Source organism: Carcharodon carcharias, chromosome 1 (assembly GCF_017639515.1).
Source record: "Carcharodon carcharias isolate sCarCar2 chromosome 1, sCarCar2.pri, whole genome shotgun sequence".
In the NCBI taxonomy this organism is placed as follows: domain Eukaryota; kingdom Metazoa; phylum Chordata; class Chondrichthyes; order Lamniformes; family Lamnidae; genus Carcharodon; species Carcharodon carcharias.
The window spans coordinates 243,305,475-243,449,653 of NC_054467.1; the positions used below are offsets into that span (position 1 = coordinate 243,305,475).

The following is a 144,179-nucleotide window of genomic DNA, read 5'->3' on the forward strand; positions in this document are numbered from 1 at the left end:
CTGCCATAGATTCGCACATTTCACTGGCCAGTCTATGTGGTGGTAGACAATTAAACAACTCACGGGAGCAGGAGGCTCCACAAATATCCCATCCTCAATGATGGAGGAGACCAGTGCATCAGTGCAAAAGATAAGGCTGAAGCATTTGCTACAATCTTCAGCCAGAAGTGCTGAGTGGATGATCCATCTTGGCCTCCTCCGGAGGTCCCCAGCATCACAGATGCCAGTCTTCAGCCAATTCAATTCACTCCACGTGATATCAAGAAATGGTTGAAGGCACTGGATACTGCAAAAGCTATGGGCCCTGAAAATATTCCAGCAATAGTACTGAACACTTGTGCTCCAGAATTTGCCATGCCCGTAGCCAAGCTGTTCCAGTACAGCAACAACACTGGCATCTATCCGGCTATGTGGAAAATTGCCCAGGTATGTCCTGTACACAAAAAGCAGGATAAATGCATCCCAGCCAGTTACCTCCTCATCAGTCTATTCTCCATCATCAGTAAAGTAATGGAAAGGGTCAACAGTGCTATCAAGCGGCACTTGCTTTGCAATAACCTGCTCACTGACGTCCAGTTTGGGTTCCACCAGGGCCACTCAGCTCCTGACCTCACTACAGCCTTGGTTCAAACATGGACAAAAGCTGAACTCCCGAGGTGAGGTGAGAATGACTGCCTTTGATGTCAAGGCAGCATTTGACTGAGTGTGGCATCAAGGAGCCTTGGCAAAACTGGAGTCAGTGGGAATCAGGGGGAAAACTCTCCACTGGTTGGAGTCATACCTAGCACAAAGGAAGATGGTTGTGGTTGTTGGAGATCAGTCATCTCAGCTCCTCAGGGTAGTGTACTTGACCCGACCATCTTCAACTGCTTCATCAATGACCTTCCTTCCATCAGAAGGTCAGAAGTGGGATGTTCGCTGATGATTGCACAATGTTCAGCAACATTCATGACTCCTCAGATACTGAAGCAGTCTATGTCCAAATGCAGCAAGACCTGGACAATATTCAGGCTTGGGCTGACAAGTGGCAAGTAAAAATCATGCCACACAAGTGTCAGGCAATCACCATCTCCAACAAGAGAGAATCCAACCATCGCCCCTTGATGTTCAATGGCATTACAATCACTGAATCCCCCACTATCAACATCCTAGGGTTATCATTGACCAGAAACTGAACTGGAGTAGCCATATAAATACCGTGGCTACAAAAGCAGGTCAGGAGCTAGGAATCATGCAATGAGTAACCCACCTCCTGACTCCCCAAAACCTGTCCACCATCTATAAGGCACAAGTCAGGAGTGTGATGGAATGCTCTCCACTTGCCTGGATGAGTGCAGCTCCCACAACACTCAAGAGACTTGACACCAGCCAGGACAAAGCAGCCCGCCTGATTAGCACCACATCCACAAACATTCACTCCCTCCACCACCGACGCACAGTAGCAGCAGTGTGTACCATCTACAAGATGCACTGCAGGAATTCACCAAAGGTCCTTCCAAACCCACGACCATCTAGAGGGAGAAGGGCAGCAGGTAGGTGGGAACACCACCATCTGGAGGTTCCCCTCCAAGTCACACATCATCCTGTCTTGGAAATATATCACTGTTCCTTCAGTGTTGCTGAGTCAAAATTCTGGAACACCCTTCCTAACAGCACTGTGGGTGTACCTACACCACATGGGCCGCAGTGGTTCAAGAAGGCTGCTCACCACCAATTAGGGTCGGGTAAAAAATGCTGGCCCAGCCAGCGAAGCCCACATCTTGTGAATGAATAAAAAACAAACCAAAATGTCCTCCTGAACACTATCTCCATCCTCCACACATTTTACAATTCTACCAAATTTGACGTCATCTGCAAATTTTGAATTTGTAAATTACACAGCCAAGTCCAGGTCATTTATAAAGATCAAGAAAAGCAGTGATCAAATACTGACCCCGGGAGCCCCACTATACATCTTCCTGTATTCCAAAAAAACAACCGGTCACCACTACTCTGTTTCCTGTCAATCAATCAACCCTGCTGCCACTGTTATTTCATGGGCTTCAACTTTGCTGACAAATCTGTTATGTGACTTGGTGAGTGATGGCAGACAGTGAAAGCAAAGCAGGTATAAAACATCGCAGAGAGAGTGAAGCTTCAATTGGTGAATGGCAGGAAACAATGTGAGCAAATTGGGGTTTAAAAGAGCACAGAGAGAGAGCAGGGCTTCACTTGGTGAGTGGCATAGCACAGTGAGAGTAGAGCGGGTACAGAACAATGTAGAGAGGGAGACTTAACTTGATGAGTGGCAAGAAACAGCAAGAGCAGAGCAGGTATAAAACAGCGTGGAGAGAGCGGGACTTTACTTGGTGAGTGGCGGAGACAGCGAGAGCAGCGAGGGGCTTAAAAGAGTGTGGAGAGAGAGAAACTTTACTTGGTGAGTGTCAGGAAACAGTGAGGGTAGAACAGGTATAAGACAGCACAGAGAAAACGAGCCTTCGCTTGGGAAGTGGAGGGCGACAGTGAGAGCGGGTGTGCATGAAACAATGCAGAGAGAAAGGGCTTTATTTGGTGAGTGGCAGGAAAGAGGAAGGGCAGAGCAGGTATAAAAAAGTTAACCAGGAGCCAGTCTGTGGGTTCAGAGACCACAGAAAGAAAAATGGAGGTGTGCCATCACAGGGAAACAGGTAGGTGATTGGCTGGTGAGTATTTCCTATTTATCTTACCTAAACTAGGGAAGAAATTGGTGAGTCTTTTTTTTTAAAGTAAGGTTTATTACTACTAGTAAGGTGTATTAAGTATTAGTAGGGTTTACCAGTATTAGTAAGGTTTATTAGTATTGGTAAAGGTTTAGTAGGAAGGTTTATTAGCATTAACAAGGTTACTAACTAACAGATAGCGGAATGGCAGGGCTGCTCCAAGCTCAAGTGCACATCCTGTGCTATGTGGGAACTCCAGGATGCGTGCTTTATCCTGGATAACCACTTGTGAAAAAAGTGTCATCAGTTGCAGCAGATTGAGCGCTGCATTTTGGAACTTGAGCAGCAGCTGGTATTACTGCAGTGTATCTGTGAGGTTTAGAGTTTCATGGATAGCATGTTTATAGATGTAGTCACCCTGCAGCTTAAGAGTACGAAGGGAGAAAGGGAATGGGTGACCACCACATGGTCAAGTAGAAATAGTCTGGTAGTGCAGGTGCAGGGCGACCCACTGCACAGTATTTTCTGGAACTGTCCTGAATTTGAGCCTTGTGTCCCAGGATCTCTCCTGCTTGGACGCTTCATCTTTTGTGCATGTTTTGACAGGTTCTGGCTCTGTGGGAGATGGGACTTGTAGAGGCCAGACAGATTGCACCTAAATAAGCCAGCACTGAGTTCCTTGCAGGGCGACATGCTGGTACTATTGGGGAGGGTTTAAACCAACTTGGCTGGGGTGTGAGAACTAGGAGAAATTATGAGAGAGGATTACAAAGGCACATAGAATACTGGGATAAATAGATAACACTAAAATAGGGAATAGTAAGTTATTAGGTGGGGTCAGAGTAATGGAGAAATGAATAAAGTCTAAATAAGAGTTAATGTACATTACGTGAATGCAAGGAATGTGGTGAATAAGATTGGTGAGTTACAGGTGCAAATTGACATGAGGAATTATGACATTGTGGATATAACTGAGACCTAGCTCAAAGAAGGGCAGGACTAGGTGTTAAACATCCCTGGAAGTGAAGTGTTCAGGAAAGATAGGCAAGAAAGAAAAGGGGGAAGAATGGTGGGATTGATTAAGGGGAACTTGTAGTGCTGGAGAGAGAGGATATCCCAAAGGCGTCAAGGACAGAATCTATTTGGCTAGAGCTAAAGAACAAAAATGGTGCAATTACGTGTAGTCTATAGGCCACTGAATAGTAGAAAGGATGTAGAGGAACAAAACAGCAAGGAAATTACAGAGTGGTGCAAGAATTATAGAGTTGCTATAATGGATGCAGTGGTGTAGTGTAAAGGGCAGAAAAGGTTAAGAGTTCCTAAGAGTGTGCTCAGGAAAATTTTCTACAGAAGTATATTCCCAGTCCTATGAGGGGGGAGGCACTGCTGGACCTGGATCTCTGGAATGATGTGGGCCAAGTGGATCAGTAGGAGAACAGAGATCATTATATCATAAGGTTTAGGTTGGCTATAGAAAAGAACAATCCAGAGCAAGAAGGTTTGCAGATGATTGAACAATGTTCAGCACCATTCATGACTCCTCAGATACTGAAGTAGTCTGTGTCCATATGCAGCAAGACCTGGACTTCAATGGGGTAAAAATGGATCTGGGCCAAATAAATTATAATCAAAGTTTGGCAGGAAAAATCGTAGCCGAACAATTAGCTACTGTGAGGGGCCAAGGCCTCACACTATATTTTTATTTTATATATATATATATATATATATATATATATATAGATATAGATATGCTCATTGCTATTCCTAAAATTTTGAAACTTAACAAAGATTTTTAAAATAGCTGAACCTATGACCCCCAAGCAAAAGAAACCACTTGGCATTTTCGGCAAAACTTGCACCTCGATATCTCTGAGGAGCCACTAACGACCCCCTGTGGATTGTACAGCCAAACTTCAAAGAGAGCTACACAAAGGCTATCTGCATTTAGTAACCCAGGCTGGCCAGAAGGAGATGGATTGTCTGCCAAGAAAAATGCCCCCCAACCTTCCTTTCAATTCCTAATGGCTGACAAATTAAACAGTCTTTGGAATCCAGACGATGGATATGCGTCCTTTGTCAAAGATGGTGGAGAGGTGCGAGTCATGTGACATGGGCCTCTGGCTTGTGAAGCAAGTAATTATGCTTTGCTGAACAGAAAAGCTGCCTGCTTACAATCTAACTTGCAACCTCACAAAGAAGGAACTCTGACCAGCTAGAATTCCTGGCCCCCCATCTGGATTGCTGGAAATTGTGTACCATCACCTACAAGACTGATTCAACTCTGCATGCCTATCTTATCGTATTAAGTCAACACCACTCGAGAAGTGAATTAACTAGCATCAGGGTTTTAAACACACCAACCTCCGTGAAGGAATACCTCATTGGACTTTAATTCTGGACTCTGGAACTCACATGAACCAATACTTAAGTTTCTCTGTGATAAAAACAAAAAACTGCGGATGCTGGAAATCCAAAACAAAAACAGAATTACCTGGAAAAACTCAGCAGGTCTGGCAGCATCGGCGGAGAAGAAAAGAGTTGACGTTTCGAGTCCTCATGACCCTTCAGCAGAACTGGGTGAATCCAAGGAGAGGGGTGAAATATAAGCTGGTTTAAGGTGGGGTGGGGTGGGGGTAGTTGGGTGAGGGGAGAGAAGTGGAGGGGGGTGGTGTGGTTGTAAGGACAAGCAAGCAGTGATAGGAGCAGATAATCAAAAGATGTCACAGACAAAAGAACACAGAGGTGTTGAAGTTCGTGATATTATCTAAAGGAATGTGCTAATTAATAATGGATGGTAGGGCACTCAAGGTAGAGCTCTAGTGGGGGTGGGGGGGGCATAAAAGATTTAAAAATAATGGAAATAGATGGGAAAAGAAAAATCTATATAAATTATTGGAAAAAACAAAAGGAAGGGGGAAGAAACAGAAAGGGGGTGGGGATGGAGGAGGGAGGTCAAGATCTAAAGTTGTTGAATTCAATATTCAGTCCGGAAGGCTGTAAAGTCGGAAGATGAGGTGCTGTTCCTCCAGCAAGTTTGCGTTGGGCTTGCAGTCTGTCCGCAAGAATGACCCAAACCTCCCTGTCGCTTGCCATTTTAACACTCCACCCTGCTCTCTTGCCCACATGTCTGTCCTTGGCTTGCTGCATTGTTTCAGTGAAGCCCAACGCAAACTGGAGAAACAACACCTCATCTTCCGACTAGGCACCTTACAGCCTTCCGGACTGAATATTGAATTCAACAACTTTAGATCTTGACCTCCCTCCTCCATCCCCACCCCCTTTCTGTTTCTTCACCCTTCCTTTTGTTTTTTCCAATAATTTATATAGATTTTTCTTTTCCCACCTATTTCCATTATTTTTATATCTTTTATGCCCCCCCCACCCCCACTAGAGCTATACCTTGAGCGCCCTACCATCCATTCTTAATTAGCACATTCGTTTAAATAATATCACCAACTTCAACACCTGTGTTCTTTTGTCTGTGACATCTTTTGATTATCTGCTCCTATCACTGCTTGCTTGTCCCTACAACCACACCACCCACCTCCACTTCTCTCCCCCCCCACCACCCAACACCACCCACCCAACCCCCCAACTTAAACCAGCTTATATTTCACCCCTCTCCTTGGATTCACCCAGTTCTGCTGAAGGTTCGTGAGGACTCGAAACATCAACTCTTTTCTTCTCCGCCGATGCTGCCAGACCTGCTGAGTTTTTCCAGGTAATTCTGATTTTGTTTTAGTTTCTCTGTGCTCTCTGCACTGTGAAACCATCTTTTCTCTATTACTCTTTACTGAGTGTGGAGGCAACCCTCCTTTTGCAGTTTGAATTGTGCATTAAACTAACCCTTTAGTTCATCCTATGTCAAGTTTGCTGTGGGATGATCATTAGAAAATTGGATCACACAAAAACCAAAGGGTTGGGAAATACACCTCCGCTTATAAAGGGGGAAACAAATCAAAACATCTTTGTTTACAGACAGGTAGTAAGAGGAGCAATTAGTGTTGTTTAAATTAACCCACCCCCACCCCGTCCCCTCCTATCTGTAACAGCTACCTTCAAAGAAATAGTTCAAGCACAGTCAAGTTATATTCCCTCCAAGAGGAAAGATAGGACAAACAAATCCAGAGCTCCCTAGATGACAATGTAATAGAGGTATAAAAATCATGAGGGGTTTGGTCAGAGTAGATAAGGAGAAACTGTTCTCACTCATGAAAGAATCAAGAACGAAGGGGCACATATTTAAAGTAATTGGCTAAACAAGCAAAAGCAACATGAGGAAAAACTTTTTTAGGAAGCAAATAGTTAAGGGCTGGAGTGCATTGCCTAAGAGTGTGCGGAGGCAGGTTCGATCCAAGTATTCAAGTGAGAATTAGACTGTTATCTGAAAAGAATGTGCAGGGTGACAGGGAAAAGATGGGACAATAGCACGAGGTGAGTTGTTCATTCAAAGCGCTTGCAGACACAATGAGCTGAGTGGCCTCCTGTGCCGCAACAATTCTGTGATGTGGCACATTACCAAACACCTGTTAGTACTCCACATCAACCGCATTGCCCACCGCAACCCTCTGTTACCTCACCAAAAAACTCAAATAAGTTAGTTAAACATATTTGCCATTAACAAATCTGCCTATTTGCTTTAATTAACCTACATTTATCCAAGTGACTTTCAATTTGTTCCAGATTATCGTTTCCAAAAGCTTTCCCACCTCTGAGCTCAAATTACTTGGCTGGGCTTATACTTGCATGCTTTTTTGAGCAAGGATGTAACATTTGCAATTCTCCAGTCCTCTGGCACCACCCCTGTATCTGTGAAGGATTGGAAGATTATGTCCACTGCCTCCATAATTTCCACTCTTACTTCCCTCAGTGTCTTCAGAAGCATTTGATCTGGTCCTGGTGACCCGTCAACTTTAAGTAGAGCCAGCCTTTCTAGTTGGCAGGGTCAATCTTTGATCTCCTGATAATAAGGAATAAGGCTGTGGAACAAATGAAGTTCACCGAAGTAGAGGGTACCAACTATTGATATCAAAAACATGCAATTCTGTACAGGAAAAATTGAGGGATTTTGAGGTGAGTGAGGGGCTGATGTGTGAACAAGTGGGACTATTTAATTTCCAGTCCCTAAAAAATGTTTTACGCCAACAAAAGATAAACACACAAGTTAATTTGGTTTTTAAACTATTTATTTTCCATGAGGGTGATTCATCTAGTTCACAGATTCAGACAAAATAGACAAAACATATGTATATGGCTCTGTTCTGTTTTAACACAGATTCAGTCATTTCATCCAGGTGATTGAAAGTGAGATGGACGATCGAGGCACTGAATTGTGCAAGAAGCTTCTTTTTCTTGTTATCAAGAGCATTTTTGTAGGATATTTACAGCAGCTTCCTCTTCTCAAACTCCTGAAAAAGAGGTAAAGATAATCAGAGTGCCACACATATCACTTATCAAAAGCAGATTCAAATTCCAAGCTCCAAGTGTTTTTTTTTTAAAAATGGGCGTTTTTTATTCAATGAAAACTACAGCGATAGTACTCTGTAACATTTCTTCTTTCTGTAGTGTAGTAAATACCACCATGAAAGATTTCTGATCATCCACCAAATAATCAAACAGGTAAAGAAAGTCATTTTTCCAATCCTGGGTTTTCCAAGCAGAATGACCTAAAGTCCTCCCATTACGACATTCAATTGGTTTGGAAATGATTCCAGGGTTTTTAACTCCATACTCCATCCACTCAATGCATTGATTACTCTGTGTGAATAAAACCCTCCTAATCAGTCCTAAATATGCCTTTTATTGTTTTGAACTAGTCTCCCCTTAACCTATTGAATATGGATTTAAAATATTAAGTTTGAATCCCACTCTGTCACTCAGTCGCTCTCAAAACTATTTCCTCAATCAAAAATTATTTCTCTTTGTAACATAATTTAAAAAAAATCTATTTTGCTGTTAAGAGTTTTGAACTGCAAGCAGAATGCAGCATCACATTTATTAACTCCATCACCCTTCCTTGATCTGCAACCTGACACTGCGAGTCCAGCCTCTTGTGCATCCACACACATCTTTACTCCACAACTGACCTCTGTGTCTTCAGCTGCCCTTAAGCTCAGTAAGTCACTCCCTAAACCTCTCCACCTCTCTCCCTTCAAGACACTCCTCAAAATCTATCCATCCTGTCTTCATGTCTTATCGAGTGGCTCAGTGTCACATTTTGTCCAATGCCACTCCCCGTGAAGCACCTTAGGACATTTTACTGTGTTAAAGATGCTACCTAAATGCAAGCTGCTGTTGTTGGCCAAGTTTGGCTGACAGCTGAAATGGGGGCTGTTCCTGCTGTTTTAAGGAAGGCAGACCCAGCTTGGTCATAAGTGCATCACAGCAACTGAAAATTAGTATCAGGGTAGGGGAGCAGTGAGGGTATGATATATAGATCATCAATGAAAAAAAAAACACGCATGCACACCTCTAATAAAAGACATTCATCAAAGTGATGAGACAGAGTGCCAGGAAATACATTGAGCATCACAGGAATATATGCTGCTCAGCAGGCTGGTAATGATAGAACATAAGTCGGCATGATGCTTGTTCAGCATTGGTTGACCTGCTTCAGGAAGGTGCTGAGAAGGCTTGGCATTTCTCCATGGGATGGGTGAAGACCAGGCAATGCACCTGAACCGCTGGATTTATCACATCAGCAGGGTTTTCAGCAGAACGCCTGCTAGCTCAACATTTTAGCCAAAGGGGTGTGGAGAGGAGAAACCGAAGGCAGATGGAATTATAAGGCTAGAAGCAGCAGTATAAATAAAATATTTCACGCATCTTGAGGCACAAAACTTATTCCGTCCTTTGGAAAATGTTGGTTGAAAATATTACTAATTTTATGGGAAACAGGTTTTTTTTTTACTTAAACAGACTATTGGAAATTAAATAGTGAAATATGTTACTAACTGCTCAATTCTTAAAGCTAGTTAGTAACTTTAACCAATTTACTGAAGAGATCAGAAAATTTATTGCCTATTGTAAACTTTCAAATCTTAGTCAAGGCAATTGGCAAGAAACAAAAAGAATATGCTTTAAATCACTGAAATATCATAACCCGACTTTCTTATAGCTGCTTACTGACCTACGTGTTTCCAGCAGTGTCTTTTTACATTACAGATTTCCAGCAACTTGCATTTTTTCCTTTTTAATCTACATGCTAACCCGTCAGGTGTTCTTGGATTAGGGAGAGGGGTTGCAGAGTAAAAGAAGAGGGGATCTTACGGAAAGAGAAGTTGGCCAACGTCCCTGCTCCTGATCACTATCTGCCAATCTTTCCTGAGATGAATGTGCATGTTGAGTCACGATTAGACTGGACTTAGTTGTGACTTTTTACAGTTGAATAGCTTGCTGACAACTCCACGTCAGGGTTCATGAATGAAAACGAGCGTTAAAGTGAGGCAGTGAAAGGCTCTGAGAACAACTGTGGAACATGGATCCTAAGCTCTTAAATACTTCACTTAAAGGTGTTGCCAAAACATTATTCATAAATAACTCTCCCACATAATACAACTAGCTTCTGAGAACTGAACAGTACTACTGCAAAAAATAATCTGGAAGACTTTTATCAAAATAATTAAATTCCTCTTTCAACAAAGTTATTCTTTCACCTTTACCCTGGTCTCCCAACAATTTAAAATGTATATCAATACATATACAAAACAATTATTGCTGCCTACCTATAGTAATTAATAAATTCTAGTCCATTCACAAATACTTTTCTGTCCTTCATCCTGATGCAGTGGCATATTCTTTTTTGGCTGTTATTCCCCCAGGCAAGGTAGTAAAAGGAACTGTAGGAGAGCAACAGTCAGTACAGATATCTTATTTAAAGTACTTTGCTGAATGCTAAAATAAAACTTTATTGCAAGTTATGCGCATTATTTGCAAAAAGGAGCAAACTAAGATTCATTTTTCCTGCCTTCTCTCCTACCCCTTCCAACCTTAGTGGTGCTCAGTACTGTGGCCTGGATTTCTCAACATATATGTAACATATATATAAAAATGCAGAATTCACTGCCCTTGTCCCATTCTGAATTTTTTCTTTCTTCTCAGCTAGTTTTCTTCCTTCCATGCTTTTTAAATAAAGAATATGTAGCAGAAAAAAGAGGCCATTCAGCCCAACTATTCAGTCCATTAATTGGAACATTCCACCACAATATATATTTAAAAAAGCACATTATTGCAGCCTCTCTCCTGAACAAAAATCTAGCATTGAAAACACCACCATACACTATCCAGAAACACTACTGTTATAAGCAATACCCTGAGAGTTGGGAGATATGCTCACTGAACTAACGGTGAGAATAGAACTCAGTATCAGCCCAGCTTGGCTGACAGATACAAGGTGGCATTCTTAAAAAGTAGATGTCAGCCTTAGCTAGTGGTAGTAGCCTCTGAGAAGATCGTAGAAAAAGAGGAACTTAGTTCAGACTTAAGAGGTGATCTCTTTCCAATGAGAAAGAGATTCAGAATTCAGATTTAAATGTTAAACTGAAGCCGTCTGTCCTGCCAGGGGGATTAAAAGGTCCAATGGCACTATTCAGAAGAAGAGGGGAGTTCTCTCATGCCCTGGCCAACATTCATCCTTAAACCAACACTATTAAAACAGATTATCTGGTCACGTAACTCTAACTGTTCATGGGATCTTGCTATATAAACTGACTGCGGCATTTCCCTCATTTACAACAATGACTACACTTCAAAAGTACTTCATTGGCTGCAATGTATTTTGGGACTTCCAGAGGTCAAAGAAGGCACTATGGAAATGCAAGTACTTTCCTTTCAGAAATATGGAGCAGTGCAGTGCAGAATTAAAAGCATCAGTATATTAGCAAATGGTGACACACACTCACATATATCTAACTCTATGCAATTCAGTTGATAACAAGAAGTCAAAGAAATAGAAGGTTGTGTTGGACAAGACAACTGTGCAGGACAAAGGCTAAAAGCTTGTAGCTAATAATCACTATTTCCTGGTCTTTTATAGGCACATAAATCGTAATCAGATAGTCAATTCATCAAGTTTCATATATAATATAAAAACAGAAAATGCTCGAAAAACTCAGCAGGTCTGGCAGCAAGTGTGGAGACAGAAACAGGGTCAATGTTTTAAGTCCATATGATTTCTTCAGACCTAAAAAGAAGTAGAAATGTGTTGGATATCATACTGATTAAGAGGGGGTGGAGCTAGTGGAGCAAAATAGAAGGTCAGGGATGGGTGGGAGTTCAGGAGAGATTGACAAAGAGGTCATGGACAAAAGACAAAGCGGGTGTTAATGGTAGCATTAAAGACTAAAGAAGGTGCTAATAGTGGCAAAAAAGGTAAGATAGTGGTATGTGTTGGTAGAAGAACAAGGGTCAGCGCTCTGTGAAAGCATAACATAAAAACAAGTGAGGGATGGTCCTGTGGGGGGGGCGGGGTTTGGGGGAAAAAGGATTTTTAAAAAAATTAGATATATAAATAATTAAAAAACTAAAAATAAAATATTTTTAAAAATGAATAAACAAATAAAAATTAAAATTAAAAACTTGGATGAAAAAGGGGTAAAGATGGACGAGAGAGTTCATGGTCTGAAGTTGTTGAACTCAATATTAAGTCCAGAACGCTGTAAAGTGCCTAATCAGAAGATGAGGTGCTGTTCCTCCAGTTTGCGTTGGGCTTCACTGGAACATTGCAGCAGGCCAAAGACGGACATGTGGGCATGAGAGCAGGATGGTGTGTTGAAATGGCAAGCGACAGGAAGGTCTGGGTCATGCTTACAGACCGAAGGTGTTCCGCAAAGCGGTCACCAAGTCTGCATTGAGTCTCCCCAATTTGGAGAAGACCAGATTGGGAGCAGCGAATACAGTAGGTCAAATTGAAGGAGGTGAAATGCTGCTTCACTTGAAAGGACTGTTTGGGGCCATGGACAGTAAAGGGGGGGGAGGTAAAGGGGCAGGTGTTGCATCTTCTGTGATTGCATGGGAAGGTGCCTTGGGAAAGGGATGAGGAGTTGGGGGTGATGTAGGAGTGGACCAGGGTGTCACGAAGGAAACAGTCCTGATGGAATGCTAGGTGGGGGGGGGGGGGGGGGGGGGGCGGGGGGGCGGGGGGATGTGTTTGGTGGTGCCATCATGTTGGAGTTGGCGGAAATGGCGGAGGCTGATCCTTTGAATGTGGAGGTTGGTAGGGTGAAAAGTGAGGACAAGGGGTTCTATCATCAAGTTTCATGCTTACCTTAACCTTGTGTCTTCAGAGTTGGCCTTATCATAACCATAGAAGACAAGGAAACTCAGATAAACTGTGTTTTGCTGCCACTTGGTGGCAATTATAAGCATTCACACTTAGTACCATTGTCATCATAGCCAATTCTTTACAGCAACAGCAAATCAAGAGCCTTTTTGGTTATGCAATTTTGAACAATATTTTGGGGCTGTGTTTATTTTTTTTATTCATTTATTTCCAGGCTGTGGGCATCGCTGGCTAGGCCAGCATTTATTGACCATGCCTAACTGCACTTGAGAAGATGGTGTTGAGCTGGTGTTGGGCCTTGAACTGTTGTAGTGTGCCCAAGAGTTGTGATGTTGATTGAGGGATAAATATTGACCAGGGATAGCTCCCCTGCTCTCCTTCAAAATGATGCCATGGGATCTTTTACATCCACCTGACAGCGCAAATCACAGGACTGTTATGGTGCAGGAGGCGACCATGCAGCCCATCGTCTCTCCAAACGAGCATTATGACTCGGTGCCGTTCTCCTGCATTTTTCCCATAACCCTGCACATTATTTAAATAGAAACAACCATATAATGCCCTCGAGTGCCTCGATTGAACCTGCCTCCACCACACTCCAGGTACTGCATTCCAAACTTGAACCACTCGCCATGTGAAGAAGATTTTTCTCACATCACATCTGCTTCTTTTGCAAATCACTTTAAATCTGTGCCTTCTCATTCTCGATCCTTTTACGAGCAGGAACAGTTTCTCCCTATCTACTCTGTCCAGCTCCCTCATAATTTTGAACACCTCTATCAAATCTTCTCTTAATCTTCTCCTCTCCAAGGATAACTATCCAACTTCTCCAATCTATCGTCATAACTGAAGTTTCTCATCCCTGGAACATTCTTGAAAACCTCTTCTGCACTCTCTCCAATGCATTCACATCCTTCCTAAAGTATGGCGTTCAGAACTGTATACAATACTCCAGCTGAGGTCTAACAAGTGTCCTGTACAAGTTCAGCATAATCTCTTTGCTCTTGTACTTTATTAATAAAGCCCAGGATACCATATGTTTTATTAACTGCTCCCTCCACCTGTCCTGCCACCTTTAAATGATTTATGCACATATACACCATGTCCCTCTGCTCCTGCACACCCTTAGTAATTGTAGCCCTTATTTTATATTGTCTCTCCATGTTCCTCCTACCAAAATGAATCACCTCACACTTCTCTGCATTGAACTTCATCTGCCACTTATCTTCCCACTCCACCAACTTGTCTACATTATTTGAAGTTCTACACTGTCCTCGCAGTTTACATGCTTCAAGCTTTGCATTATCCGCAAACTCTGAAACTGTCTCCTGCTCACCAAGATCATTAATATATGTCAGGAAAAGCAAGCGTCCCAATACCAATAACTGGGCAACTCCACTACGAACCTTACTCCAGCCTGAAAAAAATCTATTAGCCACTACTCACTGTTTCCTATTACTCAGCCAATTTTGTATCCACGTTACTACTGTCCCTTTTAATCCATGAACTATAACTTTTCTCACAAGTCTGCTGTGAGGCATTGTATCAAATGCCTTCTGGAAGTTCACGGACAACTACATCAACAGCATCACTCTCATCAATCCTAACTGTTACCTCTTCAAAAATCACCAGCAAGCTAGTTAAACCTGATTTTTCCTTAAGAAAACCATGCTAGCTTTTCCTAATCAACCCATATTTTTCCAAGTGATTATTAATTCTATACCGAAAGGGACATCACATCTGAAAGACAGCGCCTCCAACAATGCAACACTCCCTCTGTACTACACTGGAGTGTCTGCCTTGATTTTTGTGCTCATGTCCTACAGCAGGACTTAAACTCACAACCAGCTGCCTGAGGCGAGAGTATTACCAACTGGGCCATGGCTGACGCTGGCTAAGGCTAGCTGTGGGGAAATTCTTCCAGAATGTTCCAACTCATTGAAGGCTTTGATTTTTTTCAAGATTCATCTCAGGCTTTGAGCGGCATAACAAGGACAGTATTTATTGTCTATCCCTAACTGCATTCAAACAGCTCAGTTGATTGCTAGGCCACTTCAGAGGGAAATTGTCAGCCAACCATGCTGTCCCAAGGAAAGACCAGCGAATGGCAGGTTTCCAGACCTACGAGGACATTCGCGAAACAGTTGTTTAAAATGACAACCTGACAGTTTCATGGTCGCTAGCATTGATACCAGCTTTTTTAAAATTTACTTTATAAATGCAGAAAGTAAATTCTCAACCTGTCTTGGTGGGACTTGAATTCACATTTTTTGTATTACTGTACCTACAGACTCCATCTACTGAGGAAAGCATAAAAGCAACAAGGCAAGTCAAAATTTCTGGAAGAAATTCTGCACAGCATTGAAGGTACAGTCAGGATAGGTTAGTGAGTCTCACTGTGCCTGTTATTCTACCTGTGATTTCATCATGCGAATGTCTAGTAATCCCTTGTGAAAATATATTTTTAAGAAAATCTAACGAGCAGAGTCTCCATGAACCAAAGCACCATTCCATCTATAAATCCAACATATTATGCCAATACTAAAAATAATTATTTGTTAAAAGGAAACAACATAAGCTACTGATTCACTCCAATGAGTAGACTAGGTTTGTATGCAGCCAACCACAAGCTGTAGTGGGACTTCACGAAACAAATGAAATACTGCCAATCTTGACTGCCATTTTGTACACTGTGCTAAGATGGATGTCATGGCAAACCATAACAGAAACAAACTTTTTGACAGTGATGTCAAGGAAAAAAAGACCTGCATTCTTATAAAGCACCTTTTAAGCCCTAGGGATAATCCCAAGTGCTTCACAGCCAATGAATTACTTTTAAAAATGTAGCCCCTACTGTTTTGTAGGAAAATCTGACAATCCTATGGTTCCATGTTACAACGTGTACCACAGTTGCAGTCACAAAATGTCAATTGTTACCTTTAACCAGGATGGTCTTGGAACTGCGGGCCAGGGTAAAAATGAGACAGAAATAATTTAAATAGGGGCTGCATGATTAAGCTCTAGGTTATTTCATCCATGACCAGTTGTACTGCCAGTACTTCAGCTATAATCAGTACAGACCGGAAACTGAACCCGGGGCTTTGTGACACAGTGCGACTATGAGCAGCACACTTACCCACTAAGCCAGTAAGACATTTGTATTTCCCAAACCTGCCAGGCTTGTGACCCAAGGCCCGAAAAGTACAGCAACGGCAACATTCCGGGAACAAGCAACAATATTTACTTTTTTTAAAAAGCTTCCACCTTTCCAACCAAATTGTTTTATTCCAAGAATACTGAAAGATCAGAAACGCTCAAAGGCTCCATGCATTTCTTGAATTCCAATATGTAGTACAGAGTATTAAAACTCAGTTTAAAAAAAGCAGCTTTACAAATTGAAAAGGCGTGCAGTTTGAAAAGATGGTGTGGTCTCAGGGAAATCATTTTGTTTCCCTGAAATGACATGCCTTGAAATGATCAAGATAGAAGCAATGTAGCTGCAAAAACAAAACATCAGCATCCCAAGTTTTTTTTTAAAAGCAGCTGTAACATTCGGTGTTAAAGCAGCATCCATCTTCATTTGACTAATCGAAGGAATTTATCAACGTGCGCGTCTCGGATCAGTGCAGGAGGGAAAGTGGCAAGTCAGCAGGTGTAGTGTGTCAAGCTGCCCAACAGCAAGGATCACAGAGCACGGTGTGCCAGGCTGTTTTGTAGAGTGCCGCCACCGAGGGAGAAAAACAGCAGCCCTGTGGTGCAAAGCGACACACGGAGGATAGTCAGGTGCAGAGCTATCTGACAGGACAAGGAACATGCTGACAAAAGTGACACAAGAGAGAGGTTGGTCACACTGTGTAGGAAGGCATGTAAGATGGGCAATAGCTGGATGAGGAAAGCAAAGCAGTGAGTCAAGCACAACAGGCAGGAGCCAAGCTTAGGTCAGTCAGCCAGAGCGCAAAATGTGTCTGGGAATTGCTGTTTTTTTTAAAAAGACCATAAGACATAGGAGCAGAAATTAGGCCATTCGGCCCATCGAGTCAGCTCTGCCATTCAATCATAGCTGATAAGTTTCTCAACCTCATTCTCCCGCCTTCTCCCCGTAACCTTTGTCCCCCTTACCAATCAAGAACCTATCTATCTCGGTCTTAAATAAACTCAATGACCTGGCCTCCACAGCCTTCTGTGGCAACGAATTCCATTCATTGCTAAAGAAGTTTCTCCTCATCTCTGTTCTAAAAGGTCTTCCTTTTACTCTGAGGCAGTGCCCTCGGGTCCTAGTCTCTCCCACTAATGGAAACATCTTCCCCACATCCACTCTAACCAGGCCTTTCAGTATTCTGTAAGTTTCAATCAGATCCCCCCCTCATCCTTCTAAACTCCATCGAGTATAGACCCAGGGTCCTCAAAACGTTCCTCATATGTTAAGCCTTTCATACCTGGGATCGTTAAAAGATTGATCTCTTTATAAAAATAAGTTTTAGCGTTTTCAGGAGACAAATTAAAACTAGAATACAGATGGTACCAGAAGCTGGGCTTTTTTCAACACTTCTTTATGGCTTCCACTGTGCAATTTTTAAGAAAAAGAAAGTGGTGAAAGAAAGAATGAGAATTCTGCATCTCTCCCATTGTACAGTGAAGAGGCAGGGTCAGACAAAGTATTTGCTGTAAAGCAAGCATCAGGTATGAAGAGCCTGAGCTGACATTTAGGCACTAAAATCTGCATTCAATGTGGCAGGAAACAAACAGAGACCCAGTCAGCTCAATGGTTATGGAGCAGAAACTGAACTGTGTAAAGATATTGACTGAATGGGTGTTTTCCAATAAAACGGTTTAACTCAGCAGGCATCCATCAGGCTCCTTGTGAATTTGAATAAGCCAGATAAAGTTTTAATTTGCCTTCGGGCAACGCTTTTCTTTAACTCATGAAACTGGACAGGTGTGATGGGCCAAACGGCAGCCCCCCTACTGTGCTGCTAGATTCAATGTCATTGAGTGAAAAAGGCAGAACGTCACCATTATAAAGAAAAATTAGCGCTGAGGACTAGATGAAGACCATTTAGGACAGTGTGTGAGTCAATGATAGATAGATAAGACAAAGATTGTCTTAAGACTTTGATTGTTTGAAGAGGAGGGAGGCGTCTACAATGTGATCAGAATTCATGAGGAGAATCTTACAGATGATAAAAACACACCCAGTGTTCAGGTTTTACATTCTCTATAAAAATTCTAGAATTGAAACTAATATTTACCTTCTGTATGGTGCTACCCAGCTTGGCAGGAGACATGCTGATAATCACACCAGCATGCTGAAGGGCAGCAATCTTTTCCTTTGCTCCACCTTTACCTCCAGCAATGATGGCACCAGCATGCCCCATTCTCCGGCCTGGCGGTGCAGTAAGACCAGCAATGAACGAGACTACTGGCTTAGCATTGGGCCCCTGTAAAAACAGTAACACATCTATCATTAAGCACCAACAAGCAGATGAGTTTTTAGTAGCCCTGTGAATGAGTTCATTGAGATTTTAAATTTAGTTTTTTTTTTAAAAAGAAAAGCTGGAAATAAAACTTAAAAGAAAAAGTGACTGTGAAGCTGTAGGTATGTCATTAAAAATCTAGCTGGTTCGTTAATGTCCTTCAGGGAAAGAGACCTGCTATCCTTATCCGGTGTGGCTCATTTGCAACTCAAGTCTCACATCAATGTGGCTGACTCTTAGCTGCGCTCTAAACTGGTCTAACAAAGCACTTAGGTTATGAAATTTGCAGCAGGGCTGACAACATGTGTCGAGAGAGATACAGAGTTAATGATTCAGGTTGGATAATAGGTTATCGACCTGAAACATTAACACTTCTCATTCCCTACACTTCACTACCAATAGAAGTAACCCAGTGTTGGGAGAGCAGTCAATGCTTTCAGCGTATACGATGTGAAATAACCATTAAGGTAGGGTGAGCCAAGGCAGAATGCGACAGGATGCATGAGGATTTTGTGATGGCCACCAGCAGCTTTGAGAAAGGGGAGCAATGGGAATATGAGACTGTGCCAAGGTGTGAATGTTGACTGTAATCTTTTGAATGCTTTGCAGCTGGAGGAGGTTTTGCCACAGGGAGGCAGTTTAGTCTTTTTTGAGAAGTTGAGCTTCTGGGTATGATGGCATGGACTAGAATTTTGGCAGCCAAAGGAGGAGGAAGCAAAGGCAGAGGTGGAAGCAAGCAATCTTGACAGTGGAGCAGATGTAGAGGAGGATAAACTCAGTTTCCAGTGGAGAGAGGGGCCATAGTGCAATGCAGCAAGAGCACAAGGAAGATTGATAGCTGAAAGCCAGATAAATACAGGTCCTGGTGTGAGAGCTCCCAATCTGCCCAATACTGCAAGTTTCACAAGTAGTGACCAATGACAGTGAGCAAGTGCATACTTGTTGTCTATACTTTAATATGCCTTTCTCAGAAGGAAAAAGGAAGGCAAGGTTATAAATTATCATATATATCCTATGCTCCAAGAAGAAACTGTTGTTCTTTTAACTGTTAAAATTAAAATTGTTAAAATACACGTTTGTATTTTTTCCCCTTTTCACAAGAGGGTGACGGACTCCCAATTGAAACGGTAAAACTCTACTATGAAACATAGCCAATTTTAGTATAGCAAAACAGATCCTCACAGATTAGCCCCTTCCCCTAGGACCACAGTGCCAGAGTGGTTATCAAGTGCTCCAAAAAAATGGGATAGATGTAAAGGAAAAGCACACAGTACATTGTTGACATGTTGCCCATTAATGTACAATTAGAAGATTGCTTACTTCCACTCATTATTATGCATCCATTTCCAGTCTTTACTAACATATACTGGCATTCACTTTTTAGATCTTCCACCAGACCACAAGATACAGGTCTTGGCTGAATCGGTGAAGTAACCCCCATATAGATTCACACAGTCTAGAGGAAAAGGAAATCTCAGTCACAAGAATCCTGGATGCACCTTAGCTGTATTTCAATGTCCTCTGGCAGTTAAGTACAGGTCATGGAGCTGTCAGACTGTTGTTGCTAGCTTCTTAAAGACTTTCAACTCCAAGAAAAACGATCTACGCTTAGCATTAGAAAACTCAGTAATTCCATGTACATAGAAATCATGAGGAAATTGCAACAGAGCTATCAAGAATCAAGTTCTCCAATGATTATCTATCCAACCTGAACTTCCTTTTGAACATTACAAACATGCTGCTTTGCCAATGCCTTAAACTGATCTTTTGGTGCCACTCAGCATCTGTCTGACAGCAAAGGAAATCAACATCTTCGTTTGGATTAGGTTCAAACCTAAGTCTACAGAGAGAAACATTGGTAACTGAGATTAATGTTACAGTCAGAGCTACCATCTGGCCCTTGCGCCAAAACCGATTTTTTGTATAATCAGCATCAAACGTTCGCCATCCACTGCGCACCACTTCTGTGCAGAGAATTTCTCAGGAAGAAAAATAGAGACACAACTACCAGTCATGTCCCTGTCAGACCTCAGTTTGATTGAAAATGAATAGAAGCCAACCAAAATTCAATTTGAAACAGCAGTCCTTCTGTCCGTACCCAGAATAGGAAATACTTTAAGAAAATTTGCATGAAATAAGATTTTTCCAAAATCACACCCAAAATTTGCCAGGTTTAGGTAAGGTAGACAAAGAAATACTGCTCCCATCAGCTGATGGTACAAGGACCAAGGGTCACGGATGTAAATTTTGGGGCAAGACATGCAGGAGAATGAGAGGAAGAACTTTTTAATATAGTGAGTAGTAACGACATGGAACTTGCTGCCCATGAGGGTGGTGGAAGCAAAGACGATCAATGGTTTCAAAAGGAAATTGGTTGGGCACTTGAAAGAGATAAGCTTGCAGCGCTACAGGGAGCGAGCAAGGGAATTGGACTGACTGTTTTGCTCTATAAAGAGGCAACAAGAGCTTGATGGCCACGTTCTGTGCCATAAGTGACTCCATGGCTTGAAGTATCAAATCTGGTCATTGAATTGAACTTCCCCAATGGCTTAGTTAGGTTAAGATGGTGAGGACTGAGCCACACAAACGATGGAGGCTCCAGGCTACCCCTGGCTTATCTAATTTCAGTTGGGTGTTGTACAGGTTTAACTCTGGGTTAGAAATAAAGTTAGCCCTTGTTTCCCTCTTTGACGGTTATCCAGTGCTATGATTCTCTTCCTCCATCTCCCTTGTCAAATTCCCTCTCAACATTCACTGTTGATGTTCATGCACGAGTAATGGGTACATGAACAAGGTACTGAAGGGAAACCACTACCTGGGAAGCTGTATCTTAGTAGCAACAACTTGCATTTATATAGCCCCTTTAGTATAATAAAACACTGCAAGGTACTGGAGGAAATACCATCAGCAATGAAGGGAATGCACTCTTAAATCTCAAAAATGAGGGGGCAAGTTGATAAAACTGTTTACATGGGAGTCTAGTCAGATAAAAGGGGTACAGAATACAAAAATAAGGAGGTAATATTAGATCTATATAAATTATTGGTGTGGCTATAGTCATCCAATACACTAAAACTCTAAGATAAAAGCAAAATGCTGCGGATGCTGGAAATCTGAAACAAAAACAGAAAATGCTAGAAAAACTCAGCAGGTCTGACAGCATCGGTGGAGAGAGAAAAACAAAGTTAATGTTTCAAGTCGTTTCATACAAGGCTCTGAAGAAGGGTCATACGGACTTGAAACGTTAACTTTGTTTTTCTCTCTTCACAGATGCTGTCAGGCCTGCTGAGTTTTTCCAGCATTTTCTGTTTTTGTTTCACACTAAAACTCTATTTTGGCTTTGGTTATGAAGAGAAACCAGTGAAATTAGGCCTCCTCAGTTAAACAGAGAAAATTAAAGGAGATTTGATGAAGAGGTTTGATAAGATAAATGGGAGCGTAGGGGTGAGGGAATATAGGAACATAGGACTTAGAGCAGGTGTAGTCCATTCAACCCTTCAGCCTGCTCCGCTGTTTGATAAGATCATGGCTGATATGATTGTGGTCCCAACTCTACTTTCCTGTCTGCCCCCCAAAACTCTCAACTCCCATATCTATCAAAAATCTATCTAACTTAACCTTGAATAAATTCAATGACCCAGCTTCCACCGCTGTCTGGGGAAGAGAATTCCACAGACTAATGACCCTCTGCAAGAAAAAACCTCCTCATCTCTGTACTAAAATAGACACCTCTTATTCTTAAATTGTGTCCCCTACTTCGAGCCTCCCCAACAAGTTAAAACGTTCTCCCAGTATCCACTCTATCAAGTCCCCTCAGGATCTTCTATGCTTCATTAAGATCACTGTTTGTTCTTCTAAACTCCAATGAGCATAGGCCCAACCTGTTTCAACCTTTCTTCATGCCACTTTACTATTCCCATCAAGCCAGGGGAACAACCCTGGTTCAATGAAGAGTGCAGGAAAACATGCCAGGAGCAGCACCAGGCGTACCTAAAAATGAGGTGTCAACCTGGTGAAGCGATAAATCAGGACTGTTTGCGTGCCAAACAGCATAGAGCTAAGCAATCCCACAACCAAAGGATCATATCTAAGCTTTGCAGTCCTGCCAAAACCAGTCGTGAGTGGTGGAGGACAATTAAACAACTCACTGAAGGAGGTGGCTTCACAAATATCCCCATCCTCGATGACAGAGGAGGCGGAGGAGCCCAGCACATTAGTGCAAAAGATAACGCTGAAGCATTTGCTCCAATCTTCAGCCAGAAGTGCTAAGTGGATGATCCATCTTGGCCTCCTCCAGTGGTCCCTAGCATCACAGATGTCAGTCTTCAGCCAATTCAATTCACTCCATGTGGTATCAAGAAACAGCTGAAGGCACTGGATACTGCCAAATGCTATGGGCCCTGACAACCTTCTGGCAATAGTACTGAAGATTTGTGCTCCAGAACTTGCCACACCCCTCGCCAAACTGTTCCAGTACAGCTACAAAACTGGCATCTACCCAGCTATGTGGAAAATTGCCCAGGTATGTCCTGCACACAAAAAGCAGGACAAATCCAACCCGGCCAATTAGCGCCCCATTAGTCTACTTTTGATCATCAGTAAAGTGATGGAAGGGGTCATCAACAGTGCTGTCAAGCGGAGAACATCCCCACTTCTGACCTTATGATGGAAGGAAAGTTATTGATGAAGCACCTATCAAGCGGCACTTGTTTAGCAATAACCTGCTCACTGACGCCCAGTTTGGGTTCCGCCAGGGCCACTCAGCAACTGACCTCATTACAGCCTTGGTTCAAACATGGACAAAAGAGCTGAACTCCCGAGGTGAGTTGAGGGTGACTGCCCTTGACATCAAAGCAGCATTTGACCAATTGTGGCATCAAGGAGCCCTAGCAAAACTTGAGAACCAGGGGGGAAACACTCTGCTGGTTGGAGTCATGCATAGCACAAAGGAAGATGGCTGTGGTTGTTGGAGGTCAGTCATCTCAGCTCCAGGACATCACTGCAGGAGTTCCTCAGGGTAGTGTCCTAGGCTCAACTTTCTTCAGCTGCTTCATCAGTGACCTCCCTTCCACCATAAGGTCAGAAGTGGAGATGTTCGCTGATGATTGCACAATGTTCAGCACCATTCGCGACTCTTCAGATACAAAGGCAGTCCATGTCCAAATGCAGCAAGACCCGGACAATATCCAGGCTTGGGCTGACAAGTGGCAAGTAACATTCGCGCCACACAAGTGTCAGGCAATGACCATCTCCAACAAGAGAGAATCTAACCATCGCTCCTTGATGTTCAAAGACATTACCATCACTGAATCCCCCACTATCAACATCTTGGGTGTTACCGTTGACCAGAAACTGAACTGGACTAGCCATATAAATACTGTGGCTACAAGAGCAGGTCAGAGGCTAGGAATCCTGCGCTGAGTAACTTGCATCCTGACTCCCCAAAGTCTGTCCAGGCACAAGTCAGGAAAGTGATGGAATACTCCCCACTTGCCTGCATGAGTGCAGCTCCTACAACACTGTAGAAGCTGGTCACTGTCCGAAACAAAGCAGCCTGCTTGATTGGCACCACATCCACAAACATTCACTCCCTCCACCACCGACGGACAGTAGAACAGCGTGTACCATCTACAAGATGCACTGCAGGAATTCATCAAGGCTCCTTAGACAGCACCTTCCAACATACGGCCACTACCACCTAGAAGGGCAAGGGCAGCAGACAGATGGGAACACCACCACCTGGAGGTTCCCTTCCAAGCCACTCACCGTCCTGACTTGGAAATATATTGCTCTTCCTTCACTGTTGCTGGGTCAAAATCCTGGAACTCCCTCCCTAACAGCACTGTGGGAGTACCTACACCACATGGGCTGCAGCAGCTCAAGAAGGCAGCTCACCACCACCTTCTCAAGGGCAACTACAGATGGGCAATAAATGCTGGCCCAGCCAGCATCCTATGAATGAATAAATAAAGAAAATAAGCCCTTCAACCCAGGAATGAGTCACATGAACCTTCTCTGTACTGATTTTAACGCAAATATATTATTTTTCAAATCAGGGGACAGAAACTTTATACAGTACTCCAGATGTGGCCTCACCAAGGCCCTGTACAGGTGTAGTAACATTTCACAGAATAAATCTTACAGTGAGTGAGTTAATAACCGAGAGCATCAATTTAATATCATGACCATAAAAACAAAGAAGGAAATGGAAGAAATTTTGTTCTGCAGCAGGTGGTTAGCAAAAATAGGAAGGTCCTACTCAAAACAGTGGTGGAAACAGAATCCATTTGAAAAGGGAAATGGATAAATATTTCAAAAAGAAATCTGCAATTTAAAAGTCCTCTGAACTTGTAGTTTGATCAAGATGAAGATTAAGTCAACAGTCTACAGGGGTTTACAGTTATAGGTTGATCTGACCCACAAAAAATGATTAAGTTTTATCAATAATTCAGTCTTTTTAAGAATTAGGATGCCTCAGGTTCAGCCAATGTGGACTCCAAAGTCCAAGGTTGTAATGAAGTTAGAAATGCAGAAGTGGTATGGACAATGTCAGCTTGGGGGTTTTCTTTTCCCAAATTCATTCTGGAATGTGGGCATCATTGACATTTATTGCCCATCCCTAGTTGCCACTAGGTGGTGAGCCTTGATACAATTGCGTGGCATGTTGGATCACTTCAGAGGGCAGTTAAAGAGTCAATCACAGTGGGGTGGGACAGGGCATATATAGGCCCAGGCCAGATATGCACAGCCATAGGACATTAATGAACTAGCTGAGCTTTAAAACTTTAAAATTTGATAGCATTGTGGTAGCTTCTGGTGATGCCAGCTTTTTATTTCCAGAATTGAAATTCTGAAACTGCCGTGATAGGATTTGAAGTCTGGATTACTAGATTAGTAATCACTTCACGATCCCACTCATACGACTTAAAATACAATGCTACTGATTGGGCGTCTCCGGTACACAGAAGGATTTCTGTACTCAGATGGGGTTTGGTCAGCACTGTACGTGTGAAACACACGTAGATTTGATTCATCTAAAATTAGTATTTAGTTTACAGAGCAACATCAGATCTTTACAATCTAAGTAAGTATTGACTCTAAAATACGTTTTTCAAAAAAAAAACATTTACATCCTTGAAATAAATGTGATACAACTGCCACATTTTTAACTCTGTGCCTTTCATTACATCAAAAATGCACCAGCCCAACAAAATTGAAGACACTGCGACGTGCTCATAACCTGTGCTTCACTTTCAAATGTGTTACTTGATATTTTGAATATATTACCTGATTTAATCAGGGTCCCGGTTGTGATGAGAATCCTAAAAGGATGCCCGCGAGAACTAGTCAAGCTGACCTCCCAATTTTTCGTTTAATGTCAGATATCACACAAACACTGCTGTCCTCGTTTTTTTTTCTGGTTGTACAATAGAAACTTAATACTGACGTGTTTACATCTTTCTAACAAAAAAAAAAGCTCAATTCTCTGTATCCTCAATATTATTTTTAGAACAGTTTTTAAAGTGTCTCCTTAAGGTTCCTAATCATGCAGACATTCCTAATCCAAGTAACCATTTTTCACATCATGGAGCAAAAGGGACAGTAGCAACATGGATACGACATTGGCTGAGTGACAGGAAACAGAAAGTAGTGGTTAACGAATGTTTTTCAGCCTGCTGAAAGGTTTGTAGTGGAGTTTCCCAGGGGTCGGAGCTGGGATCATTGCTTTCCTGATATATATTAATGACCTAGACTTTGGTGTAGAGGGCACAATTTCAAAATTTGTGGATGATACGAGACTTGAAAGAATTGTGAACTGTGAGGAGGATAGTGTAGAACTTCAAAAGAACATAGACAAGATGGTGAAATTGGCAGATAGGTGGCAGATGACACTCAATGCAAAGAAGTGTGAAATGATTCATTTTGGTAGGAAGAACATGGAGAGACAATATAAACTAAAGGGTACAACTCTAAAGGGGGGTGCAGGAGCAGAGGGACCTGGGTGTATATATGCATAAATCATTGAAGGTGGCAGCACAGGTTGAGGGCATGATTAATAAAGCAAACAGTATCCTGGGCTTTATTAATAGGGGCATAGAGTACAAAAACAAGGAGCTCTGAAGAAGAGTCCTACGGATTCGAAACGTTACCTTTGTTTCTCTCCACAGATGCTGTCAGGCTTGAGTTTTTCAAGCATTTTCTGTTTTTATTTCAGATTTCCAGCATCCGCAGTATTTTGCTTTCATCACAAGAGCAAGGGGGTTGTGTTAAACTTACATAAAACACTGGTTTGGCCTCAACAGGAGTAATCCATCCAATTCAAGGCACCACAATTTAGAAAAGACATGAAGGCATTAGGAAGAATGCAGAAAAGATTCACGAGAATGGTCCCAGGGATGAGGAGCTTCAGATTTGTAGACAAATTGGAAAAGTTGGAATTGTTTTCCTTGGAGAGGCAGTATGAGAGAATTATTCAAAATCATGAGGGATCTTGACAGAATAGACAGGGAAAAACCATTCCCACTGATGGAAGAATCAAGAATGAGAGGGCGCAGATTTAAGATAATTGGCAAAAGCAGCAGTGGAAACATGAGGAGAAATTTTTTCATGTAGCAAGTGGTGAAGATCTGGAATGTGCTGCCTGAGACTGTGGTGGAGGCAGGTTTAATCAAAGCATTCAAGAGGGAATTGGATTATCTGAAAAGGAGGAACGTGCAGTGTTACAGAGGGAAGGCAGGAGAATGGCATTGGTCATTTGGATAACCTGTGCAGATGTGATGGGCCAAATGGCCTCCTTCTGTGCTGTAACAATTCTGTGATCAGCCCAGACAGCAAATATTAACAGACTACACAACCATGAATGGCATCATAGCTGAACTCAAGCCTGTCCTCATCACATATCCATGAAGGATCACTGAATAGACATTGGGAGCAATGTTTCAACTGGTCTCTACCTCTCTTCTCCAACTCCTCACCCTCACTGCCCCCCTTCCCCACCACCCAGGCCTAATGCAGCACCTGGATCAACACTTACACTGGCTAACTTTACAGAGACCAGGGAGCATCCACAGTGCAGTTACTGACAGGACTTGAGTTTTACTTTCATTTAGAGGGCTAATTAGGAGAAACTTCCAATTCACTTCAGCAGTGACATATATTTCTGATCAGGGATAGATAACTTGGTCAAGAAAATCCAAGGCATGATCCATTTCCTCCCTAATATCCCTTCAGGGCTTAAACAAAAACCTTGTACCTATGTAGCATCTTTAATACAGAAATAGATTTCGAGGTGCCTCATGAAGTGTTAAAGACCAACATTCGACACCAAAGTAGAGAAAGAGACATTAGTGCAAGTGACCAAACAGGTTGGTTGAAGATGCAGATTTTAAGGAGCATTTCAGAATGGTAGAGTGAGAGGTAGCAGGGTGTAGGGAGAGAATTGCAGAAGTTCTGGCCTTGACAACTAAAGGCATGGCCACCAGTAGTGAAGTGATTAAAAATGAGGGATATACAAAAGGCCATAAATAGAGGAGCGGAAAGATCTTAAAGGGCTGTCAGGCTAGAGGAGGGCAGAGTGATAGGGAGGAGCGAAGGCATGGGGGAATTTGAAATCAAGTATGAGAATTTTAAAATAGATGCATGCCAGACCGAGAGCCAATGTAGCTCGATGTACACAGGGGTAACAGGTAAATAGGACTTGGTGTGAATTAGAATAAAAGCAGACTTTTGAACAAGCTTATGTGGGGTGTGTAGCTGGTCCTTCAGCAAGAAAGCATTCAACTTCAAAGAAGCCAACATTTAAAAGCCAAAAAAGAAAAGTACTGCAAAAAGGGCCGTTTGTGATGGATATATTTCAGAAACTGGTCAAATTCTGCCTCCCAGCATTCCACAGGGACTTGAAAACCTGACATAGATACAATGAGTGACTTTTTCAACATACTAGTCAAGAGGCAGCTAGCAAAGCCATCAGGCCACACAATGGGAATGTGTCGACAAACCATAACTTCCATAAATAATATCTACAGATTTGGAGTCAAGTGCATCTGAATGTGCCCCCACATTTCTTGTAAACACTAATCCCAGAGAACTTTTTGTTCCTATACCTAGCTGATGGAGGGGAGATGGTGGCATAGCAGTATTGTCATTGGACTAGTATTCCAGGGACCAGGGTAATGCCCTGGGGACCCGGGTTCATATCCCACCAATGGTGAAATTTCAATTCAATAAAAATCTGGAATTAAAAGCCTGGCGATGACCATAAAAGCATTGCCGGTTGTTGTAAAAACCCATCTGGTTCACTAATGTTCTATAGGGAAGGAAACCTGCTGTCCTTGGAAAAACTCAGCAGGTCTGGCAGCATCGGCGGAGAAGAAAAGAGTTGACGTTTCGAGTCCTCATGACCCTTCGACAGAACTTGAGTTCGAGTCCAGGAAAGAGCTGACTCGAACTCAAGTTCTGTCGAAGGGTCATGAGGACTCGAAACGTCAACTCTTTTCTTCTCCGCCGATGCTGCCAGACCTGCTGAGTTTTTCCAGGTAATTCTGTTTTTGTTTTGGATTTCCAGCATCCGCAGTTTTTTTGTTTTTAAACCTGCTGTCCTTACCTGGTCTGGCCTACATGTGACTCCAGACCCACAGTAATGTGGTTGACTCTTAACTGCCCTCTGAATACGGGCAATTAGGGATGAGAAATAAATGCTGGCCTAGCCAGCGATGCCCACGTCCCATGAATGAATTTTTTAAAATGGTAACCAGGATCTTCCTCATTGAAACAACCTTTATATGTTAATGGACTATTCATGAACCAAGATACGAGATTGTTATAATATAAAAGAAAACGCGGGCCTGGGGAAGGCTTGCAGCAATCTTTGTCACAGGTGCGATCCTTTGGTAGTTTTAAGTAACGTTTGTTTAGCAGTAAGAGTGGTAGCAGCAGGTAGCAGATACCAGTAAGCAGACAACAGTAAAAGCAGCAATCAACAGCAGTGACCAGCACAGCATGGTATCAAGGTTTCAGAAAATAAGCTTACTAAGGGAATTGGATGAACTAAAATAGGACAACTAAGCTAAAGAAATAGTTGGAACAGAAAAACCTTTTCAGAAGCTGGGATTCAAAGGTTAACAGCTTGAGAGCAGCTCAGGAGTTACAGGAACAATGTTTGGGAATATGATATTGATTTAACTTAAAAAGGGAGCAGGGTGCTGATGTTTGTAAATTTATAGATGTTACAATAAACTATTAAAAAAAGTTGTGAGCCTTGACCATTTTATCCAACCGGCTGAGCCTTAGAGTTAGGAGCAGAAGAGAGGTGTGGGTTCACCTACTTAGCGGTGGAAGATGGGAGTCTGGGCAGGAAAGCACTGGAATATTCAAGTCTGGAGGTTACAAAAACAGTAAATAGAATCAGCATTCTTTGCTGGGTATGGATCCTGAGAATAAGCAAGGTTCATGGTGCAGATTGCAATTAGTTACGGCCCTCTCTGCTTTAGTTTTTCTTTTACCTGGCTTGAAGTGGTCAGAAGTGGGGATGTTCGCTAATGATTGCACAATGTTTAGCATTCGTGCTGCCTCAGATACTGAAGCAGTCCATGTCCAAATGCAGCAAGACCTAGATAATATCCAGGCTGGGGCTGACAAGTGGCATTTGCTCCACACAAGTGCCAGGCAATGACCATCTCCAACAAGAGAGAATCTAACTACCAGCCCTTGACATTCAATGGTATTACCATTGCTGAATCCTCCACTATCAACATCTTGGAGGGTTACCATTGACCAGAAATTGAACTAGACTAGGCATATAAATACTGTGGCTACAAGAACATATCAGAGACTAGGAATCCTGCGAAGGGTAACTCACCTCCTGACTCCCCAAAGCCTGCCCACCATCTACAAGGCACAAGTCAGGAGTGTGATGGAACACTCTCTACTTGCCTGAATGAGTGCAGCTCCAACAACACTTAAGAAGCTTAACACCATCCAGGACAAAACAGCCTGTTTGATTGACACCCCCATCCACTCCCTCCATCATGATGCACAGTGGCAGCAGTGTGTACCATCCACAAGATGCACTGCAGGAACTCACCAAGCCTCCTTAGACAGAACCTTCCAAACCATGACCACTACCATCAAGAAGGACAAGGGCAGCAGACTGATGGGAGAACCACCAGCCGGAAGTTCCCCTCCAAGTCACTCACAATCCTGACTTGGAACTATATTGCCGTTCCTTCACTGTCGCTGAGTCAAAATCCTGGAACTCCCTCCATAACAGCACTGGGGTGTACCTACACCCCAGGGACTGCAGCAGTTCAAGAAGGCAGCTCACCACAACCTTCTCAAGGGCAATGGCAATTAGGGATGGGCAACAAATGCTGGCTTAGCCAGCGATGCCCAAACCTGTCAATGAAAAAAAATCTGCTTGGTCACCGCTATATTTGGTCAACACTTTGTTTAAATATTCTCTTTCCAAAGAAAAGTTTAATACTTTCAATATTAGTTCCTAATAATAATGTACACAATGTCACATGCAACACAGTACAGTAGGTCCTCACTTAAAGTTGTGATTGCATTCCAGAAAATCGTGATCTTAAGTGAAACAACTTTAAGTGAATCATGGATTTAGAAATCAATGTTAAAGCCAGAGTTAGGTACCCTCTGTTTTCTTCAGGATGAGAGATGTCAATGTATGGTACAGTATTGCAACTTGTACATGCACAACACTGTGCATTTCCAGATGAAATAAATTGCAAACTAAAAAACATATCTAAATATAAAAGAAATACAATATACAAATTAAGTTCTTTCCAAAAAATACAGTACTCAGTCGGCAGGTCCGGGTAGTCGGCAGGGCCAGGAGAAAGATGGACTGAGGGCAAGGGTGGGGAGCACTGCGGGAAAAGTCATGTGAGCAGACAGGTAACAGAAGTGCAAGTCTGTGGTAAATTATGTTAAAGTGAAAGTGAAAATGTTAAACGGTTATATTGACACTACTTTATTAACAACATTAAAGTGAAACGACGTTACGCGAGTTGATGTTAAGCAAAGGTCTCATAGTATTTAACAGTGCAGGCATTTATAAAGTAATGGCAGAAAATCTACAGTACAGAAACAGGCCATTGGGCTTAGCTGGTCTATGCCAGTGTTTATGCTTCACATGAACCCCTCCCATCCTACTTCATCTAACCCCATTAGCAGAACATTAAACTTTTTCCTCCCTCAAGTACTTATCTAGCCTCTCCTTAAAAGCACTTTAGGATGCTTCTGAGAAAAGGTGCTTTCTTACATGCAAAGTTTAACACATTGAGCACCTTTATCAACTTCCACTGGATTTTACACCAACATCAGGGTATTAAATATCAATAACCAGTACAATACATCCAATGTAACACACCAAAGATTTTCATTTCATGGATTAGTGAAAATCAGTGGACTTGTTCAAACGAAAACAACATCTGTTAAGAGGAAAGATTAAGCTGCCTTAAGCACATGGGGCCTTCCTGGTTCCTTGAATCTTAGCCTTCATAAATCTTAAGACACATTGCAATGGAGTCTAGTTGGAAGTTTTAGTTGGGACAGGCTTCTCAGAGCCACACAATTCTTCCTTACTTCCTACATCACAGAAGCAGCACACTGTTAATACTTCTGTGATCGAACAGCTCACTAGGTTAGCAGCTAAATGGCAAGGGACCAGATTTTCCATGGCATAATAAATTGCATGCATCCAAACTCTGGGATAAATCACTAGGGAGAAGGGCAACAGAAGGGGATGTGCAGGATAAACATTGAAAAGAATGGAGGTAGAAATGATTTATAGACACAGGGGAGAAGTAGATAAAGAAGAATCTCCCCTCCTTAAGTCATTATCAACAACTCAACATGGCACAAATCAAGACTTGAAGTGCACAGGGCCCATGCAGATCTGATTAAAAATTAATAATGCAATGTTTTTTTTAAAATAAAACCCCCTGGTGAGCATTTTGAGAATATAGGGCACTAAAGGCTCTGCATCATCCAATAAAAAGCCTGCAACCAGGAAAGTGAGACTATATTACATACAGGTTTTTGTGAATCTTTATTCTAAATTTATATTAAAATTTACATCCATCTAAAAAGGGAACGAAAATGAACCCAGGTCACCTTGTGAAAATGTTAGCACAATGATTTATGCATGTTCAAATGAATATGTATATACACTGATACCTGGCAGACAGTCCAGGAACATGCTGAGAAACTGAAAACACTGCAGCAGTGCTGAAATTCAGCTGTTTGTTAACTACTTAGGGGTGGGGGTGGTCCTGCACAAATGCAATCAATTAATCAATCTACTGTAATAATGATCAAGTTAAATCCATATAATTGAATGTCTTGCACGCAAAGCATTTCACACTGCAAACACAAAACAAAAATATTACGCTTTTCAATTTTTCTTTGGTCTAGCTGCTCTCTGGCAGACATAAAAATCCATTATCATCAGGACCTGCGAAGAATTAACCCTACCAGGGACGACCTGCATTAATTATCAAAACAGAATTTTCATCTGTGAGATTGAATGCAGAGTCTCCCCTTGTAGGGTCACAGCCAAATAATCTGAGATCAGGGGTTTTAAGCATCTATTGGCACTGGATGAGGCTTAAAGACCCATAAACATGGGAAGAATACTGATGGTAAAAGCAAAATACTGCGGATGCTGGAAATCTGAAACAAAAACAAAAATAGCTGGAGAAACTCAGCAGGTCTGACAGCATCTGCGGAGAGGAACACAGTTAACATTTCGAGTCCGTATGACTCTTCATCAGAACTAAAGAAAAATAGAAATGAAGTGAAATATAAGCTGTTTGAGGGAGTTGGAACAGGTAGAGCTGGATAGAGGGCCAGTGATAGGTGGAGGCAAAGAAGAGATTGCCAAAGATGTCATAGACAAAAGGACAAAGGGGTGTTGACAGTGGTGATATTAGTTAAGGAATACTGATAGCCTTCAACACAACTCACCATGGGATTAGGACTGGTTGGTCCCCTTCTTCTGACTGGTTTAACAGTATGAAAGTGAAGCAGATATCCAACTTATCCTCTCTACTTTATAACAAGCACATAAAATGGATGAAAGTCAAGAAATCTGAAAAGCAGACAAACTCACCAGACACTCATTACATCTCAGTACTTATGCACTAACTTTCACCCCTGCCTTCCCCTTTTCTCAGCAGCTTAAATATTTTTTACAGTGTTCTGAAAGGTCATATTTTTCCTCCTTGGCCTTCATCAATGCAATAACTCTGCAGTCCTCAATGTTACCCTTTGGGCTCCTTGCAAATGGGGCTAATTCCCCTCCCTGCCTTTGGGCTTCTCTGCCTACACAGCCTTTCATCCCACTATGTATTCATACTCACACTACTGTGAGAAACATCACAAGAGAGCCACTAGTCACTGTCAAAGTAGGAGACATTAGTCCAGGGCAATGCAGTATATATATCCACCATTGTCACCCCAATCCTATTTTATCATTGTGAGCAGACTGTGCTGAGAACAAACAAATGAAAACACTTTTCGTTCAAATAATGCATTTTACTTTCCTTCCCTCTTAGAGGTTCTGGCTGCTATGCCAGGGAATCAGAGTACAACTGTAGTGGCTCCCAACACACATCGAACTTGAAATACTCTGATCTCCCTGGTTCAGCACCATACCACTTGGGGCAAGTCGCAAAGTTCTTCAGTTTAGCAGCTGAGTATCCAGTGATACTGCCTAAAATGGTGAAGCAATGGCCCAATGCACAGTTTTAGTTCTGATTCAAGGAAAGAATTTTAATCAGATCTGCAATCTTGTTCAACTACAAATGAACATTTAACAGCAGCTCCCTCCAACACTCCCCAAGATAGATATCTATTTTCTAAAAAAAAGTGGGAAGTCTTATACACACCATGTTGTGCTGTTTCAAAAAATCTGCTGCATTCTCCTCAGCACTGCCTCCAATCTCTCCGATTAGAATAATGCCTTCTGTTTTGGGGTCCTTCAGGAAAACATCAAGGCAATCAATGAAGTCCGTTCCATTGAAAGGATCTCCACCAATACCTAGGATTTAAATCGCCAAAGTTACTTTGTACCTCAGCATTATAAATCAAGATTGCACAACTGTTTTTTTTGCCAGTTCAGTTTAGTGAAGAAATCCAATCTTTTTGTATATGGAAGAAATCTCCAGATTTGTTTTCTTCCCAAGTTGTCAGTCAAACCCATCCTTGCCTTTAACGTTCTGTACTCAAATTCCAGACTTAAAGGCCACAGGACATGGATTTTCTTTCTTTAATCATGGCACACGTCATGAAAGGTTCTGATTGACATTCAAATCTGCCAGTCACAAGATTGATTAGATTTTTGCCAATGGTGAGGGAAATTGTAAAGCAAGAAGGCTATCTGACAAGGAGAGCAGAGCACCAATGATCATCCCAACGCATGGCATGCTCCTGAACTGGCACAACTATCAATCATACACTTGGTTCTTTTTAGGAATCTACAGTCAGTCTTTAGTACTCTGAACAAGCATGTACCCAGCTGCCACAGCAATCAGATGGGGGTCTTTTGGCGAATTGAAAACCTCCAGCCAAAATGAAGATGGATGGGGGCCAGCACTGGGTCAAGAATAGACAATAAATACAGGAACAATTAAATTAAAGTAAGATCTTAAAATGGATTTGATCAGATTTTGGATTTCTTTTCATCCACTTAAACGCTTATGCAGAATACACAATCAAAACAGAGAGTGGCCAATACTCATTCACAACACCTTAAGGCTGCCAAATTTTGAAATACTGCCATAATTCAGAGAAAATGTGACTTTGGACTATTTAATTAAAGTGAACCAGGCATTACCGCTACCACTGTGAATGTTGGATGTCAAGGGGCAAGAAAAGATTGCAGAGGAAAAGTATAGATGACACAGAGGGAGAACCTAAAAGTGACAGATAATAAATCAGTGGCTTGTATCACTGATTTATGAAACATAGGTCGTGTGTTGCTGGCAGTAACCCTGCTGGAAGGCTGTGGGACAGCTATGCCAGTGCCTAGAAAGACTGGTGATTTTTTCTAAGTCAGCTTGAAAAACAAACAGAAAGGATCTACAAGTTGTAACATTACAGCATAACTTGGATCAAGACAGCTGCAGTACTCACAATGGTGGGAACACACAAGAGTGTGCTAATGATTGTACTGTTTCCACGCAGTTTACTTGGCACAGCTGCACTTGTAGCTTGACAGGCTCAACCCTGGCATGGAAGCATGTGACTTACCAACACAGAGAGACTGGCCCAGGCCAACTTGCGTTGTCTGGTGAACCGCTTCATATGTTAGTGTACCAGATCTTGAAACAATACCTGAAAACGAATACACTTGCTTACTGAAAATATGAAAACTCTACCAAAATAGTTTCCTGGTTACAATGGTTTAGCATGCCATATCCCCATTACATTGCCTATTTAATTATCATAGCTCAATGAATTTGTCCAATGTGATGAGCCACACAGAGCATGAAGGCCCCAGGTTTGATCCCCAATCTGTATAAGTCAGTTGATATCAGATAATACACAAGGCTCTACAATTGACTTCAGCCAGCCTGAATATTTGTCCATCACTATCCAGCGGCAGCTTCTGGAAATACTCGTGCATGGATGCAAAGCAAGGACAGGATTTGGATCAGCCATTTTGCCTCTCTGGTTTAATACCTTGCCAAGGATCAAACAATAAGCGGCCAACAGTGCAAGGCACTGGACTGCAACCTGCACAAATGGAATCATAACCAGCAAAGAACTGATTCCTTCAGAAGAGAACAGGAGGGAAAAAAATCTCAGAAAAAGATATAGGCAAGCTTGAAGACTGGTCATGTTACTGGACCCGTAACCTAGAAGTCTAGACTTTAGTTTGAGAATTTGAATCCGACTTTGAAAATCTGGAAATAAAAATTGTCCCAATAACAGAAACTATTAGAACACTAAAAACTCAGCTGGTTCATTGCTGCCCTCTAAGGATTGAAAGCTGCAGTCTTCAATATGACTCCAGGTCCAAACCAACATGGCTGACTCTTAACTGCTCCCTGAAGAAAGCAAGTCACACAGGTGTATCGAACAAATGCGTGTTTTGAATGATGTTGGTTCACTGCCAACGCCTTGCATTAAAGAAAAGCTGCAAGCTAACTTTCCGCTTTCCTCTTCTGAAAGTGCTGATTCTTTTTGGGGTGCAGTTCCATTAGTCTCAGATATTTACAACAGCGCGTAAACAGAACCTAGGCCAATCAACTCTGGCAGGCACCTCGAACTGAACTCAATCCTGCCCTCAACTGAAGACAACAAACATGTGGAATCAGAGCAGAAACCCAGACTAATAATTTCTCTTACTTAACCCAGGGCAAAGGTCTCAACTTGAAGCACCCCAATGCCTGACTGAATGTTCCAATTCAACAAGGAATCAAACTTTTCCTGTCTGTACAGCCCAGTTAAACACGGGGAACGTTAATAAATTGCTAGATTTATTTTGATATTTGAAACTTAACGGAGAAATTTAATTAATCTAACCACTACCCAGTGACCACTGCTAGAAAGTGTCCATATGTGGATGTCAGGCAACAGCAGGATTCGACTCATTCTAATGCTCATCATGTTGAATAAGTTCCTGCCATCTACTGGCCTTGGACACAAAAGATACCCTCCTGAACTAGGTATCAGAAGACTGCTGATGCCTGTGAAACCACATTCTGCAGCAGTCCATAGCCTTCAAGAGAGCAGAGAAAAAAGTTGGGCTAGAGAACTCAGACAGAATAACTGGCCAAGAGGGACAATTATTTGGAGAGAACATTTCAATAGAAAACCTCATGAGAACTGCAGTTCACACCTATCACCCTCCATCCTCACTAACCTATTTTATCTCCTAGTTGCTTCAAGTCCCAAATTTAAAATGCTTGTATAAAAGCAAAATACTGCAGATGTTGGGAATCTGAAATAAAAATAAAATTCCGAAGAAGGGTCAGATTCGACTCGAAACGTTAACTGCTTCTCTCTCCACAGATGCGGTCAGACCTGTTGAGTTTTTCCAGCACTTTTCTGCTTTTATTTAAACGCTTGTACTTGTCTTCAGGTACCTCCATGTCCCTCCCCTCCTTATCCTCATTACCTCAAACTCCACAATATGCCCCTAAAGATTTCTGTTATGCTGAGTCCCATTGTCTTATAGGTTCCTTACTTCCTGTCATTGGCAGCTTTGCCCTCAGCTTCTTGTATCCCACTTGATGGCTTTCCCTCCTATATCCTACCAGCCTCTCCATTTTCCCTTATTTTCTTTACGAGGGTCTCATTGACCAAAGATAAAAGCAAAATACTGCGGATGCTGGAAATCTGAAACAAAAACTGAAAATGCTGGAAAAACTCAGGTCCGGCAGCATCTGTGGAGGGAGAAACAGAGTTAAAGTTTTGTGTCTGTATGACCTTCTTCAGAGCTGAAGAGAAGAGGAACTGTGATGAAATCTATGCTGTTTAAGGGGGTGGGCCAGGCAGAGTTGGATAGAAGGCCAGCGATAGGTGGGGACAAAGGAGAGATTGACAATGATGTCATGAACTAAAAGACATAGGGAGTGTTAATGGTCGTGGTTATTGCTAGAAAAGGTGCTGATTGTGGCGTGATGGTAAGAAAGCAGAATGTGATAATAGCAGACAAGGGTAGCATAAGTGTCTCTTTCCACCTACGTCTATGATTCCTATGACGCCCTGTGTCACATCAACAACTTCCAGTTGCTTGGCCCTAAAAGCCCCCTTTTCACCATGGATGTCCAATCCCTCTATACATCCATCCCCCACCGGGATGGTCTGAGGGCTCTCCGCTTCTTACTTCAACAGAGGCCTGAACGACCACTCTCTTCCACCTGTCTGAACTTGTTCTCTCACTGAACAATTTCTCTTTAAACTTGTCTCATTTCCTCCAAATAAAAGATGTGCCTATGGGTACCCGCATGGGCCCCAGTTATGCCTGTCTCTTTATGGGATATATGGAACATTCTTTGTTCCAGTCCTATTCAGGCCCCCTCCCACAACTCTTTTTTTTCAGTACATCGATGCCGCTTCATGCTCTCGTCTGGACCTGGAAAAATTTATCAATTTCGCTTCCAATTTCCACCGCCCCACCACCTTCATATGGTTCATCTCCGACAATTCCCTTCCCTTCCTTGGCCTCTCGGACTCCATTTCTAGTGATAGACTGTCCACCAATATTCATCACAAGCCCACTGACTCTCACAGCTACCTCGACTACAGCTCCTCACACCCTGCTTCCTGTAAGGAGGCCATCGCATTCTTTCAGTTCCTTCGCCTCTGTCGCATCTGTTCCGATGATGCAACTTTACAAAATGGAGCTTCTGACATGTCTTCCTTCTTCTTTAACTGAGGTTTGTCCCCAACTGTGGTTGACAGGGCCCTCAGCCATGTCCAACCCATCTCCCACACCTCTGCTCTCACACCTTCTCCTCCCTCCCAGAACCATGATAGGGTCCCTCCTGTCCTCACTTTTCACCCTCCCAGCCTCCGCATTCAAAGGATCATCCTCCATCAATTCCACCAACCCTAGCATGATGCCACCATCAAACATGTTCCCCTCACCCCCATCAGCATTCCGTAGGGACCGGTCCCTCCTCCATCACCCTCAACATCTCATCCCCTTCCCATGCAATCACAGAAAGTGCAACGCCTGCTCCATTACCTCTTCCCTCCTCACCATCCAAGGGCCCAAACACTCCTTTCAGGTGAAGCACCTCCTTCAATTTGGTCTAATGCATCCGCTGCTCCCAATGTGGTCTCCTCTACATTGGGGAGACCAAACGCAGACTGGGTGACCACTCTGTGGAACATCTCCAATCTGTCCGCAAGCATTACCCAGGCCTTCCAGTCGCTTGCCATTTCAACACACCAGCCTCCCCCATGATAGCTGGTAGCATGATAACATTGCAGCTGGTCTGCTGCAATGTTCCAGTGAAGCCCAACTCAAACTGGAGGAACAGCACCTCATCTTCCGATTAGGCACTTTACAGCCCTCTGGACTTAACATTGAGTTCAACAACTTCAGACCATGAACTCTCTCCTCCATCCTCGACCCCTTTTTTTTAAACTCCATTTTTTTACACTTAATTATTTTTATCCACTTTAATTTTATTCATTTATCTGTGGTTTTATCCCCTTTTTTATCCCCCTTTCTATCCCATTTTCTATCCATTTTTTTCCCCATCACCGCCCCCTCCCCCACACCCTCCCATCCAGGGCCATCTGTTTCTTGTTCCATGTTGATCTTTCACACAATGCTACCCTTATTCTGCTATTATCACATTCTGCCTTCTTACCTTTATGCCACTATTAGGGCCTTTTTTAGCGCTAACCACGACCATTAACACTCCCTTTGTCCTTTAGCTCATGACATTTTTGTCAATCTCTCTTTTGTCCCCAGCTATCACTGGTCTTCTATCCAGCTGCACCTGCCCCATCCGGCTTAAACAGTATAAATTTCATCACAGTTCCTCTTCTCTTCAGCTCTGAAGAAGGCTCATATGGAAACGAAACCTTAACTCTGTTTCTCTCTCCACAGATGCTGCCGGACCTGCTGAGTTTTTCCAGCATTTTCTGTTTTTGCCTCATTGGCTAAATCTTTGCTCACCCTTCTTAATCTCTCCTTTGGCTCAGCACCTGTTTGCCTCACACCTCTTGATGACATTTTTCTAGATTAAGGATAAATTGTTGTTGAAGCTGTCCCCATTGCACATCACAGTGCCAAAAATCCTTGAGAGAGATAGAAGTCAATTTGTATCCAGTACTTACCAATTCGTCCTTTCATATGGATGTGTCCAGGCATGATTCCAATTTTACACTCTCCAGGCTTAAAAAGAATAAATTAATTCAAGGGAATAAGCCATGTCACAGTTTGAATGCAACAATCAAATAAGCAAAATACAAAGAGGAGGCATAAAAATAAAAGCTTTTAACAATTTACTTCAAGCAAACAAACATGCCAAGAAAAAAAGGAAAAGACAAGTAAAATCTATGTTAGCTGTTCAAGCTAAGGTAACTATGAGATTATCCATGACAATCAGCTATTGAGGCATTCTTGACTAAACAGTACACTACTACAACAGACCAGACAGGAGAAACAGTGCATGTTTGGTCTTAACACATTACATTTGTTTCTTTTTCCCATGGGTAATGCTGGCAAGGCTGTATTTATTTGCTCATTCTTAGTTGCTCCGAGAGAAGCAAGAATCACCAACCTTTGGTCAGGCTCCAGTCGTATGTAAGCCAAGCAGGATAAGAGAAGCAAGTTTCCTTCCGAGCTGGTTGGGTTTCCAAAAATGCCAATCCGGCAGCTTTCACGATCATTTTTTCTAGTACTTGTCCACAAATCACCAACTTTATTGAATCCAAGTTCACAGCTGGCCATTGTGAAATATGAATGCACAACCACTAGGATAGCTACCCAGCCCACTCACTGAACCATTTAGCTCAGATATCAGTATTCATCAGTAGCTCAAAATAGGCATAGAATCAGCCACTTTCTGCTCTCAATTGCAATGCAATGATTCTGTCTGGAAAAGTTTTATGTTGTATGTTAGATGAAGCAATTTTGATGAAATGCTAACAATTGGAAACATAACTCCTTTTCTCACTCCACAGACGTTGCCAGTGGAAATGCTGGTATTTCCAGCATTTTCTGTTTATATTTCAGATTTCTGGCATCCACAGTATTTTGCTTTTGTACAGGGGTAACTTCTGGTTTGACTATGATGCACTTGTGGTCAGCCAGCCAGCATATAACTCAAAGATGAAGAATAATAACTCTGGCAACGTATCATGATCATGGTGGAGTCTTCATAATTGGAAAAATCAGGGGGATAAGAAACTACCCTATATAAAGCTGCAAAAGTGTGGACGTTGGGTTTGAGTGTCTGCAATTTAGCTCACAATGGACTCTACTATATTCTTTCCCCTTAATCTAACTTCAGGTTTTATTATCCTTGAAGGGTGAAGCAGTATCTTACAAGATAAGCACACAGTCAACATAAACTTACCAGTTAAACTAAAATGATACAAATCACTTTACTCAAGACGCTTACATTTATTACTCCTGGACAGTTCGGGCCAATGAGACGAGTCTTATTCTGGCGAAGGAGTCGATGTTTCACCCGTACCATGTCCTGCTGTGGGATTCCTTCCGTGATGCAAACCACCAGTGGAATCTCTGCTTCAATCGACTCAAAGATGGCAGCAGCAGCGAATGGGGGAGGTACGTAGATAACAGATGCATCAGCTCCTGTGCTTTCTTTGGCCTTTAAAGGAACAAGAGGAGGTTATTCTTTGCAGGGCTTTGGGTAATTTACTCTTTCTCTTCTCATGCTGGAGCAAACTGAAGGATACAGGGTTTTCGCCTGACATGGCTGACATACTGAGCTCCCATTAGCAAACACGGCATAAAAGGAGCCTCTTGAGAAAAAAATAAGAGGAACAATCCAGCCTTGGTCACTTTAGTACACATCTTAACTACTAACTGAAGAATGATTGGCATCCAGCATTTGTAGCTGGGAAGCTTACATATGATACGGTGGGGCCGTAGAGGACAACATAAATAAAAACAAGCCTCTCACTGTAATATTTCAGTGCATAGTGATCCACAATTAAATATACGTATAAACTATATAATTACATTCAAGTAAAACAAAATTGTTTTTAAAATGTTAGTTAAAAAGAGCATGCACCATGATGAGACTAATGAAATCCATGAAGTCTTGTTGCTAAAACCTTCATCATTGTCTTTGTCACCTCCAGAATCAATTGTTTCAATATTTACCTAACTGGCCTCACATCCTTTGCCTTCCATGAACTTTAGCTCAAACAAAGCTTTAACTGCACGTAATCTATCCCTCACCAAAAGTTCCACTCACCCATCACCGCTGCCCTCCTCGGTGCTTTAATGCCTCCAACTTGGAACTCTATTTTTGTGGTTAAGCTCCCTCCTATCATTAACTTCCACCAGCCCGACAACCTTCCCCTACCTCTTCCAAGAGCTCTCCATTCCTGACTCTGGCCTATTGCCCATCTCCCCTTCCTTTATCCCACTACAACAGATGAATCTTCATTCATTTAGGCCCAATGTTCTGGAATTTTTTACCTAACTATCCTGCATCGCATAGGATTTCCACCATTGTCCCAAACTCCTTTAGTGCTTATGTACATGCGCTGCTGTGATGTCAGCTCATGTCTGCCTAGAGTTGGACCAGAGCCAAGGAGAAATGAGGAGCACAAGGGAAGAACACTGGAGCAGAGCCTTGGTGCTGGGACTCAGGGAATTTTTACTTGCTGGAGAATAATTAAGCTAAGGACCTAAAGGTTGGGGGGGTGGGGGTCGCAAATGCAGGGGGATCTGGATCTAGGACTGAGTGATCGGGGAAATAATGGCGTAGCCCGAGTGACGCTTACTCAGGGATTCAGGCAGTGCTTGGCGAGAGGATCACCTGGTGATAGGTTCAAGTCATGGCTGGGTGGTGTGGAGTCCAGGGTCCTGGAGCTCCCTGCAGGCCCCAGTGGATGGGGAGGGAGATCCAGCAGGCTCAAGGCAGCATGGTGGGGTTCGGCAGGTCTGTGGAGGTGGGGTGATTTCAGCAGAACATCAAATCCAAGGAGGGGGATCTGGTCAGCTGATTTGGTGTGGGAGGGGCTGAGTTGGGAAGAGGGCTTCTGTGTGAGCAAGGGGAAGGGGGCCTTGGGGAGAGGAGTTTCAGAGTCTGTCTGTCAGGGGCGAATTAGTTGGGCAGACATGTACGCGCATTTTTCTGGGATGCAGCAAGGAGCTTTGAGGGAGCAGCATGCACAGCATTGGCAGGGTCGAGGAGGTTGAATGTAAAGAATTTTATACATGTAATGGTCTCTTCAGCTCCCCCAGTCTACAGACCCACCCGCCACCACCTCCCTTGATGTGTTCCTTCTTTCTCCCCCTCCCAGAGTTGGTCATCCTGGGCTGAAGTTTAATAGACAAAAACCCTGTGCAGTATAGAGTTATTGGAAACACAGCGTGGTCTGTTTAGAGCTTGAGGAGGCAATGAGGTAATCACAGATATATTCCAAAAGCAGTTCAAGACGGATTCTAAACTTTTTAGAAAGCTCAGGACTTTGTACCAATTCCATATTCTTTTTAAGCAATCCCCACATGTCCTATAAGCTTCATCACATTTGAAGTGTAGAAATTATTTGCTTGGAGAAATTTGCTACACATTACAAATGCCTATTGACTCTTTTACATTCGTATACTTTTTTGTTACATTAAAACAGGGTAGGATTCTCCTTTAGCGAGAAGCCACCATTGAAATCATTAAACTGACTGCATTTACCTCTTTAACTGAATTGAAGACAGGCAAATTCAAGTGGCTTCTACCCCCTTTCCCTGGTGACACTCCTCCTACTAGATTAGTACCATATTCCAAAGCCTGCTGGCTGTGGAATGTTCCCTGGAATATACAATAAATGAAAAGAGAAAAAAAAAGTTAAATTAACATTCAAATATACTCAACAGAACCGCACTTGTGTTAAAAGTCCAATTTTGTCTCCTCCAGTACTTTATGCAAACAGCCTGATTCACCTGCGAGCCACGAGTACCTATATATTACTTTACTAATTGACTGGGGAGTGATCTCACAGCCCAGCACGATCCTGTCAATCACACACGTGCACTTTCTAGCAGAGGTCACTGGAGAGCAATCAGGTGTGGAAATCATGTCCGATTTTATATCCGGCCTAAGGTGAGGTAAATTATACTGCACCAACTGCTCCCTGGGCAAATATCAACAAATTCAGAACAGACTGGGAGGGGCAGAGCAGGGTGCAAATAAAACTGGGAACATGTTTTTCTGCTTGACCACTTAAAACAGGACTTTCAGAGTTTTGCAAAATAGACAAGGGCTTAGAAATTATGGCGACTATCAGAGCACTGAGTCCAGTATTCGTGCCAGTGCGTCACATTAGCAATTAGGGTATAAATAAAGTTTCAACAGAGCTTCTCATAAAAAATAACAAAGAATACAGGAAAAGTAATTTAAATCACTGAACCCCCAACTATCAACATCCTGGGATTACCACTGACCAGCAACTGAACTGGACTAGCCATATAAACACTGTAGTTACAAGAGTAGGTCAGAGGCTAGGAATCCTGCGACAAGTAACTCACCTCCTGATTCTTCAAAGCCTGCCCGCCATCTACAAGGCACAAGTCAGGAGTCTAATGGAATATTCCCCACTTGCCTGGATGAGTGCAGCTCCCACAACACAAGCAGCTTGACACCGTCCAGGACAAAGCAGCCCACTTGATTACCACCACATCCACGAACATTCACTCCCTCCAGCACTGACGCACTGTAGCAGCAGTGTGTACCGTCTACAAGATGCACTGCAGGAACTCACCAAGGCTCCTTAGACAGCACCTTCCAAACACATGACCACCAACATCTAGAAGGGCAAGGGCAGCATATAGATGGGAACACCACCACCTGAAAGTTCCCCCCCTGGTCACTCACCATCCTGACTTGGAAATATATCATCGTTCCTTCACTGTCGCTGGGTCAAAATCCTGGAACTGCCTTCCTAACAGCATTGTGGGTGTACCTACACCACAGGGACTGCAACGGTTCAAGAAAGCAGCTCACCACCACCTTCTGAAGGGCAACTTGAGATGGGCAATAAATGCTGGCCCAGCCAGCGAAGCCCATATCCCATGAATGAATTTAAAATAAATACATGTTTCAGGTATAATCCCCAGCCTAATTTTTCTTTACTCATGATGTGGGTGTCACTGACAAGGTCAGCATTTGTTGCCCATCTCTAACTTCCCTTGAACTGAGTGGCTTGCGAAACCATTTCAGGGGGCAGTTTAGAGCAACCACTTTACTGTGGCTCTGGGGTTACATGTAGGCCATATCAGGTAAGGGCGGCAGATTTTCTTTCCCAAAGGACATTAGCGACCAGATGGGTTTTTACAACTATTACTGAGGCTAGTTTTATATTCCAAGTTTCTTAATTAATATCCAGCTTTCCTGGTGGGATCTGAACCCATGTTCCCAGAGCATTAGTCTGGGCCTCTGGATTACTAGTCCAGTGCCATTACTACTACATGACCATCTCCCCTAATTTGAGGTTGATTATCTAAATAAGTAATGGTGCAATTAGCTTTAGTGCCCTCTTCAGTGAGGGCCAAAAGTTCTCATTTGACATTAAAGAGAAAGCACTTATAAAACCATACTGTAGCCACTGACAGTGCCTGGAGATCAGGAGAAGGCACCAACACCCATGAAACCAATACCTGTTGACAGCAAGTAGCCAATGAAATCATGTCACAACTACACTCCGTGCCCTCTTGTGAAGGTGCTAGCGTGCACAAAACCATGCCTCAGCAAGAAATGGTGCTTTCACAAGAGGGTTACAGGCAGTGGAACCATTAACTTTCTCGCCATCGATGCTGCCTGACCTACTGATTATTTCCAGCATTTGGTACTTTTATTTTCAGAATTCTAGCATCTGCAGTATTTTATGAGGCTATGCTGGAACTGTATAAAGCACTAGTTAAGCCCAAGCTAGGGTACTGCATACTGATCTGGTTACCTCATTAAAGGAAGGATGTGATTACACTGGAAAAGGTATAGAGGAGATAAAGTGGATAGTGCCCTTACCAGAGAGGTCAATAGCCAGGGGTCATAGATGTAAAGTAATTGATAGAAGTATCAGAGTGGAGCACCACACAATGGTGATCTGGAACTCACTGTCTCAAAGGGTGGTAGAGGCAGAACCTCTCTTCACATTTAAAAAATACTTGGATATGCACTTGAAGTTCCTACAGGGCAATGGATCACGAGATGGAAAATGGGATTAGGCTGAGCAGCTCTTTTTTGGCTAGCAAAGACACAATGGGTTGAACAGCCTCTTTCTGTGCCTTAAATTTCTAGCATTCTATTAACGCATCAGCCTTCGCTCAGCGCTAGTGCTCTCTCCTGCAATGAGAAGATTATGGGCTCGCACCCATTGAAAGGACGCAAGAATATAATCTGGGTTGGCAATTCAATGCACTGCTGAATCGAGGTAAACTTTAATTTCAGAGGAATCAATTTGCACTGAGTCTATGGCAGCTCATCGTTGTGAAAACACGACTATTCTGCGTTGATGGTCCAAAGATGATGCAATCTTGCATGCCAAGTGTCAAAATCAAAACTATAAATAAGAAATAAAAGCTGAAAAGTTAAACACTAAGTTTAGACAGATGGAATGCAAACAAGACGCACCTGCTTTCCAGTAAAACCCTGGCAAATGACTTTTGTTGCTTTGTCTATGTAGAGGTTTTGCCTTGAGCCGGTGTAGCAGTGTCTCACTCCGCTCCGCTCCACTGCAACTAACAAAAGGCCAATGTTAGCAACACAAGTCTGCTTCTGCACTTATGTATCACATGCTGTACTCACTCAAGGAGGTCCAATGGCAAAGTGTCAATCCATACAAGAACAATGACATACAAGACAAGACCTTCTGGTTACATCCAGCCTTCCTCACATAATAAATTGATGCCTTGTGCATCACGATACATATGCACTCTGCCCCAGTTGAAACTATATGATTTCCTGGGAGAGGCAATAAATTACATTAAAAGCCCAGGCCAATTTTGCAAAGTAATTTGGGGAAATTCCTCTCAGATTTTACATCACCAACCCCCACCTCCGACACCACCACCAGACAATCAAAATTAGTCCAGGGTATCACTCGGGCTCTGATAATTTGATGCACAAGGTGATGATCTCCGTATTAAGTGAGGTTTATCTCTCACTTGAAGTTCTTTATAAACTTGCTCATCTTAATAAGGTAGAATGATGAAAGAAACTTAATAATTAACACACCAAAGAAATTAGCTATGAAATTTTGTTACACAATGCAGATATCATCAAAACAAATAATCCCCAATGGGGATAGGTGCACATTTTCATTATTAACACAAGATGAACAGCTAAACTTAATGCGCAGGGTGCAAAGAGTGCAAAATTGCTCTAGGCCACCAAAACTAGTCATGTTTCAATGTTCCACCTTCATAAACTTTGCATGAGAAATGTTGAAGGTACATGAATTTGTCAAAGAAACTTAGGGACAAAAAGTATTTGCTAGCTGTTAAATACACATTTAGAACAAAGAAAAGTACAGCACAGGAACAGGCCCTTCAGCCCTTCAAGCTTGCGCCAATCATATTGCCCATCCACTAAAACATTTTGCATTTATGTAGCACCTTTCATGTAGTAAACCATCCTAAGGCACTTCATAGGAATATCGTCAAACAAAATTTGACAATAGGTGTTCATTGGCTACTTCCCCTGGCTGGAGAGTTTAGAAATTGGAGTTGGAGTCTCAGGACAAGGGGTCAGCCATTTAGGGCTGAGGTGAGGAAAATTTTCTTCAGAGGGCTGTGAATCTTTGGAATTCACAACCCCAGAGGGCTGTGGAATTATTATTTGTTGAATATGTTCAAGACAGAAACTGACAGATTTTGGGGCACTATGGTAATGAAAAGGATATGGGGAAAGGGTGGGAGAGTGGAGTTGATGTAAAAGTTCAGTCATGATCTTACTGAATGGTGGAGCAGGTTCAGGGCATCTTATGGTCCATTCCTGCTCCTAATTCTCACATTTTTGAGATCCACATAAGGAGATATTTGGACACCTGGCGAAAAGCTTGGCCAAAGAGGTTTTAAGGAGTGCCTTAAAAAAAAGAGGCAGAGAGGTTTAAGGCATGATGGCTGAAGGCATAGCTGCCGACAGCACAGCACTGCGCAAGAGGCCAGAATTGGAACAGTGCAAAGGTCTCAGAGGGCTGTAGATCTGGAGGAGATTACAGAGATAGACAAGGCCATGGAGGGATTTGTAAACAAGGATGAGAATTTTAAAATAGAAGTGACTTTTAACACCTGTTCCAACACTCTGGGAAGGATATGTAATTTATAACATGGTAACTTTAGATCAGTGTCCCTCACTTGCTGTCAAGGGGCACAATTCCAAGGGTAGCATGGCTGAGAAAATGTCAATGAATCTACTGAAGTCAATGTCTTCCTGGTAATCAACTCTCAGTTTACAACCTTACTGTTTGATCATTAATGTCTGTCACTACTACCCCACCTGGTACATTATTCTAAACCTGGATGACCTTTTGAGTAAAGAAAATGTTTCTAATATCGGCCTTAATATTAACTTTATTAATGCAAGACTCTGGTCTTACTGCCTTAACATGACCTGATATTCTAGGTTCGTTTTATCTACACAAATTAACACCAAGTACTTTAATGTATTCTTCCATACTACCCCTCACTCCTCCCTAACCTCCTCCTCATAGGCTTAAGCTTCTTCAGTCCTTCCTCAGACTTCATCCTCTTGGGGATCATTCTTGTTACTCTTCTTTGCACCCTCTCCCTGCAGCAGAAGCCAGAAGTGGTCATAGACCCCCAAATATAGGCTGACCAGTGGGTTAGAAAACCTCAGCAGACTTGTACCTACTGTTCAATTAGCTTTGTTTAATTGTCTAGACATCAACAACAATATTATTCACAGAACCTTTCCTTCCTCAGATCCTGCCTGGCTAACTCTATCCAATTTGTTACATATTCATAGGCACATTTTTCCTTCACAATTATACTATGTACATTTCATCAGTATTCAATTCCACTTGTTGTTACTCTCCCCGTTGCACAAATCCTTCTGCAAATTATTAACTGCAGCCTCCACCTCCACTATTCTTCCATTTTAATGATGCAATTTTAATAAGCCTATTATTATTAGCTTCAGCACACAGGTCATTTGTATAGTGTAGAAACAATAGAAGCTTAAACACTAAAAACTGCAGAAATCCACTCAACATCCCCCCTGACCGTGCTTCACATCTCTCACTGGCACACATTGTTCCCTATTTTTAAACTGACTTTTATCCAATGCCAAGTTCTACCCTTGATTTTCATGGTTTTCTTTTTAATTAAAAGTGTTCTATGCAGAACTTTATACAAGGTTTTGAAAGTCTAAATAAACTACTTGACAGGAATCTCCACCATTTACCTTCTCTGTAAGTCTACTCTGACTGTTCGAAGTTATTCCAATGTAGGGACTCATTATTGATTTTAAGCTTAGGAATACCACAAAATGCTGCTCATTATCTGCACCTACCATTCCCCACACAATGAATTCCTGTCTTTAATCAGCTGTCAACAAGGTGGTTAGGGATAAAGGGGGAAAATAGCTTTTTTTTCATCCAAAGTGTAAATAAGGAGAAATGTATTTATTCAGAAAATGGAACTTGCTACCACAGGAAGTTGTTGAGGCAAATGGCTTAGGTGCTTTCAAAAGGAAACTTGAGTACATGAGGGAAAAGGGAATAGAAAGGTATGCTAAAAGGCCAACAGGAAGTAGATGGAATGGGAGGAGACCTGCGGAGGGTATAAATATCAGCACATAGTATTTGGGCTGAATGACCTGTTTCTGTGCTGTATATTCTATGCAATGACTCTGTAACAGACTGACTTTCTACATAAAAGGTGGCCTAATCCTGCATTGTAAAAATGTTTCCTGGACTCCTTTTGCTGGACACCAAGGGAAAAAGAACTGAATTCTAATCTCATAAAAATGCCATACAGCTTGACTGACTGCGAACTACTGGGGAGTTGGTGGCATAGTGGTAATGTCACTGGCTGGTAATCCTGAGGCCCAGGTTAATGCTCTGGGGACACAGGTTCCAATCTCCATGGCAGACAGCGGAATTTAAATCAATTAATAACAAAAATCTGCAATTGAAAGCTAGTTTCAGTAACGATGAGCAATACACTTATCATTGATTGTTATAAAGACCAATCTGGTCACTAAGGTCCTTTAGAGAAGGAAATCTGCCCTCCTTACCTGGTCAAACCTACATGTGACTCCAGACCCATAGCAATGTGGTTAACTCTTAACCGCCCTCTGAAATGACCTAGCAAGACACTCAGTTCACGGGCAATTAAGGATGAACAAATGCCAGCCTTGCCAATGACGCCCACATCCCATTAAAGAATAAAGAGAATGGAGGCTCAGAGGTACAGTGTCAAGTCTGTGGAGGGTTACACAGGGGTTGACCAACAAATAGCTCCCAAGTGATCATGCGAACACTGATGCTTCAAGCCAACGCGATCAGGTTATGGATTCATTTACATTAAAATACATTTACCAGTTACACACTCAAAATCTTTACAAGTTAACATGTTAGGAAATGTAGCACTTCAGTTAGACAGACCAGCAGATCCCAGCTTCAATAGAGTCTGTGCTAGAGATTCCCAATAGTTCAGAAAATGCACTGCCTCACACATCAACTGATCCACGTTGGCCAGGCAAGTGCCAAGATTGCTCCCCAGTTTAAGCTAAATTAACCCATGTCTAGCACAGCAGCAGCTGAAGTGCTATAATTTACAAATGATCCCACCAGCAAAGTGCATACGTAATTAGAGTCAAGGTTTTAAACATTCTGGAAGAGCACAGGTCACCAAATATGGCAGCACAAGTAGATAAACTGCGCAAAAGGCAAACAGACCTTTGCACAGATACAAAAACAATCTATAGAATACTAAAGCTATCACGCAATACCGAAATTATGCAAGACACTCGGCCCAGTTGAGAGCATTGTGTGCAGTTTTGGGCACTCTATTAGAGGAAAGGGGTATGAAAGCAATGGAAAGGTACAGCCCAGATTCACAAGGATGTTGCTGCTAGTATAACCTTAACATTTATGAAGGGAGACTTCCTAAATTAGGTTTCTGTTTCACAGGAGCAGAAAAGATTAAAGAGATTGTCAACATCATTAAGGGATGATGATGAGGTAAGTACTGAAAGATTGCTTTGTTAGTGAGCATGTACACACTTAAGACAGTCACAAAAACACCTAATAAGAACTTCTCTACTCAAGCTGCATTGAAAGAGAACTAGATAATTGTTTGAAAATAAAGGACTATGGAAGGATTCTGGAGATGTGCAGGAAAGTAGGATTAGGTGGTGGTTCATGTGGAGTGTGACATGCGTAATCTTGATGGTGTAATGACTTATCGTGTTATATTTGATGACTCGATTAATCACCATTGAACAACTGATCAACAAAAGCTAATTAGTTGCTCAATGCTCATGCAACATGTCCCAGCAAGAGTCTCAAGGAAGAAAGGGGAAAATATTTTATCAATAAAATGGAATAACCCAATTAGATAGCAATTAGGAGCACAGAAACTGGTAAAGACCACTGCAGTCCACCAAGACGGTCTAACAATTCAAGAAAATGACTGTACTCTCTCTTTTACATCTTTCAATCACTTCTTTTTAGAAAACATGTTGTGTACTCTGCTGATACCATCTGCATCCACAGTCTCTCTGTGAGAAACGGTTAACTCAAAATTGTCTATTCACCCACATCAAACACCACACACTGCGGTCTACAGCCATTGCTGCCGTTGCACTGTGATGGAGTGAGCATGGGGCTGCAGGGAGGCCAGGTGAGATGTCAGATCAAAGTGAGGCAGATGAAGGCAACACGCACGCACGCACGCACACACGCGCACACGCGCACACACACACGCGCACACACACACACGCGCACACACACAATCACCTGGGTAATTTAGAACCAGCACAGCTACGGAAGTACTGCAGGAGTTCTTTAAGCTTATAGAAAGTGGGTTCACTTGTTAATACATTGTGGAGCTGGCAGAAGCCAGAAACTAGGGAACAAGCCTGATTAAACCCAGGGAGCACAGGCAGAAGATATGGTGTGCTTCCAAAGCCACAACAATCAACAAAATCAGTGCTGAAGGCACTGGATACTGCAAAGGCTATGGGCCCTGACAACATTCCAAAAAATCTACTGAAAACTTATGCTCCAGAACTAGCTGCGCCCTTAACCAAGCTGTTCCAATACAGCAACAACACTGGCATCTACCCGCCAAAGTGGAAAATTGTCCAGGTATATCCTCTACACAAACAGTAGGGCAAATCCAACCTGACTAATTACTGTCCTATCAGTCTACTCTCCATCATCAGTAAAGAGGTCACGACAAAGTCACTAAAAAGGAATGAAACTAGACAGACCTGCTGGCACCAGAAACGACAACAGCAATCTGTCAACCCTGCAAAGTCCTCCTGACTATCCTCACATTGAGGATACCCTCCATCTGGGAGCTACTGCCAAAATTGGGAGAGCTGTCTCAGACTAGTCTGACATAGTCATCCTCATGGAATCATATCTTACAGATAATGTCCCAGACTCCACCATCACCATCCTTGGGTATGTCCTGTCCCACCGGCAGAACACGCCTAGCAGAGGTAGCAGCACAATGGCATACAGTTGGGAGGGAGTTATCTTCAACATCGATTGGACCCCATGGAGTGTCATGGCATCAGGTCAAACATGGCCAAGGAAACCTCCTGCTGATTATCACATACCGCCCTCCCTCAGCTGATGAATCAGTGCTCCTCCATTTTGAACACCACTTGGAGGAAGCGGTGAGGATGGCAAGGTTGCAGAATGTACTCTGGTTAGGGGACTTCAATGTCCATCACCAAGACTGGCTCGGTAGCACCACTGCTGACTGAGCTCTAAATGGCATAGCTGTGAGGCTGGCTCTACGGCAGGTGGTAAGGGAACCAACAAGAGGGAAAAACATACTTGACCTCATCCTCACCAACCTGCCTGCCGCAGATGCATCTATCCATGATATCGGTAGGAGTGACCACCATGGTATCAGGAGGAGTGGCTGCCACACAATCGGTGAGGAGAAGTCCCGCCTTCACTTTGAGGATACCCTCCTCGTGTTGTGTGGTATTACCACCGTGCTAAATGCGAGAGATTTCAAACACATCTAATAACTCAAGACTGGGCATCCATGAGATGCTGTGGGCCATCAGCAGCAGCAGCTGAACTGTACTTGAACACAATCTGTAACCTCATAGCCCAGCATATCGCCCACTCCACCATTACCATCAAGCCAGTGGATCAACCCTGGTTCAATGAAGAGTGCAGGAGGGCATAGAAGCAGCACCAGCCATACCTAAAAATGAGTTGCCAATCTGGTGAAGCTATAACACAGGACTACTTGCGTGCCAAACAGCATAAGCAGCAAGGGACAGAGCTAAGTGATCCCACAACCAACAGGTCAAATCTAAGCTCTGCAGTCCTGCCACATCCACAATGGTGGTGGACAATTAAACAACTCACTGGAGGAGGAAGCTCCACAAATATCCCCATCCTTAATGATGGAGGAGCCCAGCACATCAGTGCAAAGGACAAGGCGCATTTGTTACAATCTTCAGCCCGAAGTGCAGAGTGGATGATCCATCTCGGCCTCCTCCGGAGGTCCCCAGCATCACAGATGCCAGTCTTCAGCCAATTCGATTCACTCCACGTGATATCAAGAAACGGCTGAAGGCTGTTACTGATACTGCAAAAGCTATGGGCTCTGACAATATTCCAGTAATAGTACTGAAAACTTGTGCTCCAGAACTTGCCGCACCGTTGGCCAAGCCATTCTAGTACAGCTACAACACTGGCGTCTACAAGTGTTTATGGAAAATAGCCCAGGTATGTCTATACACAAGAAGCAGGACAAATCCAACTCAGCCAATTACCTCATCAGTCTACTCTCCATCATCAGCAAAGTAATGGAAGGGATCATCAGTCCTACCAAGCAGCACTTGCTTAGCAATAACCCGCTCACTGACACCCAGTTTGAGTTCTGCCAGGGTCACTCAACTCCTGACCTCATTATAGCCTTGGTTCAAAAATGGATAAAAGAGCTGAACTCCCGAGGTGTGGTGAGAGTGACTACTTTTGACATCACGGCTGCATTTGACAAAGTGTGGCATCAAGGAGCCATAGCAAAACTGGAGTCAATGGGAATCAGGGGGAAACTCTCCACTGGTGGGAGTCATACCTAGCGCAAATGAAGATGGTTGTGGTTTTTGGAGGTCAATCATCTCAGTTCCATGAAAATCCTGCAGGAATTTCCTTGGAGTATTATCGGCCCAACCAGCTTCAGCTACTTCATCAATGACCTTCCCTCCGTCATAAGGTCAGAAGTGGGGATGTTCGTGGATAATTGCATAATGTTCAGCACTCCTCAGATACTGAAGCAGCCACTGTCCATGTACAGCAAGGCCTGGTCAATATTCAGGCTTAGGCTGACAAGCGGCAAGTAACATTTGCACCAAACAGCACTCAAGAAGCTCAACACCATCCAGCCCGCTTGATTGGCACCCCATCTACCACCTTAAACATTCACTCCATCCACTACTAATGCATGGTGGCAGCAGTGTGCAACATCCAAAAGATGCACTGCAGCAACTCAACAAGGCACCTTTGACAGCACCCTCCAAGACTGCAACCTCTATCACCTTGAAGGACAAGGATAGCAGATACATGGGAACACCACCACCTGGAAGTACCCCTCCAAGCCACACACCATCCTGACTGGGAAACATATCGCTGACCCTTCACTGTCGCTGGGTCAAAATCCTGGAACTCTCTCCGTTACAGCACTGTGGGTGTACCTACACCATATGGGCTGCAGTGGTTCAGGAAGGCAGTTCACCACCACCTCCTCAAGGGCAATTAGGGCCCCACATCCCATGAAAAGAAGAAAAAGAATGAAATCAAGGAGGTGACCCAAGGAGTACCTGAAATTAATCACTCCCCCATGCTGGAATTAATCACTGAAAATGCACGAGTAAAATCTTAAAATGTTGGAAATACACAGCACCTATGAAAGGAAGAGAGAGTGACATTTTGGGCTTTTACTGAACAACAATTTGGATTTACCATAACAACTTGTATTTATATAGCAACTTTAATGTAATAAAACATCCCAAGGTGCTTCACAACAGCATTATAAAACAAAATATATGACACCAAGCCATATAAGATGAGATGAGGGCAGATGTCCAAAGCTTTGTCAGAGTTAAGTTTTAAGGAGTATCATAAAGGAGGAATGAGAAGAGGATAGGTGCAGTGAGGGAATTCCAGAGCTTACAGTCCAGGCAGCTGATGGCATGACCGCCAATAGTGGAGCGATTAAAATCAGGGATCCTCAATAGGCTAAAATTAGAGGAGCACAGAGATTTTGAAGAGTTGCAGGGCTGGAGAAGATTACAGACATATGGAGGGTAAGGGCCATGGAGGGATTTGAAAACTAGGATGAGAATTTCAAAACCAACATGTTGTTTCACCAGGAATCAGTGTAGTTCAGCAAGCACAGGGGTGATTGAGGAGAGTTCGGACAGAGGCAGCAGAGTTTCAGATGACCTCAAGTTTACGAGGGTACAATGTGAGAGGCCAGCCAGGAGAGTATCTGAATTGTGAGGTAACAAAGGCATGGATAAGGGCTTCAGCAGCAGAATAGCTGAAGCAAGGACAGGGACTAGCGATGTTCCAGAGGTGGAAACAGGTGTTCTTAGTGACAGCGTGGATATATACAGTATGCAGATACTGAATTGAAAACTGAAAAAAAGGGGGTATTTTAATAAGGTTGGCAAAGAGAGAAAAATGAGTGGGGGATTACCGAACTCTATTTTTCCTAACCTTACTAAAATGCTTGTTTATCTTTATATTCTCAGGCCCACTGAAGGATGTACACATTAACCTGATATTAACTTGGTTTATCTCTCTCACTGAAGACCTGACTAACCGGTTTATTTCCGGCATTTTTAGTTTAATACTTATCATGTGCAGCATTTTTCTCGTTGGAAATGCAGAGATTAAGTCAAAGTGACCAAAGATGAAGCCAAAGAAAATGGAGATGCAGCCAGTGTTGTTAGCATGATTTCAATAAAAAGATAATTTTCAGTAGTTATGTGCAATTTGCATGTTATGATCAACTCACAACTTCTCATTTTGCCCTCTTAAACCTGGGGCACCTTTTAGTGTACAGATCAATGCAGGGATTGTACTGATGGTGGTAGTGGGGGATCAACTTGAAAGTATTTAAAAAAGGAATTAGAGCTTTATTGGGACTCCAGGACTTAGAGTGGCCGCATTCACACATTTAGGCAGGTCCCAAAATGAAAATCTGCTGTTCAGTGCCTCCTGCTACAGTGGCAAGGTTTTGAGTACTGTATTCGTAACAGAAAGAACTGTCCAGTAATTTAACATTCAGCTTGTTCCGTGCACCAGTATATCTGAATTGTGATTCCACTTTGTACAATGACAGGAACAGGTTGTATCAGCTGAGCTCAGTTGATAGCAATCTCACTTCAGAATAAGAAGGTTGTGGGTTCAAGTCTTATTCTAGAAACAGGGGCAAAAAAGCGGAATACATGGACAAAATGCAGCATTAAGGGAGAGCTGCGCTGTCTGGCAGTGCTGTCTTTCGGATGAGGTGTTAAACTCAGGCCTCGTCTTCCCTCACAGGTTGGTGCAGAAGATCTCATGGCATGACTCTGAAGAACAGCTGGGCAGTTCTCCCTAGTGTCCTGAACAATATTTATCTCTGAACCAACATCAATTAAAAAAGTTATCTATTATCACATTGCTGTTTGTGGGGTTTGTTTGCTGTGTACAAATTGGCCACCGCATTTCCTACATGACAACTATGACTACATTTCAAGAGTACTTCATTGGCTGTGAAGTGCTTTGGGATACCTGAGATCACAAAAGGATCTATATAAATGCAAGACTTTGTCATTGCCCTGAAATATTAACTGTTTCCCTTCCTAATTCTACCAGATCTGCTGAGCACTTCCAGTATTTACTGTTTCTATTTTAGATTTCCAACATCCGCAGTATTTTGGTTTTGACTTTCTTTTCAATAATAATGTTCACAGAACAGATGGAAGCCAGTATTACTCTTTCACCTTCTCCTTCAAATACTTACCTGCCTTTCCCTTAAAAAATGCAATTGTCTCTGCCTTTTCCATACCACATGGCAAAGCATTCCAGCCTCCAATAAGCCTCCTGTTGAAAAAAAATTCTCAACCTTTCTCCACACACTAACAATTCTAAATTGATGACCACTTTTAACTTCAAATGTCAGTTGCGAGGACACAGTCAGCAGTTTTGAGCACCCCAATAATTGGGCATTAACATCATGGTGTTTGTAGATGTACACCGTAGATTTGCTAGGTTGTTAGCAAGGATGCAAAACTGAAGTTACGAGGAAAGACTTGAGAAAGTGGATTATTTCCACTGCAGGAGAAATAACTAAGAGTACATTTAACTAATTTAAAAATAATTACAAGGGGTTTTGCTACAGTGACTTGGCGAAGAGTTAGACTAACTGGTTTCTAATTTAACCTTCTCCCTCCAGGATGTGAACTGAGTTATGAGCCCAAAAAGAAGGCAGTAAGGGAGAGAGGACAGCAACCACCACCTGAGATCAAATTCACAGAAACCAAAGGTCACACTAAGAGACAATAAAGAGCTTCAGGTACCACGTTGAATGGGGTGCAGGAGAGAACTGGGGACATATGTACATAAATCTTTGAAGTTGGCAGAGTAAATTGGAAAGGCTGCTAAAACAGCATGCAAGATCCTTGGCTTTGTAAATAGAGGCTTGGAATACAAATACGAAAAGGTTACGTCTAAACCTTATAAAACACTGGGTAGGGCCCAGTTGGATCAGTGTATTCAATTCTGGGAACCTCACATTAGAAAGGGTAACAAGGCTGTATGGAAGAGATTTACTAGACTGGTATGAGGAAAGTCAGGCATCAGTTACATGGAGAGACTGGAGAAGCTAGGGTTGTTCTCCACAGAGCAGAAAACATCAAGGGGTTTGATCAAGACATTCAAAATCATGAGTGGTTTTGAAGGAGTAAATAAAGAAAAACTATTCCCAATGGCAGAAGGATTGGTAATCAAAGGTCACAGATTTGGCAAAGGAAACAGCAGGTTAGTATCTAGGATGCACTGCCTGATAAGGTGGCGAAAACATTCAAAAGGGAATAGGATAAAAACTTGAAGCGGAATTTTTTTTTTTTACAGAACTATGGGGAAAGAGCAGGGGAGTAGGATTAATTGGATGGCTCCACTAAAGAGTCAATACAAACACAATGGACCGAATGATCTCCTGCTGTGCTCTACGTTTCTCGGATTCCCCCCTTTTCTTAAGCCCAGGTCCAATATTGAAGTGTATTGACACTGGAGATTTTGCTTTAAGGTAAGCCTGATAATACTCGATGAAGTAACAGAACTTTCATTATTATCCAAGATGCAAGAAATCTCAAGTAGTGTACAGGTTAATACAGCAATATATGCCAACATGAAATACCAAATTTAAAAATTCCTGAAGTAATAAAGTGCCAGTGACTGTCTCTTGAACCTAAATCTCATTTAATTTCTGTTTACTGAGCAAGGTCAGGGATCAACATAGGTTATGGAAGTAGTATTGGTTTTCATATTGAAGGTGCAAGTACAAGATTACAATTTATCTTCAATAACTGGTTTGCAGCAGCAATCCATTTTGTAGCATTTCACCTGCACTGAAATATTCTCTAATGTCAAAAGGCGTTAATGATTTTTCCCAATGCAGTTAGCAGCTGGTGTTGGCTAAGCAGAACTATTCTGTCCAACAAAAGAAAAACAATTTTCAAATATTGTACACAAGAAACAAAATGTGCTGGCGCTGTTGACGACAACAGGTATCAGAAGGGAGGGTCAAATAGTAAGGTCAAACTATTACTATAAACTGGATCAGAACAGTTCTCAAAACACTGAATATACAAAAGGTATTGAAGAAGGAGTCAAAGCATTAACACCCACACAGAAACAGAAATTTAGGAAGATATTCATCACCTAGGAAATGACTTGGAGAAGATGATGAGTGTGTGAGAGAGAGAAAAAGAGACAGAGAGAATGAGAATGAGGACAAAACATATACAAACTGTAAAACAGTTTTCCTAATGGATAGTGGGGATCTTCAGATCAGAAAGGCCCCAGCTTCAATTGTCAGTCTGTGCTATGCTTGCTGATCTCACCCATTGCAGTGGGACTGCTACAGTTCACCTCAACCACATGGGTGAGGGAGGGAAAAGTTGTTCAGCGTTCCCAGTCTGTAATGCTAAGCCAGGTTTAAGATTGAATCTCAGGCAAGGACAGCATGGGGGCCTGGTTGCAACATTTTCACGAATCAAAGAGTCTGCTACCAGTCTGTCAATGTGGTCAATGCTTGAGAAAGACTCCAGCAAGGAGCCAACACCTTCAGGATAGGAGAGAACTGGGTCAAATCAGTGAAGGAGACAAGAAAACAATTGGTACAAATGTGAACTGGTTTCCTTTTGGTCAGAATATATATATTATGTATAACGTTATCATGGATTATTCAATAGGATTCATGCAGACTTAATTAAAAGGGCACCACCTGACCATGTGGCGATAGCTTTGTCGATATAATACTTCTTGGTGTGCTACTGGACTACACATCAGGGTCTCAAGTTCAATTCACAATCTGTAATAAGTTAGCTGAATCTAACTGGAGTTACAGCACGGCTGAGCTACAGAGCTTGTAGATAGATAAGCAGTTAGGTCACAATGAGCTACATCTAATTACTTTCCACAGGATGGATGCATGTTTGTGTGGATGGGAAACAAGCTCATGATCACACTCAATTTTTATGCTCCTAAATGGTTAGATAAGCTGCCAATGACCAGGATCAAGCCTCAAAACATGAACTGACCATGTCCAACAAGAGACAATCCAACCAACGGCCCATGATAATCCATAAGGTACACATGCTGCCATTGTGCACCAGGCAGTGGAGGGAGTGAATGTTGAAGGTGGTGGATGGGGTTCCAATCAAGCAAGCCTGGAAGGTGTTGAGTTTTTTTGAGTGTTGTTGAAGTTGCACTCATCCAGATAAGTGGAAAGTATTCCATTACATTCCTGACTTGAGCCTTGTAGATGGGTGGACAGGCTTTGGAAAGTCAGGAAGTGAGTTACTCGCAGCAGGATTCCCAGCCTCTGACCTGCTCTTGTAGCCACAGTTTTTATATGGCTAGTCCAGTTCAGTTTCTGGTCAACAGTAACCCCCAGGATGTTGATAGTGGGGATGATAATGCAGCAACTCACCAAGGCTCCTTCAGCAGCACCATCCAAACCTGCGACCTCTACCGCCTAAAAGACACCAACTATGACACCAGGTCACACCGGAAGAATGGGTTGAACGGCTTCATCTGTACTTACTTTACATTTATAACAACAACTTGCATTTAATATCACCCTTCACCTAGTGTTCCAATGTATGTCAAAGGAACATTATGTGATATTAAATCACAGTGAGATATTTGAGCAGATGACAAAACCTTGGTCAAAGAGGAAGGTTTTAAACAGCAAGAGGGGGTGGGGGGGTATGGTTTAGAGATACAATTCCTCAGCTCAGCACATAAACAGCAAAGGCAGAGTCACCAATGCTGCAGCGAAGAAAATCAGGGAAGCACAAGGCCAGGATTGGAGGAGCACCTTGTTTTCAGACCTGTAGGGTTGGAGGATGTTTAGAGCCACGGAAGGAAATTCCCAGACGCTTGAGAAATACAAAGTGGATGATCCATCTTGGCCTCCTCCAGAGGTCCTCAGCATCACAGATGTCTGTCTTCAGCCAATTCAATTCACTCCATGTGATATCAAGAAACGGCTGAAGGCACTGGATACTGCAAAGGCTAAGGCCCTGATGATATTCCGGCAAGTACTGAAGCCTTGTGCTCCTGAACTTGCTGCGCCCATAGCCAAGCAGTTCCAGTACAGCGACAACACTGGCATCTACCCAGCTAGATGGAAAATTGCCCAGGTATGTCCTGTAAAAAAAAAGACAAATCTATCCCAGCCAATTACCACTTCATCAGTCTACTCTCCATCATCAGTAAAATAATGGAAGTGATCATCAACAGTGCTATCAAGCTACACCTTCTTAGCAATAACCTACTCACTGACGCCCAGTTTGGGTTCAGCCAGGGCCACTCGGCTCCTGACCTCATTAGTTCAAACATGGCAAAAGAGCTGAACTCCAAGGTGAGGTGAGAGTGACTGCCCTTGACATCAAGGCAGCATTTGACCGAGTGTGGCATCAAGGAGCCCTAGCAAAACCAGAGCAATTGGAATCGGGGGAAAAACTCTCCATTGACGGGAGTTATACCTAGCACAATGGAAGATAGTTGTGGTTGTTGCAGGTCAGTCATTGCAGCTCCAGGACATCAACGCAGGAGTTCTTCAGGGCAGTGTCCTCAGCCCAACCATCTTCAGCTGCTTCATCGATGACCTTCCTTCCATCATAAGGTCAAAAGCGGGGATGTTCACTGATGACAGCACAATGTTCAGCACCATTCGCGACTCCTCAGATACTGAAGAAGTCCATGTCCAAATGTAGCTAGACCTGGACAATATTCAGGCTTGGGCTGACAAGTGGCAAGTAACATTCGTGCCACAAAGTCCTGGCAATGACCATCTCCATCAAGAGAGAATCCAACCATCGCTCCTTGATATTCAATAAGACCATAAGTCATTGGAGCAGAAATTAGGCCATTCAGCCTATCAAGTCAGCTCCACTATTCAATCATGGCTGATAAGTTTCTCAACCCCATTCTCCCGCCTTCTGCCCATAACCTTTAATCCCCTTACCAATCAAGAACCTATCTATCTCGATCTTAAATACACTCAATGACCAGGCCTCCACAGCCTTCTGTGGCAATGAATTCCATAGATTCACCACTCTCTGGCTAAAGAAGTTTCTCCTCATCTCTGTTCTAAAAGGTCTTCCCTTTACTCTGAGGCTGTGCCCTTGGGTCCTAGTCTCTCCTACTAATGGAAACATCTTCCCCATGTCCACTCTATCCAGGCCTTCCAGTATTCTGTAAGTTTCAATCAAATCCCCCATCATCCTTCTAAACTCCATCGAGTATAGACCCAGAGTCCTCAAACGTTCCTCATATGTTAGGCCTTTCATTCCTGGGATCATTCTCGTGAACTTCCTCTGGACCCTCTCCAGGGCCAGCACATCCTTCCTGAGATACGGGGCCCAAAATTGCTCACAATATTCTAAATGTGGTCTGACCAGAGCCTTATAAAGCCTCAGCAGCACATCCCTGCTTTTATATTCTAGTCTTCTCGAAATAAATGCCAACATTGCATTTGCCTTCCTAACTACCAACTCAACCTGCAAGTTAACCTTAAGAGAATCCTGGACTAGGACTCCCAAGTCCCTTTGCACTCCAGATTTCTGAATTCTCTCCCCATTTAGAAAATAGTCTATGCCTCTATTCTTCCTCCCAAAGTGCATGACCTCACATTTCTCCATGTTGTATTCCATCTGCCACTTCTTTGCCCATTCTCCTAACCTGTCTAAATCCGTCTGCAGCCTCACCACCTCCTTGATACTACCTGTCCCTCCACATATCTTTGTATCATCTGCAAACTTAGCCAGGATGCCCTCAGTTCCTTCATCTAGATCATTAATGTATAAAGTGAAAAGTTGTGGTCCCAACACTGACCCCTGCGGAACTCCACTAGTCACCGGCCGCCATCCTGAGAAGGACCCCCTTATCCCCACTCTCTGCCTCCTGCCAGATAGCCAATCTTCTACCCATGCTAGTACCTTGCCTCTAACACCATGGGCTCTTATCTTGTTGAGCAGCCTCCTGTGCGGCACCTTGTCAAAGGCCTTCTGGAAGTCCAAGTAGATAACATCCATTGGCTCTCCTTTGTCTAACCTACTCGTTACCTCCTCAAAGAATTCTAACAGATTTGTCAGGCATGACCTCCCCTTGATGAAATCATGCTGACTTTGCCCTATTTTACCAAGCACTTCCATGTATTTTGAAATCTCATCCTTAATAACGGACTCTAAAATCTTACCAACGACCGAGGTCAGGCTAATCGGCCTGTAATTTCCTGTCTTTTGCCTCACTCCCTTCTTAAACCTGCGGGTTACAATGGCGATTTTCCAGTCCTCTGATACCTTCCCTGACTCCAGTGATTCCTGAAAAATCATCACTAATGCCTCCACTATCTCTTCAGCTGTCTCCTTCAGAACTCTGGGGTGTAATCCCATCTGGTCCAGGTTATTTATCCACCTTCAGACTTTGCAGTTTTCCTAGCAATTTCTCCTTGGTAATGGCCACCATACTCACCTTTGCCCCCCGACTCTCTTGAACTTTGGGGATGTTACTCGTGTCTTCCACCGTGAAGACTGACACAAAGTATCTATTCAGTTCCTCTGCCATTTCTTTCTACTTCTCCAGCGTCATTTTCCAGCGGCCCAATGTCCACTTTTGCTTCTCTCTTACCCTTTATATACCTAAAAAAAACTCTTGCAATCTTCTTTTATATTACTAGCTAGTTTACCCTAATATTTAATCTTCTCCCTCATTTCTTTTTTAGTTGTCCTCTGCTGATCTTTGTAGGCTTCCCAATCCCTTGGTTTCCCACTGCTCTTTGCCGCATTGTATGCTTTCTCTTTAGCTTTTATGCTGTCCCTGACTTCCCTTGTCAGCCATGGTTGCCTCGTCCTCCCTTTAGTACGCTTCTTCTTCCTTGGGCTGAATTTTTACTGGGTCTCCCAAATTACTACCAGAAACTCCTGCCATTGCTGTTCCACTGTCTTTCCTGTTAGGCTCGTCTCCCACTCAATTCTGGCCAGCTCCTCCCTCATGCCTCTAGTTGCCTTTATTCAACCCTAATGCCATTACATCTGATTCCAGATTTTTCCTCTCAAATTGCAGGGTAAATTCTATCATATTATGGTCTCTTCCTCCTAAAGGTTCCTTCACCTAAGCTCCCTTATTAAATCTGCCTCATTACACATCACTAAATCTAGAATTGCCTGTTCCCTAGTGGGCTCCACCCAAGCTGCTCCAAAAAGCCATCTCATAGACATTCCACAAATTCCTTTTCTTGGGATCCACTACCAACCTGATTTTCCCAGCCATATTGAAATCCCCCATGATCACATAACCTTCCCTTTCTTACACACCTTTTCTATCTCCTGGCGTACCTTGTGCCCCACATCCTGACCACTGTTCGGAGGCCTGTACATAACTCCCATTATGGTTTTTTTACCTTTGTGGTTCCTCAACTCTACTTACTCAGATTCTACATCATTTCTTGCTATCGATTTAATTTCATTTCTTACTAACAAAGCAACCCCACCCCCTCTGCCAACCTGCCTATCTTTTCGATTGGATGTATATCCTTGGATATTTAGCTCCTAGTCCTGATCCCCTTGCAGCCATGTCTCCGTCATGCCCACCACATCATACCTGCCAATTTCAATCTGCGCCACAAGCTCATTTACCTTATTTCGTATACTGAGTGCATTCAGATACAACACCTTCAGTCCTGTATTTCCCATCCCCTTTCTCATTGTCATCCCTTTATCTGATGTGCTTGAAGTTAGATCCCAACTCTTTCCAAACACTCTGTCCATGAAGTTGAATCCACCGCAACCCCACCACCCCCCCCACCCCCTCCCACCCCCCACGCTAACCTGCTGCTTTGTTTCCCATAGGTCATACTTCTTGGAGTTATACCCTTCCCTTCCCCCCCAATTTCTAGTTTAAAGTCCTGTTGACCACCCTATTTACCCTTTTCGCTAGAACATTGGTCCCAGATCGGTTCAGGTGGAGACCGTCCCAACAGTACAGATCCCTCCTGTTCCAATACTGATGCCAGTGCCCCACGAAATGGAATCCCTCTTTGCCGCACCACTCCTTTAGCCACATGTTTACTTCCCTTATTCTCGCATCCCTTTGCCAATTTGCACGTGGCTCGGGTAGTAATCCGGAGATTATAATCCTTGAGGACCTGTTCTTTAATTTAGTTCCTAGTTCTTGATAATCCCCAAACAATTCCTCTTTCCTAGTCTTAACTATGTTACTTGTCCCGAAATGGACCACAACAACTGGATCCTCCCCCTCCCTCTCCAATATACTTTCAAGCCGGTCAGAGAAGTCCCTCACCCTGGCACCGGGCAGGCAACATACTGTGCGGGATTCTCCATCCTGCTTACAAAAGATGCTGTCAATTCCCCTAATTATAGAATCCCCTACAACTACCACTTGTCTTTTTGCTCCCCCCTCTTGAATGGCCTCCTGTGCCACGGTGCCGTGGTCAGCTGGCTCATCCTCCCTACAGCCCTGTTCCTCATCCACACAGGGAGCAAGTACCTCGTACCTGTTGGACAAGGTCAAGAGCTGAGCCTCCTCTGTTCCTGAACACAGGATCCTTCTACCTGCCTCACTTGCAGTAAAACTGCAGAAAAACAAAAACAAACAAAACAAATGGCATTGCCATCATTGAATCCCCCATTTTCAATATCCTGGGGGCTATCATTGACCAGAAACTGAACTGGAATAGCCATATGAATACTGTGTCTACAAGAGCAGGTCAGAGGCTAGGAATAGTGTGACGAGTAACTCACCTCCGGACTCCGCAAAGCCTGTCCACCATCTACAAGGTACAAGTCAGGAGTGTGATGGAATACTCCCCACTTACCTAGAGGAGTGCGGCTCCCGCAACACTCAAGAAGCTTGACACCATCTAGGACAAAGCAGCCCACTTGATTGCCACCACATCCACAAACATTCACTCCCTCCGGCACTGACGCACAGTAGCAGCAGTGTGTACCAACTACAAGACGCATTGCCGGAATTCACCAAGGCTCCTTTGACAGCACCTTGCAAACCTACGACCACTACCATCTCAAAGGTCAAGGGCAGCAAATACATGGGAACACCACCATCTGGAAATTTCCCTCCAAGTCACTCACCATCCTGACTTGGAAATATTTTGCCGTTCCTTCACTGTCGCTGGTTCAAAATCCTGGAACTCCCTAACAACATTGTGGGTGTACATATACTACATGGACTGCAGCAGTTCCAGAAGGCAGCTCACCACCACCTCCTGAAGGGCAACTGGGGATGGGCAATAAATGCTGGCCCAGCCAGCGCAGCCCACATCCCATGAATGAATAAAAAAAGAACTGGAGACAAGCCATGTTATGGAAGTGGAATTACACAGCCTTGGTATCGGAAAGGATAGTGGAACAGAAGCTCAACACTAGTTTAATTAGGATATGGCGGTTACGAATAGCCTAGTTCAGTATTAAACAGTGACCACCCAGGGAATTGGTGGTGATGAAACAAAGTTTGTGTCAGGAACAGAAGACTAATGTTCCGTCCAAGATGGGTGGCCGCACAGCAATCCACAAAATGCTGAGTGAAATAAACAGACCATAGACAACCAGCTTAAACATCCACCCCCTCCACCAGCAGCGCACACTATAAAAGAGGCACGATGGCAACTTACCAAGGCTCTTTCAACTGCACCTTCCAAACCCATGACCACTACCGTCTAGAAGAACAAGGGCAGCAGATAGGTGGGAACACCACCACCTGGAAGTTCCCCTCCAAGACACTCACCATCCTGACTTGGAAATGTATCGCCTTTCCTTCACTGTCGCTGGGTCAAAATCCTGGAACTCCCTTCCTAACAGCACTGTGGGTGTACCTACACCACATGGAACGCAGCGGTTGAAGAAGGCAGCTCACCACCACCTTCTGAAGGGCAACTAGGGATGGGCAATAAATGCTGGCATTACCAGTAACACTCACATCCCAGGAATAAATTAAGGAAAAAGTTCTCTTTAACATTTGCACAAACAGTTTATTTAAAGGGACTGCTTAATGCAACAAACAAGTAGTATATAATAAAGAAAAAATAGAGGGAACATCACCAAAAACAATGGCTTTGATCTTCCCACTTTTTAGTTGGAGGAAATTGCTACTCAAAGAACAAAGAAAAGTACAGCACAGGAACAGGCCCTTCGGCCCTCCAAGCCTGCGCCGATCATATGGCCCGTCAACTAAAACATTTTGCACTTCCGGGGTCCGTATCCCTCTATTCCCATCCTATTCATATGTTTGTCAAGCTGCCTCTTAAACACCACTATCGTACCTGCTTCCACCACCTCCTCTGGCAGCGAATTCCAGACACTCACTACCCTCTGCGAAAAAAACTTGCCCCGCACATCACCTTTATAGTTTTCTCCTCTCACCTTAAATCTATGTCCCTAGTAATTGACTCTTCCACCCTGCGAAAAAGCTTCTGACTAACTACTCAGTCCATGCCACTCATAAATTTTGTAAACTTCTATCAAGTCGCCCCTCAATTTCCGTCGCTCTAGTGAGAACAATCCCAGTTTCTCCAACCTCTCCTCATAGCTAATAACCTCCAGACCAGGCAGCATCCTGGTAATCCATCCGATAGGGACAAACAGCATGACAAATGTAGAAGACCCTCATATAACAACTTGCATTTATATCTGCCGTTTAACATAGAAAAAGGTTGCAAGTTGGTTCAGAGGCCAGAGATAAATATACATCAAAACAGCTTAATAATGCACGAATTCAAAATGGCTATTTTAAACTTCCAGCGTTCTCAACTGAACAGTTTTTAAAAGCATGGCATAGCTATTAATCTAACTTCAGAATCCTACATCTGAACTCCTAAAACATTTGTTTTGTACTCATTTAACTGTTTGGTACGTCCAGCTACAGTTTACAATTAAGTCACATGAAGGGGCTGATACTCATTGTGTCAATAATTTTCGAAGTGCAAAACAGGATGCCTGGTATATCAGTAAGAAGTTGACAGAAGGAATTTCAGCAAATATCACACACAAGCCTCAAAACAGTAACTGTCACAGGGACCATTTTCCAGTTACCCCAGTCAATCTGCAGCTCTAATAGGTCAAGAAGTTCATTCTATTGTGATCAAAACAACTGGAGGCAGTGCAGATAAGTGACACCAGGATAGAGGTCCAAATTACAAAGACAAGATTGGAAAGAGGCTTTGGAAAGTTTATCTTACAGAAAGAAGTATGCAAAGTAGCAAATGAAAGGTCAGAGCCATGGGTGGGTTGGTGTCACCCTTCCCTCTGAATCAAAGGCTGTGGAGTCAAGTCCCACACTGAAGTACTGAGGCAATGCTACATAGTTGGAGGTGCCATCTTTCAGATGAAGCGTTAAGCCCTCTCAGGCGGACTTGATCTCATTGGTAATGTTAAAAATGCAGGTCCCTTTAAGAGTAAACCAGGGCAAGCGTCAGAGTGAATTGAGAGCAGGCGATGCTCATTGAAGCCTGTGCTTAAGAGCTAAGTTTTTGGACATGGAGGGGATCCAAAAAGAAAGAGTTATTTGTTATTTGTACTGAACTATTGTTTAACAATAAAACAGTTCTGATTCACTGAACGTCTTCAGCTGCCTGATTCGGTAAATGGATATCCACCTATTAAACACCCATGACACTATTTCATTGAAGAGCAGGGGAGTTCTCCCCAGTATCCTGGCCTATACTTATTCGTAAATCAACATCACAAAAACAGATTATCTGGTAATTATCATATTGCTGTTTGTGGCAGCTTGCAGTGTGCAAATTGGCTGCCATGTTTCTTACATTGCAATAGTGACTACAATTCAAAAATACATCATTGGTTGCAAAGCACTTTGAGATGTCCAGTGGTCATGAAAGGTGCTATATTAATGCACGTCATTTTGAATTAAGGAACAAGGAAATTCATTTTGGTGTAATACTGCAAACTAAATCATAAGGGCAGGACAAATTAGCAAAAGGGAAAATTAGAACCCAACAAGGAAATGTTTCACACAGAATGATCAAACATGGAATCAATGTCTACTTAGAGCAGCAGAGGTTTGGAAGTAATTGGTTGTTGCAATGAGGGTTTGCAACATAGTCATGAATAGCCTCCTGCATCTATAATTATGTTGTGTTTATGTCTTTATCCCAAGCAAAAAAGTAATCAGACTAGAATAGAGATTCAGGACACCGGCTAAATTCAGAGCTTTTCTCTTATATAACAAAGGAATGCTGGAAATATTCAGTATGTCTGTGCAGAGAAACAGAGTTAACAGTTCAGATCGAAATGATCTTCCATCTATTCTGATAAAATGTCATCTTGAGCTGAAATGTTAACTTTATTTCTCTCTCTGCAGATGATGCCTGATCTGCTGAGTATTTCCAATATTGTTTTGTTTTTTTCAGATTTCCAATATCTGCAGTATTTTGCAGACCTGACTCTGAAAGTCTACAACAGAACGACATATCAAACAGAAGGCTTTATACACATTCTGATAGAGAGAAAAAACTGAGCCTGCTCAGAAATGAACAATTCCACCAATCTAAGGCAAATAACAAGATGATGATAAACAGAGTAAAGCTCCAAAGGTTAATCTACAGAAGTTTGAGAAACTCTGAGCTTAGGAATTCTCGGGATGAATCAGCAGCTTCCAACTTCTTTTTTAATTAATCAGCGAAAAAGGCATACAAAGAAACAAGTTAAGGTTGGGAAGAAACACAGAAAAATGGGAGAGTGTAAAACATTGAAGCTCACAGCATATTCAGTCAACATATCCAGACTGACACGTTGCGAGAACAGTTGAAACAAAGTTCAATTCCAAATTGCTTGGCTTCATTTCTGAAATGTGTGTCCACAAGAACACCTCAGCTTCATCAAGGAGCTTTCCAATGCTGCAATATTTCCTACATTACAAAGTGACTATATTTATGAGGAGACAGTGGCATTGTGGTAATATCACTAAATTAGTAATCCAGAGGCCCGGGCTAATGATTTGGGGACATGGGTTCAAACCCCAACATGATTCAATTAATAAATCTCAGTGATGGTGACCATGAAACTACCATCAATTGTTGTAAAAACCCAACCTTTGGGGAAGGAAATCTGCCATCCTTACCTGGTTTAGTCTTAGCAATGTGGTTGACTCTTAACTGCCCTCTGAAATGGTCTATCAAGCCACTCAATTCAAGGGCAATTAGGGATGGGCAACAAATGCTGGCCTTGCCAGTGACATCCAGATCCCAGGAAAGAAAATTTTTTTTTTTTAAAAATTCAAAAGCTGTAAAACACTTTTGAACATCCTGAAATTGTGAAAGGTCATCAATGGAATCCTTCCTTTCTAATGTGCTCATTCGCCAAGATACTGCATGGTGTGGAACCCAGCCATACAATTCAAATTCATATTCAAGCAGGCTGGATTTGGGGTTAAGAGGGAAAACGTTCCTCTCCTAATCACTACCCAATGAATCTCATTGGGAAGTGCATGTATGGGGGCATGACCAGGCTTTGTTGTGATGCACTTACCCACCAGCTCAGTCCTACCAGAACAACCTTCTAGCATTTACAGACAGAGTTTCCATCTTGTGTACTATCAGCAATCCAGGCACAAATTGTGCTGGCTTTCCACAGTGAAGTCAGGGCTCAAGTTTGCAAACTCATTTACAGAATCAGAAATGTATAATCACAAGCATAAACCCTTTCACATAACAATGCAATCAAAAAGTGTTTTAAACCGTTTACAAGCTTTGTTGGTGTACGATAACCAGTTTTAGTAAATTCAATATTGTGTTTAACATTTAAAGTCATTTTAGTAAGATGTCCACAAAGTGCCTTTGCACCTAAAAGAAGTTTAAATTAAAAACCCTCCTCGAAGGCCCGCAAATAGGCACGATTAGTAAAAACTCATCATGCTCATTAATTCATTCTGGTGTGTGAACAGTTTTGGGGGCAGGGGCTGCTTCCGGTGCAATGTTTTTAAAAAATATAAACTTAAGGTTTGCAGAAACTCGAATTGCGCTGGACACGCCTCGATCTTTTACACTGGTCTGGCCAGTTTCAGGCAAGCCGAGTGGAAACTCTACCTCTTATCATTCAGCCTCACAACTTCGATGAAATACCAGAGGGTGGCTGGAGGTTTTGCACACTACCCTGACAAGACTCAGCATCTAGGTATAGAAATCCCTTGACCAACCTGCCATTCTTGTAAAGCTGACCTCAGCTTTACAGCAGGCTCAGTGCACACAACCTGAAGCTGTCAAACAGTGCAAGTTTCAGTGGCAGTAGCACCAGTACTAATTATACCTTGAAACCAGCCAGGTTCACATCCACAATATGAGGAGTTCAAATCAACAAAGGAAGGAAAAGGCCAAAAAAACAAAATAGACCTGAATAGTGAGCAAGGGGGGAGTCAGTCATTGGGTGGGGAAAGGAAAATAAAATGGATGAAATGTGCATAAAGGGGGAAAATTTAAGAAATGGAGGGTAAAAGGACATAAAAGTAAACTGGGAGGAAAAAGAAATATTGGGCAAAAGCAATGAGCAAATAAGATATGCAGAGAGCTTTGCAGCAGACTAAATCTGGCTTGTAAATCCAGTATAACAGAAATTCATCACAAACAAAATAGTATACAAAAGAATTTGCCGCTATATAATTGGTGATTACCTAACCAATAACCCATATTACAGCATGCATGCAGATAATTTAGTTCAGAAATCAAATGGAAAAATGCAAAAGGGTGAGTACACTGGAGTAGATTCAAGTACCCCTTCACCCCCAAAAACACATACATATGGAGTCAGCCATTTAACTTCTCAATGGTTCTGTCGAAGGGTCATGAGGACTCGAAACGTCAACTCTTTTCTTCTCCGCCGATGCTGCCAGACCTGCTGAGTTTTTCCAGGTAATTCTGTTTTTGATTTAGCTTCTCAAGCCTGTTCATTGAGATTGTGCCTGACCTGTCACCAAATTCCATACCTGCCCCTACACCATATCCCTTAATTGATATGATTGGTTAACAAAAATCTATCTCAGATTTAAAATTTACAGTTGAACAAGCATCAATTGCAGTTTGTGCAAGAAAACTCCAAACTTCCACCAACCTTCTGGACGAGACATTAAACCTGCTTAGATGGGTATAAAAGATCCCATGGCACTAATTTGAAGCAGAGCAAGGGAGTTCTCCCCAGTGTCCTGGCCAATATTTATCCCTCAATCAACATCACAAAAACAGACTATCTGGTCATTATCACATTAATGTTTGCAGCAGCTTGTTGTGTGCAAACTGGCTGCCATGCTACAACAGTAACTACAGTTCAAAAGTACATCAATGGCTGCAAAGCGCTTTTGAAACTTCAGATGATAGCATACAAGGCTGCAGGCCAAATGCTGGAAAACAGGATTAGAGTAGGGAGGGACTTGATGACCGGCGTGAACACAATGGACCAAAGGGCCTCTTTCCGCGCTGTAAAACTCTATGACTCCACGATCATGAAAATCACCACGTAAATACAAGTCCTTTATTGCTGAAAGGGCTGGCTCTAATTTTTAAGACTTAGCCACCCAGTCCCAGACCAGCAGAAATAGTTCCTCAAATAGACTCAAAAGCCTTGACAATTTGGTTCAAATCACCGCTTAATCTTCTAAATTTCAGGGAATACATAAGAATTTATTTTTAAAAAAGGTCAGAATCCTGAAAGCAAAATAAAAGACACATGCAAAAACTTAATGGAATAAGTGACAAAAGGCAACGAAGAGGGGGAAAAGGTGTGCATTTAACTCTGCACCCTATCAAACACTGAATGTACAAGACTAGCCCAATTCTCTCTCTCTCTCTCTGGGTGAGGGTCTGAGCCTAGGGGGTCAGAGGTCACTTTGCGGCCTACAAACTGAGGCTTCTCCGACAAATGCAAAAGCCGCAGGCGGGAAGGCGACCGGAGCCGGGGGGGGCGGAGGGTGCCGTGCACCTACAGCACTCGGCCGCGGGGAACCTGGTTTCGGGCCGCCGTACGCTGCTGCAAAGACTCACCCAGGAGCCGCGCCAAGAGCCTGCGATGCGCCATGGCCTCCCCGCACGGCGGTCACTCGCCCAATGACAACCCGCCAGGACCCCTTGACAGCTATCCCCAACCCCCCCGCCTGAATCGGGACACCTCGCCGGCAAACCTCCGCAGTCGTCACACCCGGCAACAACTTATCCTTTTCACTCGGACAACAGGAACCTCCCCGGTTTGATTTTTCATCCGAACAGCTTTAGGTGTTTTTTTTTCTTTTGTAACCGGCGGTCAGCTCGGTTGCCTAAAAAGGAACGGGACGGTTCTGGGAGATGTAGTTCTGTGCTGGGTCATCAACAGCACAAAGCAAGTAGCCTGCCAAGGTCAGATACAAATGGTGCAGCAGGTCTGTCAGCATCTGTAAAGGCAAGGGAAAACAAAAAAAAAACAGGTTAAAACTGGTGTATGATGCTTCATCATTGAATACATTTAAGGCTGGGATAGACAGATGTTTGGTCTCTTAAGGGAATAAGAGATATGGGGAGGGCAGGCAGGCAGGAAAATGGAGTTAAGAAAACCCAAGATCAGCCATGACCCTGTTGAATGGCGGAGCAGGCTCCGTGGGCCATGAAGTCGACTCCTGCTCCTGTTTCTTCTGATCTTAAGTTGCTGTAAATGCCACCCACCCAAATGAACTGGGGGTCAGGGTTACTACAGCCCTCGTTACGATCTGGAATGTTTAAGAGGCCTTTTGACAATACAGCTGAAAAAAAAAAGTAATCAGATTGCAATTAAACAAAACACAACAACTTTTTAAAAAAAATTATTTTTTAGAAAATGCATTACGCGCGGGTGGGTGGGTTAGGATTGCCCATCTCTGGTTATGCTTATTCCTGGCATAGGGTGACCACATGACCCCATACAATTCCCAGTTGAGGCACTTCGTCTCCCGGGACAAACAATCTTCTTCAAAGAGTCCTCTGTTCTTTAAACACATCCACAAACGCCCTAACATAAATTCTTGTGTTGCACTGTACAACAATGGAGATGCTGGTCTAGTGGTAATGTCACTAAGGCCAAGGCTAATGCTCTGGGGACCCATGGGTTCAAATCTCACCATAGTAGCTGGTGGAATTTAAATTCAATCAATAAAATTTGGCATGGTGACCATGAAACTATCTTTGATTGTTGTAAAAACCCATTGGGTGTAAGTAAATCTGGCATCCTTACCCAATCTGGCCTCCCAGAGTCTGGTTGACTCTTGGCTGTCCTCTGAAGTGGCCTAGCAAGCTACTCAGTTCAAGGGAAACAAATGCTGGCATTGCCAGTGAGGCTCACATCCCATGAAAGATGAAAAAAAAGTAGAGTATATGAACGTACAAATTAGGAGCAGGAGTAGGTTGTTTGGGCCCTTGAGCCTGCTCTGCCATTCAATAATATCATGGTTGGTCTGATTGTGGTTTCAATATTACTACTCTGCCTACCCCCATATCCTTTGATTCCCTTGTAAAATGAGAACCTATTTACCTCTGCCTTAAAAATATTCAGTGACCCTGCCTCTACCACTCCCTGGGAAAGATTCACAACCTTTGAGGGAAAAAAATTCTCCTCTTAAATGGGAGGCTCCTTATTTTAAAACCTTGTTCTAGTCTCTCCCTCAAGGGGAAAGATCCATTCAGTGTCCACTCTGTCAAGCCCCCTTAGGATCTTCTAAGTTTCAATAACCTCTCATTCTTCTCAACTCCAATGGATACAGGCCTAATTTGTCTAACCTTTTGTAGTGGACTGCCTTGGACAAAAACATCTGCTACATGACTAAATAACCATATTAATAAATGCTTTAGAGAAAAATATTCATAAATTTTCTATTATTATTACACCAATTATAAGAGATGGTACACAACTATTACAGTTGCTATAGCTATGACATAAATTGAATGGGGGTGTATTACATTGAATCCACACAAGATTCAAGATCGGTGTAAAGTAAAAATGGTATTGTCAAAAAAAGTGTAATTGCAGCTTTAACAACCTGCTTCAAAAGGAATTTCAATATTTACGACCAACCGGAAAAGAAATATCTGTATTAAGTTCAATTTGTCAGTCAGTATTTTCCATTTCGAGTGGAGGCAGAAACCCTATAAAAGAACACAAAGGTACCATTAAACATAAAGCTGCTCTTACAGCACCTGGCAGTCCAACTTCTTTTAATGATCTTTTTTCATCCATTAATGTAGGTTTAAAAAGGGTTGTTTTGATAAATTTAGACTTGATTTAATTTATTGCATGCAACATTATTTATTGGATCCCAAATTACCCCTTTAAACTGTTTGAGTTCATTAGAGAGAAACCATCAGGCAAAGACTCAGACGCTGAATTAGCAAATAACACCAAAGTTTATTAAACACAAGCAAAGTAAAACAACACTTGTCAAACAACCAAATGCTTATCAATCAACTGCAAACTAATCAATCAACTTAATGAACTAAAACTTATTAACTATTAAGAAGAAATAGAGGCAAAGTATACTTATCAATAAAACCCTACAGACTTCATGCTTTCAAATGGATCACCAATCCAGAAGAAGCAGACAACAACCTCAACCCTTCGCTCCGACAGGTATCACCTCTGCCACCGAAGTACAAGTGCACCTTTCTGGGATCCACACATCACTCTCATTAAGGCTGATGGCAGGAAAATTCAGTGATTGGGTTAGACCTGTGCAAAATATATCGAGAAGAGAAACTTTTCACAAGGCTGCAGCTGGTTGTTAATGGTTGCAAAGACGCACGAGCCAAGGATGTCATTGGCAGGGCAACGTAATACATTTCAAAATTCAAAAATAACACATTAGAACAGTGTGGAGGTACCAAAATCTATCAGCTGGTGGTGCTGTTGAGCTGGCAGAAGCTAAAGATCTCAATAGCACCACCAGCAGGCACTTAATAGTATTACCACCACCAACCTGTTCTCGAGTCCCTTCAGTTTGCAACACTATCATGTCAATAATAATTCTGGAAGAATCTTGAAATCTCCTGTGTTTTCATAACTTGTCAAAAGGGCACTAAATTCATATCCTGACACATCTGCCTCATGAGCCAAAAGTTTAAATAGTTCATCGCACCGAACATTTCCATGTTGTTCCCCCCAGCCCCGATACTTTCGCATGTCCCTGGAAAACCACTGAATAATGGTAAGTACAGGTTTAATGCTATATTCCTGGAACAACAATAATTGTAAACCAGGGTGGTGACCTTAGCTCAGCCAAGCACTCAGGCCTCTGAAACAGAAGGTTATGGATTTAATTCCCACTCCAGGGATTTGAGCATATAATTTCAGTTGACACTTTGGTGCAGTACTGAGGGAGTGCTGCACAGTCAGAGGTACCGTCTTATGGATGAGATATTAATCACAGACCCTTTCACGTGGATGAAAATGATCTTACAACACTATCCAGAAAGCAAGGAAGTTCCTCACAGAGTTCCTGACAATCTTCCACTGACATTACAAAAACATTAGCTAAAAACAAAAAACTGCGGATGCTGGAAATCCAAAACAAAAACAGAATTACCTGGAAAAACTCAGCAGGTCTGGCAGCATCGGCGGAGAAGAAAAAAGTTGACGTTTCGAGTCCTCATGACCCTTCCACAGAACTGAATGAATCTAAGGAGAGGGGTGAAATATAAGCTGGTTTAAAGTGGGTGGGGGGAGAGGGAGAGAAGTGGGGAGGGGGGGTGATGTGGTTGTAGGGACAAGCAAGCAGTGATAGGAGCAGATAATCAAAAGACATCACAGACAAAAGAACAAAAGAACACAGGCATTGAAGTTGGTGATATTATCTAAACGAATGTGCTAATTAAGAATGGATGGTAGGGCACTCAAGGTACAGCTCTAGTGGGGGTGGGGTGGAAAGGCTAGCAGGGCATAAAAGATTTAAAAATAATGGAAATAGGTGGGAAAAGAAAAATCTATATAAATTATTGGAAAAAACAAAAGGAAGGGGGAAGAAACAGAAAGGGGATGGGGATGGAGGAGGGAGGTCAAGATCTAAAGTTGTTGAATTCAGTATTCAGTCCGGAAGGCTGTAAAGTGCCTAGTCGGAAGATGAGGTGCTGTTCCTCCAGTTTGCGTTGGGCTTCACTGGAACAATGCAGCAAGCCAAGGACAGACATGTGGGCAAGAGAGCAGGGTGGAGTATTAAAAGGGCAAGCGACAGGGAGGTTTGGGTCATTCTTGCGGACAGACCGCAGGTGTTCTGCAAAGCGGTCGCCCAGTTTACGTTTGGTCTTTCCAATGTAGAGGAGACCGCATTGGGAGCATCGAATGCAGTAGACTAAGTTGGGGGCAATGCAAGTGAAATGCTGCTTCACTTGAAAGGAGTGTTTGGGCCCTTGGAAGGTGAGGAGAGAGGAAGTGAAGGGGCAGGTGTTGCATCTCTCTGCATTCACAGGATCATCCTCCGCCATTTCCGCCAACTCCAGCATGATGCCACCACCAAACACATCTTCCCTTCATGGCCCCCCCCCCCCCCCACCCCATGGCGGCATTCCATAGGGATCGTTCCCTCCATCACCCCCTACTCCTCAATCCCCACCTATGGCACCTCCCCATGCCCACGCAAAAGATGCAACACTTGCCCCTTCACTTCCTCTCTCCTCACCGTCCAAGGGCCCAAATACTCCTTTCAAGTAAAGCAGCACTTCACTTGCATTTCCCCCAACTTAGTCTACTGCATTCGTTGCTCCCAATGCAGTCTCCTCTACATTGGAGAGACCAAATGTAAACTGGCTGACCGCTTTGCAGAACACCTGTAGTCTGTCCACAAGAATGACCCAAACCTTGCTGTCACTTGCCCTTTTAACACTCCACCCTGCTCTCTTGCCCACATGTCTGTCCTTGGCTTGCTGCATTGTTCCAGTGAAGCCCAACGCAAACTGGAGGAACAGCACCTCATCTTCCGACTAGGCACTTTACAGCCTTCCGGACAGAATATTGAATTCAACAACTTTAGATCTTGAACTCCCTCCTCCATCCCCACCCCCTTTCTGTTTCTTCCCCCTTCCTTTCGTTTTTTTCAATAATTTATATAGATTTTTCTTTTCCCACCTATTTCCATTATTTTTAAATCTTTTATGCCCTGCTAGTCTTTCCACCCCACCCCCACTAGAGCTTTACCTTGAGTGCCCTACCATCCATTCTCAATTAGCACATTCATTTAGATATCACCACCTTCAACACCTGTGTTCTTTTGTTCTGTTGTCTGTGACATCTTTTGATTATCTGCTCCTATCACTGCTTCCTTATCCCTACAACCACACCAACCCCGCCCCCTCTTATCTCCCTCTCCCCCCCACCCAACACCCCCCCCCCCCCGCCTTAAACCAGCTTATATTTCACCCCTTTCCTTAGATTCACTCAGTTCTGTTGAAGGGTCATGAGGACTCAAAATGTCAACTCTTTCCTTCTTCGCCGATGCTGCCAGACCTGCTGAGTTTTTCCAGGTAATTCTGTTTTTGTTTTACAAAAACATTACCTCACCATTGTCTATGGGATCTTGTGTGTGCAAACTGGTTTCTTGACTAATGTTACATTAACTAATAGCGTTGCAAAATGAAAGGGCTGCACTTTGCGAAGTATTTCATTAATTATGAAGCTCTTGGTGAACACATCGGGTTGTGCAAGGCATCGGAAAGATTAGATTTAATAATGAGAAACACAGAAGATAGGAGCAGTAGGTCATTCAGCCCTTCGAGCATACTCCACCATTCAATGTGATCATGACTGATCTTCTACCTCAAAGCCATACTCCTGCGCTCTCCCCACACCCCTTGATGCCTTCAGAGTCCAAAAATCTATCTATTTCTATCTTGAATATATTCAGTGACTTGGCCTACACGACCTTCTGTGGTAGAGAATTCTGTAGGTTCACCCACACTCTGAGGGAAGAAGTTTCTCCTCATCTCGGTCCTAAATGGTCTACCCTGTATCCTGAGACTGTGACCCTTGTTCTAAACCCCCCCCAGCCAGGTAAAATATCATCCCTGCATCCAGTCTGTTCAACCCTGTCAGAAATTTATGTTTCAATGAGATCTCCTCTCATTCTTCTAAACTCCAGTGAATACAGGCCTATTTGGCCCAATCTCTCCTCATAAGACAATCCTGCCATCCCAGGAATCAGTCTGGTGAACTTTTGCTGCACTCCCCCTCTGTCAAATACATCTTTCTTAGGTGAGGAGACCAAAACTGCACATAATACTCCAGGTGTGGTCTCACCAACGCCTTGTACAGCTGCAGTAAGATATCCTTGCTCCTGTACAGAAGTCCCCTCACAATGAAGGCCAACATACCATTTGCCTTCTTAATTGCTTGCTGCACCCGCATGCTTGCTTTCAGTGATTAGTGTACAAGGACACCCAGATCCCTTTGTGCATCAACATTTCCCAATCTATCACCATTTAAATAATACTCTGCCATTCTGTTTTCCGTACCAAAGTGAATAACTTGACACTTAACCATATTATACTACATCAGCATTGTATTTGACCACTCACTCAACCTTTCTGAATCGCCTTGAAGCCTCTTAACACCCTCCTCATCGCTCACATTCCCACCAAGTTTTGTGTTGACTGCAAACTTGAGAATATTACATTTGGTTCCCTCATCCAAATCATTGATATATACTGGGGCCCAAACACTGATCCCTGTGGTACACCACTAGTCAACCCCTGCCACTCCAAAGAAGACCCATTTATTCCGACTCTGTTTCCTGTCTGCTAACCAATTCTCAATCTATGCCAATATGTTACCCCAAATCCCATGTGCTTTAATTTTACACACTAACTTCTTATGAAGGACTTTATCAAAAGCTTTCTGAAAATCCAAATACATCACATCCACTGGTTCTCCCTTATCCATTCTGCTGGTTACATCCTCAAAGAACTCCAGGTTTGTCAAACATGATTTCCCTTTCATAAATCCATGTTGACTTTGTCTAAACTTATCTTTCACTTATCACCCCACCAGCCTCTGTGTTCAAAGGATCATCCTCTACCATTTCCGCCAACTCCAGCATGTTGCCACCACCAACACACCTTCCCTTCACCCTCCCTGTCGGCATTCTGTAGAGACCGTTCCCTCCGGGACACCCTGGTCCACTCCTCCATCACCCCCTACACCTCAAACCCCTCCCATGGCACCTTTCCATGCAACCGCAGAAGGTGCAACACCTGCCCCTTTACTTCCCCTCTCCTCACCATCCAAGGGCCCAAACACTCCTTTCAAGTGAAGCAGTACTTTACTTGCACTTCCCTCAATTTAGTCTACTGCATTCGCTACTCCCAATGTGGTTTCCTCTACATTGGAGAAACCAAACGCAGACTGGGTGACCGCTTTGTGGAACACCTTCGGTCTGTCCGCAAGCATGACCCAGACCTCCCTGTCGCTTGCCATTTCAACACTCCACCCTGCTCTCACGCCCAAATGTCCATCCTTGGTCTGCTGAAATACTCCAGTGAAGCTCAACGCAAACTGGACAAACAGCACCTCATCTTCCGACTAGGCTCTTTACAGCCTTCCAGACTTAACATTGAGTTCAACAACTTCAGATCATCAACTCTCTCCTCTATCCTCACCCCTTTTTGATCCTCTTTTTTCTAATAATCATTATATTTTTTATATTTCTTTCCCGCCTATTTCTATTATTATTTTTAAAATGTATTTCCATCCATTGTTTTATCTCCAACTTTTAGTCCATTTTGATCCCTTCCACCCACCCCCACTAGGGCCATCTGTCACTTGCTCATCCTGCTTTCTACCCTTAATGTCACCATTAGCATCTCCTTTAGCTAATATCACCAACGTTAACACCCCTTTGTCCTTTTGTCTATGACATCTTTGGCAATCTCTCCTTTGCCTCCACCTATCACTGGCCCTCTATCCAGCTCCACCTGTCTCACCACCACCCCCCCCCCCACCTTAAACAGCTTATACTTCACCACATTTTTATTCCTCTTTAGTCCTGATGAAGAGTCATATGGACTCGAAACGTTAACTCTGTATTCCTCTCCACAGATGCTGTAAGACCTGCTGAGTTTTTCCAGCTTTTTTTTTGTTTCAGATTTCCAGCATCCGCAGTATTTTGCTTTTATTTTGACTTTGTCTAATCCTGTTGATACTTTTTAAATGTCCTGTTATCACATCTCTTATAAAGACTCTAGCATTTCCCCTACTACTGAGGTTAGGCTAACCGGTCTGTAATTCACCGTTTTCTCCCTCCCTCCTTTTTTAAATAGTGGGATTACATTTGCCGCCCTCCAATCTGCCGGGAGTGTTCCAGAATCTATAGAATTTTGGAAAACGTCAATCAATGCATCCACTATTTCCATGGCCACCTCCTTTAGTGCCCTGGGATGTAGATTATCAGGCCCTGGGGATTTATCGGCTTTCAGTCCCATTAATTTCTCCAGCACTATTGTTTTAATAATATTAATTTCCTTCAATTCCTCCTTCTCACTAGGCCCTTGGTTCCCTAGTATTTCTGGGAAGTTATTTGTGTCTTCTTCTATGAAGATAGAACTAAAGTAGTTGTTTAATTGCTCTGCCATTTCCTTGTTCTCCATTATATACCTGTTAAATGCCAGTCCCTACCTTATCATGATGGTTTGGAGGTCTATAGACAACTTCCACTAATGTTTTTTGCCCATTATTGCTTCTTAGCTTCACCCAGACTGATCCTACATCTAGATTTTCTGAGCCAATGTCCTCTCTCACTATCGCACTGATTTCATCCTTAAAATAACAACGCCATGCTACCTCCTTTTCCTTTTTGCCTGTCTGTCCTAAATATCGAGCACCCTTGGATATTCAGTTTCCAGCCTTGGTCACCCTGCAGCTATGTCTCCGTAATTGCAATCGTATCGTACCCGCTTAGCTATTTGCAAGGTTCACTTGTCTACCTTATTGCAAATAGTCCATGCATTCAGATACAGTGCCTTTTGACTTTTTTTTAAAAACATTTTTACACATTTTCGTTGCACTATGGCCCGAGTTGCTGCTAACCCTCATTTCCTCTGCCTTCCTACTTCTCTGTCTTTCATTCCTATCTTAGTTTCTCTCTGTGTCTCCCTACTCAGGTTCCCACCACAACGCCCCACCGCCCCTCCCCCCGCCAATCTAGTTTAAACCCTGCCCCACAGTACTAATGAATACCCCTGCGAGGATTGGTCCCGGTACTGCTAGGGGTGCAACCCATCCAGCTTGTAGAGTCATAGAGGTCTACAGCACAGAAAATGGCCCTTCAGCCCATCAAGTCTGCGCCAGTCAAACAAGTACCTAACTTATTCTAATCTCATTTTCCAGCACTAGGCCCATAGCCTTGTATGCCATGGCATCGCAAGTGCACCTCCAAATACTTAAATGTTATGAGGGTTTCTGCCTCTAAAACCCTTTCAGGTAATGAGTTCGTTTCCCACCACCCTCTGGGTGAAAAAATTCTTCCTCACATCCCCTCTAAACCTCCTGCCCCTTACCTTAAATCTATGCTCCCTTGTTTTTGATCCCTCCACCAAGGGGAAAAGTTCCTTCCTGTCTACCATATCTATGCCCCTCATAATTTTATACACCTCAACCTCCTCTGCTCCAGGGAAAGTAACTCCAGTCTTTCCAATCTCTCCTCATAACAAACTCTCCAGCCCAGGCAACATCCTGGTAAATCTCCTCTCCACTCTCTCTAGTGCAATCACATCCTTGCTCTAATGTCGATTCCAGAATTGCATGCAATACTCTAGCTGTGGCCTAACCAGTTGTACAGCTCCCATTATCCCCAGTATCGGTCCCATTACCTCAGGAATCTAAATCCCTGCCTCCTGCACCATTTCTCCGGCCATGCATTCATCTGGTCTATTCTCCTATCCCTGATCTTGCTAGCACATAGCACTGGGAGTAATCCTGAGATTACTACCTTTGAGGTCCTGTTTTTTTAATTTATTTCCTAGCTCCCTATATTCTGCTTTCAGGACCTCATCCCTCTTTTTACCTATGTTGTTGGTATCGATATGGAGCATAACCTCTGGCTGGTCTCCCTCCCCCTTCAGAATATCCTGCAACTGCTCTGAGACATCCTTGACTCTGGCACCACGGAGGCAACACACCATCCTGGTGTCACGTCTACAACCACAGAAACGTCTATCTGTTCGCCGTAAGATAGAATCCCTTATCAATATTGCTCTCCCACCGTCTCTCCACCCCCCCCACCCCCACGCAGTGCAGCTCTGCCACTCATGGTGCCACACACTCGGATGGTGCTGTATGCCCCTGAGAAACCATCTCCCCTGCCACACTGTCCAAAATGGAAAAACTGTTAAAAGAGAGGGAGGTGGACCCAGGGCACTCCTGCATTACCTGCCTTGTGCTTTTACTCTGTCTGGCAGTCACCCATTCCCTTTTTGCCTGTGCACTCTCTATATGCGGCGTAACCACCTCACTATACGTGCTATCCACGATGACGTGATCCTTGCGGATGCTCCACAGTGACTCCAGGCGCAGCTCTAGCTCCGAAACATGGATTTTGAGTAGCTGCAGCTGGAGGCGCTTCCTCTACACATGGTCGCCCTGGACTCTGGAAGTGTCCCCGACTTCCCACATCACACAGGAAGAGAATTCCATTCACTGAGCTGCCCTGCCATGACTCACCCTTAAATCACTCCCTTTACTTTAATATTCTCTAAACTAGAGGAAGTAAAAGGACAGAAGAAATACTTACCACAGCCACCACTCTTCTGAGGAAAGGTAGAAAACGAAAGAATCACCTCCTTCCCTCTTCATTGAACTCCCTCTCTCACCAATCTTCAACTGAAGCACTCTAATGCAGCCCAAAGCAGCACTGTGGGTGGGTGGCTTGCTTTTATGCTGTGTGAATCTACCTGAAAACCTGTTTAAGCCAGTTAACTAATTCACTAGCTGCAGCTGTAAGCAGAGCCTGTATAACCCCTGTTTTAAAGCTGGACTATAACTCACATTCTCCCAGCCCAAATAGCAACTTTTAGCTAGTTACTAAATTAAAGAAAGATTAGACTTTAGATTGACATTAACCCTTAAAAGCCCCTCTCACACCAAACTCCAATCAGAGGCACTCTAATGCAGCCCAAAGTAGCACTCCAGTTTGCAGTTTGGTTATGCTAACCGTCAAGTAATTAAAATATATTAATCAATTGACAATATTTTGCTGAATTGTAGTCAATACAGGACACTAGTAAGTCACATGACTAGGCCCCTGTTAAAATTGTGTAAAGTAAAACAACTGCAAGATTCTACACAATTAGTCATAACTAGTGGTCTTTTTATTGTAAATATATAACCATCTTTGGCTTTCTAAGTTTAGACTTGTATTCTGTAATCAGTTTTTGTAGCTATATAATTTTTGTGACTTGTATTCTTTATGAACCTGTAATGTCTTTGGATATGTCTTGTATCTGTATCTTGTTACCTTAAGTTTAATACACCAGTCACCTCTAGGCACTGATTTTTATATATATTTATGTAGACTTTATGTAACCTCTGTAACTTTGTAATTTCTGTATGACTATGCACCACTCTGCACTCCTTTACTATATTTTAATTAACTTGTACAAAGCACAGGCAGATGAGAATTTTAAAAGACACCAATTAAACATCAAGTTACTGAGCCTGAATATTAATCGGTAGTGCTGGACACCACACTGTCTTATCTCAAATAAGCAAACACCAAAACCTAAAAACAGACATTGGAACTATTGGGAAGTCACAGAACTTAATAAGACAATAGGAAAGGCCAGAGAGAGAGAGAGAGAGAGAGAGAGAGAGAGAGAGAGAGAGAGAATCAGAATCCAAAAACAGAGGAAGTCATTCACACGTGTTAATAGTTTTGAAAGTGTTAAAAAGCACCAGCTTTGAGCTAACAGGTGCGCTGAATTTGAAGACTGCTTTCCAGTTGGAACAGAAGATCACAATACGAGAGAGAGAGAGAGACCAGGTGTCGCCTTGCACCCTTGGCTGAACTGGGAAGCAAGAATCATGTTAAGCCAGTAATGTCACTGCCTAGCTTTGTTAAATATTGCTTTTGTTGCTTAATAAATTTTTCTTGATTGATTGATCACTAGATTGTCTCCTATTGCTGAATGGTCAAAGTGTCAAAAGAACAAACTATTATGTAAGCGGATTTGAAGATTAAACACGGCCAAAAAAAACCTACAAAGGTGTTGTATTAATGCAAACTCTAAAACAGTATTAGAGTACTTGCATTGTACATTACTTTTCACAATCTCCTAAATACTTACACACACACAACACAGAAATTATCAAGGCAAGTCTACAGAAGGACCGCACCAATTTGTGGCTCACCATAGCAGAGGATGGGGGGGGGGAAACTATTCCAGTCACTGCAGTGATCAGCCAACACTTTCCCCCCCCTCATACTCAAGATGTGGGCACAGCTGGTAAGGCCAGCATCTACTGCCCATCCCTAGTTGCACTTGATGAGGTGGCGGTGATCCTTCATCTTGGATTGTTGGCACTGTGAGATGTTGCTCCCACAAAGGAATTCCAGGATTCTGACCCAGTGATGAAGGAGTGGCAGTATATAAGTAGGGAAGTGTAGTGGGTGTGTTATTAGATTAGTAACACTAACAAAGAAAACAAGTTCAAATCCCACCATGGAAATTTAAATTCAACTTTAAACACAGTCTAGAAATAAAGAGCTGGTACCATTAAAAGACCGATAAATAGTGTAACATTCTTTTTATTAGATGTATAAAACAATATATTCATTGATCCAGTTAAAAGTGATGCACTAAAATTAAACATCCATGCTCACTGATGAGAAAAAAAGTTGCAAAGTATTCGCTGAACCTGGTTAACTGAGGATCCCCAGAAAACACACCAACCATAAAACAGCTGCAGGCCAAGTGGTACAGCACAGAATGTTTAACAGAGAGTGTAACTAAGGCGAACGGTGCTTTAAGGCAGTCACATGGCCAACCAGCTTCATTTGGCTCAAGACAACAGTGTAAACCACATGAAGAGCTGTAAATTTCAAACCAGTTCAAAGATGATCAGCAATCGCTGGCTCAAAGTACATCAAAAATGCGACTAAACTAACATGCAGGTTTCCCTTCATCCAGGCATCTTCACTTTCAGTGAACTGGTATACACACTAAGAGGGTCAACAGGAACTGAGGCTGGAGCTTTCTCGCCACCGTCAGGATTCATCTCGAGTAAACAAAAGTGGCTAACTTCCCTTCCTTCAAACGATTATGTAAAGCTGACAGCACATAGAATGGATGGGAGAGTCACTAAACTCAGTAATGAGAGAGAACTGGATGAATACACATACTGTCTGGATCCACAGTACCGGACCACCAACCCACCCCCTTTTGTCAGATGCAGTAACCCGCTCAGTGATCTAGGTCCATGGTCACAGTATGAAACGCGTCTTCAAAGGTACAGAGTTCCATATTCTGCAGCATGTTACACTTCGACTAGTTATTCCATAATTGTGTGTCCAGAGTAGGGAGAGAACACGTTCTATCTCTGGGCCTGGTAGTCAAGTTGCTTACTTGCCTGCTTACTTCAAAGGTAGCAGAAATGCAAGGAATCTGTGCACAAACCACACCCAACCCCACAACTTTCCTCACTCTCAGATATAAGTCAGCATAAGGCAGGTATTATTTCGTCACACGAGCTAAGGCTTCGCCCGTACCCATTTTATATGTAAAAAAACAAGCGATGTAACAATTTCTTAAAAAAAATATGTAAATAAGATATTTGGCAGGACAATTCATTTAAGGCAAGGTGATCTTTACAGGTATGAGAAGACTCAGCTCTTCTCGCTCTTCATCAATGTGAACATCTATCTCGGAAGCAGACAGATCCATCCTCCAGGCCAAAGTAAACTCTCTCTGCCATGCCGATGAATAATCCAGTCTCTACCACTCCTGCAGGGACACAAATGTTTACAAGTGCAGCATATTCACAAAACTAAGAGAAAATAAAGTTGTGGAATATGGGGCAAGGCCAAAATTTGTTGCTCAACACTAAATGCCCTTGAGAAGGTGGTGGTGAACTGCAGTCCATGTGGTGTAGGTACATCCACAGCACTGTTGCGGGGGTTGGGGTGGGCAGGGTGGGGTTGGGAGTGGGGATTTCCAGGCTTTTAAATCAGCGACAGCTAAGGAACAACAATACACATCCAATTCAGGATTGAGAGAGAGTCAGAGGGTCATGTGAGATTTGGGGGAGAACTTGGAAGGTGATGGATATTCCCTTGCATCTTCTAGCCTCTCCCCTCATTTCTTGAAGGTAACAAGACATCCCATGATACTACAGGTATCAACAACCAACCAGTGTCTTGCCCAAAGGTAGCCTAGACAATGTGAGTTATTTACCTATGGCTGTTAACATAGTAGCACAAACATGCATCTTCCAACAGAATTAATTGGACAGCAGTCCCATTGAGGAACCCGGTCAACTCTCCTTTCCCTTCTGCTCCACAGCCCACTTCACTCGGACACCAAGAGTTACCTTACCAACCGCTTTGAGCTTCTGAACCTTGGCCTGAAAAACAGGTTAGAGTTTGGCCAGATCACCACATTTAAGCAACCACAGTGAACCTTGCTATTCCTGATAGGTTAAAGGTCAGTTTTAAATGCTGGTTTGCCACGTGAGTAATACTGGAACAGATGGCTCTGAGAGTGAAGTCACTGCAAAGCAGCAAAGATTTTCTACATGAAGTAACAACTACTGGGAAATGGCTGGAAATATAACATAAAGGCCAATATAAGACATATTGAAGGTTGAATACTGCAAAAATAAAGTCAACTGGAGACATTTCCGAATGATCATTTATTGCAATCTGAGGAGAGTTTCTTTTTGTTTGAATGTGGAGGAGCCTGGGGGTGGGACGGGGAGGAACAAAAAAGCACTGGCTTGTCCAGGAGCAATGAATTTCCTGGGTCTTGCTGGCTTTAACACAAGTTCTGGTTAATTAAAAATAGAACAAATGAAAAGGACACTCAGTTGAATGCTCACCTCCAGCACTCTGTGTTAACTCAACATTATTACAATTAAGCAGCCCTTCCTTGAGGCTTTTCCCTGCCTTGTTGATGCCCTGTAATTACAATTCTGGAAAAAACATAAATCCCTTTATTCAGAGCTTCCATCTCGCTGAGGATGAGGCCATTCAGGCCAATTCACATCCAACAACATGCTCTGAAAACTCTGTTCAAGTTTTGACAGCTGTGACAAATTCCACCACAGCAGCTGAGACAATCCACAACATTCTGAAACAAACAACAACATTCTAAATAAAACAACCCACAACATTCTAAAAAGTCAATTCGCCCTAAGTCCCAAAGTTAACAGATGGCGCCTTTAACAAAACGCCAGGATCCAAATGAGATCTGCAACTTCACCAACAGCTAATCAATTCTTCCTCAGGCCATACTCCAGCTGTGCACCAAGTTTCTTTGAAATCCGTCCCTTTATTTTTTGGGATATATTGTTTACAGACAAACAGATTAACAGGGAGGAAAACATTACCTCCGCCCACCTTCAATGACGTAGGTAAAGTAATTACAATGCTGAAATCCTCCAAGCGAGAGCTGGATCTGTTTTTGCCTAGGCCAGAGATCACCTTGTACAAAAGGCAGGTGCTGCAATGAATTATCAAGGCCAGGGTGATCTCCAGGATGAGGTTAGATCATTTAGTCAGGTGGGATTAAAGAGAAATTTTCCAGATTTATTCCCTCCAAAGTGGCTTGGGATTTAAATCTGATTATTTTTCCTCTCCCAGGTGACCATATGATTTTGGGTGTGGTGGGGAGTTAATATTTATGAGGCACAAGATACCACAATTGGGTGGGCCTCATCAGATGAACAAGAGGGCCTTTTCCTGTCCATCATTGTCCAAATGTCCAAAAAAGCTTCTTGTGATACCTGTTGGACTAGTAATCCAGAAAAGTTTGGACACAATCCATAATAAAGATTAAGTTTCAATCCCAATGGAAATTTTAATTCATTTGACAAAAAGCACTCTGTAAATAAAAATGTTGATTCAGTAAGTGACCATGAGGCTGTTGGATTGTCATAATGTTCACTAATGTCCTTTAGGGGAGGAAATCTGCTGCCTTTATGCGATCAAGTAATTCCAGCCTCACCCCAATGTGGTTGACTTTGAACTGTCCTCTGAGGTGACCTAGAAAGAAACTAAGTTGCATCAAACCAAGGCGCCAACTGAGGGTGGGCAATAATTGGCGGCAACACCCACATCCCAAGAATGGAAAAGAAACAAGATGCAAATGTGTGAAAGAGAGGTACCAGGCTCTGAAAGTCGATGTAGAACAAGCAGTTCATACAGAGAATGGCAAGGTTTTGGAACAAGCTGGAGACAGTAGCACAGTGGTAATGTTACTGAATGAGTAATCTAGAGGTCTAGACTGCAGCTCCAGAGATAGGAGTTCAAATTCCATCACAGCAACTGGCGGAATTGAAATTAAATGAATTAATAAGTCTGGAATAAAATGCTAGTCCCAGTAATGAAACTACCAAATTGTCATAAAAACACACGTGATTGACTCTTAACTGGCCCATCAGTCAGTTCAGGGGCACTTATGGATGGCTAACAAATGTTGGCCTCTCATCCCAAGAATGGAATTAATAAGTCAGTAACTGAAGAAAGAACTGGATATAAATATTTGGCACAGAAAGGAATGCAGGACTACACTCACTTATGAGGATGGGAAAGAACGCATGTGAGAACACATACAAAAGACAGACAATGAGAGCACATGCATGGGAGAAAGAGAAGTGGAAGAGGCAGCGAGCTAACAAAAGTGGAAGAGGAGAACATGCGCACACAGAAAAAGGAAGCAAGATAGTATGGAGTGTCCTTGGAATTCATACCTACCATATGTATGCAATGGTCTTCCCTGGTCCTATACATCCCTCTATTCCTATTAGCAGCCACATTATGGACACTAGTGAAAATTACTGTGACATCTGAAGTTTGGGACACTGGAACAGGTGACTGCTAACTGCCAACAGATTAGAATTGAAACAATTTCCTTACCTGGAATCATTTTAATGCCAACATTCACATTCTTCCAGTCAGAAATGTTATTAAACTTCCAATCCAAGATGAAATTGCCGTTATCCGTCACCACTGGACCCTGAAATAAATCAACCGTTAGCTGATGGTCCAAGGAATTATGGACACAGATCAAAGGCTTTGGGCAAGAGATGCAGGGGAGGGATGTGAGGAAGAACATTTTTTTTTATGCAGCAGGTGGTAATGATCTGAAAATTGCTGCCTAAGGTGGTGCTGGAAGTGGAGACAATGATTTCAAAAAGAAATTGGATAGGCAATAAACTTGAGGAAAATAAACTTGCAAGGCTACGGAAACAGAGTGGGCGAATGGGACTGATTGGATTGCTGTACATGGACCTGGCATGGACTTGATGGACTGAACAGCCTCATTCTATGCAGAAATGATTATTACTCTATGTTATGACCAAGTCCCATGCTCACATTACATAGTGTACATACATAGTACTTCCAACATGAATCATTGAACAGTGTTTAGGAGCAGGAATCTTGCTGAATCTTCACTTTGCTAGCCCAGGGCTGGTCAGATTCAGCATTCAGGCCCCAACCTTAGCTAACATTAGGTAACTCAGCAATCACTGGTGGGAGGGGAGGATGATGTCAACATATGTCTGCTCCAGCCTGCCTGGATTGTTCTATTCCACTGACCTACTGAGTCCTGGAGATGCATCACACTACATTATACACACAAGATTTGCCTCTCTTTAAAGAGATCCAAACACCAACAGGTCTTCTCTGATCTACAAAGGAAGGTTTGGTGTAGCCATGAACGAGAGCTCCCGCTAAGTTCTGTACTTACAGCTTTATTGACAGCCATTCGTAACTCAGCTGCCCCACCAAACTTGGCAGCAATCGCCTTGGTAACGGGCACGTAAGCCATCGGGATGACTTCAATTGGAACACCTCTTTTCCATTTCTCCCCGAGACTTTTGGAATCCTTCCTAAAGCAAAATTAAAAGGAATTCAAAAGACAACTACATCACATGGCCCCAAATCGTAGAGCACAGAAACTTCTGGAAAATACAGGAATTTACCATGCCAAGCTGGGGTGATGCACAAAGAAAAATCAAGAGGTGGACTGAAGTCAATAGTAAGTTTGTGTACGAGCATCCTAGTGGCACCAGGATTCAGTCCTAAGTCCACTACGCTTCACTGCTTTTAGATTAACGAGCTGGATAGCAGTGTTGAGGGACATGGTCAGCATGTTTGCAGATGGCACCAAAATCTATGCAAGGGTTAAAGCAGTACAGGATTACGATCTAATGCAGAGAGATTTACATGTGCTAGGGAACAGACCATATAATGACATATGACATGGATAAATGTAACGTCACACATTGGGTAGGACCACCGAACATATCATTTACAGGGAACAATACTGAAAGCTGTTGAGAGAGAAAATGAGTCAAGGTACTCTTGATTAGCTACGACTCATGACCTAGACACAGAAAGTGTAGCTAAATCCACCCTCTTTTTCCACTTCTTCAATTCCATGCTGAATGTTGACATAGTTTCAACCTCAGCCACCAACTCTGGAAGTGAATTCCACAGTCTCACAATTCTCTTGATAAACAGGATCTATGAGCCCATCGTGAGGAAAACTAAGCCAAATTTAGGATAAACTCAGGAACCATCTCGTGGATGCTAATCTCCTGGAACCCAGAACTAAAACAAGACCAATGGGCGAGATGTTTCAGAATTGTAGACTCAAGTGATACCAAACCGATGCCTTTAAAAAGAAATCAGTGGTAAGGCATGGCTTAGTAAACAGAGCAGGTACTTTTAAAACAAGCCTGCACAGTGGGAGGTAAAAGGGAGCTGGGTTCAGTAATAGGCGTTACTACAATAAATGTTGTCACAAGGGTTCAATGAAGTGAGTGTGTCACATTATTTCTGCCCTTTCACCATGTCAACTGCGAGATGCATGTAGCAGTACAATTGCTTTATCCTTCTAAGGCTCAGTCATGAGTTTGAAGAGAGCATCTAAGCAACAGAAGGGTAAATACTGGTGGGAACGAATGAGGGCTGAATTATAAGTGTTTTATATCTCTGCTTACATTGTGTCCTTTTACACCGTTCTCAATCCTATGCATTTGGAGTAGGAAACCAGTCTCTTTGGACAAACTGGGAGCCATATTTATACAGGAACACACAAAGAACTGCTGCACAAGACTGGATCCTTACACATAAATGTCTAAAACCCTTATCCCAAAGACCATCTGATAACAGAGCTGAGCTTGTTTACACATAGATTATAGCCAGAGGGAGGGAGAGAAAATATGACAAAGATTTTTTTCCTTCAGCTGCATGAATAATGTGGCAGTACGCACATCAAAGTGATTGGATCAAACCACAAGAAACCCAATGACAACACGGGAATCTTAACTGAAATTGAAAACAGCAAGAATTATGAAAGACTCAAGACTGTTCTCCAATAAATCCTCAGACAGAGAGGGTGCGTTTTTTTTCTCTTTATTCTTTCATGGGATGTGGGCATCACTGACAAGGCCAGCATTTGTTACCCATTCCCAACAGCCCTTGAACTTGGCTTGCTGAGGTGGTGAACAATGTATCATTTTTACATTGAATTTTTATATATATGTATTTTTATGTTAAGGAAGGTAGAGTAGTTCCTGTTTCACTTAGGCATTTTATGAGCCTTGGTGCCTAGATATCCGAGTGGACCTGTGGCTGAAGGGTCAGTATTTTGGGTTTCTTTATGTATAGATAGGTTTTTAATGAGGTTTTACAACCCCTGAAGTTAAAGAGATGAGTTAAAAAGGGATGAGGAGTTTAGCGATTTTGGGAAAAAAAACACTAAGTAGAAAAAAAACCAGGCTGTTGCCTAGCGACACTGGTCAAGTGACTCAGACACAAAAAAAGAAAGGGAAGAATTCAGTGTGTTTCAGAGAGGGAAGACATGGAATTTCAGCTAAGAAACACTATTAGGCTATTGGAAGACTGAGTTAGGGAACTCGTGTTTGTTCTGCAGTTGAAGCAATAGTGAGTTTAGAGTGCAGTTTTGGGTGCCTCAGGGAGAGACACGAGTTGTGTGAGAAGCATCAAGCAAATGCTCAAGAATTCGCCAAAAGAAAATTATTTGTAAGTGTGCCAATCCCAAGCATGGAGCCTGTGTGGCAAGCTAGTGATACTCTTCACTGGTTTGTGTATCTGTAGAGATATTGCTGGGTAAAGGAATATTGGGAAGTTGAATCATCTTCTTGTGTTTGTATTGAGATCTTCCCAACCTTTTTGTCTTGTGTAACATATTTATTAAAACAAGAGTAATGAAATTATGTTATTCTTTGTCTTAAAGGTAATGTTAATCAACAAATTCACAGGTGTCTGCAGATGAATATTAACATTCACGGTTTCTAAAAAACAAAGTTAGGATCTATCAAGCCAGGTTTCACTCCGGGATCTGACGTATCCTGCATTAACATCAGCTGGGATCGCAATACTATTTCAGAGGGCAGTTAAGAGTCAACTACGTTGTTGTGGGTCTGGAGTCATATGTAGGCCAGACCGGGTAAGGAGAGCGGATTTCCACTTTAGTGAACCAGTTTTACAACAATCAATGGTAGTTTCGTGGTCACCATTGCTGAGCTAGCTTTATATTCCAGATTTATTAATTGGATGTAAATTCCATCAGCTGCCATGTCTTCACAGAGCATTAGCCTGGGCCTCTGGATTACTAGTTCAGTGACACTACCACTATGTCACCATCACCTCAGTTAGAATCACTATCTGGCCCAACAGGCCACAAGGACACATTGCGAGGGGACGTAACCAGATTAATGTGAAGCACTGAAGCCAGCACCACATCACTTTGTTAATGGTAGGGGCAAAGGCATGAATAGCATTCACATCAAATTCCTGAAGCTCCTCTTGGGTAGGATGGGAGCCAGGGGTGGGGGGAAAGAACTGTTGAAAGGATGTTCCTGCTTGTGGGAGAGACTAGAACTAGAGAATGTATTTTAAGGGGTCACCTGTTTAAGACAGGCTTGAGCAGAACTTTTTCTCTCAGAGTCATGAACCTTTGGAACTCCCTTCCCCGCAAAACGGTGGAGACAGGGTCATTAAATATTTCTAAGACAGAGGTAGACAGATTCTAACAAGGGAGTCAAAGGTTATCAGAGGTAGAGTTGAGGCCACATCAGATCAGCCATGATCTTATTGAATGGTGGAGCAGCCTCAAGGGTCCGAATGGCCTACTCTTGTTCCTAACTTGTATGTTCACATGTATCAATGGTTTCGGTGCCTGGAAGCACCAAAGCACTTTGGAGCTGGGCTTTGGTAACTAGGTTCTGTTTGAGGCATGTGCGCCCTCATCCAAGCCTTGGAGTGTCATCTTGGCACAGTTGGTAGCACTCTCATTCTTGGGTCAGAAGATGGGGCCATGTGCCCCATAACCAGGAGTTCAGTGATATAGATGCACATTCTCAGTCTCATTAGAGGGACTGTCCAATGCTGTCATGAGTGGGGTCCTTCAGATTGGACATGAAACTGGGACCCCACATGCCTGTACAAATGGATATTTAAAGCTACAGTAGGAAAATGGGTTGGGATCGTCTTTGAGAATCCCATTCAAATGGGTTGAAAGGCTGTCTTCACCCAAATCCAGAGAGTGCAAGTCTTTGAACCACTAAAAGATTGCATCAAATGCACATCTTTTACAATGATGCTTACTTTTTTTACATATAAAAGGGCAAATAATCCAGCGAGGCACTCACCTGTAATCTGCAACAACAATGAATTCCTTGGCACAGCCAGCAACAATCTTCTCCTGAGTCAAACAACCTCTGTTGGAACAGAAGAGGCAGCAGTGTCACACTTAAAATACAAAGCACCCACCACCCGCATTATCACCAGACACTTGCTGGATGGATTATGCCGGTGATTTGGCACATCATGGCCCATTCCCCACCACAAGCCATTCACAGTTAACCGTTTCTTAAAGCCTTAAAGACTTTTTGCCTTCATAATCCAACTCAAAAGTTGACTCTGAGAGCTGATAAGTATGGAGAATTCCTACCATGCAACATATTGGTAGGGTGCCACATTAAAAGCTCTGGAAAGATGTGGAAGCTGGAGACCAGAGCAATAATATTATCATTTCCCCAAAGAGGAATCACTGGAAAACTCATGCCAAGGAGATTGAAAATGCTAAGTGGTTATTTTTGAGCGTTATCTGATTAATATTTTGGAGGCAGGGAGAAGCACTGTAGAACCTCTAACTTAAAAGCGTTTGCTTGTTGGGATAGATCTGATTTGTCCATGGTCCAGTGAAGAGTAATGGGCTCCACAACCTGCACTTGTTCCACAGGACATCACGAGATCGTAAAAAACACTTTTTTTTTTATTCGTTCATGGGATGGAGGCATCGCTGGCTAGGCCAGCATTTATTACCCATCCCTAATTGCTCTCAAGAACTGTGTGGCTTGCTAGGCCATTTCAGAGGGCGGTTAAGAGTCAACCACATTGCTGTTGGTCTGGAGTCACAGGTAGGCCAGGGCAGGTAAGATTGGTAGATTTGCAAGTTCTTTCTATACCTAATTTTCAAAGAGCAAAGATGTAACAGTGTCATAGTCCTTGTGTAATACTCACCCTCCACCTTTGATTAAGTTAAGATCAGAGTCCACCTCATCTGCACCATCAATAGCAACATCGAGCTAGCAGAGCCATAAAAGGAGAAAATAAAAATAAATTAGTCTAGTGAATATGCAACACTGCAGCTGTCCACATTGGCATTGACCAGCATGTTATGCTAAGCACTGTTTTTCAAATTATATATGCTTTGGCTATGGGTCACACTATCAAGGCCAGCATTTATTGCCCATCCCTAATTGCCCTTGAGAAGGTAGTGGTGAGCTGCCTTCTTGAACCGCTGCAGTCCACGTGGTGTAGGTACACCCACAGTGCTGATTGCAGGGATTCCCCAAGTGACAATGCAGGAATAGTGATGGGTGTGCAGCTTAGAGGAGAACTTGGAGGCGAGTGTCCTCATGCAGCTGATGTCTTTGTTCTTCTAGGTAGTAGACATTGCAGGTCTAGAAGACGCTGCTAAAGAAACTCGGAAGCTTGCTACAGTGCATCCTGTAGATCATACATACGACATGTTGGAGGGAGTGCACATTTAAGGTGGTGCATGGGTTAGTGGACAATTTCATTTGAAGTTCAGGCGCCTGGAGCACTCCTGTCTAGTACAACTTTGTCCAACTTGTACTCTGCTGAATTAGCTACATAAGCGAGCACTCTGTTTATAGTAACAACAGAGAATGTGGGTAAGACAGCATCTGGGGGGAGAAACAGTGCTATAGTTGGTGACCTTTCGTCAGAACTGGCAGAAGTTCTGATGAAGGCTCATCACAACCTGAAACGTTAAGTGTGTTTCTCTCCACAGATGCTGGCTGAGTGTTGCCAGCATTCTATTTTCATTTCAGATTTCTGGCATCCACAGTATTTTGCGTTTGTTCAGGAATTCTATTTGTTTTGTTGGCCGACCCACCCTCCTCCCAAAACAAGCAGCGTGACAAAGTCAGGTAAACGTATCCTACCTCAGGGTGTCTATCCAGGTCACTGAGAGTCAACTGATGCTGTAGGATTAGTTGACGAGCCTGAAGGAACAGAAGAAAAAGACATATACAGTTTGAACAGGAGCTTTTATGTTTAGTAGTACGGGCTGCAGCCTTACTGTAAAAAGGTCTGTAATAGTCAAAAGATCCACAAAAATTTCAAAAGGTGTCTGCTAGGAGGTACTATGTACTTGTAACTCTCAGTTATTAACTGGAAGCACTTATATTTACACCATAAACAGTTTTATCCACTTTCTGAAAGAATAGGGTGATAAACAGACTCTTAGTCTTATGCTACCATCACCTTCAACATGAGCAAGTAAGAAGTTACAAGTGACCCTACTGCCGAGTTAAGGGGGAGATAATTATTAGCTTGGATCACTATCCAAAAGCGTGCGTGTGCAGACTGGAGGGGATGGGACTGGACTGGGTATGGCTGTAACTCTCCCTCTCTCACAGTCAAATGGCACATTCAATACCCAGGTCAACCAGGCTCAGGAACTGAAGGGATAAAAACAAAAAACTGCGGATGCTGGAAATCCAAAACAAAAACAGAATTACCTGGAAAATCTCAGCAGGTCTGGCAGCATTGGCAGAGAAGAACAGTGTTGATGTTTCGAGTCCTCATGACCCTTCAGCAGTTCTGTTGAAGGGTCATGAGGACTCGAAACGTCAACTCTTTTCTTCTCCGCCGATGCTGCCAGACCTGCTGAGTTTTTCCAGGTAATTCTGTTTTTGTTCAGGAACTGAAGGGTTTTCTGAAAACGTGTGGAGGAATAAAATATGGGTAATTGTGAATGAAATAAACTACATGTATAATTGGGAAAGGAAATTAAAATACATGTATAATGAAATTACTGTAGAATGTCCACAAACAGTCACGAAGCCATGACATAAATTAGCAAATCAAAGGGTCAGTTCTATCTTCCCAGACCAAGAGGCTCCGGATGTCAGATACAGTTGCAAAATCCAAGAGAAAAAAAACTATTGTGTGTGCATTGCCCAAGATATGTAGCCATTAACACTATCTATTTGCTGAACCATTGACATCGTCCTGTCTATTTCCTGAACCATCGACATTGTCCTGTCTATTTCCTGAACCATTGACATTGTCCTGTCTATTTCCTGAACCATTGACATTGTCGTTTCTATTTGCTAAACCATTGACATTGTCCTGTCTAATCGTTAAATCATTAACACTGATCGCTATCCTTTGAAGCCATTTGAAACTATTGTAATTGCCTAAGTTTCTGTTACGAACCTTTTGCTATATCTGTGTGTGTAAAGAGGTGTTAGTCAGAGACTGGTTCGCTCCGTTGTATCACGTTCGCTCTCCGTGATATCACGATTTTAATAAAGACTTCCTAGACAAGCCTCCAGGGTCTGAGTGTTCACCTGGAAAAACTCAGCAGGTCTGGCAGTTTCCATTTCTATCACTGCTTGTTTGTCCCTACAACTACACCCCGACTCCACCTCTCTCTCTCTCTCCGCCCCCCACACACACACCTTAAACCAGCTTATATTTCAAATCTTTCTTGGACTCGAACTCAAGTTCTGTCAAAGGGTCATGAGGACTCAAAACGTCAACTCTTTTCTTCTCCGCCGATGCTGCCAGACCTGCTGAGTTTTTCCAGGTAATTCTGTTTTGGTTTTGTTTTTGTTTTGGATTTCCAGCATCCGCAGTTTTTTTGTTTTTATCTGAGTGTTCACTCCGTTTTTCTGCAACAAAACGGCCGTGGGAATAACACAGCCTCCCAATTGTTATTTAATTACTTATACAAAAAGATGCTGCATTTTTTTTTAAAAGAGCAACAGTGACAGCACTTATCTGAAGTCATCATTTACACTCATACGGACCAGAATGGTGTTAGTTTATGACTGAAGAAGTGTTCTATCAACAGGGGAGTGACACCTAGCTACACTCAAACTGACTCACATCTAGGATGCTACAGTCCCTACATTATCACAAGGGTCCAAATGGCTTCTCCACTGTACATACAAACATAAGAATTAGAAGGATTAGGTCACTCGGCCCCTTGAGCCTGCTCAGCTATTTAATAAGATCTGATCTGAATGTAACCTCAACCCCACATTCCTGCCTACCCCCGATAGCCTTTCACCCCCTTGTCAATGAAGAATCTATAAAAAAAAACATGATAATGCAAAGTAAACTGTGGCAACATCTTCCCTATGCAACTTGATGGTGAAAGGTTCACCAGTTTAGAACAACGTCTGATCACATTCTCCAGGACAACATTTAAGTGCTTCATATACAATGATTTACTTTTGAAATGCAATGACTGCTAGGTATGCAAAGGATGCATCCATTTTGCTTGCAGTGAGATCCCACAACAGGAGAGATATGAATGACCAATTAATCTATTGTTTGATATTGGTTGAGGAAGGATAAAGACCAGCAGGCCTCCCTGCTTTAGGCAGATGATGACATCCAACTAAACGAACGGTGGAAGCAGAACCAATCAAGGCCTTCAAAAGAGAATTAGCTAATTATCTGAATAGAAAAAATTTGCAGGGCTACAGGGAAAAGGCAGGCCTAAATGGCCAGGTGGTTATGGTACTGGGTTTGTAACCTCAAGATTAAGAGTTCAAATCTCATAATGGCAAACTATGAAACAATGTAACTTCATCTGAAACAGATGGAAACAGGTTTACTCAAAAGAGTTACAATGGCTTTCATTTAAAAGATTATCAAGAGTTCAAATCTCACAATGGCAAAACTATGAAACAATGTAACTCCAGCACTGCTCCTTGTGGTACTCCACTTTTAGGCTTGGCCTAAATAGCCAAGTGGTTATGGTACTGGGTTTGTAACCCCATGATCAAGAGTTCAAATCTCACAATGGCAAACTATGAAACAATGTAACTTCATCTGAAACAGATGGAAACAGGTTTACTCAAAAAGAGTATCAAGAGTTCAAATCTCACAATGGCAAACTATGAAACAACATCTGAAACAGATGGAAACGGGTCTGTACTCGGAAGAGTTACAGGGAAAAGGCAGGGCAGTGGGACTGGGTGGCTTGCTCTTGCAGAGAGAGCGAATGGGCTGAATGTCCTCCTTCGGTGCTGTAATGATTCTAGGAATCTATGAAATGAAACAATGGGTCTTGGTTTGACATCTCCAACGAGCAGCAGCTTTGCGGGACTGCATTACAGCATTAACCCAAATGACATGTTATTAGAATCAAAATGGTTAGTGCACAGTAACCTGGCTTGTCCCTACCGGCTCTCTGTAACAGCAAATCAGCTAGTGCCACTCCCTTGCCCTGTGGCCTAGCAAACTTTCTCTCTCCAGATGCTTAACCAATTCTCTTTTGAAAGCCACAAGTGAATCTGCTTCTGCCACACTCTCACGCAGTGCATTCCAGACCCTAGCCACTTGCTGCATAAAAATGTTCCTCCTCTGTTCCTTTGCCATTCATCCTCTGGTTCTCGAGCTTCCCACCATAAAGAACAGTTCCTCCTTAACTACTCTGTCCAGATATGATTTTGAGCACCTCTATCCAATCTTCCCTCAACTTTCCCTTCTCCAAGAAGAACAGCTCGAGTTTTCCAATCTATAACTGTAACTGAAGGTCCTCATCCCTGAAACCATTCTTGTAATCCTTTTCTGCACCCTCTCTAATGCCTTCAGCTCCTTCCTGATGTGGCCAGGATTGGACACAATATTCAGTTCAGGCCAAACCAGTGTTTTACAAAGGTTCACCGTAACTTCCTTGCTTTTGTAGTCTACGTCCCTAATTATAAAGCACAGGAGCCCATATGCACTCTTAACCATTTTCTCAATCTGCCCTGACATTTGAATGATTTCCGCACGTATACAGGCTGCTCCTGCGCCCCTTTTAGAATTGTATCCGTTAGTTTATATTGCCTCTCCTCACTCTTCCTATTAAAATGTATCATTTCACAATTCACTACATTAAATTTCATCTGCCACGTTTTTGCCCATTTGAGCGCAAAACTTCAGGCTGACATTCAGTGGAGTACTGAGGGAATGTGGCATTGTTGGAGGCTCTGTCTTTCAGATGAGATGTCAAACAAAGGCCCTGCCTATTCTCTCACTGTTTCAAAAAAGAGCAGGGAAATTCTCTTCAGTGTCCTGGCCAATATTTACCAATCAATCAACATGACTTAAAAATCTGCTTGATCATCATCACGTTGCTGTTTTTCGGAGCTTGTTATGCACGAATTGGCTGCTGTATTTGTTACATTACTTTTGAAGTGCAGTCATCTTTGTATGTCACTGGCTACAAAGTGTTTTGGGATGCCCAGTGGCCACGAAAGGCGCTATATAAATGCAAGTCAACCTTTATCATCGGGTAATTGTGGAAATTTCAATTTGTGTTTCAAATGTCGCCATGGTAACTGCACAGTACACAGAACGCTGATGCTCTCGAACAGTAACTTCAATCTCACCTGGAAAGAGGTAGGCACACAGACTATTTTCAGACTCTCGTCTCGAACCCGCTTAGCTGCAGAGAACAGAAACAAAGGTTTTTAAAGAGAGAAGGTATCAGAAATCTGATCTAGTGTGTTCTCTTCACACAAGAAATTGGGCCATGGGCTTAGCAAATAATTTGCTTCATTAAACAAATACAAATAAATAAACAAACACAAACCAACCCTGCAAATTAACCTTACATTAATTAACCTTTAAAGCCAGTGCACAATCACAAACATTTCAATTACATTGGATGGATATGAAAATAGCTGAGTGACAGGAGTCAGTAGTGGTGAATGGACTGGAGCAAGGTATATAGTGGGGTTCCCCAGGAGTCTGTATCAGAGCCACTGCTTTTCTTCATATATATTAATGACCTAGGCTTGGGTGCGTAGGACACAATTTCAAAATTTGATGTTAACGCGGAAGTATTGTGAACTGTGAGGAGGTTAGTGATAAACCACAGGAGGGAATAGGAGCTTGTGGAGTGGATGAACACTTGGCAGATGAAATTTAATGCAGAGAAGTACAAAGTGATATTCTATGAAAATGTAAAGAGAGACAACATAAAATATGGGCACAATTTGAAAGCGTGTGCATGGGCTGAAGGACCTGGGGATATATGTGCACAAATCATTGACTGTTGCAAGCCAGGTTGAGGATACGGTCAACAAAGCATATGGACTCCTGGACTTCCTAAATAGGGGCATAGAGTACAAAAGCATGTAAATTATGATAAAGCCTGTATAAAATTCTGGTTCAGCCTTAACCTGAGTCTTGAGTCCAATTCTGAGCACCACATTTTGGGAAGGGCGTAAAGACATTAAAGAGAGTGCAGAAAAGATTTACAAGAGCGTTTCCAGGGATGAGGAACTTCAGCTACCTAGATAAGACAGGAGAAGCTGAGGCTTTTTTCCTTAAAGATTAAGAGGATATTTGAAAGAAGTGTTCAAAATCACGAGGGGTCTGGGCAGAGTAGATGGCAGGAAACCATTCTTGTTGGCAGGGGGTCCAAAGGTCAGTGACTTCAGGTGACTGACAAAAGAAGCAATGAGAAACATGAGGAAATTTTTGTTTACGCAGCGCATGATTAGGATCTGGAATGCACCGTCTAAAAGTGTGGTGGAGGCAGACTCAATCGAGGCCTTCACAAGGAAATTGGATAATTATCAGAAAAGAAAAAAATTGCTAGACCAGGGCGAAAAGTTGGGGAGAGTGATTAGGTAAGTTGTTCGAGGAGAGCCGACATGGACATAATTGGCTTCCTTCTGTGCTGTAACCTATGATATTTCCACCTTAACCTTCTCTGCTCTATTAAAAACAATCCTAAGTTTTTCCCAAGTCTTTCACCATAACTGTATCCTCCTATCTTTGGTATCATCCCAGTAGATGGACACAAAACTTTTTTCATGGTTCCAATACCCTTTCCTAGAGATCCTTGTATCTATCAACCTCTGAGTATTCCGAAATAAACCTCGCATCTTTGGATGGTGAGGGAGATAGAAAATACGATGAAATAAAAATGAGAAGCAAGTGTATAATGCATGTCCGATGAATTCTTCAGGTGAGAACCAAGTCAAATAGTATGGGACAGGAGCCACATACAGGGTAAGAGTAACAAGGATAGCCCTCATTTTTCTGGTACCAGGTTTATTCAAAAACAAAAACAGAATTACCTGAAAAAACTCAGCAGGTCTGGCAGCATCGGCGGAGAAGAAAAGAGTTGACATTTCGAGTCCTCATGACCCTTCGACAGAACTTGAGTTCGAGTCCAAGAAAGAGTTGAAATATAAGCTGGTTTAAGGTGTGTGTGTGGGGGGCGGAGAGAGAGAGAGAGAGAGAGAGGTGGAGGGGGGTGGTGTGGTTGTAGGGACAAACAAGCAGTGATAGAAGCAGATCATCAAAAGATGTCAACAACAATGGTACAAAAGAACACATAAGTGTTAAAGTTAAAGTTGGTGATATTATCTAAACGAATGTGCTAATTAAGAATGGATGGTAGGGCACTCAAGGTATAGCTCTAGTGGGGATGTTTTTTTAAAAAAATAATGGAAATAGGTGGGAGAAGGAAAATCTTTATAATTTATTGGAAAAAAAGGAAGGGGGAAACAGAAAGGGGGTGGGGATAGGGGAGGGAGCTCACGACCTAAAGTTGTTGAATTCAGTATTCAATCCGGAAGGCTGTAAAGTGCCTAGTCGGAAGATGAGGTGTTGTTCCTCCAGTTTGCGTTGGACTTCACTGGAACAATGCAGCAAGCCAAGGACAGACATGTGGACAAGAGAGCAGGGTAGAGTGTTAAAATGGCAAGCGACAGGGAGGTTTGGGTTATTCTTGTGGACAGACCGCAGGTGTTCTGCAAAGCAGTCGCCTAGTTTACGTTTGGTCTCTCCAATGTAGAGGAGACCACATTGGGAGCAACAAATGCAGTAGACTAAGTTGGGGGAAATGCAAGTGAAATGCTGCTTCACTTGAAAGGAGTGTTTGGGTCCTTGGACGGTGAGGAGAGAGGAAGTGAAGGGGCAGGTGTTGCATCTTTTGCGTGGGCATGGGGTGGTGCCATAGGAGGGGGTTGAGGAGTAGGGGGTGATGGAAGAGTGGACCAGGGTGTCCCGGAGGGAGCGATCCCTACGGAATGCCGATAGGGGGGGTGAAGGGAAGATGTGTTTGGTGGTGGCAAATCAATTTCAAAATTTGCCTTGGTGGGATCTGAGCTCTCAATCTCTGGGATATTTGTTCATTACGAGATTGCTGTAGACTACATAATATTCACACCACTCAAGTGCTGGGCAATATCTATCTCCAACATAGAAGAGTCTAACCATCTCCCTTTGACATTCAATGGCATTACCAACACTGAATCGCCCACTATCAACATCTTGGGAGCTACCATTGACCAGAAACTGGACTGGACTAGCCATATAAATACTGTGGCTACAAGAGCAGCTCAGAGGCTGGAAACTATGCAGTGAGTAGCTCACCTCCTGACTCCCCAAAGCCTGTCCATCTATTTTATCTTTTGTTTCTTGCAGTTTCCTTTTAAGGGGCTTTAATTTCCCTTTAATTTGTCCATTGATTTGTTAATTTAGTTTATTTGTTTTGTAACAAAAGAGTTACAAGGCACAAGTCAGAATACTCTCCACTTGTCTGAATGTATGCGGCTCCAACACTCAAGAAACCTGACACCGTCAGCCCATTTCATCAGCACCCCATCCACCAGCTTAAACATTCAGTCCCTCCACCACCAATGGTGCACACTGGCAGCAGTGTGTACAATTCTACAAGATGCACTGGAGCAACTCGCCAAGGCTCCTTCAACAGGATCTTTCAAACCCGTGACTTCTACTACCTGGAAGGACAAAGGCAGCAGATGGGAACATCACGAACTGCAAGTTCCCCTCCAGACCACACACCAGCCTGACTTGGAAATATATCACCGTTCCTTCACTGTCGCTGGGTCAAAATCCTGGAATTCCCCTCCTAACAGCACTGTGGGTGCACCTACACCACATGGACTGCAGCGGCTCAAGGCGGCAGCTCACCATCTGCCCAAGGATAATTAGGGCTGGTCAAGTAGTGCTGGCCTCCCTGAGACACTCGCATCCCAAGAATGAATTAATATAAAAGTGCTTGTGATTTACATAATTCCCACTGCTGCACTTTTATTGGCCTCTGCAGTCCAGTCGAACAAAGAATACATTGCCTTAAATTTTTCTGATTCCTATCCAGTGAAAACGTGTACGCAGACTTGAATGAGGCTCACCTCCTGGATGAAGCACACTGAGTTAAGATGCACATTCTTCCAGTGTAAATAATCAGACATCCTTGAATCCAGAGAGTCTGAAGTCCAGCTTGTCTCCTACTGGCTTTCTGTCAGGCTGTCCCTAACACTAAATATTAACGCTACATCGATATAAACTTGCATCAAGCATCAGAAATCCCTGATAGCAAGCACTTATTCCCACTGGATTGAGAACCCTGCAAAAAGTCAATTCAAAAAATACTCAGTTGTGTTTTCCTAACTGCAGAAACATTCTTGCTAATAACAGAGATTTTGCTGCCAAGAGGTTTAAACCTGCAATTGCATACCCACAACAGAACAATATCCTGCATGTAATCAGGCATATTAGAACACCAGTTACTCTGCCCGAGTTAGCACAGACGCCCGGGGAGGGAGGGAGGGGAACGTTAGCCCAAGTTCCTGCTCCTGGTCACTGTCTGGTGACTCTCGCTGGCAAGTGTGCGCACGGATGCGAGAATGGAATTGGGTCAACCTTCCCACCCGCAACCAGCATAAGCCTACAGTCTGCCAGGTCTCACTGTCAAGGCTGCCATTCCTCATAAGTGAATCTTGGAGTTGGAGCACAAGGCAACATTCTCAGAGGAGAAGGGGTGGAAATTAAATAGAAAAAAAATGTACACCATTTATAATGGGATCCATTTATAATATGTTATAAATAAACCGTGTTACATAACAACCAAATCTGGCTCCATTTGATTCTAAGGGCATACACATTTCACCTTAGGACCCACTATTGTTTGTCAAACTGCTGCAGTGAGATAGTATCATCTAAATTCATGCGTTGCAATAAGGACCTTGATCCACTGACCCCTTTTTAAAGAGTGTGGCAGGGATGGATATTACACCTGGTGACCCAACATTATTGCCAAAGTTTCCATCAAGTGCTGTGACATTCAGTGTAAAAGCCGCATGGGCATATCCCTTCAAAAATCTCTCCATCTACATTACAGATAGCAGGTTTGCTTCCCTTAATGACATTAGTGAACCAGATGGGTGTTTTACAACAATCCATAGTTACAAGGCCACTATTACTGATACGAGCTTTTATTTCATAATTACTTAATTAACGGAATTTGAATTCCCCAGTTGCCACTGTGGGATTTGAACTCATGTCTCCAATCATTAGTCCTTTAGCAATCTATGTTTTCCAAAAATGGGCCACAGGGCCTAATGTAACTCCTAATCCTGCACATTTATAAATCACTGGTTAGGCCCCAGCTGGAGCAGCGTGTCCAATTTTGAGCAGCAGGCTTTAGGAAGGGTGTCAAAGCCTTAGAGGGGGTGCCGAGGAGATTTACTAGAATGGTACCAGAGTGAGGAACTTCAGTTACACGGAAGAACCAAAGAAATTGGGACTGTTCTTCTTAAAGCAGAGAAGGTTATGTGGAGACATCACAAAAGGTTTTATGGATTCAATAAGGAAAAGCTGTTTCCACTGGCAGGAGGGGCAGTAACCAAAGGAGATGGACATAAAATAATTGGCAAAAGAAGCAGAGAAGAGATTTAATTTTTTAAACTCAGCGAGTAGCTGTAATTTAAAATGCTCCGCCTGAAAGGGTATGGAAGCAGATTCAACAGTAACTACTCAGGTAAATACTTGTAAATTAAATTGTTGCTGGGCAATGGAGAAACAGCAGGGAAATGGGACTAATTGGACAGCGCTTCCAAAGAGCCAGCGCCAACATGATAGTCTCCCTCCATGCTATACAGTTCTAACTATCGAGGATCAAACATGAAATTTCCCTAAACTATAGCACAACAACTCTGGATAAATTTATCAAGCAATCGCGGAGATCAGGATTATAAAGTAATGTTTCTTACAGATTAAATCGCAGAGACAGCAAAAAAAACAAAGTTAATTTAATGGCTTATATCGTCACCAACACCCACCTATTCTGTCAACAGCATAGACTATTGTGGATCCACTGCCGATACCCAATGCTTGGTTGTTCTAGGACATAAAGACAACAGAGGGTCAGTGAGTTCAGGTTGAAGTGACATTGTATTCCCTGCGGCCAGGTGTGGCTATTCTGTGTGTAAATATTCACACACAAAGAACACTTGGCCCTAGTTTAACAGTTTAACTTCAGTGGTAGGGAAACTTCTTGAAACAATTATTCGTGATAGAATTAATAGTCACATAGAAAAATGTGGATTGATTATGGAGAGCCAGCATGGATTTCTAAAGAGATATCATGTTCAATTAGCTTGCTGGAGTTTTTTTTGAAGAGGTAACAGACAGGGTTGCTGAGGGTAATGCTGTTGACATGGTGTACAGGGACTTTCAAAAGGTATTCGATACAGTGCCACACAACAGACTTGTGAGGAAAGTTATAGCTCATGGAATAAAAGGGACAGTAGCAACATTGATACAAAATTGGCTGAGTAATAGGAAGCAGAGGGAAATGGGCAACAGATATCTTTCAGGCTAGAGAAAGGTTTGTAGTGGAGTTTCCCAGGAGCCGGTATTGGAACCCTTATTTTTCCTGATTGTGCAGGGGATAATTTAAAAGTTTGAGGGTGATACAAAACTTGGAAGCATTGTTAACTGTGAGGCGGATGGTATAGAACTTCAAAAGGACATAGACAAGTTGGTGCAGTGGGCAGATAGGTGGCAGATAAGTTCAATGCAGAGAAGTGTGAGGTGATGCATTGTGGTAGGAAGAACATAGAAAGACAATAAATTATAAGGGGTACAATTCTTAATGGGGTGCAGGAGCAGAGGGACCTGAGTGTATAGGTACATAGATCATTGAAGGTGGCAGTACAGGTGGAGAGAGCAGTTAATAAAGCATATAGTATCCTGGGCTTTATTAATAGGGACATAGAGCACAAGAGCAGGGAGGTTATACTGAGCTTATATAAGACACTCGTTAGACCTCAGCTGGAGTATTGTGTACAGTTCTGGGTGCCGCACTACAGAAAGGATGTGAACATATTGGAGAGAACGCAGAAGAGGTTTACAGTAATGGTTCCAGGGATGAGAAAGTTCTGTTATGAGGATAGATTGGAGAAGTTGGGGCTGTTCTCCTTGGAGAGAAGGCTAAGGGGAGATTTGATAGAGCTGCTCAAAATCATGAGGGGGCTGGACAGAGTAGATAGGGACAAGCAGTTCCCGCTCATAAAAATATTGAGAATGAGAGGGAACAGATTTATAGGGATTTGCAAAAGAAGCAAATGTGAGGTGAAAAAAAAACTTTTTCACACAGCGAGTGGTTCAAGTTTGGAATGCACTGCCCGGAAGTATGGTGGAAGCAGGTTCAATCGAGGCATTCAAGAAGGCATCAGATGATTATTTGATTAGAAACAATGTGCAAGGGTTATGGGGAAAAGGCAGGACAATGGCACTAAGTCATAATGCTCATTCGGAAGGCCGGTGCAGACACGATGGGTCAAATGGCCTCCTTCTGTTCCATTAAAATTCTGTGATAGACCATGTCACTTCCTTTAATTGTGTGTTGAATAGAAAAGAGCAGCTCAAAATGTCAACTCAAGGCATTCTTAGTAGAATTACTATTCTCCTATTTGCAAATGATGTTGTCTTGTGGCATCATCCAGTACTTTCCTCACAAACTTGAACATAACAGTGGGCTAACCAATGGAAATATGCTGTGTTATGACACAGCAGATGGGAAACATTGAGCTGTTCAAATCCCGGAGGGAAACTTGAAACAACTGTCACAAATAATTTTCAATTTCTATAAATTGAGATGACTGCCTTGAATTCAGTCGTAATAAGACCTTAGAGGTTTTTACAAAACTAGATTAAATATTTATTAATAAGAGAAATGATTTTAAATACATACATAGATCTACAAATTACTACTACTATGATAACTTCTAAATCCCCTAATCAATCTAACTCCCAGTTACACTTTCGTTAAGACAACAGTAAGACACACAGATTTTAAAAGACCCAGGCAAAGAAACATGAAAACCTGAACAGGTCAAATTCAAAGTGAGTTTTCTTAACTTCAGTCCTTTGAAGACCGCAGATTGAGGAATACAAGCTGAAGGCTTTTTACACTTGTGGGATCTTAAAAATGCCTACCCTTACAAACAGCCTTCACTTCTTTAAACATATTTTCCCCTTTGAATGCAAACACCCATCGTTTCACTTATCTTCCTTCTAATAAAAACCTCTCATAGCACTAAGTTTTACCAGTAACCTTTGGGAAAAATAAACACACGGTTTCGAAACTTCATCTGGCTAAGTGACACATTTCACCCTTCTTCCTTTGAAAACAATCTTGTCTGGTTTATTTCAAAATGCAAACGTTCCCTTGACACCTATGTTTCTAAACTTCCCCAAGTTTACCTAATTGACATTTGAAACTTAACCTCTCTTCTTAGATCAAAGCACCCAGACTAATTCAATTAATTCCCACACACACACACACACATCCCACTATTATTCTATTTTACAATAAACTCCAATAGTATTATGAGAATTTTTTTTTTCCTGATAGCTGTGAGTGTCCTCAAATATGATACCAAGGTTTTACATGGCTCATATCTCAAGAACAAAGATTGGAAGGTACAAGGGAGTGTGTCCCCCAAATGTTGATTCATAGCAGCACCTTGGGCTCCTGCTCAATGCCCAATTTAGTCTAGCCAGAGTCCTTCAGGAAAACAAAGGCAAAGATGACACTGGTCTTTCTTCAAAGACAGCAAGATACACATAAGCTCAGCTTATATTGGCAAGTCACAGTCCAAACAGCCAAGGGCAGCAAATGCATGGGAACACCACCACCTGGAAGTTCCGTCCAAGCCACACACTATCCTGACTTGGAAATATATCGGCTGTTCCTTCACTGTTGCTGGGCCAAAGTCCTGGAACTCTCTCCCTAACAGCACCGTGGGTGTACCTACACCACATGGGCTGCAGCGGTTCAAGAAGGCAGCTCACCATCACCTTCTCAAGGGCAACTAGGAACGGGCAACAAATACTGGCCTAAGAGATAAAAAACAAAAAACTGCAGATGCTGGAAATCCAAAACAAAAACAGAATTACCTGGAAAAACTCAGCAGGTCTGGCAGCATTGGTGGAGAAGAAAAGAGTTGACGTTTCGAGTCCTCATGACCCTTCAACAGAACTGAGTGAATCTTAGGAAAGGGGTGAAATATAAGCTGGTTTAAGGTGGGGGTGGAGGGTTTGGGTGGGGGGAAAGAAGTGGGGGGGCGGTGGTGTGGTTGTAGGGACAAGCAAGCAGTGATAGGAGCAGATAATCAAAAGATGTCACAGACAAAAGAACAAAAGAACACAGAGGTGTTGAAGTTGGTGATATTATCTCAACGAATGTGCTAATTAAGAATGGATGGTAGGGCACTCAAGGTATAGCTCTAGTGGGGGTGGGGTGGAAAGGCTAGCAGGGCATAAAAGATTTAAAAATAATGGAAATAGGTGGGAAAAGAAAAATCTATATAAATTATTGGAAAAAAACAAAAGGAAGGGGGAAGTAACAGAAAGGGGTTGGGGATGGAGGACGGAGTTCAAGAGCTAAAGTTGTTGAATTCAATATTCAGTCCAGAAGGTTGTAAAGTGCCTAGTCGGAAGATGAGGTGCTGTTCCTCCAGTTTGCATTGGGCTTCACTGGTACAATGCAGCAAGCCAAGGACAGACATGTGGGCAAGAGAGCAGGGTGGATACTGGCCTAACCAGTGATGCCTACATCCTGTGAAAGAGTAAATAAAAAGTTCAAAAAGGATCTAGACATGCAACAAACGGGCTTCCGTTGGCCTAAAGTGAGAGATACGGGGCAAAGCAGTGTAGTTGCTGACTGCCATGGACAATATTAAAGTGCTACCCTTCACAGCCTGTGATAATTTATGATTTGTACGTGAGATGTGTATATTTCTTACCCTTGGAGTGAAAGAGTGAGTCAAATCACTCAGCACAAGCTTTTTGACTTGGAAAAGGTTTGTTTATTTTTCACATCCTTGCCTTGGAGGTTATTAAAGAAACTATGTACATATGAACTAGGAGTAGGAGTAAGCCACGCGGCCCCTCAAGCCTGCTCTGCCATTCAATGAGATTATGGCTGATTTTGCTGTAACTTCTCACCTACCTCCGGTAACCTTTCACCCTCTTGCTAATCAAGATCTAGTTCGCTCTGCTTTAAAAGTTTCAAAATCCCTACTTCCACTACCTGTTGAGGAAAAAAGTTCCAAAGCGTCATGGCCCTCTGAGAGAAAGTTGCTTCTCATATCGGTCTTAAATGAGTGACCCCTTATTTTTAAACCATGACCCCTAGTTCCAGATTCTCCCACAGCCACTCTGTCAAGACCCCTCAGGATCTTAAAAGTTTTGATCGCTCACTCTCTCACACCAAAACTAGGTATAGATGAAGATATAACAATACTTCTTAAAAAAAGACAGAAAGGATGTCAGTTCAATGCAGACCTGTTATTTCGTAGTAATGTTGCCAGAAGTGAAAGCTTTGAAATTAGTGATGCGAACATACTAATTAGGAGCAGGAGTAGGCCACACAGACCTGCTCTGTCATTCAATAAAATCATGGCTGACCCGATTGTAACCTCAACTCCACATTTCCATCTACGCCCAATAACCTTTCATCCTCTTACTTAACAGGAATCTATCTAGCTCCGCCTTTAAAATATTCAGTCTCCACTTCCACCACCTTTTGAGGAAGAGAGTTCCAAAGATTCTCAATGCTCAGAGAAAAAAATTCTCCTCATCTGTTTTAAATGGACGACTCATTTTTAAACAGTGATCCCTAGTTCTAGATCTCCCACAGGAGGAAACATCCTCTTCACACCCACCCTGTCAAGTCCCCTCAGGATCTTAAAGGTTTCAATCAAGTCGCCTCTTACTCTTCTCAACTCCAGTGAATACAAGCCTAATCTATCCAACCTTTCCTCATAAGACAACTCTCCCATTTCAGATATTAGTCTAGTAAACCTTCTCTGATCTGCTTCCAATGCATTTACATCCTACCTTAAACAACAAGACCAATACTGTACAAAGTACTCCAGATGTGGTCTCATCAACATTCTGTATAACTGAAGCATAACCTCTCTACTTTTGTATTCAATTCCCCTTGCAATAAACAATAAAATTCTATTTCCTAATTACTTGATGTACCTGCATACTATCTTTTTGTGATTCATGCACTAAGACACATTCTGAAATCTTTTCCCAACTGAGGCTTCAGCTTTTGTTCTGGCCAAGACAAAATTTACATTCTTACAATGAGGCATTGAGAAACTTCATTATCTCCTGGACAAGGCCACAGTGAGTCAGAACTAATTTAGAAAGATTGTCTTTTGTCTTCTTGGTAGACAAACACAGTCTGATGCTCAAATTGCTCTGGTAGTATGGAGCCATTTTATTATTCAGGGCTGAATCTTTCGAAGAGTGGCAACCCCTTTGCATCTCAAAGTTCTGCAATCTCTCACCATTTAGATAAAATGCTTATTTTTTATTCTTCTTGCCAAAATAGACAATATCACATTGGAAACCACATTACACTCCATTTGCCAGATCTTTGCTCACTCACTTAACCTATGTCACTTTGTCGCCTCCTTACGTCCTCTTCACAATTTATTTTCTTACCTATCTTAATATCTTCAGCAAATTTAACTACCACACCTTTGGTCCCTTCATCCAGGTCATTTATATAAACTGTAAAAAGTTGACACCCCACCACTGATCCCTGTGGCACACCACTTGTTACATGCTGCCAGCCAGAAAATGACCCATTTATACCTATAGGATGTCTTAGCAGTTGTGATGGCTCCCATTGTTGACCTTCCAGAGGTTGGTTTCACAGGTAAGCTTGAAGACGGAACCAGGTGGCCGAAACAAAGAAACAAGGAGCAGGAGTAGGCCATTCGGCCCTTCGAGCCTGCTCCGCTATTCGTTATGATCATGGTTGATCATCCAACTCAATAGCCTACGAGAGGTGGTTTTTTATTTCACTTTCAAGGAACTGCGGTGTGGCCCGTCTTTAACCTGGTTGATTACACCAGTATGGTGGCCGCGTGTTGGACCTCTCTCCATGTGTGATGAAGTTCTGTGCTGGAGATCTGTCTGCAAGTTCTGACTGAAAGTTCATAGCAGTTTGCTAAATTTTAACAGGGAGTAAAGATGGCCGTTCTGTTGTGTTATCTTGGAACAAATGTCATCTTCCAACAAAAGGCTTTGAGATCATTTAAATTAGCATTCTGAAATCTTTTCCCAACTGAGGCTTCAGCTTTTGTTCTGGCCAAGACAAAATTTACATTCTTACAATGAGGCATTGAGAAACTTCATTATCTCCTGGACAAGGCCACAGTGAGTCAGAACTAATTTAGAAAGATTGTCTTTTGTCTTCTTGGTAGACAAACGCAGTCTGATGCTCAAATTGCTCTGGTAGTATGGAGCCATTTTATTATTCAGGGCTGAATCTTTCGAAGAGTGGCAATCACAGTCGAATTGCCGCTCCCTTCCTTGCACTGGAGCTCCACATTTCTCACCCGCACTTCCAAATCAAGCCTCCATAGAATGTGGAGAGCACCAGCTCTTTGAGGCCTTTCCTTTGGAGTGTTGGAGCGTTGGGTGGGTGGTCGGGGCAGGGGGCATCAGAGGGCGGGGAGCCAGGTGGTTGGAGAGGGCAGCATCAGAGAATGGATGGCAAAGTTGGGGTGGGGTGGGTGGGTGTTTCAGAGGGCGGGCAGCCTGCCCGGGGTGGGGGGCGGGGGGCATGCTGGGCAGAGGGCATCAGAGGGTAGACAGAGAGGGGAGGCATCAGAGGGTGGGTAGTTGGCAGGGGAGGGGTGGTGATGTCAGAGAGTAGGTGGTCACCACCACCTTCTCAAGAGCAACTAGGCATGAGCAGTGAATGCTGGCCCAGCCAGTGAAGCCCACATCCGTGAATGAATAATTTTTTTTTTTAAATCTGCTGTTAAAACTCTACAACTCCCAGCTGGTGCAAGCATTTAATGGAGCATCCTATGGTGGTCCAGAAGATGTGGCAACACAGCCCCGTTTCATGATTAATGGTGCTGTTCACCATGCTGTACATGAAGAATTCCTGGCATCTGATGTCCATCTGGTAGGCACTCAAACCTGTGCTTTTGACTGTCTCCTTCTGAGAAGGAAGAAAAGTGTATGCCTTCATTTTAGTCACTGAATTAGTCTCACGAAGAAACCCTTGACCAAAGAATTTTAAAGCAGTCAATCCTTCGGGTCCCCAGCACTCCAGGGCACTGACCAGCTCTCGGCTCAACAATTAGAAGCCAGAAACCCATCGCTGAGGGATGGGATTAGCTCCCTTTTGGCTTCATATAGCCTTGAAAGCTAATGTGCTACTGGTAGGCTGACCCTGCCTGGACAAGCAGCAAGATAGCTTGCCCCCCATATTGAAGGGAGACTACCTATAAAGATTTTTCAGTACTTTGTCTCAAGACTCCAACATTGTCATAGCACACCCAACTGACCAAAACTAACTGACCAAAACCAACATGGCAGTTTGTGTGGGGATGTGCATTCACTGCAGAAATCACCCGTGATCACGAAGAGTTCCTCCCACTACCATCAGGCCAATGACATTGGGGAAAAGAGGGAGTGCTACACTGTCAGAGGTGCTGCTTTTCAGGTGAGACATTAAACTGAGGCCCCGTCCGCCCTCTCAGGTGGATGTCAAAGATTCAGAGCTAGGGAGTTCCCCTGGTATCCTGGCCAAAATTTATTCCTCATCCATCAACAAAACTGATTATCTTGTCATTACCACACTGCTGTTCATGGGAGCTTGCTGTGCCACATTTCCAATACTATAACAGAGGCTACACTTCAAAAAGTACTTAACTGGATGCGTGGAGCTTTAGAACATCCCAAAGTCCTGAAAGATGCTAAGGAAACGGTTGCTCGTTCCTTCTTTGCCCAATATCCACACTATTATACTGAGAGAATGTAGAGCAGGGATGCTGCTTCCAGTTCCTCCCCCTGTCTGACACACTAAGGCCAATAGCAAAACCCTCACAAAATGTTCCAACTGAAACAACAGAATGCAGAAATGCACCAGGGGCTCTCTCCTGGGCTGCCAGCTCAGGGCTACACTGATTAGGGCAGTTCACATAATCAGAATCAATCACACAGTGCAGAAGAGGCCCTTCGGCCCATCGAGTCTGCACTGACATGTAAGAAACACCTGACCTACCTATCTAATCCCATTTACCAGCACTTGGCCCATTGCCTTGAATGTTATGACATGCCAAGGGCTCACTCAGGTACTTTGTAAAGGATGTGAGGCAACCCGCCTTCACCACCCTCCCAGGCAGCGCATTGCAGACCGTCACCACCCTCTGGGGAAAAAAACTTTTCCTCACATCCCCCCTAAACCTCCTGCCCCTCACCTTGAACTTGTGTCCCACAGTTCCCACAGCCCAAATAGGGGAACCTCTCATTTCTGGCTGGGTGGGGGCAGGTGGCAGAAGTCTTGTCCACCTGAATAATTTCACCTCAGCCAAACCTTTCACTGACACAATTTACACAAAGTTAGGTAATAAAATTCAGGAGTCTGCCGAGGGGAATCAGTCTTCACTGCTGTGAACGAATTGTCTTCCTTCCAGTTTGTCTTGCAGGCAGTGGGTCTAGAAATGTCAGCAGTGTCAACCCCCCCTTCTCTCCCCTCCCTTTTGTATTTCACAAGGAAGAAGTTTCGAAAGTATTTTAATTGACAGCAAACAAATTTAAAGACCCATCTCCTCTGTCTCTGGGACTGGAAATGAAGATGGTATCTTAAGCCCATCTCTTGTAAAAAAAAAGGGGGGGTGGGGGTGTAGAAAAAGTAAAACTTCACCCAAAAACTATTGCTGACTTCCCCACAGCCGTCCAGTAGCACAATCATACCTAGCCCCCAGGTTCTAAATGTAAAGCTACAGCTCAGTTTATGAAAACAGCAGTAAATAGTCTAAGCACATTACCAACCCCAAACCCAACCCGCCTCCAGGCTGGATGCCATACAGTTTAACACAGAACATCAACAGTAAAACTGATCTGGTGCAAACATTAAAAAAGGTAAAGTTTCGCCGTGAATTAAAATGCATCGTGATACATTCATTAGAAGCCTTTGCTCACTTGCACGTGATTATCCACAGCCATGTAACCAGCTTTCCTTTTTGCCTCTTCCTCCATGCCTCCGCTTAACTTCCTCTTCCGCATCAGTTGCAGTTGCTGCTGAGCTGCCCGCAACCCGAAGCGCAGTCCCAAGGACGGGACTCCAGGTAGCCTCAGCCACATTGTTTGTCCCCGTCACCCCACCCACCGCCAGCCACCAGCCACCTATCGGAGCGAGCAGGACAACCTGGGATGGGGCTACAGCTCGCAGTCACCTTGCATCTGGGAAATGTAGTCCTCCCGGCAGAACAACCCAGGGCCAGGACTACAGCTCCCAGCCTACACCCTCCTGCGCACCAAATGTGTTTCGTCACGCAAGTTGGGTTGGTTTCTTGCAGCAGGCGCTTGCGTTTTGGAGCCACTGTTGAACCTGGCGCTTCGTACATTGGAAGGCTGGTGTGAGACTTATGCAGATTCCATTGCATTCAAGGTCCATCCACATGTTCTTAAAGAAATAAAAACAACAACAAAAAAAATAAACTGCGGATGCTTGGAAATCCAAAACAAAACCAGAAATTACCTATAAAAACTCAGCGGGTCTGCCAACATCGGCGGAAAAGAGCAAAGTTGACGTTTGGAGTCCTCATGCCCCTTCAACAGAACTAAGTAGAAATAGGAAAGGGGTGAAATATAAGCTGGTTTAAGAGGTGTTGGGACAAGCTGCTTGCCCCTGTTCTTAAAGGGATATTGCTATTTGCAACCAAAACGCAGAAGGTTGGGGTAATGCCCAAGGAATGGCAACACTAGCACCAGACATCATCCCAAAGCACTTTCTAACCAATTTAAGTGTGTACAAAACACAGCATCCAATTTGCACACAGCAAACTGTGCCACAAACAGTAAAGTGATATGACCAGATAATCCAATCCGGCAATTACCTCCCCATCAGTGTAGATCATCAGGGAAATGATGGAAGGGGTCATCAACAGTGCTATCAAGCAGCACTTACTCAGCAATAACCCGCTCACTGACACTCAGTTTGAGTTCCACCAGGGCCACTCAGCAAAAGAGCTGAAATCAGAGATAAGGTGAGAGTGACCGCTCTTGACATCAAGGCTACATTTGACCAAGTGTAGTGTCAAGGAGCCCTAGCAAAACTGCAGTCAATGGGAATTGGGGGAAACTCTCCACTGGTTAGAGCCATACCTAGCACAAAGGAAGATAGTTGTGGTTGTTGGAGTCAATCATCTCAGTTCCAGGACATCACTATAGAAGTTCCTCAGGGTAGTGTCCTGGGTCCAACCATCTTAGGCTGCTTCTTAAATGACCTTCCTTCATAAAGTCAGAAGTGAGGAACCCACAACCACCACCATTTAGAAGGAGAAGGGCAGCAGACACATGGGAGCACCACCACCTGGAAGTTCCCTTCCAAGTCACTCACCATCCTCACTTGGAAATATATCACCGTTCCTTCACTGTCACTGGGTCAAAATCCTGGAACTCCCTTCCTAACAGCACTGTGGGTGGACCTACACAACATGGACTGCAGCGGTTCAAGAAGGCAGCTCATCACCATCTTCTCAAGGGCAACTAGGGATGGGCAATAAATGCTGGCCTAGCCAGCAAGGCCCACATTCCCTAATCGAATGAAAAAAAAGCCCATGTGGTGTAGGTAAACCACAGTGCTGTTAGAGAGGGAGTTCCAGGATTTTGACCCAGCGACAGTGAAGGAATGGTGATACATTTCCAAGTTAAGGTGGTGCATGGTTTAGGGGGGAACTTGCAAGTGGTAGTGTTCCCATGCGTCTGCTGCCCTTGTCCTTCTGCATGGTAGAGATCGCAGGTTTGGAAGGTCATGTTGAAGGAGCCTTGGTGTGTGGCTGCAGTAGATGGTACATACTGCTGCCATCATGTGTCGTTGGTGGAGGGAGTGAATGTTGAAGGTGGTGGATGGGGTGCTAATCAAGTAGGCTGCTTTGTCCTGGTTAGTATTGAGCTTCTTGAGTGTTGCTGCAGCTGCACTCATTCAGGCAAGTGGAGTACATTCCACCACACTCCTGACTTGTGCCTTTAGATGGTGGACAGGCTTTGGGGGGGTCAGGAGATGAGTTACTTGCTGTAGAATTCTGAGCCTCTGACCTGCTCTTGCAGGCACAGTATTTTTATCAATGATCCAGTTCAGTTTCTGGTCAATGTTGACAGTGGGGGATTCAGTGATGGTAATGTCATTGAATGTGAAAGGGCGATGCTTCAATTCTCTCTTTTTGGAGGTGGTCATTGTCTGGTACCTGTGTGGCATGAACGTTATTTGCTATTTGTCAACCCAAGCCTGGATATTGTCCAGGTCTTGATGCATTTGGACATGGACTGCTTCAGTATCTGAGGAGTCGCGAATTGTGCTGAACTTTGTGCTATCATCAGCGAACATCCCCACTTCTGACCTTACGATGGAAGGAAGGTCATTGATGAAGCAGCTGAAGATGGTTGGGCCTAGGACACTACCACAAGGAACAGCGATGTCCTGGAGCTGAGATGATTGACCTCCAACAACCACAACCATCTTCCTTCATGCTAGGTATGGCTCCAACCAGCAGAGAGTTTTCCCCCTGATTCCAATTGACTCCAGTGTTGCTAGGGCTCCTTGATGACACACTGCAGCAATTCAAGAAGGCAGCTCACCACCAGTTTCTCAAGGGCAATTAGAGATGGACAATATATGCTGGCCTAGCCAGCAATGCCCACATCCCCACAAGAATGATGAAATAAATCCTGTTTTTGTGATGTTGGTTGAGGGATAAATATTGGCCTGTACTCTGGGGAGAGTGCACCCCAATCTTTGGAATGGTGACACATCGACCACATCAGATCCCAAACATGGGTTTGGAAAAAGAAGGGATAACGTTACATTTATATAGCATTCACAGGGTGTTCCAACTACCAAACCATTTTTATGGCTAATCGATTATATTTGCAGTATTACAAAAGTGTCTATATTAATTACTTCATGAGCTGATTAGCACTTTAGGGTGTCCTGAGGTGGTGAAAGATGTTATATAAAATGCAAGTTTATGGTTGGGTTTTTTTTTATGATTATTCTGCACAAAGTATTCAGGGGAAAGCAGAGTTACTTTTTAAGTATTGGCTATTAAAAATAAAATAGATCTGTTGTAGGTTTGAAAAGAAAAGGCCACAGCCTCCAAACCTTTGGACAATGTTTGCTAAAGCCAGTCATTAACATTAATACCCAGGATGATTGGAAACAATAGAATTATTCTCAGCAGTACAATGGCCTGTAGGTCCTATTCTCGGCATGTGGAGAAGGAATAGAATGTTCTTTTCTGTTAGAGCTTTGCAGAAGCTACTTTCAAAGGGAGAGGCCAGGAACATTCGGTGGGAACAGGAAAGAGGCGGAAAAAAATACTTCACACGTGGGCAGTCATAGAATCACAGAATGGTTACATCACAGGAGGCCATTCAGTTCATCATGTCCATGCTGGCTCTCCACAAGAGCAACTTATTTTATTCATGGGATGTAGGTTTCACTGGCTGGGCCATGTTTAGTGCCCATCCCTAAACTCATCTAGTCCCACACCCCTGCTCTTTCCCCGATGGAGACTAGTTGCCATCAGCTGTTCTTTTGACACACCCATGCTGATGGAATTTTAAAGCTATCGACCTCATGTCAAGCGGTAAAGTTCCAGGAGCTGATCTTATCCCAGCTGAGGTCTATAAGGCTGGAGGTCAATGACCGGTCAAGAAGCTCATTATGGGAGCAAGGAACATCCCACAAGAATACAAAGATGCCTCCATTGCCCACCTGAACAAGCGAAAAGGAACTTGCCAATCTTGCAACAAGCATAGAGGAATCTCAATCCTCTCCATTGCCAGCAAAATCTTGGCCAAGATGCTTTTAGTGCAACATCTCGACCAGGATTTGCTGCTGCAGAGTCAGTGTGATTTCAGAAACGGTCGAGGAACCACTGATGTGATGTTTCCAGTTAGACAGTTCCAGGAGAAATGCCATGAACAGAGCACCACATTTGTTGACTTCCCCAAGGCCTTTCACACAGTCAATAGTGAGGGTCTGTGGAAGGCAATGGAGAAATTTGGCTGCCCTGAAAAATTCATCGCAATGGTTCGACAGTTCCATGATGGCATGTTCACATGTGTCCTGATGATGGTGAGTCTTCAGACCCCTTCCCGGTCATGAATGGTGTTAAACAGGGCTGTGTGCTAGCACCAACCCTCTTCAGCAAGTTTTTCTCTGCCATGCTCTACGATGGCTTCCACTCGCTTACCAAAGCAAATCTGCTAATGGAGAGTTTGAGCCTGGAGTGCGCTCTCATGGCAGTCAAAGGAAGCACTACCAGGACACTGGAGGCTTTGCTTAAGAGCTTTGATATCCTGAGTCCTGAGCCCTGGGAGAATCTCAACCAGGGTCGCTGCACTGGCACATGGCACAGCCAAATAAAAAAACAGTGCAGTCTCTTTTGAAAGCAAGATCAGAGGCTGAGAGGAAACACAAGGAGAGAAAATCCTGAGCCCGCAATCATCCAAAAACTCAATTTTCTGCAGTATCCTGTCTTATTTGCAGCAGAATCTTCCAGGTGCAGATCAGCCTTAGCTGTCACCTACATGCCCATCGGAACCCTACCAAACACACCAGATGATGAACCTGGTCATCTTCACCTCGAAGGACAAACAACACTGCCCTGCAAAGGTTTCCTTCATCAGGTGCTTGCCCAATTCTTTTTTGAAAACCACAATTGAACCTGCCTCCACCACACTCTCAGGTGGTGCATTCCAAATCCTAAGCACTTGCTGAGTAAAAAATCTTTTTTTCTTTTCTCCTCATTCTTTTACCAATCACCTTTCATCAATTCTCAAGATTTTGAACACTTCTATCAAATCTCATCTCAACCTTCTGTTCTCGATGAGAGCAGTCTCAGCTTCTCCAATCTATCCACATAATAGATATCCCTTATCCCTGGACCATTCTTCACAAATCATTTCTGCAGAATCTTTAAAGCCTTTCTAAAAAAGTGACATCCAATAGCCTTGTTGAGGCAGAACCAGTGTTTTATAAAGGTCCATTATAACTTTGTTGCTTTTTTACTCTATGCATTTGCTTATGAAGGTTACCCTTTCTCAATCTGTTCTGCTACCTTCAACGATTAGTACACAAATACCCGCAGGTCTCCCTGTTCCACCATTGCCATTAGAATTCTATCCTTTATTTTATATTGCCTCTTCTTATTCTTCCTACCAAAATGTATCACTTCACACTGAAGCATAGAAGGAGGCCATTCAGCCTATCATGCCTGTGCTGGCTCACTGCAAGATTTGGGTTCCTCCAGGGCCACTCAACTCCTGACCTCATTACAACCTTGGTCCAAACATGGACAAAAGAGCTGAAATCCAGAGGCAAGGTGAGAGTGTCTGCCCTTGACACCAAGGCAGCGCTGGATTAAGCGTTGTATCAAGGAGCCGCGGCAAAGATGGAGAGAATGGAAATCAAGGGAAAAACTCTCCACTGGTTGGAGCCATACCTAGCACAAAGGAAAAGATGGTTGTGGTTGCTGGGAGGTCAATCGTCTCAGTTCCAGGTCATCACTACACGAATCCCTCAGGGTAGTGTCCTAGGCCCAACCATCTTCAGCTGCTTGATCAGTAACCTTCCCTCCATCATAAGGTCTGAAGTGGGATGTGGGGCTCTGAATTACTAGGTAAGGGCCATTACCACTGGGCTACCATCTCCTCAATCTGCCATATTCAGCATCATTCGTGACTCTTCAGGTCTGAAGCAGTCCATGTCCATATACAGGAACACCTGGACAACATTCAGGTCGGGGCTGTTAAGTGGCAAGTTACATTTGTGCCAGGCAATGACCATCCTCAATAAGAGAGAATCCAACCATCTACCCCTGACATTCAATTGCTGAATCTCTCACTATCAACACCCTGAGGGTTACTGTTGACCAGAAACTGAACTGGACCAGCTATGTAAATGTGGCTGCAAAAGAAGGCCAGAGGCTGGGAATTCTGCTGCACGTAATTCACCTCTTGACTCCCTAAAGCCTGTCCACCATCTACAAGGCACAAGTCAGGAGTGTGATGGAATACTCTCCACTTGCCTAGATGTATGCAGCTATGTGGGAAAATGTGAAACTGTTCGTTTTGGCAGGAATAATGGAAAAGAAACATATTATCTAAATGGTGAATAATTGCAGAGCCCTGAGATGCAGAGGGATCTGGGTATCCTAGTGCATGAATCACAAAAGGATAATACACAGGTACAACAAGTAATTAGGAAAGCTAATATAATTGTTGCAAAAGGAATTGAATATAAAAGTAGGGAGATTATGCTTCAGTTGTACAGGACACTGGTGAGACCACATCTGGGCGACCTTATTTAAGAAAGGATTTAAATGCATTAGAAGCAATTCAGAGAAGGTTACTAAACTAATACCAGGAATGGGCGTGTTATCTTATGAGAAAAGGTTGCACAGGTCAAGCTTGTATCCACTGGAGTTTAGAAGAGTAAGAGGCAACTTGATTGAAACCTGAGATCCTGAGGGGTCTTGACAGGGTGAATGTGGAGAGGAGTATCCTCTGGTGGGAGAATCTAGAACTAGGGGTTACTGTTTAAAAATAAGGGTCACCTATTTAAAACGGAGATGAGTGGAATGTTTTTTCTCTCAGAGGGTAGTGAGTCTTTGGAACTCCCTTCCTCAAAAGGCAGTGGAAGCAGAGTCTTTGAATGTTTTCAAGGCAGAGTTAGATAGATTCTTGATTCTTTGATAGATTCTCAAGGAGGTGAAGGGTTATCGGGGATAGACAGGAGGTTACAGTTTGATCAGCCATGATCTTATTGAATGGCAGAGCAGGCTCAAAGGGCTGAGTGGCCTACTCCTGCTCCTAACCTGTATCTTCATATGTCCAACAACACACAAGAAGCTGAACACCATACAGGACAAAGCAGCCCACTTGATTGGCACCCATCCACCACTTTCAACAGTTACTCCCTCCGCCACCACACATAGTGGCAGCATTATGTACCATCTACAAGATGCACTGCAGCAATTCACTAAGCCTCCTTCAACAGCACCTTCCAAACCCTCTATCTCCAGAAGGACCAAGGCAACAGACACATGGGAACAACATCCCCTGGAAGTTCCCCTCCATGCCACTCACCATCCTGATTTGGAAATATATCACCGTTCCTTCACTGTTGCTGGGTCAAGCTCCTGGAACTCCCTCCCTAACAGCACTATGGGTTCACCTACACCATATGGACGGCAGCGGTTCAAGAAGGCAGCTCACCACCAACTTCTCAAAGGCAATTAGGGAGGGGCAATAAATGCTGGCCTAGCCAGCAAAGCCCACATCCTATGAAAGGATAAATAAAGAGCATAACACCTAGTGTCACTCCTCAGTTCATTTCCCCATAGCCTTGCAAATCTTTTTGCAAATTGGATAATTATCCAATTCTCCTTTGAAAGCCATGCTTGACGCTACCTCCACCATACTCTCAGGCAGCGCATTCCAGATCCTACTCGTTGTGCAAACAAGTTTTTCCTTATGTCACCTTTACTTCTTTTTCCAATCACCTTAAATCAATGCCCTCGATCCTTCCACCTATGGGAACTGTTTCTTCTATCTACTCTACACCCACCCCTCGTGATTTTGAATCAAATTTCTATCAAATCTCTTCTCAATCTTCTCTTTTCAAGTAGAAAAATCCCAGCTTCACCAATCTGTCTATATAACTGAGATTCCTCAGTCCTGGAACCATTCTCATGGATCTTAAAATGTGGTGCGCAGAAATGAACGCAGCACTCCAGTTGAGGCTGAACACTGGTTTAATACAGGTTAATCATAACTTACTTGCCTTTTTACTCTATGCCCCTATTTAAAAATCTCTCAACCTGCCTTCCCGCACTTAAGCCCCTAGATGCCTCTGAACCAAGAATCACAGAATCACACAGTGCAGAAGAGGCCCTTCAGCCCATTGAGTCTGCACCGACATGTGAGAAATACCTGACCTACCTACCTAATCCCACCTACCAGCACTTGGCCCATAGCCTTGAATGTTATGACATGCCAAGTGCTCATCCAGGTACTTTTTAAAGGATGTGAGGCAACCCACCTCCACCACCCTCCCAGGCAGTGCATTCCAGACCGTCACCAACCTCTGGATAAAAAAGCTTTTCCTCATATCCCCCCCAAAACCTCCTGCCCCTCACCTTGAACTTATGTCCCCTCGTGACTGACCCTTCAACTAAGGGGAACAGCTGCCCCCTATCCACCCTGTCCATGCCCCTCATAATCTTGTACACCTCGATCAGATTGCCCCTCAGTCTTCTCTGCTCCATTGAAAGCAACCCAAGTCTATACAACCTCTCTTCATAACTTAAATATTTCATCCCAAGCAACATCCTGGTGAATCTCCTCTGCACCCCCTCCAGTGCAATCACATCCTTCCTATAATGTGGCAACACAGTACTCCAGCTGTGGCCTCACCAAGGTTCTATACAACTCCAACATGACCTCCCTACTTTTGTAATCTATGCCTCGATTGATAAAGGCAAGTGTCCCATGTGCCTTTTTCACCACCCCACTAACATGCCCTTCTGCCTTCAGAGATCGATGGACACACACACCAAGGTCCCTTTGTTCCTCAGGACTTCCTCATGCCATGCCATTCATTGAATACTTCCTTGTCAAATTACTCCTTCCAAAGTGCATCACCTCACACTTTTCAGGGTTAAATTCCATCTGCAACTTATCTGCCCATTTAACCATCCCGTCTTTATTTTCCTGTAACTCTTTCGAGTACAAACCCATTTCCATCTGTTCCAGATGTTGTTTCATAGTTTGCCATTGTGAGATTTGAACTCTTGATAATCTTTTAAATAAAAACAATTAAACCAAATCAACAAAATTGGGATAAATCAGGCACAGCCCCTAATTCAGGTCAGCTGTAAAACCAAGGACAAAAATTTAAAGGAACCTTACAAACTTTAAATCAAAATGTGATTAAAGGGATCAACAAAACACCCCAGTCCCCGCGGTGCCCACCGAGCACGGAAGGCCTCAAGCGTGTCAGCAGACACCGCGTGCTCCTTCTCCAGGGACATCCGGCAGCGAACGTAGCCGCGGAAGAGGGACAAACAATCGGGCGGGACTCTCCTGTCGATCGCCCACTGCCTGGACCTGTTAATGGCCAACTTGGCCAGGCCCAGGAGCAGGTTCACGAGGAGGTCCTCCTCCTTCCCGACCCACTTCCGCACCGGGTGCCCATAGATCAGGAGCGTGGGGCTGAAGTGCAAGCAAAACATCAATAACAGGTTTTTCAAATAACTAAAAAGGGAGTGCAGCCTACAACACCCTATGTGTACATGGTCCACGGACTCCACAAGACCGCAAAAAGGGCACGTGTCCTGAGAGTCCGTGAACCTATGCATCCTCTTATTATAGGGGACTGCTGCATGCAACACCCTCCAACCCAGGTCCCCGATAGAAAGGGGAAGGACACCTCCGTAGAGGGCCTCCCATCGGGGGCCTCCGCCACTGAACGGCAACAAGGCACGCCAGGGCGTGTCCGGGCGACGGACAAGGGCGAGAAAATGGAAGGTGTGCAGCAGCAGTCCGTACAAAAAGCCCCTCTTTGCCGTGCCAAAAGGCACAGAGGGCATGTCCCCGAGGCGGCTCATATTGCGGGGCACCAGCACCCGAGGGAGGGTTCGGGTCTTGGGGCCAATGTGGAATTCCGTCCGAACAGGGGAACGTTCAGACGGAAGACCACCGCGCACCTGGGCCACCTCAAGACCCAAAATAACATCGGGTCCGAGCACGACCGTTCTCAGGTCTTGGATGGCATCGGCTGCAACCTGGACACTCACAGACGCGCGATGCGCCAACTCCTGCAGGAGCATCCAGCCCAGTCCTCCGCCACCCAGCACGTCCCCGATCCTGGTCACCCCTGCGGCCACAGCCCTCCTCTCCGCCAACCACTGAAAAGGACGGAGGGGCGGATTCCTGAGCATCGGCTCTCTGACGATAGCCGCTAAACTCTTGAACATGGGGTTACAAACCCAGTACCATAACCACTTGGCCATTTAGGCCAAGCTATATTTTCCTGTAGCCCAAGACACTCAACTTCACTGTTAACCACCCGGCCAATCTTTGTGCCATCCACAAACTTACTAATCCTACCCCCCACATAGTCATCTATGTTGTTTATATAAATGACAAATAATAGGAGACCCAGCACAGATCCCTGTGGTATGCCACTGGACATTGGCTGCCAGTCACTAAAGCATCCTTCTGTCATCACCCTCTGTCTCCTTCAGCTAAGCCAATTTTGAATCCACCTTATCAAATTATCGTGTATCCCATGTGCATTTGCCTTCTTTATAAGCTCCCATGTGGGACCTTGTCAAAGACTTTGCTGAAATCCATATAAACTGCACTATCCTCATCTACACATCTGGTCACCTCCTCAAAAAATTCAATCAAATTTCTTAGGCATGACCTCCCTCTGATAAAGCCATGCTGACTATTCCTGATCAAACCTTGCCTCTCCAAGTGGAGATAGATTCTCTCCTTCAGAATTTTCTCCAATAGTTTCCCTACCACTGACATGAGACTCACTGGCCTGTAGTTCCCTGGCTTATCTCTACAACCCTTCTTGAATAGCGGAACCACATTACCTGTTCTCCAGTCCTCTGGTACATCCCCTGTGGCCAGAGGGGAATTAAAAATTTGGGTCAGTGTCCCTGCGATTTCCTCCCTTGCCTCCCTCAGCAGTCTGGGACACAAATCATCTGGACCTGGAGATTTGTCCACTTTTAAGCCTGCCAACACCTCCAATACCTTATCACTCCCTATATCAATTTGCTCAAGAACCTTGCAGTCTCTCTCCCCAAGTTCGATACCTTCATTCTCATTCTCTTGAAGACGGCTGTGAAGTATTCATTCAACACTCTAGCAATGTCCTCTGGTTCCATCCATAGATTGCCCCCTTGGTCCCTTATGGGCCCTACTTTTTCCCTGGTTATCCTCTTCCCATTGATATACCTATAGAATATCTTGTGATTTTCCCTACTTTAGCAGCCAGAGTTTTCTCATATCCCCTGTTTGCTCTCCTAATTGCTTCCGCAAGCTCCACCCTGCACTTTCTGTACTCCATTAATGCCTCTGCTGATTTGCTTCCCTTGTACCTGCTAACCTTGTATCTGCTCCCGAATCTCCTTTAGAATTGTACCCTTTATTTTGTATTGTCTCTCCTCATTCTTCCTACCAAACTGAATCACTTCACATTCCTCTGCATTAAATTTCATTGGCTGTTTGACTGCCCATTCCATCAACCTGTCTATGTGCTTTTGAAGTTCTACACTGTTCTCCTCACAGTTCACAAACTTACCAAGTTTTATCTCATCCAGAAATTTTGAAGCTGTGCCCTGCATAGCAAACTTTAGGTCATCAATACATATCAAAACAAGCAGGGACCCTAACACTGACTCATGGGGAACCTGACAATTGGGTATATATTTGAAAAAGAAAAAAAATGCAAGGTTTTGGGTAAAGAACAGCAATGTAGGACCTTCTTCCCTTCCCTTCTTCCAGTCTGAAAAGCAATCATTCACCACTACAATCTGTTTCCTGTCAGTCAGCCTGCTTCATATCCATGCTGCCACTTTCCCTTTTATCCTATGGGCTTCTATATTGCTGGCAAGTCTATTGTGTAACACTTTATCAAACACCTTTTGTAAGACCATGTACACCACATCAACATTATTACCCTCATCAACTCTCTCTGATACCATACCTCCTCAAAAAACTGAATCTAATTAATTTACCATGATTTTCCTTGAACAAACCTGTGTTGGCTTTCACTATTTATTCCACACTTGTCCAAGTGACTGTTAATTTTGTCCCAGATTATCATCAAGTTATTGACTTGAATATTAACTCTGTTTCTCTTTCCACAGATGCTGTCTCACCTGTTTATTTCCAGTATTTTCCGTTCGAACTATGAAGAGCTTTGTGACAAGCAGAGATCATGAAAGCAGCTATAGAAATCCATGACTCTTCTTTTCTTTCTATATGCATTCACCTGAAACAGCTCAACAATTTGTATCAATCCTTGTCTCATGCAGCGATAACTGGATCTGATGTCAAATCAAAGAAAGAGATATTAGAAAGGAACACCAAAAGTTTGGTCAAAATGGAGGTCTTTAAATAAAGCATTAAAGCAAGAGATGGAGCTATAGAGATGTGGGCAAGTAATCCTAGATGAATAAATGAATGGTTGTCAATGATAGAGTGAAAGGGAAAGGCCATTTGGCCAATCATATTTCATCCATGCGGAATGACTACCAATGTTCCCCATTGCATCATCCAACTGATTCTTAAATGGTTCCCGGATTTTTACTTCAACGATTCTAGTGAGACAAAAGCCAATATTTTACTATTCTATTAATGACTTTATGGACCTGTGCGTTGGCCTTTAGTGACCTGTTTCCCTGAACACCCAAACCCCATTGCTCCTCCATAGTTGTGAGTTTCTCACCATTATGTTACATTAGCACCCTGAGCCAGCAGTTATCACAGAATTATACAGCAGAGTGAGAGACCATTCAGTCCATTGTATCTATGCCAGCACTTTGAAGGGTCTCTCCAGTTGGTCCTACGTTGCTGTTCTCTCCCCAAAACCTTGCATTTTTTTCTTCTTTTTCAAGTATATACCCAATTGTCTTTAGAAAGTTACTGCTGAATTTGCTTCCATTACCCTTTCAGGCAGTGCATTCCAAGGCATTACCCTGCATCTCTGGATTTCTACTCCAGCAACAATACCACTATTCCACTGCCGTAGAAGCAATTTCTCCTCATTTACTCTATGAAAACCCATCATAATTTTGAACACCTCTATTAACTGTCCCCTTAAACTTCCCTGATGGAAGTAGAATGACCCCAGTCATGTAAATGAAATCCCTCATCCTTGGTACCTTTCCAGTTAATATCCTCTGTATCCAATTAATCTCCTCTGCAATGGGGCAATCTATGGATGGAGCCAGAGAACATTGCTACAGTGTTGAATGAATACTTCATATCCATCCTCACCCAAGAGAATGAGGATGAAGGTATCGATCTCGGGGAGAGACACTCAAAGGTTCTTAAGCAAATTGATATAGGGAGTGACAAGGTATTGGAGGTGTTGGCAGGCTTAAAAGTGGATAAATCTCCTGGACAAGATGATTTGTGTCCCAGACTGCTGAGGGAGGTAAGGGAGGAGATCGCAGGGGCTCTGACCCAAATTTTTTATTTCCTCTCTGGCCGTGGGGGAGGTGCCAGAGGACTAGAGAACAGCTAATGTGGTTCCGCTATTTAAGAAGGGTTGTAGAGACAGGCCAGGGAACTACAGGCCAGTGAGTCTCATGTCAGTGGTAGGGAAACGATTGGAGAAAATTCTGAAGAAGAGAATCTATCTCCACTTGGAGAAGCAAGGTTTGATCAGGAATAGTCAGCATGGCTTTGTCAGAGGGAGGTCAGGCCTAACAAATTTGATTGAATTTTTTAAGGAGGTGACCAGGTGTGTAGATGAGGGTAGTGCAGTTGATGTAGTTTATATGGATTTCAGCAAAGTCTTTGACAAGGTCCAACATAGGAGAGTTATAAAGAAGGCAAATGCACATGGGATACAGAGTAATTTGATAAGGTGGATTCAAAATTGGCTTAGCTGTAGGAGGCAGAGGTTGATGACAGAAGGATGCTTTAGTGACTGGAAGCCTGTGTCCAGTGGTGTACCACAGGGATCTGTGCTGGGTCCCCTATTATTTATCATTTATATAAACAACATAGATGACTATGTGGGGGGTAGGATTAGTAAACTTGCGGATGACACAAAGATTGGCCAGGTGGTTAACAGTGAGGTTGAGTGTCTTGGGCTAAAGGAAGATATAGATGGGATGGTCAAATGGGCTGCTAAGTGGCAGATAGAATTTAACCCTGAAAAGTGTGAGGTGATACACTTTGGAAGGAGTAATTTGACAAGGAAATATTCAATGAACAGCACGGCACTAGGAAGTTCTGAGGAACAAAGGGACATTGGCATGTGTGTCCATAGGCATGTTAGTGGGGTGGTGAAAAAGGCATATGCCTTTCTCAATCGAAGCATAGGCTACAAAAGTGAGGAGATCATGTTAGAGTTGTATAGAACCTTGGTAAGGTCACAGCTGGAGTACTGTGTGCAGTTCTGGTCACAACATTATAGGAAGGATGTGATTGCACTGGAGGGGGTACAGAGGAGATTTACCAGGATTACCTGGGATGCCTGGGATGAAACATATAAGCTATGAAGAGAGGTAAAATGACTTGGGTTGTTTTCGTTGGAGCAGAGAAGACTGAGGGGTGACCTGATCGAGGTGTACAAATTTATGAGGGGCACGGACAGGGTGGATAGGGAGCAGCTGTTCCCCTTAGTTGAAGAGTCAGTCACAAGGGGACATAAGTTCAAGGTGAGGGGCAGGAGGTTTAAGGAGGATGTGAGGAAAAACTTTTTTACCCAGAGGGTGGTGACGGTCTGGAATGTGCTGCCTGGGAGGGTGGTGGAGGCAGGTTGCCTCACATCCTTTAAAAAGTACCTGGATGAGCACTTGGCACATCATAACATTCAAGGCAATGGACCAAGGGCTGGTAGATGGGGTTAGGTAGGTAGGTCAGGAGTTTCTCACATGTCAGTGCAGACTCGATGGGCCAAAGGGCCTCTTCTGCACTCTGTGATCCTTTGAAAGATTTATTTTTTATGTTCATGGTTTGACAGTATGTAGCTCAAATGACCATCAACAATCTACTCATTCTATTTGGCGAGCTGCAATTTCACATAGCACTTATCTAATTCAATTATTCAATGAAGAAACCTGATGAATAATTAGCAAAGCCTGTATACAGCTTGTTATGCAAGAGCCAATGCATTTGTGCTCTTGCAGCAATTATTAGAATAATTTATTCATATTTCAGCAATGTACTGCCTATTAATTTAGTTTAAATGAATCTGAAATCTGGATGTAGTAATTAATGGAATAAACTCAGATCTAATACAAAAGTTTCCCCCACCCTGACCCAGCAAACCTCACCATGTATTAAAAGTGTTTATGCTCATTAAGGGTTTATATAGCTCCCAGTTCTCTTCAGCAGTAATGTGGTGAGAAGCTTGCCATAGAGGTCACATACTGAGTGCAAATCGCTCATTACTAATACCTTGGGGAAGGTCTGAGTCAAGAGCCAATCACTGTCCTTGCAGGATGTTACCTGATGCAGGTAAGGAAGTTACCAGAGATATGGTTCAGGCAGTAACAGAGAGCAGGAGAAGCAGTCCAAGGACTGTGGATGCAGTTATTACCTGGAATGGGAATGGCTTCTGGCTGGCATGGTGAGCTCAATGTGTGAGGTGAGGTAAAAAATCTCACAACCCAATTCAGACTACTCTCTCACCACACAATTTTATGCTTCAAGAACCCACTAAGGACAGCTCACAGCTTTTCTGTAAACTCTTCCAGGCTCACTAGACAATTAACTGACAGTCACTTGATGCGTTTGGTGCCTTCCCAAACAAATTTTCTCCATTTTGGTTGGTCACAAGCCAGGGTGTCCCATGGGTCTGTGGGGATGTTTGATCACTTCAGGGATGCTTTGATGATATCTCTAAAGATTTCCACTGTCCTCCTGGGAGACTTCTGTTGCAACCGAGTTCTGAGCAGAACAGTTACTTCAAGAATCTGGCGTAAGGCATACAAATGATATGCCCTGCTCAGCAAAGATAGTCTTGCATCATTAGCATCTTAATGTTGGGCATATTGGCTTAGGAGAGGACACTACTGTCGGCCCACCTTTCTCCCATCGGAATTGGAGGATCTTGCCAGGCGCTGCCAGTGGTACTTCTGTGCTTCAAGGTGCCTGCTGCAGGTTTTCCAAGTCCCCAAAGCATATAGGAGTGCGGGGATCACGGCTGCCCAGTAAACCATGACCTTGGACTCGGGTTTGAGATCCCGGTCCTCAAATACTATTAGTCAGCCGAAGACTGACCTAGCACATAGGGGCAATGATGAATTTCATCAACTGTGTCTGACTTCATCAACAGGAGGTTCCCAAGATACAGAAAACGGTCCACATTTCGAAGATCTGGACATTGATCGTAATCGATGGTTGATCAATCGCAGTGCTGTGGGAGCTGCTTGGAAAGGGCCCTGGTTTTTCCAGGTGTTTAGTGAGGGGCCCATTTTCTCATATGCTTCGGAGAAGAAGTCAGCAATGACCTGGAGCTCAGTTTCTAAGTGAGCGTACACACAAGTGTCATCGGAAGTTGTGACATCTTTATAGCTGCAATTCACAGCAGAGCCACTGGGTGACAGTCCGGTGAAACATCACACACACACAATTGAGAATCCATGAGCTGGATGATCTCCAACTGCAACATGCACCACTTAAACCTACCTGGTGAGGGAGTGGCATCGTGGTATTGTCACTGGAATAGTAATCCAGGGATCCAGGGTAATGCTCTGGGGGCCCAAGTTAGAATCCCACCATGGCAGATGGTGAAATTTGAATTCAACAAAAGTCGGAAACTGCTGATTGATGTAAAAGTCCATCCGGTTCACGCATGTCCTTTAGGGAAGGAAATCTGTCCTTATCTGGTCTGGCTTATATGTGACTCCAGACCTACAGCAATGTGGTTATGAAATGTCCTCTGAACAAGGGCACCACCACTACTGGCCATGTCCTAAAGGACATAGCTGCTGGACCAGGACTGCAGCAGGTGATGAGGGAACCAACAAGACCACATCCTCACCAATCTGCCTATTACAGATGCATCTGTCCATGACAGTATCAGTAGGAGTGACCACCAGTCACAACCCTTGTGGAGATAAAGTCCCATCTTCACATTGACGATAACCTCCATCATGTTGTCTGGCACTACCACTGTGCTAAATGGGATAGATTTTGAACAGATCTAGTAACTCAAGACTGGGCAACCATGAGACGCAGTGGGCCATCAGCAGCAGCAGAATTGTACTCAACTACAATCTGTAGCCCAATGGCCCAGCATATCCCCAGCTCTACCATTTCTATCAAGCCAAGGGATCAATCCTGGTTCAATAAAGAGTGCAAGAGGGCATGACAGGAGCAGCACAGGGCATACATAAAAATGAGGTGTCAAATTGGTGAAGCTACAGCACAGGACTACTTCTGCACCAAAAAGCATAAGCAGCAAGTGATAGACAAAGCTAAGCGATCCCAAAACCAGCGGATCAGATCTAAGCTCTGCAGTCCTGCCACATCCAGCCTTGAATGGTGGTGGACAATTGAAAAACTCAATGGAGGATGAGGCTCCACAAATATCCCCATCCTCAATGTTGGGAAAGCCCAGCACTTCAGTACAAAAGATAAGGCTGAAGCATTTGCTACAATCTTCAGCCAGAAGTGCCAAGTGGATAATCCCTCTCAGCCTCTTCTGGAGGTCTCCAGCATCACAGATGTCAGTCTTCAGCCAATTCCATTCACTCCATGTGATATCAAGAAACAACTGAAGGCACTGGATACTGCATAGGCTATGGGCCCTGACAATATTCTTGCAATTGTACTGAAGACTTGTATTTCATAACTTGCCGCGACCCTAGCCAAACTGTTCATGTACAGCTACAACACTGGCACCTACCTATCAATGTGGAAAATTGCCCAGGTATGTCCTCTGCATAAAAAGCAGGACAAATCCAACCCGGCCAATTACTGCCCCATCAGTCCACTTTCGGTTATCAATAAAGTGATGGAAGGGGTCATCGATTTGCTATCAAGCGGCACTTACTTAACAATTCCCATTCTCTCAGTTCCTTCACCTCCGTCGCATCTGCTCTGATGATGCTACCTTCAAAAACAGTTCCTCTGACATGTCCTCCTTCTTCCCTAACCGAGGTTTTCCGCCCACAATAGTTGACAGGGTCCTCAACCATGTCCGGCCCATCTCCTGCGCAAACGCCCTCACGCCTTCTCCTCCCTCCCAGAAACATGATAGAGTCCCCCTTGTCCTCACTTATCACCACACCAGCCTTCACATTCAAAGGACCATGCTCCACCATTTCCACCAACTCCAGCATGATGCCACCACCAAACATATCTTCCCTTCACCCCCCCGGTGGCATTCTGTAGGGATCGTTCCCTCCGGGACACCCTAGTCCACTCCTCCATCACCCCCTACTCCTCAACTCCCACCTACGGCACCTCCCCATGCAAACGCAAAATATGCAACACCTGCCCCTTCACTTCCTCTCTCTTCACTGTCCAAGGGCCCAAACACTCCTTTCAAGTGAAGCAGCATTTCACTTGCATTTCTCCCAACTTAGTCTACTACATTCGTTGCTCCCAATGCAGTCTCCTCAGCATTGGAGAGACCAAACGCAGACTGGGTGACCACTTTGCAGAACATCTTCGGTCTGTCCTCAAGCATTACCCAGAACTCCCTGTCGCTTGCCATTTTAACACTCCACCCTGCTCTCTTGCCCACATGTCTGTCCTTGGCTTGCTGCATTGTTCCAGTGAAGCTCAATGCAAACTGGAGGAACAGCTCCTCATCTTCCGACTAGGCACTTTACAGCCTTCCGGACTGAAAATTGAGTTCAGCAGCTTTAGATCTTGAACTCCCTCCTCCATCCCCACCCCCTTTCCATTTCTTCCCCCTCCCTTTTGTTTTTTCCAATAATTTATATAGTTTTTTTCTTTTCCCACCTATTTCCATTATTTTTAAATCTATACCTTTTATGCCCTTTTAGTCTTATTTCACCCCACCCCCACTAGTGCTATCTGTACCTTGCTTGTCCTGCTATCCATTCTTAATTAGCACATTCGTTTAGATAATATCACCACCTTCAACACCTCATTTTTTTTTCTGTGACATCTTTTGGTTATCTCCTCCCATCACCGCTTGCTTGTCCTGACAACCAACCCCCCCCCACCTTCTCCCCCCTCCCACCTTAAACCAGCTTATATTTCACCCCTCTCCTATTTTTACTTAGTTTTGGTGAAGGTTCATGAGGACTCGAAACATCAACTGTGCTCTTCTCCGCTGATGCTGCCAGACCTGCTGAGTTTTTCCAGGTATTTCTGTTTTTGTTTTGGATTTCCAGCATCCGCAGTTTTTTGTTTATATATACTTAACAATAACCTGCTCAATAATGCTTCTGACCTCATTGCAGCCTTGGTTCAAACATGGACAAAAGAAGTCAACTCTAGAGGTGAGATGAGTGACTGCTCTTGACAGAGTGTCACCATCAAGGACCCCTAGCAAACTGGAGTCAATGGGGATTGGGAGAAAACTCTCCACTGGTTGCAGTCATACCTAGCACAAAGGAAGATAGTTGTGGTTGTTGGAGGACAATCAGCTCAGTTCCAGGACATCACTGCAGGAGTTCCTCAGGGTAATGGCCTAGGTCCAAACATCTTCAGCTGTTTCATCAATGATCTTCCTTCCATCATAAGGTCAGGATTGGGGATGTTTGCTGATGATTGCACAATGTTCAGCACCATTCGTGACTCCTCAGATACTGAAGCAGTCTATGTCCAAATGCAGCAAGACCTGACCAATATCCAGGCTTGGGCTGACAAGTGGCAAGTAACATTCGTGCCGCACAAGTGTCAGGCAATGACCATCTCCAACAAGAGAGAATCCATTCATCTCCCCTTGACATTAAATGGCTTTACCATCATTGATTCTCCTACTATCAGCATCCTGGGGGTTGACCAGAAACTGAACTGGATTAGCCATATAAATACTGTAGCTACAAGAGCAGGTCAGAGACTGGACGTCTGTGGAGAGTAACTCACCTCCTGACTCCCCAAGTCCTGTCCATCCTCTAAAGGAGTGTGATGGAATACTCTCCACTTGCCTGGATGAATGCAGCTCCAACTACACTTAAAAAGCTTGACACCATCCAGGACTAAACAACCCGCTTTACTGGTATCCCATCCACCACCTTAAACATCCCTCCACCACTGGTGCACAATGGCAGCAGTATGTAGCATCTACAAGATGCACTCAGGAGCTAAGCGAGGCCTTGGGGAAGTCTGGGATAAGAGCCAATCACTGCCCCTGCATGGTATTACCTAATGTAAGTGAGGAAGTTACCAGGAATATGGTTCAGGCAGTAACAGAGAGCAGGAGAAGCAATTCCAGGTCTCTGGATGCAGTTACTACCTGGAATAGGAATGGCTTTTGACCGACTTGGTAAGCTCAATGTGTGAAGTGAGATAAATCTCACAACCCAATTCAGACTATTCTCTCACCACACAAATTTTATGTGTCAAGAATACCCAGGAACTGATCCACAAACTTTTCCTTAAAGCTCAGTGGAGATCAAAGATCCCGTTTTCCCCATTTATGGATACCATGTTTGGGACACTTACTTGCCAACCTGACTGAGTGCATTTACAGAGCTATCAAAGAGCTTAACCTTACTTGGGAGGATCAAAGGTTTTTGCTGGAAGTGACACAGAAAGCTGTATTGTTGATCACCCAGCTTCCCTCCCTGGCCCCTGTGTTAGCTGATATTGTAAATGATTCTCTCTCTCCAGGTATTGTTCCTCTCTCATTTAACTCTGCTGTCATCGGCAATCTCCGCAAAATTCCGAGCCTTGACTCATCCATCCTTGCAAACTACCATCCCATCTTCAACGTCCCTTTCCTCTCCAAGGCCCTTAAATATTTCCACCTTTCCCAGAACTCCATATGTGAATCCCTCAAATCAAGCTTCCACCTCTGCCACAGACCCTTATCAAAGTCACAAATGACATTCCAAGTGACTGTTACGAAGGTAAACTTTCCCTGTTCATCCTTCTCGACCTGTCTACAGCCTTTGACATGGTTGACCACACCATCCTCCAAACACTCTCCATTGTCATCCAGATGGGTGGGATTGCTTTCCCATGGTTCCATTTTTTTAATCAATCTAATCATAGCCAGAGAATCACTGGCAATGTCTTCTCTTCCTGCTCTCACACCATTACCTATGGTGTCTTCCAGGACTCTATTGCTGGTCCCCCTCCTATTTCTGATCTGCATACTGCCCCTTGGCAATATCATTGAAAGGCATAGTGATACATGTTTCTTGATAAGGCCCAACTCAACCTCACCACCACCTTTCTCAACACCTCCACTGTTGCTAAATAATTTTTTGACATTCAGTACTGAGGAGAAGTTTCCTCCAATTAAATTTGGGGAAGACTGAAGCCATTGGTTTTGGTCCCCGCTCCAATCTCCAATCCCTCAGTACTCCTGATGCCATCCCCCTCCCTGGCAACAGTCTGAGATGAAGCCAGTTTGTTTGCAACCTTGCTGTCAGATGTGATCCCGCGATGAGCTTCCGTCCCTCATATTCGTGCCATCTCTAAGACTGCCTGCTTCCATCTCCACAACATTGCTTGACTTTGTCTTTGTCTTAACCTATCTGCTGCTGAAATCCTCATTTATGCCTTAATGGCCCCTAGCCTTGACTATTCCAATGCACTCCTGGCTGGTCCCCCTCCATAAACCCTGGGTCATCTAAAACTCTGCTGCCTAAATCATAACATGCAGCAAGTCCTGTTCACCTATCGTCCCTGTGCTCACTGACTTACATTGGCTCCTGCTCAAGCAGCATCTTGATTAGAAAGTTCCCTTGGCATTATTCAAAGAAGGACAGGGGAGAAATCCCTGGGATCCAAGCCAACATCCGCAACCAGTTCCAAAGAAGAGTCTTATTGGACTCGAAAGGTTAACTTGGTTTCTCTCTCCACACATGCTGCCAGAGCTGCTGAGTTTTTCCAGCATTTTATGTTTTTATTTCAGATTATTAGTTTTCAAATCCTTCCATGGCCTTACACCCTCTGAGATGTCTGCTAGTTGGAATCACTTTGGTTTTGAAGGCGTGAAAGACGTGATATAAATGCAAGTCCTTTCATTTTTAAGGACTATTTTACCAAATACCTCTCCTCTTCCAATAAAAATAATTCTAGCCTCTTGTGCATTCCCAATCATAACTCAACCACCATTAGTGGTCATGTCTTCAGTTGCCTCAGCCCCAAACTCTGGAATTCCCTTCCACACCCCTCTGCCTCTCTATCTTGCTTACCTCCTTTCTGAGGCTCCTTAAAACCTACCTCTTTGACCAAGCTTTTGGTCATCTGATTGACCTAATATCTCCTTATGTGGCTTGTCATCATTCTTGCTTTATAATGCTCTTGTGAAGTGCCTAGGGATGGTTCATTATGCCAAAGACGCTATATAAATGTAATTTGTTGTAGTCGTGTGAAGTAGGGTATGAGAGAGTTGCCGCAATGGGGTTTATAATGGTCTTCATGTGACAAGCGTTTCAGCTTCTTGGAAGTAGAAAAGTCCCATTTAGCCTATCATGTTAGAGGCATAGAAATCGAAATTGAAACGAGATGTGCCCATTTTTGCCCATCATGATGAGGAATATGCCGGTGTGCAATCATACAATCTAGATTCAGTGGATAGCACTCTCTCTCTCTCCATTGAGTCGGGAGGTTGTGAGTTCAAGCTTCACTCTAGAGATCGGAGCTCAAAACAGTAGTCAGTTCTGAGGGAGCGCTGCACTGTCAGAGGTGCTATCTCTCAGGTGAGATGTCCTCTCAGGAGCACGTAAAAAAGATCCCATGGCATTATTCAAAGAGGGACAGGGGAGAAATCCCTGGGATCCAAGCCAACATCCGCAACCGGTTCCAAAGAAGAGTCATATTGGACTCGAAATGTTAACTCGGTTTCTCTCTCCACACACGCTGCCAGACCTGTTGAGTTTTTCCAGCGTTTTCTGTTTTTATTTCAGATCTCCAGCATCTCCAGTATTTTGCTTTTATCCTCAACCAACATCACTTTAAATCAGTTCTGTTGAAGGGTCATGAGGACTCGAAACGTCAACTCTTTTCTTCTCCGCCGATGCTGCCAGACCTGCTGAGTTTTTCCAGGTAATTCTGTTTTTGTTTTTTCACTTTAACAGGTTACCTGGTCATCTTCTCGTTCGTGTTTGCGGAAGCTTGTTGTGCACAAATTGGCTGCCTCGTTTTCTACATTGCAGCATTGCAAAAGGACCTAGTTGGAACCACTTTTGTTTTGAAGGCATGAAAGACATGATATAAATGCAAGTCCTTTCATTTTTAAGGACCATTTTTACCAAGTACCTCTCCTCTTCCAATAAAAATATTGACCCCCTTGCTAGTGTAGAGTCCCACAAATACCATGCTCCTTCCTCTATCTTGCCTATGTTTTGTAAGATAACACAGATATTGAGCAGTTGCTGGTTCACTGACATCACGCTGAGACTGCTTCCTGACCTCATTTGAGCTCCACGCATTTTCCAGCAGGGTCACTAGACTGCGATTGGGATTCGGCACCCTGACTGTCCTTTTCACATCCATAGTGTAAGGCACAGAAATCAACCGCAGCAAATCAGCAATATCTGAGACCAGACAGCTCTGGCCAAACCAGCTCTCAAAGCTTCAGTTTCTCTTGATCATGTTTTTTTTTTGCTCTCAGTAACCAAGAGGCAGGATTGCACAGGATGTCTCCCCTTAATTCAGTTCCATTTGGGATCACTGTGTTGCTGCTGCACCGTCAATGCAAACACAAAACTGCAAATGTGTTTAAAAAATAGTCTTTTGTAGGTTTTTGAACATGGGCTTGACCATACAAAAGTGAGCACAAGATGGAACTGTTAAACAAAAACAGAATTACCTGGAAAAACTCAGCAGGTCTGGCAGCATCGGCGGAGAAGAAAAGAGTTGATGTTTCGAGTCCTCATGACCCTTCGACAGAACTTGAGTTCGAGTCCAAGAAAGAGTTGAAATATAAGCTGGTTTAAGGTGTGTGTGTGGGGGGCGGAGAGATAGAGAGAGAGAGAGAGGTGGGGGGGGCGGTGTGGTTGTAGGGACAAACAAGCAGTGATAGAAGCAGATCATCAGAAGATGTCAACGACAATAGTACAATAGAACACATAGGTGTTAAAGTTAAAGTTGGTGATATTATCTAAACGAATGTGCTAATTAAAAATGGATGGCAGGGCACTCAAGGTATGGCTCTAGTGGGGTTTTTTTTTATATAATGGAAATAGGTGGGAAAAGGAAAATCTTTGTAATTTATTGGAAAAAAAATGAAGGGGGAAACAGAAAGGGGGTGGGGATGGGGGAGGGAGCTCACGACCTAAAGTTGTTGAATTCAATATTCAGTCCGGAAGGCTGTAAAGTGCCTAGTCGGAAGATGAGGTGTTGTTCCTCCAGTTTGCGTTGGGCTTCACTGGAACAATGCAGCAAGCCAAGGACAGACATGTGGGCAAGAGAGCAGGGTGGAGTGTTAAAATGGCAAGCGACAGGGATGTTTGGGTCATTCTTGCGGACAGACCACAGGTGTTCTGCAAAGCGGTCGCCCAGTTTACGTTTGGTCTCTCCAATGTAGAGGAGACCACATTGGGAGCAACGAATGCAATAGACTAAGTTGGGGGAAATGCAAGTGAAATGCTGCTTCACTTGAAAGGAGTGTTTGGGTCCTTGGACGGTGAGGAGAGAGGAAGTGAAGGGGCAGGTGTTGCATCTTTTGCGTGGGCATGGGTGGTGCCATAGGAGGGGGTTGAGGAGTAGGGGGTGATGGAGGAGTGGACCAGGGTGTCCCGGAGGGAGCGATCCCTACGGAATGCCAATAAGGGGGGTGAAGGGAAAATGTGTTTGGTGGTGGCATCATGCTGGAGTTGGCGGAAATGGCGGAGGATGATCCTTTGAATCATCGGAGGCTGGTGGGGTGTTAAGTGAGGACAAGGGGGACCCTATCATGTTTCTGGGAGGGAGGAGAAGGCGTGAGGGCGGATGCGCGGGAGATGGGCCGGACACGGTTGAGGGCCCTGTCAACGACCGTGGGTGGAAAACCTTGGTTAAGGAAGAAGGAGGACACGTCAGAGGAACTGTTTTTGAATGTAGCATCATCGGAACAGATGGAACTGTTTGCCGGGTTGTGAATAGGACGGGATGTACGGCACTGAATAAACCCCTGTTAAATTCACTGCACAACAAATCAGGAGTGACTGCTGGGATAAACTTAATTCCGCACCTTTGAACTTTGACACCTATTCTGTGGCATTGCAGTTCAACTGGCATTCTCTGCCGAATCATCCACCAACAATGGCCTCGGTTTTAAGATCTGCCAAATAGCCAGCCAAGAGGTTCCGTGGGCAGTGAGTTCCGATTGGCGAAACGGGTGAAAGGGGAGAATTAGACGAGCGTCGTGGTTTGAGCAATGACAAAAATTCTTAGCAAACCACATGAAGTTAACCAGTATGTACACTTTGTTGCACATGGGATGTACAGTACCCACCAAATATTACACTGTCCACGCTTATCACAGGCAGCCGGCTACATCAGACAAATAGCGCTAACCTTTCGCCACAGGAGTCAAAGGCACCACTTATAATGTTATTAAGTGCACAGGCTATTTTGGGACGTCCTGTAAGTTCTTGGTGCCTCGTTAAACCCTGTCTACTCTCAGTGTGAGCTTCATTTTTTATGCACTGTGGATTTTGGCCACAAACTAGTCCAAGTTAGACCTGAGTTTTGCGGTCGGAAGGAAGGAGAATATCGAGAATCAAAACATCTCAAAGAAACACTGGAATCGGGCACGTCACAATAGCTGGACTGAGTTAGCAGATAGGTATCCCAAAGGTACTTGATCCGACCACAATTAGTGTTTTAGTTTGCTCGTTTTAAAATGTGCCCGTGCTGCTGTTGGTCTCAAACATGAGGGACTGGTGATTCGTTTTCAAACAGTGAAGCAGAGGTTGGTTTCACTGCCCATTGCATTCGGCGATCCCGCAGCTTTCCCCTGCAAGTTGAGCGTCGGGATCCTGCGCTGAAATAAAGGCAGAATACTGCGGGTGCTGGAAACCTGAAACAGAACCAGAAAAAGCTGGAAAAACCCAGCAGGTCTGACAGCATCTGTGGAGAGAGAAACGTTTCGAGTCCGTGTGACTTCTTCAGAGCTAAAGAGAAGTAAAAATGGGATGAAATTTATACCTTTTGGGGTGGGTGTGTGTGAGGAGGTGCAGTGGAGCAGGTGAAGCTGGATAGAGGGCCATTGATAATTGGGGGCAAAGGAGAGATTGACCAAGATATCATGAACAAAAGAACAAAGGGGGTTTTAATATTAATGGTAAAGGCTGATGGCGGCATTAAGGTGCCAAAGCAGAACGTGATAATAGCAGGATAAAGGTAAGCACTCTGGAAAGAACAGCACGAACAAGTAGATAAAAGCAAAATACTGAGGATGCTGGAAATCTGAAACAAAAACAAAAAATGTTGGAAAAACTCAGCAGGTCTGACAGCATCTGTGGTGAGAGAAAGACAGAGTTAATGTTTTGAGTCGGTATGACTCTTCTTCAGAGATAAAGAGGAGTAAAAATATGGTGAAATTTACACTGTTTAAGAGGCGTGGGACAGGTGGAGCTGGATGGAAGGCCAATGATAGGTGGAGGCAAAGGAGACATTGCCAAAGATGTCATGAACAAAAGGTCAAGGGTGTTAATCTCCTCCATCCTCACACCCCTTTTTTATCCACCTTTTTCAATATTCATTTTTAGCTTTTAATTTTTATTTTTTCCACTTATTTTTATTATTATTATGTTTTTATTTATTTTCATTTTTATTCATTGTTTTATCCCCGCCTTGCAGTTTATTTTCAATCTTTTTTCCCACCACCATCACCACCCCCCCACCCCAGCCCTCTTGGGCCATCTGTCACTTGTTCATGTTGTTCTTTCCAGAGTGCTTACCCTTGTCCTGCTATTATCACATACTGCTTTCTGACCTTAATGTTACCATCAGCACCTCCTTTAGCCAGTACCACCGCCATTAACTCCTCTTTGACTCTTTGTTTATGACATATTTTGCAATCTCTCCTTTTCCACCACCTATCGCTGGCCCTCTACCCAGCTTCACCTGATCCATCCTCCTTAAACAGTATAAATTTCACCACATTTTTTTAGTTTTGAAGAAGGGTCATACAGACTCAAAGCGTTAACTCTGTCTTTCTCTCTGCAGACGCTGTCAGACCTGCTGAGCTTTTCCCACATTTTCTGTGTTTGTGTTAGTGTTGAACATGAGCAAGTGACAGGTGGGCCCTTGTGGTGTTTGGGGACTGCCGTGGGGAAAAAGATCGGAAATAGGATAAAAGGTGGGGATAAAATAATGAATAAAAATGAAAATAAATAAAATTAAGTTGGTAAAAATAAAAAATAAAAATTAAAAAATAAAAATGAATATTGAAAACAGGGATAAAAAAGGGGTGGGGATGGAGGAGATAGTTCATGATCTAAAATTGTTGAACTCAATATTCAGTCCAGAAGGCTGTAAAGTGCCTAGTCGGAAGATGAGGGGCTGTTCCTCCAGTTTGCGTTGAGCTTCACTGGAACATTGCAGCAGGCCAAGGATGGACATGTGGGCATGAGAGCAGGGAGGAGTGTTGAAATGGCAAGCGACAGGGAGGTCTGGGTCATGCTTGTGAACAGACCGAATGTGTTCCGCAATGCAGTCACCCAGTCTGCATTTGGTCTCTCCAATGTAGAGGAGACCGCATTGGGAGCAACGAATGCAGTAGACTAAATTGAGGGAAGTGCAAGTGAAATGCTGCTTCACTTGAAAGGAGTGTTTGGGACCTTGGATGGTGAGGAAGGGGGAAGTAAAGGGGCAGGTGTTGCACCTTCTGTGGTTGCATGGGAAAGTGCTGTGGAGCGAGTTGAGGTGTAGGGGGTGATGGAGGAATGGACCAGGATGTCCCGGAAGGAACAATCCCTGTGGAACACCGCCAGGGGGGATGAAGGGAGATGTGTTTGGTGGTAGCATCTTGCTGGAGTCGGTGGAAATGGCGGAGGATGATCCTTTGAATGCAGAGGCTGGTGGGGTGAAAAGTGAGGACAAGGGGGACCCTATCATAGTTCTGGAAGGGAGGAGAGGGGGAGAGGG

The 144,179-nt window shown here is 43.4% G+C and overlaps 2 protein-coding genes across 5 annotated transcripts; both read right to left on the minus strand.

Annotated features, from left to right (window-relative positions):
- Window positions 1-7,846: 7,846 nt before the first annotated feature.
- suclg1 (succinate-CoA ligase GDP/ADP-forming subunit alph) lies at window positions 7,847-73,262 on the minus strand. 3 transcript variants are annotated; one of them, XM_041196193.1, is made up of 9 exons: window positions 73,141-73,262; window positions 46,748-46,854; window positions 43,814-43,930; window positions 41,546-41,758; window positions 40,257-40,314; window positions 35,703-35,786; window positions 34,340-34,491; window positions 18,207-18,395; window positions 7,847-8,086 (listed from the first exon to the last, which is right to left on the minus strand). In XM_041196193.1, the coding sequence occupies exons 1-9, from the start codon at window positions 73,172-73,174 to the stop codon at window positions 8,060-8,062; spliced, it is 981 nt and encodes a 326-aa protein (XP_041052127.1). In that variant the 5' UTR covers window positions 73,175-73,262; the 3' UTR covers window positions 7,847-8,059. The 3 variants fall into 3 exon arrangements, with proteins under 3 accessions (XP_041052127.1, XP_041052133.1, XP_041052140.1); XM_041196199.1 differs by having other exon boundaries at window positions 46,748-46,848; window positions 73,141-73,218; XM_041196206.1 differs by lacking the exon at window positions 35,703-35,786.
- A 2,140-nt stretch (window positions 73,263-75,402) lies between these two features.
- rpia (ribose 5-phosphate isomerase A (ribose 5-phosphate epimerase)) lies at window positions 75,403-116,405 on the minus strand. Of its 2 annotated transcripts, none has more exons than XM_041201634.1 (9): window positions 116,157-116,405; window positions 106,967-107,027; window positions 101,252-101,307; window positions 96,797-96,856; window positions 95,847-95,911; window positions 94,973-95,041; window positions 91,039-91,180; window positions 90,204-90,303; window positions 75,403-75,823 (listed from the first exon to the last, which is right to left on the minus strand). In XM_041201634.1, the coding sequence occupies exons 1-9, from the start codon at window positions 116,316-116,318 to the stop codon at window positions 75,705-75,707; spliced, it is 834 nt and encodes a 277-aa protein (XP_041057568.1). In that variant the 5' UTR covers window positions 116,319-116,405; the 3' UTR covers window positions 75,403-75,704. The 2 variants fall into 2 exon arrangements, with proteins under 2 accessions (XP_041057568.1, XP_041057577.1); XM_041201643.1 differs by lacking the exon at window positions 75,403-75,823 and adding an exon at window positions 85,862-87,072 and having other exon boundaries at window positions 116,157-116,402.
- Between the last annotated feature and the right edge of the window lie 27,774 nt (window positions 116,406-144,179).

Coding starts and splice junctions, on each gene's coding strand:
- suclg1 (XM_041196193.1), bottom strand. CDS start 73,174: ATGGCGCATCGCAGGCTCTTGGCGCGGCTCCTGG. Junction 41,759..43,813: donor TCTTCAATTCAGTTAAAGAG/GTAAATGCAGTC, acceptor GTTCCTTTAAAG/GCCAAAGAAAGCACAGGAGC. Junction 34,492..35,702: donor GGGCCAGTCTCTCTGTGTTG/GTAAGTCACATG, acceptor TTTAAATCCTAG/GTATTGGTGGAGATCCTTTC.
- rpia (XM_041201634.1), bottom strand. CDS start 116,318: ATGTGGCTGAGGCTACCTGGAGTCCCGTCCTTGGGACTGCGCTTCGGG. Junction 101,308..106,966: donor CTATGCTGTTGACAGAATAG/GTGGGTGTTGGT, acceptor TGTTCTCTGCAG/CTAAGCGGGTTCGAGACGAG. Junction 91,181..94,972: donor ATTGTTGTTGCAGATTACAG/GTGAGTGCCTCG, acceptor ATTTTGCTTTAG/GAAGGATTCCAAAAGTCTCG.